This window comes from Lissotriton helveticus, chromosome 8 (genome assembly GCF_964261635.1).
Source record: "Lissotriton helveticus chromosome 8, aLisHel1.1, whole genome shotgun sequence".
In the NCBI taxonomy this organism is placed as follows: domain Eukaryota; kingdom Metazoa; phylum Chordata; class Amphibia; order Caudata; family Salamandridae; genus Lissotriton; species Lissotriton helveticus.
Window position 1 is genome coordinate 1,423,846,568 of NC_136069.1, and position 144,179 is coordinate 1,423,990,746.

The following is a 144,179-nucleotide window of genomic DNA, read 5'->3' on the forward strand; positions in this document are numbered from 1 at the left end:
TGCGTGGCATTGCGTGGGTGAGTGGCGTTGCGTGTGTGAGTGGCGTTGCGTGTGTGAGTGGCGTTGCGTGGGTGAGTGGCATTGCGTGGGTGAGTGGCGTTGCATGGGTGAGTGGCGTTGCTTGGATGAGTGGCGTTGCGTGGATGAGTGGGGTTGCGTGGATGAGTGGGGTTGCGTGGATGAGTGGGGTTGCGTGGATGAGTGGGGTTGCGTGGGTGAGTGGTGTTGCTTGGGTGAGTGGCGTTGCGTGGGTGAGTGTGGTGTTGCGTGGATGATAGTGGGCTTGCGTGGGTGTGAGTGGCGTTGCGTGTCTGTAAGTGTTGCTGTGTGGGTGAAAGTGGCACAGAGCCTTTGATGTGGCCTGGCGCAGGAGAAATGCTGCTGCTGCTAATTAAATACAAGAGCGGCCGGGAAACACAAGTACGGCCGGCCACATAATTAGGGGAGGAGAAGCTGCACAGCACACGCTGGGAGAAGCCCTTTGATGTGCTGTGCGGCCGCGATGCGCGCTCTGTGCTGGGGGAGGGAGGAGGGCCATTAGCCTGAACTCTCGGCAAGATCAAACGAAGGGTGGGAGGGACATTGAGGAACAGGAACAGATGGCCATGAAAGTGTATGGGCCAAATGCGCGTGCCTGTACGTGCACTCGAAGAAAACGCCACGGAAAAAAGCGGTGGTTTGACAATCCGTTTGAGCACTTGAATTCTCCCCCATTTCCCATTGCTTCGCAATGGTAAAGGACGAGACCTAAAAATTGCCCAAACGGAATGTTGTCCCTTTGGCAAGATGGGTGGTTGCTGTTAAAATGTAACATGGTGTTATGGTCTGTGGGCTTAGAGTAAAATATAACATGGTGTTACGGTCTGTGGGCTTAGAGTACAACTCAACCTTTAGCTTGCCAGTGTCATGTTTTATTTGGTTATCGAAGAAATCACAGCTATTCTTGTTAATTGTAGAAATAAATTTCAAGTTCTCATCACCCAAGTTTAACCATTGGATGAATTCAGTGAGCATGTCTTTACTTCCTCTCATAGAAAGGAAATATCATCTATGTAGCGGGACCAATTAGACACAATTTTATAAAATGGTGCCAAAGTGTTAAAAATGTGTTTTTCCTCAAATGAGGCGACATAAAGACAGGCTGGACTGGGAGCACAGGTCCCGTCCATGCTAGTCCATTTTACTTGCCGGAACAGCTCTGAATTAAAAAGGAAAATATTGTTTTTAAGAATGATTTCAATACATTCAACAATGAAAGTAGCATGTCCTGACAGGTCACCTGCACTATTTAAAAAGAGGTCCTTTACCATCCTGATTGTTGAATCTTGTGGTATGCTTGTGTAAAGGGATTCTATGCCTAGGGTAATTAACCATTGGGTTTCTGGATCATAAAGGAGAGACTCGACTTTATTGGTCATGGAGGTGGTATATTTTATATAAGATTTTTGTTGTAGCACCAGCGGTTGTAAAACAACATCCACATATTTACTCAGTGGTTGGGTAACAGAATTAATGCTTGAGACGATTGGTCTCATAGGGGGGTTATGTATATCTTTGTGAACTTTTGGGAGGCCGTATATGGCCGAATTGTAGGATTTGGATTTTTTAAGAAATTATATTCATCCTGACATACTAGGTTGTCTTCTTTTGCATAAGTCAGTAGACTACCCACTTTCAAAACTAAGGCATTCCACTCATTTCTTTTTGACTTTTGGTAATGTGATTCATTATTCAGGAGGGTTTGCATTCTTTTGTTATATTCACTCGTATTCATTACCACTATACTGCCTCCTTGATCGCCTGGTTTGATTGTCAATTTGTCACAATGTTCTAAAGTTTATAGGGCCTTATGTTGGTTAGGTGTCAGATTGTTAGATTTCCATCCGATCTTATCTTATAAGTCAGCTATATCTATTTCTACTGCTCTCTCAAACTCTTCAATATCTTTGTTTACCATTTGTATTGAAGGTGTCCGAGTTGACTTGGGCTTCAAACCTGATTTATTCTCTATCAGAATCCTCTCTTTTTCCTCAAAGTAACTCATTAATCAAATTTTTCTAAAGAAAGTTTGAACATAACGTTCCAAAATATATCTATCTATGGGTCCTGAGATTGCATAAACTAGGCCCTTCTCCAGGGTTGCATTTTCATCTTGAGATAGTTCCCTGTTAGACAGATTAATAATGGGGGATTTTGTGGTTATTCCCATACCTTCTGATTCCTGGTTTTCATATATGGATGTTTCTGGGGTGGGTTCTGGGGATATGGCCCTCCACGTGTCCTCCCCCTGCCCCGGTTTTGGCCAAAGTTTGTTTGGCGCTGGTCTAAAAAGGAGAGGGTACCTCTACTTCTGCCTGGATTGGAGTCGCTCTCATTAGTATAACGCATGTCAAAATTAGTCTCATTGTCTGAATCAGAGTTTGTGTAAGATGTATCAAATAAGGTAACTCTTTTTTTATTGTAAAAAGGTATTTTTGCTTGTTGCCAATTGTTTTTATAGCTATATTCTTCTTTGGGTCTGTCATAATAATCTTTTTGAAGATAGGGTTAAACATATTCTATATTATACTTAGAAACGTCTTTGCGGAATTTATTAGATTTTTTATTCAATAAATATTCCCTGTATCCAGACAGGTCTCCCTGAATTTCCTCTAGGATTTTCCTGGCATCCTCCAGAGAGGTATTTTCTTTTACCTTAATCTCCATATCTTCAATTTCTCTTTTTTCAATAACTAATACCTCAAATGCTGTCTCTATTATTAGTAGCAACCAGTCACGGCTGCATCTATTGGAAATAAAGGTCTAGTTCTCTATTGTTATTATTATTAGGGAGATTTATAAAGCGCCTGGTTTACGCCCACAGGCGTGTCCCCGCGATATGATAAGTGGGGTGAGCAGTCTAAGCAGCCATCACAGCCGTCTACCGTCTAAATAGGTGAGTCTTAAGTTTCCTTCTAAACATGGATTCTGAAGACTCCAAACGTAACTCTGACGGTAGGTCATTCCACTGCTTCGCAGCCAGATATCTGAAAGACCTTCCACCCATACGCGCTTTCTTGATTTTTGGGATTTTCAGAAGTCCTGTGCAGGAGGAGCGCAGATTCCTTGTGGGCTCATACCTGGTGACCAGACTCTGTAACGGGGCAGGGGCTTTGCCACCCAGAATGCGGTGACACGTGGCAAGAGCTTTGAATTCCACCCTCCTCCTAACAGGAAGCCAGTGCAAGGCCTGGAGCGCTGCCCTTGAGGATGATCTTCTAGGAAGCCTCAGAATAAGGCGAGCGGCAGCATTTTGCAGCACCTGGAGGCAACTGAGAGCCTTTCCCGTGGCCCCCAGATACAGCAAATTGCCGTAGTCCAGGCGTGAGGTGACTAAGGCATGCACCAGCGACCGGCGAGCTGTAATGGGCAAAAGATCCAAGACCTTCCTCAGAGTTCTTAAAACTCCGAAGCATGCCCCCACCACTCGGCCAATCTGGGGGCCAAAGCCAAGGTCAACGTCCAACCACACCCCAAGATTCCTTACTTCCTGGCAGGGAACCGGTGTCTCTCCTAGGCAGGGTGGCCACCATGCCGACGACCAAACAGATGGGCATCCCCCCACCACGAGCACCTCGGTCTTACTGCCATTAAGTTTCAGGCAGTTGGCGGACATCCAGGTTGCCAGTTCTTACATGCACACTCTGAAATTGTCCACCACCAGACCAGGCACACGCGATAGGGATATTACCAGCTGCGTGTCGTCGGCATAGGACACAAGGCGCAATCCATAGCTTTCAACTATGGCCGCCAGCAGGGAGACATATAGATTGAACAAAGTCGGGCTCAGGGACGAGCCCTGCGGCACGCCCTGGCCCAACCCAATCTCCCTAGAATAGCACTCTCCCTGGCGGACCTGAAAGCATCTGCCTGTCAGGAAGGACCGAATCCACCCAAGCGCAGCCCCTGATACCCCTCCATCATTCAGACACTGTAGCAGGGTGGAATGAGCTACAGTGTCGAATGCTGCGCTTAGGTCCAAGAGGATCAGGGCCATAGTCTGGCCCTCATCCACTCCCTGCCGTATGGACTCTACTGCCATGAGCAATGCTGACTCAGTCGAATGCCGTGGACGGAAGCCGAACTGAGAGTCATGGAGTAGGGAGGCTTCTTCTACAAAGCCCATCAGCTGGAGGTTTACAATTTTCTCAGCAACCTTTGCCATGTATGGCAACAGAGAAATAGGGCGAAGATTGTCTAACCTGTCATAGCTGATGTTGGGCTTCTTTTGGAGAGGAAGGACTACCGCCCATTTCCAGGCATCAGGGACTGTATAGGTCCCAAAAAAGATGTTCAGGAGGTGGCGGAGATACGGCTCTAGTATATGCAGACTGCCCATCAGGCGACTAGGTGTAGTAGGATCTCTTGGGGAGCCTGATTTTATCGATCCACAGATCTGAATAAGTTTTTCAGTAGACGGGGTGACGAGTGTAGTTAACACCTGGTGTCCTCCCCTTACCCCGCATACTTCTGCAATTTCGGGGTCTATGGTAGCCCGACTTGGGAAGGCCAAATAAATAGTTGCTACCTTGTTAGCAAAAAACTCCGCTACTCGGTTACAACTGTCCACCGTACAGAATTCTTCAGGGACTGCTGCAGGCTTCCCGACCGAGAGTGATTTATAAATTAAAAACAATTCCTTCGAGGAGTTTTCTGCTTCCTTGATCCTGGTGTCATAATACACCTTTTTAGCCTTTCTAATTAATCTATGGTAGTTGCGCCTGCTTACAACATAGTCCATTCTAGTTTGAGTGCCAAAGTCTAATCTCCACTGCCTTTCTGCACGTTTGCATGCGCTCTTGGCCATGCGCACCTCTTCTGTATACCAAGATGTCGTTTTCAGGGCACGTCCTTCCGTTCTAATCAGGGCGAGCGGGGCAACCTGGTCCAGGGCAACCATAATGCGCTGGTTCAGCTTTCTCCACATCCTCTCCCCCCGGGTCACCCCCCATCATGAGTGCCTCATTAAACCTGGCTTGGGAAAAATTAGCCCATCTCCGTCTCGGGTGATGTAATGCTACCTGTTCCGGTACTCTAGCTCCCGGAATGTAGATCGAGAAGGGCACCAGGTAATGGTCCGACCAGGGAATAGGTATGGGGGTCGCGGCCTCCACCTGTCCCCTGTTGGCAAAGATAGGGTCCAATAAGTGGCCCTGCAAATGGGTGGGAAGTTTACCTATCAGCTCAAGCGGAAGCGCACTCATCGCTTTACAGAGGTCCCCGGCCATCTTGTCCACAGGATCGTCCAGGTGTAGGTTAAGATCACCCAGCACCAGGAACTTATCCGTGCGCAGGGCTACCTCTGTGATACCTTCAACCAGGCTATCGACGAATCTGGCAGATGGGCCAGGTGGCCTGTATATCAGGAGGCCCTTCACAGTGTACCCCTCATTGACTTAAATGGAGAACTCACCTGCCTCACTATCTGTGATAGCCGTCGGCTCCAAATGGCAGCGTAGGCCCTGCCTGGCAGCAATGGCTATTCCTCCACCTCTACCCTTCAGTCTATCTTGCCTTACCAGGGTATAACATTCCGGAATGGCTTTGATGGCCTCTGGGGAAGAGTCACAGTCCAGCCATGTCTCCGTAAAAAAGACTAGGTCGCATTGTTTTTCGCTAAGGAGATCATAAATATCTAGCCTGTGCTTGCGCAGCGACGGGACATTTAGCAAGCCACAAACCAGCTTGTGATGCTCTCTTTTATCCGTCTTAGACAGGTCAAAAGTAAACTGGCAGTGACTACAACCCGTATTCTCTTCAACGCTTATGCTATGCAGACAAGACCTGCTAGCGCACATGTTGCGGAAGGACAACAGGTCAGCTCTGCTCCAGCATGTGTGACCTCTCGGAGGGGCAGTGGGCATGGCCCTGGCCCGCGCCCGGCCGCGGACGGGCGCAGACGGGCTTAACTTAGGCGCAACTTCGGCGCGCCTTCGGCGCGCCCGCTGTCGATAACACATCCGCCTTATATCCCCCCAGCGTCCCAACAACTAGAGCGCTGCACAACGCTACTGGAAGTAGCTGGCTCGGACCTTCCACGCCCTCTGCTCGAACGGTGCTAGTCACCGGCGTCAGAACGAGGCGGGAAGGAGGGACGAGTCCAGCGCTGTTCGTACCGTTGCTGCCACTGCCTGCCTTCAGGTGAGAGAATCAGCAGAGCAGAGCAGAGTGCAAAGTTTCCCAGACCGGTGAGCAACAGTAAATATGCAGATCAAGCAGCATACGGGGGAGCGTACACGCTCACACTCACACAGTGTTCCTAATAAATTAAAAATGAGCTCACACGCTCTTGCAATTTAAAATGGTAGTAAATCACCAATGCGCCGGGTAACCGTGTTGTAAAAGCAGCAGGGACACTGCCACTGTCCACTTACCACTATAAATTTATCGATTTTTATGAACAGACCAGGTTCATTAGTCACCTGTAGTCCTTTAGGGATAATGCCATTTTTACAATATTCGATGAGGAAATCTGCGTGTAGCTAAGTTCTAAATATTTTTTTATTGTAATTCCACAGATTCTTCCATTGTTCATTAGCATCACTATCTATGGTAATTGACGATATATTGAGGTACCATTTATAATTTTATTAAATTGGTCCTCTGAAAACCCTATGTTTTCAATGTATCCATACTTTGAATGGAGAATAAAGCCTCCCCAGCTAACAAGCTGTACTGAAATATCAAAATCAAAAAGGGAGTTTACCCTAATTGTGAGAATAGGGACGGGGTAGCAAATAAAAAGAGCAATAAAAGTCCCTGAACTAATTCTTGGTAAAATTGTATTACCAAAATATAGTATGACCAGGAAAATATCCCCTGATGGATCATGTGCTATTAAACTGCCCTTAATCAAAACATTGTGAATTGCATTGAAAAACATATAAAGTGAAGGATTGCAACAAGGTAAAAAAGTAATCAATATATATATAAGTGAACAATGTATTACATCATATATAGAATTGTACAATAAGCACAAATTAAAACGTCTTGTCATAGAGAAATACACTTAAAATCAGAATACAAATTATACAAATAAAACACACGTTGTTTCTCCTATATGGGAAGGAAATAAAGAGAAAGAAAACTTAAATAAAAGTCGACGCCGAGTTTCGGTGGTAACTGTTTTTCTTCACCTTCTTCATGACAAGTTTAGTTAGACTAAAACAGAAGACGTTTGTTTAGATACAATTCATTGTTTGCAATCCTATCTAGAGTATTCAAGATCTTATGATAACATTCTTACATTTAAAACCACATCAAGTATTTTGCAGTAAGAAGCCTTTACCTTATTTCATATTCAAGACCACATATTTCAAAAACACAAGCAATTTTACAAGAGGTTTTTCTTAAAAGAAGAGAAAAAAGGGGAGAATATCACATGATCCAAAAAAGTCAAAACACAGGCACAGAAACCCACCTAATAGTCTTCTGAGTGAGATTGTAAATTTGATTTATTTATCTTAAAAGAATCGATGGAATGATATTTTACAGTTGGAAGGTGTGACCTTATCCAAAATAGGACCTATGGTACAAAAGGAACCTGCTGTATGTAACCATGAATAGCCCCATATTTAAAAAAAAATCTTTGATACAGTGGCTGGTACGTATAATAAACTAAATAAGCAAACGTTTGTGCTTTATGATATTCAGTTGGAGCCACCATCAAGTGTATAGTCAAGGCACTTTCTTCGATTTTGAGAAAGCCTCAAAACTAAAAGGCAGAAACAAACCATTCTTTATTTTTTTGATTTGATTTTGCTTTCATAAGATAAATGCTCTACTACCATATTATGGAATTTACCCAATTAAAATGTTCTTGTCTTGCTTAAAATGCGGCCTTGTGACTACAAGGCCGCCTATGATCATGTCAACCGCATTAGTCTTTGGTCAAAATTACGTAGTTGGGGGCTTCCTCAGCCCCTACTCAACTTGATCATAAATCTGCATATGGACATGTGGATACAGGTGAAGCTGGGTAATTGAAACTTCCTGTCAAGGCACATTCCCATGGAAGAAAACCTGAAACAGGGCTGTGTTCTAGCACCCACCCTCTTTAATCTGTACATAGCCGATTTAGTCCCACTGCTAATCTGCTGCAATTCACACGCCCCTAAATTAGGAGACACGGCACTACCCTGTCTCCTTTATGCAGATGACATAGTCCTGATCAGCAAAACAAAAGTAGGGCTGCAACAGCTCTTAAATACAGCGCAGGACTTCTCCCAAGCAAATGATTTAACGGTCAACCTCGACAAATTAAGAACAATCATAATTGGGGAAAAAGGCAACAAACAGCAGCCTGATTTTGGGGAGAGACAAGAATAGAAGACACGACAGAATATAAATATCTTGGTGTGAAGTTTGACACTGGTGATAATTTCTTGACACAGAAGAACAGCATAAGGCACAGAGGTTTAGTAATAGCAATCTCCCTAAAAGCATTAAACAAAAATTATCTGGCCAATCGATCCTGCCACTCGCTGAGGTGGTTCATGCAAAACTCTTACCAACAATCACCAACGGTAGCGAGGTACAGAAAGGCAGGGAAGCGAAAACCCTCGATGCCACAGTAACAACTGCATACAATATCATAAATATATTGCAATTTTTAAAAATCTGTTAATTTATTTTTAAATTTACAGTATTGTTAAATGCATTTAGGTCAATAAACTTACCTATACAATGGCAATATTTTAACCTGTGATTTAAAAAAAAAATTGCACCTTACTTTACAAGTATGTAAAGTTGATATTTTTGTTCTCGATATTTGTTTTCCAATATGATTGTAGCACAATGTTTTTGAGAATGATGTCCTGTCGGTCTACCTTCCTAAATAACCCTGCTAAAAGAAAATACATAGTCATCACCTGTGAAAAAGTTCTGATAAAACCGGACACAGTTATTTATCCTTCAAACTGCCGTAGTCCTTTCTCTGATAATGTATACAGCACCCTGTTATCACGAGTCAGAAATGTCGCACCTTCAAATATCTGGTGGCACTGGCAGTCCATGTGGCCTCAGTTGTTTTGCCATGGTAATATCTTTCAGCTTATTTTTTACACAAGGATATGTCAACTATTTCAGCTGGTATTGAAGTTGTAGTAAATTCCTAAGCACAAGTATGCAGCGCAATACTGGAAACGCAGCCAATCAGTTCTGGGTGCCATGAAATATTAATCTCAACCAACTTTGACTATCCTCATAGATGCCACTTCCTTCTTGCTGTGATGAATATAATGTTTGTATAGAATTAGCAGTAGCAAGAGACAGGTTGAATGTAGTTCGCTTTATAAGAGTGAAGTGGTGTTTTGAGTGCTAAACAGAAAAGTAAGGGGTTAAATGTTTTGGAGTCCGAAAAAGAGGCAATATGTTATGCATACGAAGTACATTAGTTGCTAGAGCTGCTGACTTTTGGACTGGGGGACCAGGTTCAATCCTGTTTTCAGCTTATCATCCCAATATTCTGGGCACATCAATTAATGCACCCAGGCCTAAAATCAGAACATCTTCGAATTTTATTGACATGTCCAGTAATTCCCTCAGGCCAAGTGTACCATATATAAAACTACCAAAAAAAGCAAAAGGATTGTCTTAGGATTTCGGAAGAGCTTGGGATGAGGGGTTAACAGAAGAAGGAGGTGAAGTGTGTTGACATCAATTGTTTGATGAGAGAGGGAAGTTCTGTGATAAAAAATGGTTTCAGAGTTGACAAGGAAGGAGTAGATGGGGAAAGCAATACCAAAATGTTTAGAGGGGAGATGATTCTTCTCTGAAAGTTCAGGGGCATATTTACAAGGTAAGTGGTGGAGTGAGGCTTTATCCTTCCTGGTTTAACGCCACACTCTGCCACTTCAGAAATGAAGAGCTGCACCCTATTTATAAAAAAATGGTGCAGCCCTGTGTTTTTCCCTGCACTGGTGCTAAACTTAGCAGCCTAGAGCCAATGCAGGCACCCTTGCACTTTAGTCCAAGGGTGTCTGCATTGAGGGGACCTACACATAAACAATCTTAAAATGCTGTTTTGTAACTTCTATGTGTGCTGCCCAATTCATTTGAAAAAACAAGATTGTTTATGTGCAGGATGGGGGTGTTTTGCTGTTTCCATGTATGCTGCACAACGCAGGACACATGAACACGAGGAGAAATTAAACATTTCTTCTCGTTGAGCCAGAAAAAAAACAGGTTTCCCTAGTCTTAATTGTGGCGCTGCCCCATATTTACACTGCCCTTGTCCGTATTGTTCATATTGCCCATTGCCATCCCCTTTCACGCTAAGCATAGCATGAAAGGGGGCCTTATATACAGGGCATCGTTAACCCATGTTAAGTGGCTTAACGCTGCCCTGTAAATAAGGTGAAGCCCCTATTGCCACAGGAACGTCATAAAAAGTGATGGTCCCACGTCGATAAGGGCTTGTAAATACGCCCCTCAGAGTTAGATGGACAGGGCAGGAGAAGTCTAGAGTGCCTGAGCAATGATTTAGCAGGTAGAGGGCAGGAGCTGGTGGCCGAGGGGCTAAGCAATGAAGGAATAGGTGGTGAATGTGAGACTGGGAAAGAGCAGTTAGAGTATGATCATTGTATGGAAAACGCAAAAAGGGGATAAAGGAGTCAGGCAGCATTTGAAAAGGTGAACACAACAGTAGGGGAGTGTAGGCAGGGTGAAGGAGTTGGGGAAGGTTGGTTAGCCTTAGGAAATTGCTAATGGGAGTAGGAAGTAAGGTATGGCTGGATGATATGGCTACATGGAGAAGAAGGAAGAGGGAAGTCACGTTCCCCATTTCCATATGTTTTCTGACAAATGGGTGTCAACACTGTATAGACTTTATTCAAAATGCGGGATTCAACATTATTTTCTACCAAGAACATTTACAGTATGGAGGGATAATTAGCTACTTGCTGCTCTATCTATGCTGTTACATGGCAAGCTATCGATTTTATTTGTTATAGTATAACACACATTAGTGATATCACTACACGCCCTTTTGAAGATTAAATTTATTGGTGTACTCTCAGACATAATTATATTAAGCGCTGCAATCCTTGACACTTATTGAAAGAAGCTAATCTAAAAAGAAAGCCCCAAATGTTATCATTCGTAAAGAATTGACATTGTAACTCCTTGCTGATAAGTCTAAAGTGTATGACTGCAATATCATTTGCTAAGGGTGACACAAGGTGAGGTCTTTTACAAGTAGCCAAATGCACAAAGAAAATGTCAAACTTTATTCAAGACTTTTTGTCAAATTGTACAATTTTCCGGGATGTACTTTTTCTACTTAGATCTTAAATTATATTATTATGCCAGAACCCCTGCCATTATCTGAATACTTGGGATTTTAAAACTAATAAAATGATTTCCATTTATTTTAAACACTAGTTATTTAGCCATTTAGGTATCGAAATGCACTCAGGAAACTATAGTAGAAAGTGGAATGAAGGAGAAGATAAGTTTCGCTTCATAAATATAGTTTCCTTGCTCTTTCCTCAATATAGGAAAGTAGTTGTGATTTCATATCTTATGCTTCCAGTTGTAATATCTCTCCTCAAAATGTGCTAAATTAAAATTGCATGCAGAATTGGGGCTACACCCCAATTTTGAATTTGAGGAAAGAATTATGCTAGTGCCTGGTAACGAATCCCAGCCTTATTGAAACCTCAGAGAATGAACACAGTCAAGTTTAAATCACAGTACATTCGTAACTTCTTTTAAAAAGTTGTTCTGTCTCAATTTATGCCCAGATAGTTTCACCACATATTATAGAGTTCAGGAAATATGTACGATTAAAACATGAAAACAAGTATAAACATATACTCAAATAAATATATATGTAAATATATGTATATATACATTTACTGAAAAAAACAGGTTGCAGGGACGTTATGATTATGGTCAGATTTCACATGCAGAAAGCCATAGAGATTCAGTAGTTACAGTTACCTGGGCTAATTATGCCTTACACCCCAGCAATGTACTGCCTGGGACCTCAGATATTACATCAATCATGACATGGGCAGTAACATCACTGATGACACCTCGAATTACATCACTGATTACATCATCTAGTGAGTGTAAGTGTTTTGTAAACGTTTCTGATACTTGAAGTTATATACTAAGCTACTATGTAAGTTAAATTACTATTCTTTTTGTACTACTAATGAGTGATACTATTTTTAACTTGTCATTGGAGAGACGGTGGTACTATCAGTGTGTGGGTAGAAGTCTAAGTGGCTGTATGGGTGGCTGTATGGATCTGTCAGTGGGTATGTGAATGGCTGAATAAGTCTGTGAATGGGTTTGTGAGTGGTTTTCTGGGTGTGTGAGTGTCTGTTTGAGTGGTTGTATGCTTGTATGAGTAGGAGTCTGAGTAGCTGTGTGAGTGGTTGTATGGGGAGTGAGTAGGTGTGTAAGTGATTACATAGGTGTGTGAATGGTTGTGCAGGTGTGTGAGTGGTTGTATGGGTGTGTGAGTATGTGAGTCGTTGCTTGGGTCTGTGAGTGGTTTTGTGGGTGGGTGAGTGGATGTATAGGTCTGTAAGTGGGTGCGTGAATACTTGTATTGGTGTCAGTGGGTATGTGGGTTTAAAGGTGTGTGTGTGAGTGATTGTATGGGTGTGTGACTAAGTGTGTGAGAGGTTGTATGAATCTATGAGTTGGTGCGTGGGTGGTTGGGTGGGTGTGTGAGTGGCAATATGAGTGATGCTGTAGATGATGTCATCAGTGATGTGATTTGAGATGTCATCAGTGATGTCACTGACCATGTCAGAGTGATGTAATAAGTAAGGTCATATCCAATGCATTGCGGGAGCGTAAGTTATAGTTAGCTAAGGGGACTAAAACTGCTGAATTTCTATTGTTTTGTGTATGTGAAATGGCTAAGGTTTTTTTTAAATTCTTTTTCCTTACCATAACGTCCCTGTAAACTTTGCTTTTCCCAGTCAATTTCTACAGTTTTTAATGTTATTTCCTAACTTTTATGTCCCTGTAACCTTTGATTGTTTTAGTAACTTTCAAAAGTTTTTTCATATTATTTCCTAACTATAATCTGTAACCTTTGAGGGGGCTGTGTAAGTGGGTGTAAAGGTTGATGAGTGGGTTTGTGAGCAGCTTTATGGGTCTGTGAATAGATGTGTGAGTGGTTTTGTGGGTCTCTGAGTGGCTGTATGAGGGTGTGTGATTGGCTGTATGGCTGTGTGAGTAGCTGTATAGATCTATAAGTGTGTATGTGTGAGTGAGTGGGTATATGAGTAGATGTATGAGTAGTTTTGTGGGTGTGTGGGTGTCTGTATGGGTCTGTGAGTGGGTGTGTGAATGGTTATGTAAGTGTGTGAATGGGTATTTGAGGAGCTTATGGGTCTATAAGCAGGTGTGTGAGTGGTATTGTTGATGTGTGAATGGGTGCGGACGTGACTGTGTTGGTGTGTGATTGCCTGTATCATCTGTGAGTAGATTTGAGAGGGGCTAAATGGGTGTGTGAGTAGGTGTCTGTGTGGGTGTATCATAAGCTGTGTGTTGGTATGCAAGTGGGTTTGTGAGTGGCTGTATGGGTCTGTAAGTGGGTGTGTGATAGGCTGTATAGGTATGTGAATGGGTTTGTGAATGGCTATATGAGTCTGTAAGTGGGTATGTGATAAGCTGTATGGTGTATGAGTGGGTGTGTGATAGTTTTGTGTGTGTGAATTGCTGTGCAGTGGGTGTGAGAATGGTTATGTAACCTGCTAGATCACTTTTCTTCTCAGCCATTTCCATATTAAAATGTTCTCTGAAGTGCTGAGTACAACTTGCCTCTACAAAACTGCCTTGCAATCATTTTTTGATAGTAAATTATGTATTGCAAGAGGCAACATTCAATTTCTCTTCATAACACATCACTCATGGGAGTTAAGATGCCTCAGAAAAGGGCATAAAGATGGATGGACTGCGTACAAATTACTGCTGCCCAGATGATGGCAACGTTTTCTGCAGGGGTTCACTCCGTGAGACATCTGTTCTTTTACTGAGATATAATCATGGTGTGGCTGTTCCAGCATATCGTTTTACTGCTCTGTACTACAGGGTAAGTCTTTTTCCTTTTCTTGGAGACTCAAATTCCTATGGAGTTCACTTAGGCAAAGTTTTGATACCATCATGTGTTTGGACTCTGCGCCAACATCCCTGAATGAGGGGCGTGTCCTTATGGTCGCGGGTAATGCGACACCATTATGAATGAAAGTATATGACTATGAAGCCAGTTGGATCATTTATGGATTGCATCTCCTAAAGCAAAAAACAATATGAAAGCTGGGGCTGAGCCTCCTCACACTGGTAAAGTTTACTGCTGGCAGTCCCAAGCCTTAGATTTAGTCCTAAAAAGTAAATTGTGGAATGATTGCAACACAACTGATTTAGTTACCCATCAGTGACTTTTTCAGCAGAGTCTACTAATTGCCTTTTCCTTAGCACTACCATTTGACTTGATAGAGGGTAATGGAAGGTGGAGACAGCAGTATCTTTGCTTTTCGGAAAGAATCTTCCAATCATGTGAATGTACAAGAGTGCATCAGCTCCTATCTTAACCTTGTAATGTGGATGCAGTGAGCATTGTGTGCCTCTGGGTGGCTCGTGGACCAAGCAGCCAGTGCCGATTGAGGAGCGAGCTCGGTACAAACACATGCATGCCTGATCCTGTATTCCGGGTGGTCCCGGGTGTGCAGTGCACAGCGAGGCGCTAGGTGCCGTGGAAATGATACCTGATTGAGGCCAGGAGTGGCGACATGACCTGCCGGGGTGAGTCAGGGACGCGGAAGGACTGCTTGTGTGCACAGACCCTTCCTGATCTCTGGCAGACTAAAAGGTGCTGAGATTCTCCCACAATGGGGTATTAATTGACTCACCTGCATCGCTGCTGTACCTTCATTCCTGATCCTTGCCGCCACTGCCATTTGGGGTCATCTTAGGGGCTGAACTACATTGCCGAGCAACCCTTGCAGCATGCACGCCACGGATGACAGGAGAAAGCGCCAGGAGGAGCATAAAAGCTTACAGAACAACCGCTGTGCCCTGGCCCAGGCCACACACATCAGAGGCCGAAAGAGGCTGGGCTATATTCTTTTTATTTTTATCTTTTAAATTAATTGTTATGTATCCAGCCATGATCTTTGATGATATTGTCAGACAACTGTTTGGTTGTTATTAATTGTGTTGTAAGGTAGGGCCTTAACAAACATGACAACATCCAAAGTTGGTCTATGGGTAGTGGGTACATTGAACACCTTCCCTTCAAGGGCTGAATCGGTGCTCATGCATGAAATTGAACTAACTTAGTGCATATTGTCCTTGGATCCTCAAGTGCCACTTAGTCGACACACCCTTAGCACTTTATTCTCACAAACAAGCCCGGTTGACAGAGTATCACGTAATAACAGGTTACACTCTCCATGTTCTGAGCTCACTAACGTCCAGGAGACAACTGAACCTTCAAGTTACTTTAGTTAAGCCAAATGTAGTTACGAGGGCCCAGAAATCCAAATCAAATGCGGATGTAGCTCAGCACTGCCGCCAAAGAAAAAAAAAGGGCAGGCAGTAACTAAGTCATACAAACAAAGCCACCTTACATCTTAATTATTAGGTGGTAGGAATAACCAAGTGGACAGGGAGACTACACTTGAAGCATATCAAATCATAGTTCCAGCAGAGAGGGTTCCCATGCCGATGTTGCCCCACAACTTGGAGGAGGGTTTTTGGGATAAACTGGAAACTGTAATTACCACACAATTAAATCCTATCCTTCAAAAACTAACTGACATCGAGAGTAGGTTATCATGCTTAGAAAAACAATCACTCAGCGGTTCCTCATTACCTATAGAGCTTAGGCCTAGGCTAAGCAAGACCGTGGGTGGGGCCAATACAGGGGATGTTTACAACCCAGAACCTTTTCGAAAAACGATGATACAAGAAGGGTCTCACCAAGGCAGGTATGAAAGCAGTCGCCCCCAAGTCACTGTGTCTTCATCTCATATAGAAGGATACTCCCAAAATGATTGTCAGTCTATAAATCCCCCAAACACCCGAAAAGCGAATAGGGCATGTAACAATGTTGATGAAAGGTCTCAAAGTTAGGCACCCCTGTAGCTGGTCACTCAGGTCACCTCCCTATCAGTGGCATACATTCGAATTTACATCTGCCTGCAGAAACAAAATTCTACTTTGTTGTCTTAGCTAATGTTTCCCCACTGTTGCCTGGTGATAGGGAAGACTGGCCATCTTTGAGGAATAAATCATTGCAATATGTAAACGCAAAGACAGGTATAAACAATAAACTTTTATTCTCTAACAAATAAGTCACTAGCGGGGATTGCATTTTATTGAACTTCAGGCCACTAGGCCTGGTAAGAACCATATTAGATAGGTTGGTTAACCAACCCATAAATGAGTTAAGGATCTCTATATTACCATTTGGTTTTTCTATCAGCCACCCTGATTACGACCGCATTTAGTGGAAGAAGAGAGCTTGTTAAGGACAAAACAGTATCCACAGTTTCCACCCTGGTATCACGGAAATCGCTTTGAGCCGTTAAGTGGTCTCGCAGACATAGACTGACTAAAGCTAAAAACGAGTGAACCAGAGGACAATGCCCATGTATCTGAGAATACTCCCAATGTAGGTGGGAGTTTTAAAGAGTATATACCCTTTGTAGACCCCAAACATAACTACTGCCCACTGCCGCAGTCACATAATAATGGCTTGTGAACTACTGGGACTACTGGGATAAATTTGATTGCCACTCAAGTTGAACGACCCTCTAATAGGGGGAATGGCCATTTCTTACACGCACAAAATTGTCAGCCTAATAGCCGCACCTCCGTCTAATTTCTTGGAACGTTGAAGGTATTTCTTGAAGGTTATTAGACGAGACATGGGTCCACTATGTCAACACCTTTGACAATATTTGTATACAGGAAATCTGGAGAAGGGATGATGCCTCTTTGGGCAGGTACACTTCATTAACTGTCCAAGACAAACCATCATTGGCTGGGAGGGCAAAGGGAGGCCTAGCGACCCTAATTTTGGTGCAGTATGAGTCACTAAAAATAAAAAAAAGTAATTGTCTCCCCATGGTACCAGCTAATCTTGTGTTTTAATTTGACTAATGTACCTATATTTTTAGTCAATCGGTATTACAATATCTTTGATACACAGAATTTTGGAGTTAACAATTCGCTCGACATGGAGATTGCAAGTGTGGCAGTGAAAGTCTCGCCTTTGTATATTATTTAGGTAGGAGACTTTAAATACACCTTATATCAGCATAGTGGGAGCAAGGTTTGTGGAGTAGTAGATACTAATGATCAATCTCTGACACACTTTAAACATACCCCACAGGTTGATGCGTTAAACTCCATTATTGTAGTAAATGTAAATGTAAATGTGTTGGACTTGTAAAGCGCACAGCTGCCCATGAGCGTCCCGGCGCTTGCTTAGGGAACCCGTCCTGGTATTCCCCTTTGAGAAACCCCTGGCAGGGTGTCCACAAGGTGAAAGCCAGGCATCCCGCCGCGAGGGGCCGTAGTGGAGATTAAGCAAGCTATTGCCCAGAGTCGCAGAGTGTGACCCCGTGAGTTGAGTAGGCACCAGAGCGAGAATTGTCGAGTCCGTGGAATTTTGAGCCCGAGACCCGCGAAGGTGGGGAATCGAACCCTGGTCCACGGTTGATCTCAGCTTCCGGGTCCGCCGCCTCTAACCACTGAGCCACGCTTCTCCACACCACTGAGCCACGCTTCTCCACGAATGACTTACGTATGATTCATACGTATGATTCATACTCTGGTTAGCACCCCAGTGGTACAATATCCAACATTCCAGGGTGCAATTGATTTTCTGCTGATCTCTAGTAGGTATTTGGACCTTGTTGATAATTTTGCAGTTGAACCTAACCCTGTCAGTGATCATAATCATCTTACTGTCTCCTTACATATTGTGGCGCAAAAGTGCAAGGTCTCTGATGACGTAATAAAATGTAATCACAACCAAGGAACAAGGTTAAAACGAAACGCAATAAACCACAAGGTTTTTTATGAGTCTATTATTAAAACAAACCTAACATGTGATAACCTGCTTAACTGATACTTCCCAGCCAGATGCTATAATACAAAGTTTTGAAACTATTTTTGATGACGTGACCAAGAATTTGCTTAGACCGGTGAGAAAAGGCAGTCTCCCTGAATTAAGATGGTTTAATTCTAAGTGTTATGCAGTGCAAAATAAATTGAAGAAGGCGTTACAAACAGTCCCCTGTGATAGGGATATGATGAAAGTAGACGGACAGACCTATAAAAAGGTAATTGAGCAAAAACAGGATGCATTGAGAAGGCAGCCCTGGGATGATCTCGAAAGGGCAAGTGCCCTCAAGGACTTTAGGAGCTTTTGGGAGGTGCTAAGTCACCCACTTTTCACTAATGAAACAAGGAGCATAGATACTAACATAACTGGGGCGGCTTGGGAGACCCACTTCTCCAATGTATTTAACCCAAAGAGCGTCTTTTCAAGTGAGTGTGAGCATGAAATAAGTATCAACATACAAACTGCACAACAGCTCAGTACATCACCTTCTTTAAGTGAAGTAGAGGAGGTCCTAAGAAAGGGTATTCCCATAAAAGCTCCAGGGCCAGACGGCGTGCTCCTGGATCTATTTAAAAGTAACCCCCAACTATGGGCTCCCTTGTTACTTAAGGTTTTTGAAGCAGCAATTGTGGGCCGTATTCCATCATCATGGAAAAGAGCAGTGGTGGTGTCAATTTTTAAAAAGGGCAATAGAAATAACCCTACATGCTACACGCCGATTTTTCAAATAGATGCCTCATGCAAGTTGCTTGGAAGGGTAATTCTTGCATGCCTGTAGTCATGGGCCAATATTTCTGGCCTCACAATGAATACCCAATTTGACTTCAGGGAGGGAAGGGGAACGATGGAGCAGTGCCTCAACTTGTCTATGATTATGGGCAAGTACATGAAGGCCAGGGCTGTCCCAATCTACTTGGCCTTCATGGACTTGTCCAGTGCCTACGACACGGTTTGCCGGGGAAAATTGTGGTCACTAATGGACACTATGGGATTTGAAGAACCGATTGTTACCCTGTTGCGCAGATTACATGTATCTACTACTGTATCGATCTGCTACGGCCCAGGGGGAGCAAAGACTAAGTCAATTGCCTCAACTGAGGGAGTATGCCAGGGCTGAATATTAGCTCCCTTCTTATTTTTAAAATATACTACTTGTTTACAACATTTTTTATTACAACAACACTTGGATTTTCCAAGAATATGAGGAAAACAGTTACCATTATTGTCCTTTGCGGACAATACAGTCCTGATGACCCTAACATCCTATAGTCTAGAAAAATGTTTGAATGCATTTACTGAGTTTATAACAGGACTGGACCTTAAGGTTAATTTTAGGAAAGTAAAACATGCAAATATGTAGTAAATGACAGAGCTATTGATAAAGTGCCAAATTTTACGTATTTGGGGAATGTTTTTAATAACAAACTGTGCTGGGACCACTTGATCACAACAAGGCTACAACAAACTAGTAGAACTATAGAGGGGCTTTTTCATTTTGCCAGCAAACTTGGTAGCAAGCCGATAGCTGAAATGAAAACACTGTATAAATCTAAATGCCTGTTAGTGGCCACTTACGGGGCAGGAGTATAGGGATACCATAAAAACTTGCAGATTCAAATATTAGAGAACACATTTTTAGAAAGACTCTAACTTATTCCCAGTAGTTCCTCCTCTTTATTTAATCATTCCGAGGTGGGTTTATAGCACAGAATGTATATTGCCCCCTTGCTTTTATGGGGAAAAATTTAGACCTCAGAGGACCTAATATTTTCAAGCGGTATTTTAAGAGACTTCATGAATCCTGACAATGCAATGGCGGTCCCTTGGTTATGCTATGTCAAGGAAACCTTCTATAAGATAGGCCTTGAATTATTTTATGATAACCCGGAGTCTATCTAACCCAATATGAAAATGGCCATTAAAAACGTATATTATACGGTTTCGAGCATGTCTAACCAGTTCAGTGACACAGTGGATTGTGCATTTTTAAATCAGCAACAATTTTATTTGTCTTTTACCATGCAGATTCATTCATGTTTTCTAATGACTAGATTCTGTTTAAGCACATTGCACTTTCTTGTGGCTTTTCCGAAACAGGTGGGTTGGTGTGAGAGACTTCCATCCTGTCCATGTTACAATGTAGCCCAACAGAGCATAATGAACTTGATGCTTTTTTTCCACACTCTCTAAATAACCAAGAGCCATTTTATTAAGTCAATTGTAAGGGATATTCGGCCCTGTTCTTACAAAGAGGGTTTTCATTATTTGAGGTCGATATCAACTGTCACTATCTTCAGCTCTGTGCTTAGATTTATCAAAATTGTCTTTTTAATTAGGAACCGTTACAAACTGTAAATTGCTTTTATTGAGTCTTCTTAACCTGGTATTAACTTTTGTGTATTGCTTTCTAAACTGAGTGTAGAAATTATTTTTTTAAATCAATGTATGATTTTATTGTAAACTTTTATGATTCTTTTGAATCGAATAAAGTTATTTGACTGACAAAAAAAACACAAAAAATCTTGTAATAAAACCGCCTGCTCCTTCACAGATATATTTGTTTTATAATAGTTGAAGACACCTTACCCCTGGTTTGTAGTGGCATGCATCATAATAAGTAACTTCCCCTCGCTTTAGTAGGTGGCTCTACCACTAGTTGAGAACGTGTAATAGAGTGTTTCTTCTGTATAAGTGCAGGGGTACATTTTATATACAAATGTCTAAGGGTATACCCCTAAGGTATCTCTTTATTCCATGAATACCCATGTCAATGATTTGTGTATCCATAGAATAGTGTTTCTTGTCTACATGTTTCAGCCATTTCTAATAAGCCCATGTGAGTCTCTGACTCTCTTCAGGGCTAATCACATCCCTGGGTGCCTGGCTGCAATTGTTTCTACAAGAAATGCACTAAAAGTAGAGGTGTAAATCTCTCATACCTGTTTGTCATGAAAACCTGTGGAGGTAAACAAAGAAGATGTAATCAATATATAAATATCATATCATGTATTTCAGTTTTTTATTCAGGGGGATTTTCTCCATTAAACTCACAGTAAATGCAACACATTTTGAATACTTATAAACAAAATTCATCTAGGATAAACTAACATGAAGATGATTGCCAGACAAGGTACCTGAATTCAATTACAGATGTATGTTCTCATTATATTTTAACAACCAGCAAGCTGAGTACAAAAAAATGTTCAAGCCAAAGAAAATAAAGCCTTTAATATCTGATGGAAAAATCATTTGTACAGATTCAAGATCCCTTCTTCCCATGTTCTGGCATATCAGCCAAATCCATTTCCACTGTATTTGTTAATGTAGGGGGTGTCTTTTACTTTCCCCTTTCTTCTTCAATCAGATACAGTCCTACTGCTTCCTTGTGATCTAAATTCTGCTAACTGTCTGGCAGTTTCTTACTTGTTATGCTACTAAGACTCTCTGTCTTGCCCTTCTCCTCCTTTGCCTTGGCTATAGCTCTACTCTTGTTATTGGTCTCCCTGCCTACCCCATGACTTTGTGATCTCAATTAAATTATTTCACACCAAATTATTTTTCGCCCTTCTCTTACTGTTTCTGATTTCATCTCCATTATTTTTCTAAGTTGGGTTTCATTTCTTCCTTACATTCTCACTTGCATTGTTTCTCTCCGTTTCAAATTGAGGTATGGTCTTCCTGTTGTGGTCTTTTCTCCCCAGATAAACATTACGTTGCCTATTGAAATATTATATCATCACCTCCCTGAAGTTCTCATCTATCTTCCAGTTCATGATAGGGGCTGAAGTTATAGCTAAATTACTAAATTATAACTAGTGTATTTCAGCGTTCTTTAGCCTTTTCTACAGTGCTAAACCTTTTGCAATGGCTACATAAATTTGGATACAATTAAGCAAACACTTATTTTTATTTATGCACGAATTACTAAATGTAAATTAAGATATATATTATATATTATGGTTTCTTTGTGGGAGTACTTATGATACAGAAATACTTGTGTGACATGCCATGGAGGGTCTCGGGACAGAAAATGGACATCAATTGTGTCGTACTTCTAAGTATTTGGATGCTGTTACATGGTATATTGAAGTAATCTATGAATGGATGTCAGCTTAGGTAGGGTGGGCTTCAGCATTTTTAGGATTTTGTAGTGTCAAATTGTTGATTATATGATATTTAAAATGTAGACGTAAAGATGTCAAAATGATACTTTGATGAGCAATAACTGTAGATTTGTTATGTGCTGTTTTTTAACTGGTGCAAGTAATATTTTTGGAAGTGATATTACTAAATGATTGTCTTTTTTTTTTCTAGAACCTGACAGGCTGATATTGAGGATGCAGAAAAAGATCACCAATATCCTTTGTAGGAGGGGCAGGATGATCATGCAGCTGTTGGGATGTGCAGTGTGTCAATTTCGTTTGTCAATTACTTCTACTACATCTGTTAAGGTAGCCTTTCCTTGCTTATAAGTCCAGTCCCCAAACCTTTTTGAATTATTTACCTTTCCATATTTCTGTCTTTGACTCGCTGTCATTGAAATGAATGGGTAGAAAAAGACATGTGTGGCCAGTGCCACCATTATCCCACTACTTTGCTTTATGTTTTTTCTTCCCATGCCTTCACTTACACTACCATTAACCATGTGACCCAAACTGTCAATAGCCAAACCTAAATCTATCCCAAGCTGTGACATTTAATACCTTACCTAACACCCACTTGCTCCTTAACCCAGTAAAAAAATGTTTGTTGTGCCTGTAATGAATTAGGGAGTAGGGTGTTGTCTGGGGAGTGAGGTTAGAGGTGGGAAAGAATAGGGCCACTGGAATTATCATGTATCAATAGTTTTCCAAAACTCATGCTACCCTACCAGTTTAGCTCTAAAATATATATATACATATATATATATATATATATATATATTACCTACTGGCGGTCGCCAGTAGGTATATATAGTTAGGATTTTTTCTCTATGGGATTTTTGAAAATTCTATGTCTAATAACTTTGGCGTTTGTGGACGGAATTGGCTGAAATTTTCAGGAAAATGGCACATTTTGTTTCTGAGCAGCCCCTGAAAATTGGGGGGGGGTTCGTCCAGGGGGGGTCGAGAAAAAAGGGGGGTCCCAAAACGTGTTTTTAACATTGAGTTTTCCATAGGGCGGTTGGCCTCACTTTTAGCCCGAACGGCTGAATGGATTTGCACGAAACTTGGCAAAATTGTAGGGACTGGTAGCCCGATGTGCCTTTTGTAGGTCTCAATATATGTGCTCCAGTGGATTTTGAGAAATTAACGTTTAAAAAAAGATATATATCTGTAACAGCGGACCGGGCAGCGCTCCAGTTCGCGTACTTTTCGCGCAACGGAGCTTTGTGAAGCGAAGCTGATTGGTTCTCCGGCGTCTGTAAACATTCCAAACATTCCGTAGCGGCCGCCATCTTGTCTCTCGGTAGGATCGAGAGACAAGAGGAGGCCAAAGCGAAGGGGCAAATGACCATAAGGGGGCATAGTAGATCCTCCCTGACCTCTTAGGTTTGATGTACCATTTTGCCAAGTTTGGTGTAATTCCGTTCAGCCATTCAGGCTGTAGACGTATCTAAATGTCAATAATCGAACGGCTGAATGGATTTGCACGAAACTTGGCAAAATATTAGGGACTGGTAGCCCGATGTGCCTTTGCTAGGTCTCAATATATGTGCTCCAGTGGATTTTGAGAAATTAACGTTCAAAAAAAGATATATATCTGTAACAGCGCTCCGCTTCGCGTACTTTTCGCGTTACGGAGCTTTGCGAAGCTGATTGGTTCTCCGGCGTCTGTCAACATTACAAACAGTCCGTAGCGGCCGCCATCTTGTCTCTCGGTAGGATCGAGAGACAAGAGGAGGCCAAAGCGAAGGGGCAAATGACCATAAGGGGGCATAGTAGATCCTTCCTGACCTCTTAGGTTTGATGTACCATTTTGCCAAGTTTGGTGTAATTCCGTTCAGCCATTCAGGCTGTAGACGTATGTAAATGTCCTGTGGAAAATTGCATGGGGAAAACACATTTGAAAGTGTTGAAATTTAGAACCAATTAAAATGTTACTTTGGTTTTGTATTTGTGTGTGATGAAAGTTAATTGGTTATGTATATATCTCAATTGAGAGGAAACCACAGCCATTTTGTGATACTACTGTCTGAGGTACATTTGTGAGGAATTTTTGGTGGTGAATTTCTGGTGTTTGATTTACACAGTACTAACACTTCTCCTACTTTTAAAAAGGTGAGTTGTTAATTTGTAAGGGGAACTATGTTGTACACTTGAAGATAATTTGAAAAATGTTTTCTGTTATTTATTTGCAGTCCTTCTGTTATACTAAATACTTGATAAAGTTAGTTTTATATTATGTATTACTAAAAACGATAAATGAAAGTGATTATTTTTTTCTGCAATTTACAGCAAGCAATTTCAAAATAAAATGGCTCACAATGAAGAGACCGTGGCAATTTCTTTGTAAGGGGATCTATGTTGTACACTTGAAGATAATTTGAAAAATGTTTTCTGTTATTTATTTGCAGTCCTTCTGTTATACTAAATACTTGATAAAGTTAGTTTTATATTATGTATTACTAAAAACGATAAATGAAAGTGATTATTTTTTTCTGCAATTTACAGCAAGCAATTTCAAAATAAAATGGCTCACAATGAAGAGACCGTGGCAATTTCTTTTGCATTGTCCACTACATTGATTGAAATTGAGAGCACCAATAATGAAATATTGTCACAAGGAGGAGATGACTTGTATGATTTCATTAGATTGATTGAAATTGACAGCACCAATAATGAAATATTGTCACAAGGAGGAGATGACTTGAATGATTCCACTACATTGATTGAAATTGAGAGCACCAATAATGAAATATTGTCACGAGGAGATGACTTGAATGATTCCACTACATTGATTGAAATTGACAGCACCAATAATGAAATATTGTCACAAGAAGGAGATGACTTGAATGATTCCACTACATTGATTGAAATTGACAGCACCAATAATGAAATATTGTCACAAGGAGGAGATGACTTGAATGATTTTTTTGATCAATCTGTTGATGGCGAATTTATCGAATGTTTGGAGACCATAGAGTTACAAGAATCATCATTGCAGACTTTTAATGAGGAGATTCCAGATGAGATGATTGAAGAGGAAATTGCTGATGAGGACATGTTACTAGTTCTTTCAAATTTAGAAAATTCTGAAGAATACATTTATATTTAGAAATTAAAAATTGTTTGAGACATTATTCATTTTTATTTTTAATTTATGAGGTTGTAGCGAAGTGATTGTAGTATAAAATGAGACTTATAGTATAGAGTGCAACATTTTTATGTTACATGGTAAGTTTACTCATATTTACTTCCCTTCTCCCACTATATTATCTCCAATGTGTATTTGACATCTCTTCTTCATCTCCGGCCTCCTTTCTCTCACTGTGTGTCTCTGATGCATCTTATCGCTGCTATTTTGTGTAATTACAGAAGAGAGTAAAATAAAATAGTTCGGAACGTGAAAAGGGGGCAAAGTAGAGTACCCCTCACCCCCTAGGCCTTCTCAGGCGGTCCCAAAAGGATCAGTTTCTGCTTTCCTGAGAGATTATGGTATGAGTTCCATATACCACAATAATTTGCATTACAACATGCAAGATATATATCTCCTATTACCAACTTTTGGAGATATTCGCGCTAAGCGCGAATATCTCCAAAAAGTAACACCTGCCCTGAGCAGTTCTTAGCCATGTTATCCAATGGGAGGTGGATAACATGGCTAAGAGCATTAGCTCGGTAATGCATGAATATCGCTGACTCTTTAGCGATATTCATGCATTGCGGCCGTTTTTTATCGCATTTGCGATAAACCTTGATAATAGCAAGGTTTATCTTCGATAATTTCTGACGATGCTTAGCGGTAAAAAATTCGTTGGTAAGCATCGTTAGCGATAAATATCGCTTAACTTTGGTAATATGCACCAACGTCTGTTAACGTTCGATTCGAAGGAAATGAGGAAGTGTTGAAAAACATTGTTTGCGCCATCTTGCCTTTTTTGAAATGCCACACTTTTGTCGTGCACGGCAGCCATTTTAGATGCCTTGACCAGACCCACTCTCTGCACGCTGTCGATTCGTAGCATGGCTCCCCACCCTCGCAAGCATCTTCCCCAGGCACTGGTCACCCCGCTCTCTGTCTTATGCATGGGCAATAAACCTCCCCCCATCTGCGCTGCTCTTCCCTGAGAATCACACTCTGTGCCCGCCCGACACCTCCCTTTCGCCCTATTCACTACCGCACCCTCTGACACTCCTCTTCCTCTGTGTCCGATTGTCCAGGCTATCAGCTAGCCCTGCAGATGTAGTTTATGGCTCCAGCTGTAAAGAATCACCCCTCTTTAAAGGAGTTATAGTAGATCAAGGCCCACACCCGATGAGATCCGTCACACCACACGTGTTCCTACTATCTGACAACCATCCTGTATTGTGATTGGGGAGGGGACCGAGCCTGAAGCGGAAGATTCTAGGAATGACTCTTTGTACATCAAAGTTTTTACAATTATGTGTCACATTAAAAATATATAGCACTCCAACAAAGTAGTAGGAATATAAAACTTTAATAACATATAAATATATACAACAAAACAAAAACAGTAAAAACATTTAAACAACGAAGAGACCGTGGCAATTTCTTTTGAATTCCTGATGAGGACATGTTACTAGTTCTTTCAAATTATGAAAATTCAGAAGATGTTGCCTGGGGGTGGGTCGTCAGTAGCAGTCTGTTGTGCGAATAGTTCCAAGGCAGCAGAACGCGCTGAAATCTAGATGGCACGAAAGTGATGTCTAGTAAGTTGCCGCCCAGCAAATAACGGCGTGGGGTGCCGCGGGGGTGAGTGAGTCCAGTAGGCACCACAGCTATTCTTACCGGCATTGCAGAATTACTGCTGGGGACAATGCCTGTGCTGTAGCAGGGTCACAGCAGAAACAAAAAGGATTCTGTTGAAGATGTTGTTGGTTTTCAATTTGAAAACAGTTCTGGTGTCAACTGCTATGGTAATGTAGTGGTTAATGTTTTGTTTTCTCTAGAAAATGTAAAAGAGGGGGAGGCAGTCCAAAGTTCCGTTAAAAGGGCAAAGGAAAGGATCGGTGGTTTGAACTATCACTCAAAAATGGGAGGGGGTGCAACAATTTTTCCTACCGGGTCACACTGTGCTTTCACCGGAACTGAGGTCTGCAGGATTCTAGTAATTCAAAGTGAGGCTGGCGCCAGCATGGGAGCGCCGACGTCCCGCGGATACAGTTTCGTCACTCCACGGGCGATCATGGCAGTCATTCCCCATCGGGGGTCGGAGACTCCCGCGGCTCCTTCTAGAATCTTCAAGGTCGTGGAGGACTACGGTGGTGGAGTCAACCAGTGACCGGGCCATTTCTTCATGCTGGGCCCGCTCTTGCCAGATCGATCGCCATTTTGAGAGTTCGGCAGCTACCGGCGATCGCGGGGTCACATGAGCGGACGGGCTCCACCCTGCCGGGCGAGACGTTGCAGCATCGCCACAGTGGACGAACCCTTTTCGGGGCGCCTGGAGCGCTGAGGGTGCAGCTGGGAAGCCTTCACCTGAGGAGGCGGGAGAGGCCTGTTCGCACCGTCTCTCCCTCCCAGTGCACCCCACGGCGCCCCGCTTGACATTTGTTATGGCCGGTGGCGATGAGGACGGGGGGGGGTCGGAGGCATGTGCAAGACATCCCCCCCAGTGTTGTCAAAGCCATTTTTGAAGAAAGAAGTGGTGCCTGGCGTGTTGCCGCTGCTATTACGAAGGAGAAAAGAAAAAATGTCCCGTCCGTCTTTGGGCCGGGCTTCCGGTGGATGTCGGCCGGACGCCCCTGGCTCTGGCCCCATGAACGGGTTCCTTGGTTTATCGGCTGCAGCCGGATCCCGTCGGCCTCGGCCCCCCGACCGTTGGTGGCCGGACCGGAAGAGCATGTGGCGGGACTACCTGAAACTCTCAAGGGCCACCGCGGCCGGACTGGGAGAGAGAGGGGAGGGTCGAGGAGACATTCCCCCCCCTGCAACTCTTCAGCGTTGTAAAGGCAATCCCCTGGCCGGGTCCCGCTGGCCTCGGCCTCTCCTCCGGCTACACCCTACGTTAGGATCTCCTGGCCGAGGCGTGGCAGCAGGACCCGCCTTATATGGGCTGCTCCCGGCTGGGCGTAGCCGCAACCCTGCCCCACCTTGGAAGTTTCCAGAGTGGGGGCGGATGTTCTACTGACTTGCATTTTCCCTAGTCTATCGATTTTTTTGGCATGGCAGGCGGTGGGACAGCGAGGGGTGATTTGGTTTCTCTTACTGTTTTTCTGGTCTCTCACCACTGGCATATTTCTAACGTTTTCTTGTTTCTAGGACATTAATAGGTTTTATCATTACGTTATGTTATCGTTTCTTTGTTCGTTGTTTAATAAAAGTTCATGTTCATCAGTGGCCTACTGATTTTCGTTTTCCTATTCTTTTCTTTCCAGGTTGTTTCATGCTAAAGTTTCTGTTAACAGGATACAGTGATCACTTCGTTATTATTGCATATGTCCTTTTCACTAGGGGTGCTCTCTGGTCGGGCCAGATGACGTATCTCTAGTAAATGGTCCGGGTGAAACAGGTGCATCAATCAGTGGGGAGTAGATAGGCATGACAGATTACAACGGGGGAGAAAGGTCCGCATTACGTACCCTTTCACTATTTGCAAAGATTTTCCTACGTATATTTGCAAACAGGGAATACCTCCAAAAAGAACCAATTCCCAAACAGTCAATGTTTGGGGAAACAATCAATCAATGAGGAACGAAATAGGCACGACGTGTTAAAGGTTTGCGTTACCTACCCTTCACTATCTGCAAAGGGAGAGAGAATATTCCTATTCTTCCTCGTTTGCAGGCAGAGAAGATTCTTAAGAGAACCAACTTCGAACAATTCAATGCTCGATTCAAACAATCAACAAAGGGTACTGTGAACACAAATGAACGCCGCTTATGTACATACACATTGGTATTATCAACAGGTTGTTCCTAATGTTTCTATTTTAGGGAGGTCAAAAAGAGATCCCATTAGTGGCCTACTGATTTTGCTCGATTCCTTTTGTTTTTTTACACGATTTTTCGCTATCTGCAAAGACTAAACAGAGTATTGCGACTCTGTGCTTGTTTGTAAATAGAGAATGAACCAAAGAGAACAATCAATCAAATGGAGAGAGAAGCAGGCACGACGGATTACAACGGGGGCAAAGGCCTGCGTTAACTACCCTTCACTATCTGCAAAGAGAGAGTACTCCTAATAGAAATGAGGGGTGGGGGGCAGCATTCAAAGCAGATCAGTGTGCATAAACACGAAAATGTTTTTACTTACCACGTACTTGACATTCGACAGCTTATGATATTTGCTATTAAAAAACCATTGAAATTCACTGAAAAAACCATAGGTTATAGACCATATATAGTTAGGAATTAGCATTTACAAAACCTTGAAAATTCACTGAAAAAACCATAGGTTATAGACCATATATAGTTAGGAATTAGCATTTAAAAAACCTTATTTTACTCACACAAAACCATTGAAATTCCATATATAGTTAGTTGCACTAACTATATATCGCGCACCCGCAATCCACTGCTGATCATGTCACATATTACATCATTCATGACATGGTCAGTGACATCACTGATGACATCACTGATGACATCTCAAATGACATCACTGATGACATCACTGATGACGTCTCATTTGACATCATTCTTGTGCTAATACGATAAACCTCTTCAGACTCTAATATAACCTTAGATACACTCAGTGTATACAGACACTCACACACTGCCACTCATCCATGGAGTTACTCACACACCCAGTCAGTCATGCAAAGAAACAATTTCGCCTCCATTTCTTCAACTATACAGTTATACACACCTTACTTATTGAAACATATACTAACACATATTTACTTTCTTATACAATCCCTGATACAAGTTCACAATGATCGATACAACCACTCACTCATTCAGTGGCTCTCATGCACAGTTATTTATATATGCCAACTCTCACATGTACTGTGTTTTACATATGTACTTACTATGACATGTAGCATTGAGATATCCATTCACTCATCAATACACTCATGCACACAGTCAACTGCCCATGTAGCTGTTTCCACATGCACTCTTGAACTCATACACCTAGTGAATAAACTGCTCACACATATATGCACAGAGTCATACACCTTCCAGCCACCCCCACACAAACTCAATCTCCCATAGAAATACTTGGGCAACCAATTAATAACACATATAGCCTCTCGTATAGCTAATGATCAACACATGCAGCAGTTTACATCACAACAGACATAATGATGCACAAATTAAGACAGTTTAGTCACTAACCCATGCATTCAGTGAGACACATTTAATCACTCACTCATACAGTCAGTCACGCACCTACTAAATCCTTCATCCAGACACTTATACATCCACTCATTCTTCAATATGTAAGACATATTTTAACTTTACAGAAACATACAGTCACTGGATGTTGTCATCAGTGATGTCATCAGTGATGTCATTTGAGATGTCATCAGTGATGTCATCAGTGATGTCACTGACCATGTCATGAATGATGTAATATGTGACATGATCAGCAGTGGATTGCGGGTGCGCGATATATAGTTAGTGCAACTAACTATATATGGAATTTCAATGGTTTTGTGTGAGTAAAATAAGGTTTTTTAAATGCTAATTCCTAACTATATATGGTCTATAACCTATGGTTTTTTCAGTGAATTTTCAAGGTTTTGTAAATGCTAATTCCTAACTATATATGGTCTATAACCTATGGTTTTTTCAGTGAATATATATATATATATATATATATTTTTTTTTTTTTGCAAAAATGAAGACGCCGCACTCTGGAATTGAGAAATTAATCTTCTTTATTCGGCAAACCCCATCGTTAGTCTATCACACCGACGCGTTTCGGGCATGCGCCATTTCTCACGGTAGGTGGCACTACTATTCCCACAGATTTAAAGGCTATGCGTTTTGAACACGTCCCATTGCATTCTGGGATTGGTAGTTTTTCTAATCAGTATACAACGGAAAAAGACACCTTAAGTGACAGAATGTATTGTTTCTATGGCAATTTTGAAGACATTTGAGTTGAACTACTGTTGCATGGACGTGTTAGAAAATAATAATAATCAATAGAAAACAATTGACTAATGACTGAATTAAGGGTATAGTACCTGTTTTTTTTTTTTTTTTTTTTTATCATGTAAAACATATTTTACACACATTCATGCTTTCAATAGTTGAAACTGTTTGATGGCTCATTTCAGGTCAAAATTATTATGTACATATATACATATATTTTATCAGGTATAGTACCTTGCAATTCAAAACTTTTTTAAACCTCGCTGTCTCTCGATTTCATATCAAATCATATGTTAGAACAAATATTCTGTATTATACTGATGACCTCAAAAGTTCTTGTACCACACCAGTTACAGTCTAACTGTTCTCATGCAGTGATCATATTTACAAATGTACATAAAGTTCCTCATCCAAATTCATCCCCCTCGGGATCTTTGTTTTCATTCGGATGATGTATTTGGATTCTAATTGACGGAGTTTTCGTTTTCTATCCCCCATTCTCTCATTTTGTTCTACATTTTCGATGCCAAAAAACTGCATTTTTCTCCAATCTCCACCCTGGCATTCAAGCATATGTTTGGCCGTAGCGTAAGTCATGTCTCTGTTCTTAACGGCCCTTATATGTTCCAGCATTCTCTTCTTTAGGGTGCAGATTGTACTCCCTATGTACATTTGTGCACAGTCACATTGAATTATGTACACTACATATTGCGTAGTACATGTGATTTTTGTCTTGATTGTAATTAATCTCCCTTCTGGATCTCTGATAGATTTTGTGTTTTTCCCAATTTTGCACGCTTTGCAATGTCCACATCTAGTGAACCCTATTTATTGTGATTCCAGCCAATTTGCAGATTTTTTGCTTGCACTTTCAAAATGACTACTCACGATCATGTCTTTCAACGAAGGTACTCTCCTGAATGATAGCTTTGGCTCATTCCCTAAGACTTTCTTTAGATCCGGGTCTTGATGTAATAGAGGCCAATATTTCTGGACACACCCCCGTATTTTGTGTGCTTCTTTACTATAGTTCAAGATTAATTTTGGGAGTTCATTAGTAGCTGAATTGATTTGTGGTTTTTTGATTAAAATCTCTGATCTTGATTTTTGCTTGATTCTTTCCATGCTTTTGTTAAGGTCTCTCTTCCTATATCCTCTTGCTTCCAATCTTGACGCACATTTTTCAATTTGGGCATTGGCTTCCTCTTTCATTGAACAGTTCCTTTTCATTCGTACAAATTCTCCAAACGGTATGTTTTTTAGTACAGATTTTTGGTGGAAACTGTCAGCATGTAAAATACTGTTCGTTGCCGTGTTTTTCCTATAAAGTGTGGTATTGATTTGATCATTTTCTATGTAAATAGTAATATCTAGATAGTCAATTCTGCTTTTACTTGTATTACATGTAAATGAGAGTCCCACTTGATTATTGTTCAGTTTGGAGAAATATTTCATGAATTCTGTTTTGGTTCCCTTCCATATCAGGAAGAGGTCGTCTATATATCTAGACCATAACATCACTTTTTCCAATTCTTCCTGATGTTCTGGACCCCATGCAATCTCCTTCTCCCACCATCCCATTGTTAGATTTGCATAGTTGGGGGAGAAGGAGACGCCCATAGCACATCCACAAAGTTGTTGATATATGTCATGGTTAAAAAGAAAGATGTTGTTATTGAAGCATGTATCGATCATAGTTAGCAACATAGCTGAATGCTCCAACTGAGATATATTCCTTTGTTTGAGGAAGTATGCACACGCCTGTAGTCCTATAGTGTGTTCAATGGAAGTGTACAAAGATACCGCATCTATTGTAAATAGTAGAAATGAATGGTCCCAGGTAATATTAGATAGTATGCGAAGGAAATCTCCTGTGTCCTGGACGTATGACGCTAGAGTTTTGACCATTGGAGCCAGGTATTGATCCACGTAAGATGATATATTCTCATACATAGAGATGCAAGAAGATACTATTGGCCTCCCCGGTGGATCAATTAAGATCTTGTGAACTTTCGGTAAGAAGTAAATTGTTGGTATTGTTGGATTCTCTTTCCAAAGGTATTTCACTTCCTCATCGTTCAATATTTTTTGTTCATGCCATTCATCCAGCATGCTTTTCAATTTTATTTGCATACTTCTGATCGGGTTGGACATCAATTTTTTATATTTTGATCCATCCTCTAACTGGCGGAGAGATTCTTTCAAATAGTCTGTGGTATTTAAAATGACGATATTCCCGCCCTTATCTGCGGGCTTTAGTGTTATTTCCCTGTTTTGTGCTAATGCTTGTATTGCAGCATATATATATATATAAATATATATATAAATATATATTACCTACTGGCGGTCGCCAGTAGGTATATATAGTTAGGATTTTTTCCCTATGGGATTTTTGAAAATTCTATGTCTAATAACTTTGGCGTTTGTGGACGGAATTGGCTGAAATTTTCAGGAAAATGGAACATGTTGTTTCTGAGCAGCCCCTGGAAATTTGGGGGGGGTTCGTCAAGGGGGGGCCGAGAAAAAAGGGGGGTCCCAAAACGTGTTTTTAACATTGAGTTTTCCATAGGGCGGTTGGCCTCACTTTTAACCCGAACGGCTGAATGGATTTCCACGAAACTTGGCAAAATTGTAGGGACTGGTAGCCCGATGTGCCTTTGCTAGGTCTCAATATATGTGCTTCCGTGGATTTTGAGAAATTAACGTTCAAAAAAAGATATATATCTGTAAGCGCGCTCCAGGCAGCGCTCCGGTTCGCGGACTTGACGCGTAACGGAACTTCGCGTAGCGAAGCTGATTGGCTCTCCGGTGTCTGTCAACATTCTAAACAGTCCAGAGCGGCCGCCATCTTGTCCCTCGGTAGGATTGAGAGACAAGAGGAGGCCAAAACAAAGGGGGAAATGACCATAAGGGGGCATAGTAGATCCTCCCTGACCCCCTAGGTTTAATGTGGAGGCTTTAAAAGGGCCCCGCGGGGCAAAAAAAAAAAAAAAGATTTTTTTTGTTTTTTTGCGTGGATAGCGCCCGGTTCGCGAACCGGGAAGCGTTCTGGGCAGTGTACTATAAGGAAAAAAGAATGATAGACTTTTCAAATACTGTATGTTAATTGATTGTTGGTTTTGTTGATTATTTTTTTATTTTTTAAGCAATTATTTATTATTGTAATTGTGTTTCAAAATTTAATAACATTTCTAACATTTCACTAGTTTATGAATTACATATAAAAATGATTAAAGACTCAAATAATTTTTTAATATTACATATAATTTTATTTTTCGGATTGTTTTTCAAAATTTAATAGAATGTCTAACATTTGACTGTCAGATATGTCCTCTTGTTGAGTGAACATAACTTCCCACATTTGACCGTCATCATAATGAAGTAAATGATCCACAGATTCTACACATTGAACTAATTCATGGTCCCGTGATTCATCCATGAAATCTGAGTCATCATTGTCCTCAATATCTTTTTCTGTGTTGTTCTCCAGAACAATTATACCACAGAAACCTAAATCAATCTATAATTATAATAAAGAAGCCTTTCTCAATGTCTAACTCTTACAGAGGGATAGTATATAACTATCTGAAAATGTTTTCAAATTTATAAAATAATATCTCACCTTCTAAAAACAAGTTTAAGTTGTGAGTGAAAATGATCTTGCAATGTAGTTCAGGAAGTAGTAGTCAAAATGGCTGTGTTTCTCTCTCTTCCTTTATATATATTCAGGTACATAACCAATCAAATGTCAGGTAAAAAAAGTAGAAAATGAAAGTAACATTTTAATTGGTTGTCAATTCCAACACTTCAGATGTGTTTTGTGAAGTAATTTACCTCAGGGTATTTAGAGAGGTCTACAGGCTAAATGGTTAAATGGAATTTCAATCAAATGTGTGAAAATGGTAGGGATTGGTATGTAGTATGAGCTAATCTATATTTGGTGAAATTGTCTCCAGTCGCTTTTCTGTAAACTACTTTCCCACCTTTTTTGATGGTGCGCTTCCCAGGGAGCGACCCGGTACGCGAACTGGCGAGCGCCCCGGTACGCGAACCTGAAGCGTTACGGGAGTCCACCATTTTGTGTTTCGGTCGAATTAAGATACAAGATGGAGGGCAAATAATGTTCAGAATGGGTAGAAGGGGGCACAGTAGACTTATCTTGACCCCCTAGGTTTTCTGAGGGTGGCTGAGGAGGCCCATATGTGGGAAAAAAAAAACATTTTTTACAAAATTTAGCGAGGTTAGCTCCCGGTTCGCGTACCGGGTAGCGCCCCAGGGAGCGTACTTTGTTGAAAATTAGTGAAAAAAGTTAGAGTAAAATAATAATTGTGAGTGATCAGATGTAGGGTAGCTCTGAGAAGAGCTTTTGGGTTTATGGTACATTTAGGTACTTATAAGTAGGTACCAATGCACAGTCTTAAATTCAGAATGAAAATTCTGTTGCCCTCATCTGAGAAGTGAACTCCATCTCCTCTGTAGATATCTTGCATGTAGTAACGCAAGTTATTGTTGTACACGGAGCCCATTCCATGGTCTCTCATGTAAGCTGAAACAGATTTGTTTACATGCTTCCTCGACTTCTCAATTTGTGGACAAAATTGGTTTGACCACCTCCATTTCTGTCTTTGGCATATATTTGAATATACCAAGGCAGTCTGAGGAAAAAATGCCATTAATTGCTCAAAGTTGTCCTTTAAAAGCATTTCCAGACCTACCCCAGTCAAAGTGCCCAAATCATTACCTCCACAGTGCACAATTAACAGGTCAGGTTTTGGCAAATGCATAAAGGTTTTCACCAATGGTATCAATTGGTGACCTTTTAATCCTCTGTGGCCAAACCACTTAATTTCCACATCTTGTAAATTGAGGTTAGGTAAATTCCTGTTCTCAGCATACCTCTGAGCCCAATAGATGTAACTATGTCCAACAATCCAGACAGAAAACGTGGTGAGAGAAGGTTCTCCTGCAGTCAGATGAAGTGTGGCAATGAAATGGCAGTTGAAAAAATAAGAGTTTAAAATGAAAAAAACTGTGGAGTTTCTGTGTTAATGAAGCAGTAACAGTGATTGGTGGATTTTGATTGCTGAAAACAGAAAGTTAGGGTGCATGGATGAGTTCTTTGAAAGATGTATTTTGAGTGGTCAAGAAAAAATCATTAAATGAAAGAATGCACTGGATATGAGGTGCACTGAGAGTTCAGAGTTCAATTGCAACATTGTTGTGTGAACTTGCAAACACCAGAGGTCTTCCAAGAGGTGGTTGCTATGCAAAAAAGGCAGAAAGGGCAGAGGGGGGAAGGGTTTTGATTTGAAAAAAAGTGAGGGAAGAGTTTTGATTGGGTGACATGAGAGATATGTGTGAAGAATTACAGCATTTCTGTGCTTTTGATAGCTGCAGACTCTGGAGTGCATACCTTTTGCTCTGCTGAAGACAAATTGGTGTGTTTCTGAGACTGTTTTGAAACTCAAAGTATTTGCTAAGGTGAGAAAAGATTTATTTAATTTAGATAGAGAATAGTGTCCTTTAAGGAGAAAATTATGAAGAAAGTTGTGTTTTTCAAATGTTGCTTTGTCTCAAGTGTTTTACAAATAGATTTTGTTTCTTTGAGAAATTGTAATTGGAGAAAATGTGAAGTATTAGTACTGACAGGGTTTTTTTGTACATAGGAGCTGTGGAGTGTTTTCAAATTATGACTTGAAAATCGTTTTTGAGGAAAAGGAATGGTTATAATATTTATGACAAGGACATAATGGTGTATGCTTCTTTATAAGGCAATTGAGTGTCTCTGATGTTATTTTTCCCATTTTAATGTAAGACCTTTCCCTGTGGAGCAAATTGCTTGTAAATATGCTCCCACCTGTGCATGGCAAATTTAGATTTTGAATGTTTGCGTTACATAGCCATGTTAAAAGTGACACAAACATACTGCAAAGGCAATCAAAAAACGCTTTTATGTGTCTTAAGGACATTTTAAGTCATTTCCCCATGTGCAGTGTTTTCAAATTATGATTTGAAAATCGTTTTTGGGGAAAAGGAATGGTTTTAATATTTATGACAAGGACATAATGGTGTATGCTTCTTTATAAGGCAATTGAGTGTCTTTGATGTTATTTTTCCCATTTTAATGTAAGACCTTTCCCTGTGGAGCAAATTCCTTGTAAATATGCTCCCACCTGTGCATGGCAAATTTAGATTTTGAATGTTTGTGTTACATAGCCATGTTAAAAGTGACACAAACATACTGCAAAGGCAATCAAAAAACGCTTTTATGTGTCTTAAGGACATTTTAAGTCATTTCCCCATGTGCAGTGTTTTCAAATTATGATTTGAAAATCGTTTTTGGGGAAAAGGAATGGTTTTTAAATTTATGACAAGGACATAATGGTGTATGCTTCTTTATAAGGCATTTCAGTGTCTCTGATGTCATTTTTCCCATATTACATTAAAAGACCTTTCCCCGTGGAGCACATTCCTTGTAAATATGGTCCCACCTGTGCATGGTAAATTTAGATTTTGACTGTTTGAGTTACATAGCCATGTTAAAAGTGACCCAAAAAAGTTGCAAAGGCTTTAAAAAAACACTTTCATGTGTCTTAAGGACATTTTAAGTAATTTCCCCGTGGGCAGTGTTTTCAAATTATGACTTGAAAATCGTTTTTGAGGTAAAGGAATGTTGTTAAAATTTATGTGCGCCATATGCCCCCAAATTGATGCAGCGGCGGTGCAAAAGATTTGCTATGAGGCGACAAAATTACAAATTGATGCATTTAGGCAGATGTGTCATGGTGTAAAAAAAACGTGCCACATGAAACCGATGCAGCAGTGATGCAAAAGATGCACCATGTTGCAAGACAGGCCTCACTTGCGGCCATATGTATCAAGCTAATTAGCATTCGCAAAGGCCAAAATTCTGCGAATTTCGGCCTTTGCGAATGCTAATTAGACAAATGGTATGTATCAAACAAGTTTGATGCAAAATAAGGAATAGCAAAATTTGCTATTCCTTATTTTGCGATTGCACTTAAGGATTTGCAAATTTTGCGATTCCTTAAATGCAATGTATCAAACAAAAAATATGCAAAAAATGCCATTAAGGATTTGCAAATTACCACCAACTTCTAGTTGGTGGTAATTTGCGAATTCTTTTCAAAAAGCTTTTTTTCCAAAAAACAAAAGGTGCCATATGATGCCCATACATGCCCTTAGGGCATGTATGTGCGCCATATGCCCCCAAATTTCTTTTTCAGGGGTGCAGCAGGGTGTTCTTGAGACACCCCTGCACCTTTAGAAAAATTCCTAATTTGCGATGAGCTAATTGCTAATCGCAAATTGCACCTTCATTCCTATGGGCCTCCTGGCCCATGGAAATGAATGGGTAATTTGCAATTAGCAATTTGCTCATCGCAAATTAGGAATGGTAAAGAATCGCTATTTATTCCTTAAAATTCGCTATTTAGGAAATGCAAAATATTTTGATGATACATATGGCAGTTTATCTCTAACAAGATAAGAAGCTTAGAGATAGATTTATGATGACTGGCGCATCACCAGGGATGTGCCAGTCATCCTGCGCCGCTGTTCCGCCACCCATGGTGTGCTGCATTTACAATGCGGGGCAGCATGGGGCAAAAATGGCACAGATGCGTGACGCATCTGTGCCGTAAAGGTGGCGCATTGCTGGAGTTGTATCGCAAGTGCGATGCAGCTCCAGGAAGGCTCAGGGGTGCCCCATCTCCACAATGTTGCGTCAAGACCTATGCCTGCTTCAAGCAGGCGCAGGGTTTTGACGCAGCTTTCTCCTATCTGATTGTAAATGCGGCACACCATGGGGGGCAGAGCAGCGGTGCACGTTAACTGGTGCATGCCTGGGGATGTGCCAGTTAACATAAATCTGCCCCTTTACATTTAAGTATGTGCAGGGGACACAGAGTCGGTGAGGCTTATCCAAGGTTAAGAAGAGATGAGTCCTGTTCAGTGAAAAATTAGACATAGGCTTCACCTTCTCAGCCTCGCTGGACATGGCTAAATAATAGCTGCAAAATGTTACTCTTGTTAAACAATTTTACTATTATAATCTCTGAGATTTGTCTCTTACTCTGCAACATCTCATTGTTGTTATCTTTCTTTAAAGATAAAGACAACATCAACATGAGCGACAATCAGCAATCAGTTGATTTCGACCTCATCATTGAACTCGTAATTGAAACATCAGTGGATGTTGATCCCTTGGATGATTTAAATCCTGAGGATGAAGAAGAACGTGATGAGGATGCAGATTTGTCAGAATTATATGACATAGGATGGGAAGCTGACGTGCTTGAGCCTATGGAACTATAAACATTTATTTAAAAAATTTATAATAAATAAAAAGTAAAAATGTAAACCGTTTAATTTAAAAATAAAGACACCTTCAAAAACAGGTTATGTGTAGTGTCTTCAATAAAATATTAAAATATGCTCATAAAATTAGATCAGATTCACATATAAAATAGCACAGGTAAAATGAATAGAAATTCCATTTCTTTTCTGCTATTTCTGTATTCTAAATTTGCCAAGCACTAAAAAATCTTCTATGTAAAAATGTCAAGTAGTGTTTTAAGTTTTTGATTACTGTTATTGATTTACTGTTGGGTAATAGTGGTTAATAACATTTTTTAATATATTTTACCACAGATTCAACTGCAGATCATTTGAAGATTTCACCATGCCAACCAAAGAAAGACTGAGAAAGGCTGCAAAACGTCAAAGACAGCAGGTCAATGAAAAAAAGCAGCAGTCCTCTAACAAAAAGATTTGTCAAGTCACCAAGAAAGCACCGGGTAAGAGTACAAAAACATTCATAAGAAAAATCCGTAGTAAAAAAAATATTACTACAGAAAATGTTTCAGTCCAGAAAAAGAGAAGCAATTCAAACGGAAAGGAAAGGCCAATGAAAAATGTTACTGCTAGAGCAAGAGATAACTCTGTGCATGATAGTAGAAGGAAACAACAATTTAGGGACATTCGTAAACGAATGTTCCGCAACAGGATAATTGGCAATTTGTTAAAAAATATTAAGAAAGGTCAACAGAAAGTGGTTTTTTATAAGAGAAAAAAAAAAGTTGAGAAAGTTATTGATCAGGCATTTGAAATTAAACGTAAGTTATTTATTTTGATAATCAATAGAATTAGGAAGCTAAACAAGGCAATTTATGATTTCAAAAGAAATAGTAGATGGAAGAGAATAGTTAATCGTAGTAATTTTTGTGAAGTTTTTTCTGGAGAATGGATGCATAGTTCAAGCTGTGAGGCATTATTTAATGAGGAGAGTTATTTCCAGGATAATGATTTGGTGCATGCAGTTGACACCAGTGGTCGAGCTTATGAAGTGAAAGATGGTTGTCCAGTTGAAAAAGAAAAACTTGTGACAACAGAGGCAGAAGAGTTGTTAGGTAATGAGGTTTTAGGAAGACATCCCAAGGGTCCTGTGTACACCTGGAAGTGTAGTAGTATTTGCAGTGTGCGACAGGATTCCATCAATTTGCTTTGTGATTTTGTACGGTCATTTAATAAGAAAAGTTTGAAGCAGAAAATGAAGTTGTTGCAAGAATTAGATCCTTGCAGAGTGAGAGAAGTGACAGGTTTGCATGGTCATTCACTGGCTTGTCTTTCCAGGAGAGTATGCCAGAGTGTTATTCATCATTTCAGGATGCTAGCAGTGCATCATAATAAAGTGAGGAAATTAGTTAGAATGTTGTATTATGCTAAGAGTCCAGCAATTATGCTTAAACAATTATGCGCTGCTCTTTTGCATGGTTCTGAAATAGATGTGAAGAATATATGTGAAGAAATTGAGTTTTGTTACTTTGGAAGTAAAGAGGAGAATGTTGAAATTGACCAAGAAGAAGCGGGTAATGTGGAAGATAGTGTACAGGTTTCCAGTACAGATAATTTCCAGAGGGAAATTGCGACGTTTCAGGTCAAATCAAGTGAGAGGCCAAATTTCACTTGTGTGTGTTGTCGACGCACTTATTATAAGAATCAGACTAAGTTAGTGGATTTATATGCAAAAAGTGAAAGGGAAAATAATAGTGAATGGAAGGATTTCACAACATACTTGATGGTAGAAAATTGTTTTGATTTGGGATTGGATCAACGTGTGTGTACTTATTGTTGTAACACATTAAATCAAAACCAGATGCCTGCTAGAGCAGTTCATAATAATCTGGAATTGGTTGAGATTCCTTCTGAATTGAAGGATTTAAATACTTATGAATCTATTTTGATTCAAAGTATCCATCCCTTTCAGGCTATTGTAAGAATGGAGCCAAAGACAGGGAAATTGCCTCCATCAGATTTACAGAGAGGATTAAAGGGAAGAGTTGTTTATTTGCCTCTAGATTTGAAGAAAAACATTAACACAATTGGAGTAGAAAAAGTGGAAGAGGAACCTCTGGTTATCTTAGTTAATGGGGTTCCGACAAAGAATAAGAAAATATGGCAAGATTTAGTGGATGTTAGGAAAGTTAAAAAGGCAACATTGTATTTGAAAAAAAATAATAAATACTATAAGAATGTATATGTTGCAGAAGAGGAAGTAAGTGAGGAAGAGGATAGCGATTTGTGTGCTGGTCAAATTGAGAAAGAAGAACCCTCTACTAGTGAAGAAATATTTGAACATTATAGTGTTCATCCTTTGCATTCCAAGGAAGTCATGGGGAATGCTATTGAGTTGTTTCAAATGAAACAAGCCAAAGGGAGTCCCATTAGTGTTTGGGAGGAAAGTTTGGAAGCTCGGTGTTTCCCACAGCTTTTTCCAACAGGTCAGGGAGGAAGATATGATGAGCGACCTCATCAAATTCCTGCTTCTGAATACCGGACTTTGCGATTGTATGCAGGAGATGCTAGGTTTCGACAATGCATTCCCTATTTGTTTCATCTCCTGTTTGAAAGCGATCTGTCTGGACTGTCATATGCAGTGAACCACATCTTGAAAAGTGGTATACACATGCAAAACATCTCGGCAAGTGACTTTATGGATAAAGTCAATGTCCAAGACAGTATTTTGGATTCTCACCTGATTAATCTCATGGCGTGTCAGCGTGGTACTAATGAGTACTGGTACCGTCGTCATGGTGATTTAAAATGTATGCTGAGGAACTTAGGAACTCCCACATGGTTCCTCACTCTGAGCTGTGCCGAGTATGGCTGGGAAGACTTACTTGAATTTCTATGAGAGGCAAATGCTAACATAGAAAACATCGAATTCAAGACACCCGGAGAACTGTGCTCTTTGGATCCAGTCAATGTATGTAGGTACTTCAATCATAGATTTGAAGCTATGATGTCTTTCATCATGAATAAGAAGAATCCACCTCTTGGAGAGGTGTTGGATTTCTTCTGGAGAAAGGAGTACCAAGCAAGAGGTACTCCTCATATACATATGTTGCTGTGGATCAAGGATGCACCTAAATTTGGAACGGATCCAGAAGACTCAGTGATGAGTTTCATACAACAGTATTCTACGTGTGCTGTTCCAAACGCAAAGGAGAAGAAAAGCTTAAGAGAAAAAGTTCTACGTTTCCAAAGCCATCGATGTGGAAAGTACTGTCGTCATAAATTCCGAAACAAGGACAAGTTCTACACCAAATGTCGTTTCGGCTTTCCACGACCGGTGATTTCTAAAGGAAGAGTGAACAGTTTGATGTCTTCGCTGCGACATAATGTGATGAAGATATCACCTAAAAACACATACAATTTGAAGAGGAACGAAGAGTCTAAGTACATCAACGACTACAACCCGGTGATTTTGTCCATGTGGAATGCTAACATGGATATACAGTTTGTGGCTGATAACTGTATGGCTGTGGCTCGGTATGTGACATCTTACATCACCAAAAAAGAGAAGACAGAATTGAAGGATATGTGGGAAGACATTTCCCATGAAAAGAGCCTCAGCAAGAAGTTGTACAGTTTCAGTCTGAAGATGTTGTCGCATCGAGAAATCGGAGCTTACGAATGTTCTGACCGGTTGTCTTCAGCAAGTCTCTATGCCAAGTCCAGGAGTATCGTTTGGGCGAGTCTTGGTCTTGCTGCAACGCGTAATCGAGTTCTCAAACCTGTGCGGGAAATTGAGTATTTGGCGGAAAAGGAGCCAAACAGTACCGACATTTTGAAGACAAACATGTTGGATACATATTATCCAAATCGAAGCAGTCACCTCGAGAATGTTTGTCTGTATGAGGTTCTTCAAAATTACATATTCAAGAGGAACATCAAAGAAGATACTGAGAAAGGAGTGTATGCTGTAATAGGAAGTGAGGGATGTCTGGTCAAGCAAAGAAAATGCCACTTGGTAAACCATCGAAAATTGAGTGGCGAATCTCCTGAAAAAAAGGAGTTTTTCTAATTCAGCACTTTTGCAACTTTTCAAGCCTTGGCGTGCAGAAGAGGAACTGCTTGGAGATTTCCTCTGTTACGAAGACTCTTTCAATGCTGCCAAGGAGACCATAGAATGTCTTTGTTTTCCCAAATATGTAGAAATGTTGAATGCGGAAATTGAGCAGGAAGCAACGATTGCAGCCGAGATTGCCAGAGACAGTTCTCAGGACAGTCAGAGTTCTGCTTCATTGAGTCAGGATCCACTAGGAGGACCTGTTATCGAAAATGAAGCTGCCACTGCTATGAATGAAGTGGAAAGAGCCATGGCACATGCTCAGGAGGATGCGGTTAACTTAGAAGAGTTGGAAAGACAACTCAACGTTGAGCAGAGGAAAATATATGACGAAGTTACCATGCAAATTGATCACGGATTAAGTCATGACAAGAAAGAGTGCTCATGTACGTCGTTGAAGCCTGTCCGACTGTACGTGAGTGGAGAAGCGGGAACTGGAAAAAGTTTCCTTATTAAAGCAATTTCTTGTTATTTGCAGGAAAGGACAGAGTCATCGCTGTCTTGTGTTGTCACCGCTCCAACTGGACTGGCAGCACATAACATTAAAGGGATTACTTTACATCGTTTACTGATGCTGCCAGTGGAGCATGACAACAAATTACAATATCACAAGCTATCTGGAGATGCTTGTTGTGAAGTTTCAAGAATCTTTAGGAAAATGAAACTTCTTATCATTGACGAAGTAAGCATGGTTTCCAATGTCATGCTTGCCTTTGTGCATTTGAGAATGCAAGAAGTTCTCAAAACAGAGTATGATGTGTTATTTAGTGGCAAACACATCATTGTTTTCGGAGATCTTCTGCAGCTGACACCAGTGAAAGGGCAACCTGTGTTCAAAATGCTCACGCATGAAGATACCAGGAAGTGCCTAGGCAGCATTGGCAACGTCAATATATGGTTAAACTTCAATTATGCTGAACTGCATGAAAATATGCGTCAGGCGAAGGATGAAGTTTACAAGACTATTCTACAAGATGTTAGAATTGGAAAAGTGACCGAGCATGGGAAAGAAGCTTTACATGCACGATTACTGTCAAATTTATATCCAGAACAAGATGTTGTGCCTGAGAATATTTTTCAGAAAATTACTGAGAAGAAATCTGGAATATGTTTGATGCCAACTCTTGCAGAATGTGCCAAATTCAACAACAAAATGTTGCATTTAGAAACGCAAGAGATTGTGAAACTGGAAGCTATTGACAGAGTAGAGCATATGGGATCAACAATTATTTTGTCTGAGAATCTGAAAACAAAATTGGATTCATTAGAGAAGAGTATATCTAAAACTGCAGGTTTTGAAAAGACTCTGAATGTGTGCTTGAACTGCCGTATAATTTTAAGAAGGAATTTACATGTTGAAAGAGGTCTGGTAAATGGATCAATGGGTAATGTTGTTGATTTTGTAAAATACAGAAATAGAGATGGAATTGAATTTTAAAAAATTAAATTTGATGGCATTGAGGAAGTACAGCTAATTGGTCGTTGTTCTGCTAGATTTTTGCTTGTAAAAGACTTATATGTTCGCCGTAAGCAGTTTCCTGTTTGCTTGGCATATGCGGTGACAATCCATAAATCGCAAGGTTTAAGTGTAGACAGTGCATTGGTGAATATTGGCAGTTCTGTGTTCAAGGAGGGTATGGCATATGTGGCATTGTCACGAGTTAGAACTTTATCGGGATTGTACTTGATTGAGTGTGATGTCACAAACATTTGTGCGGATCTAGATTGTGTTAAGGAATACAATAGGTTAAGAAGAGAGTATGCGCCACATTTGCCTCAATATCCTTTGTTTGAGAAACGTGTGGTAGGCCGGAAACGAAGAAATGTGACCAATACTGGGGAGGTTGTAGCAAAAAGACGAAAAGTCGATGAACCTGAAATTATAAGCAGAAACAAAAAGGATTCTGTTGAAGATGTTGTTGGTTTTCAATTTGAAAACAGTTCTGGTGTCAACTGCTATGCTAATGTAGTCGTTAATGTTTTGTTTTCTCTAGAAAATGTAAAAGAAGAGATTGTGGTCAATTCTGATCAAAGATTTTGCAGTTTGTTAAATTCTGTCTTAGAAAAATGTAGCACTGATAGAACAAACATAGAAAGTGTGTCTGAAATTCGAAATCTGTTAGACAGATGTTCAGGCCAAACACAATTCTCTCAAAATATTCAGCAAGATTGTCAGGAGTTTTTAATGTATATGCTTGATGTATTGCATGCTGAAGGTGTAGATGTAGATCAGCTGTTTGGGCTTTCTTATCAATGGCAGCATGACTGCGAGAACTGTAGGGTATCAAGTACTACTAGTGTAGACTCAGAAAGATTTATATATTTAACTTTGCCAGACAGTAAATCAGTCTCCTTTAATAAGCTAGTAAAAGCAGCTGATCACAACATGGAGTGTAGCCAATTTAAATCTGAAATGATGGCCACATTATTTATACGAACATATGGCCAGTATGTCATTTTAATGTTCCAACGATGTAGGCCTGATGGAACAAAATTGACAACTTTAATTAAAAATGTTGTGGCTTCACAGTTGTCAATATCAGGAAGGACTTTTGTAACTGCAGCAATTATATATCATGACGGTCCTTCAATAACATCAGGACATTACACAGCTTATTTAAAGTCTAGAAATGGCTGGTCATTCTGCAATGATTCTGTTTTAATTTTCAAAAAAAAATTGCCGTATGACCTTAAAAACTCTTACCTGGTGTTTTTAAAACCAAAATTTTAGGGAAAGAATCTCGGGATGTGCTCTGAGGAATTTCAAGAAGTTCTAATGGCTCCTACACGATTTGGCCTTGAGGATAAGTGTAGTTCAGAGACATAACTTCTAACCATAAGACTGGACGTCATGGAGAAATAAGTGCACTTTGAATGAGTTCAGAAAAACTGTTTCTTTTTATAAGCTAATTTAAGCAGCCAATCAAAACATAGAGTAGAGGGAATGTAAGTTTGCAATGCTGTCTACTGTTTTACATTGCTTTGTGATTAAAAGTGATGTAGAGAATTAAATAATTGTAGTAGTCATAGAGGTAGTGTAAGTCTGCTTCATAGTAAGCAGTATCAGTGTCATAGGAAATGTAGAACATGACTGAGCAAGAAGGGGAAGATATTACTAGTCCAGGATTGTGAAAATGATCTTCAACATTTTAATTGTGAAAGTTGCGGAAATACAACATGACGGGATTGGCTTACAAGAATTCCAAGAGTTATAAATGGCTCTGACACGATTTGGCCTTGTGGAAACGTGTGGTAGAGAGCGAGAAGTCATTTATTGTATGTAACATGTTTTTCAAAACGATGGAGGTTTTCTTTCAGAAAGTGGCGGGCTGAAAGTAATAACAGCACAACAGAGTGTAAGCTGTTCATAGGACATCCTTCGACGTCATGGAAAGTAAGTTAACTTTAAGGAGTTCTGAATTCTGATTTGTTATGTTGTATGGGTTTTTTAAACACAATCATTTTGATTGTGTTTTTTTTTTCCCGCTGTTATATGATGAATACCTTCAAGTCACTGTTTTTAGTGAAATTTGATACATTCTGAGAACAGCAAAAATAAACCATTTAACATGTATAATTAATTCTGTACTGTTTGCATTTATGATGTACATGTAGAACTGTGTAGGAGGCATGGAGAAGGTGAGGCTTCTGTAAGTGTCAATGTTGTTGCATACAGTGCTCATATTCTACGTAGTCTTTCATATGATAGACTACATTTCCACAATGAGATACCTAAGCAAAGGAAACACAGGTGATATGATTGTGGAATGAGCAAAATAAATTGCACGTTTTTCAATTATATTACCTGTGTTTCCTAACATTACACATCACATTGTGTAGGTGAGGTTTAGGCCTGTTCCTGGAGACAGAGGAGGTCTGACATTTGTTCAAGAGTGCAGTGGACATGACTCACTTCTTTGGTAGGCCTCCACATGTATTATCTCCTCTGTATTCTTCAACAAACCTAAATTCCATCTGCAACCCTGAGTAGGACTTACCTGAAACAAATCTGTGCATAGGTTACACCTTATTGGCATCTTGAAACAATCATTTAAAATGTTAGGGTCAGATTTATGGTGGCCGTGCGCCTCTTTTGCTGCATTGTGGGTCACTTTTGTGTAAAAGATGCACCATGTTGCAAGATAGGTTTCAGTTCATCTCCAGCAAGATACCATCAGTTTAAAATGTATATAATTAGCACTGTGTAGGGGGCATGCAGAAGCTGAAGCTTTTGTAAGTGTCAAAGTTGTTGCATGCAGTGGTGCACTTCTGGGTACTGTTTAATATGCTGCACTACATCTGCACTATGAGATACCTTAGCCTAGGCAACACAGGTGATGTGATTGTGAAATGAGGAAAAGAAACTCCACATTTTTCAATTACATCACCTGTGTTTCCTAAGTTTACGAATGACATTGTGCAGATGAAGTTTAGGTCTGTCCACGGACACAGAAGAGGTCTGGCCTTTTTTCAAGAGTGAAGTGGACATGACTTACTTCATTGGTAGGCCTTCACATGTATTATGTCCTCTGTTCTCTTCAACAACTCGAAATTTCATTTGGAACCCTGAGTAGGCCTCACCTCAAACAAACCTCTGGATAGGACACATCTTATTGGCATCCTGAAACAAACATTTAAAATGTTAGTGTCTTGCGACACTTTTGTGAAACAACAGCAGTGCAAAAGATGCACCATTTTTTAAGATAGGCCTCACTTCATCTGCATCAAGATACTGTTAGTTTAAAATGTATATCTTTAGGACTGTGTACGGGGCCTGGAGAAGCAGAAGCTTCTGTAAGTGTCAAAGTTGTTGAAAAACTGTTTGTCCTTCAATCTTTTCCCTTGTCTTTTCTAATTTTTAAATACATGTTTTAATATTTTTCAAATGTTTGTTCTCTCTTTCACAGATTGAAAATATAAAAACAAAAAGTGAGTAAGTTAATGACAATTATAAGGTAAATGTTTTGTACTCTTTTCGTTACATTTCTATCACATTCACCTACTAGTAGTTTGACAGCTTCATTTCTTTAACCCTCAGTTTCCTGCCTTTGCTACTTCCCTCATTCCTTTCTCTATTACCTACTTACTCTACTCCTTCCACTCCTTTTCTCAGTCCCTCTCTTCTCATAGTTCCTCACTCTTGTTCACTCACTCCGTCTCTATTACTCTTAGTGTCTTTGACTGATCACTCTTTCACTACTTGTTCATTATGCTTCTTTTGTGTAGTTGAAGCACACTAAGGGGCATATTATCAACACAGCCAATAAAATTATTGCTGTTTTTATTGGCAGAAAAGTGTTGCAAAAGTTGTTTTAGCGGCAGTTTTCCGCTGCAAAAGCGGCTTTAGCGACACATTTCTGCCGATAAAAGCTGCAAAACTTTTATTGCCTATGTTGATGATATGGCTCTATGTTATTTACATTTCTTTGCTGTTTCAATTAATCTTTTTCTGTTATTTTTTCTTTTTTGTTTTCTGTTTTTTCTCTCTGTTATTCCACATGTTTTACTCTGATTTTGAACATTCACTCACATTGTCCAAGAAACTCTTCTTTGTTATTGTTCTACTCTCTTTTTTTTCTTTCACTTCCTTATCTATTTTGTTTTTTACAATTATACCCTCTTAAATCTTTTCTTCGGTAAATAGATCTATTAAACAGTATCTCTGGTTTACTCCCTATAGCTGTCTTTCTTTTAACATTACTCTCTGTTTACTTCCCTTATACTTACTCTTCTTTTTTTTTTTTTTTTAAATTGTTTTGGTTCGCTCCCGGTTCGCGAACCGGGAAGCGAACTGGGAAGCGAACTAAAAGAAATAGAGCTTGCCAGAGTGCTAAACATTCTAGCAATTTTTTTTGAAAGGGGAGGTAGTTCTGAAAAGAACTTTTTTTTAAATGTTTTTGTTGTTTTATATATTTATTTTTTTTTGAACATTTTTTTTTTTTTTGTATTTTTTGAACAGTTTTATGTTTTTTTTTGTTTTTGATGGAGGGAAAACAACAAAAAACAGGCATTGAAAAGGGCTCAACAGGAGCAAAAAAAAAATTACTGTCTGGGGCGGTTAGGGCAATTGTGATTTACATAAGCTACGTTGATTAACGTAATGCTCATGTTACCACATGATAGCAATGCACCGCAGTACATACAAGTACATTTCATATGTGCAAAATTCTCCTGGATGTTTGGCACGGTTTCCCGTGCCTCTGCTCCTGTCAACGATATTAGTGATGTTGACCTGGCCACAGGAGTTGTTGTTGGGTTATCTTCCATGTCACGTATCTCCGAAAGGCTGTAGTTCAATGGATGCCACCTGCTCATGTGACGATGCATTGTATAGTTTCCGTAGCTATATTTTTTATCAGTGCCTCTGGATAACCGGTCTTTACAAATCAGGCAGGTGACATACCTAGCATTTACTTTTTTTTGCCCTCGAGGGAGTGAAAAAAACTGCCAAATAAAGCTGGCTTTCCGATGGGAAACCCGGGGCACCTCCTGTAAGAACTGTGGTCCTTCGGTCTCCTCTTCCTCTAGTTCATCCTCTTCCTCCTCTGTCTGGCTGATAAACTGGGGAGGTGGTCCTCTCTTCCCATGAGGAGGTGGAGGTGGTGGTGGGGGTGCACCAGCTGAAGCAACTACTGAAGCCATTGCTCAACTATGAAAAAAGGTCTTCCTCTCACAAAGATGAAAGTCAGAGTGAGGAAAGAAGGAGGGGTTTTCATCATTTGGGAAAAACAATAGTTCTAAACCAATGAAAAGTGTTATTTTTTGGTCACCTGACCTAGCCTTACATCATTATGAAACCAAAAGTGAAATGAACCAATGAAAAGTTTTATTAACAAATCACATGACCTCTCACGCTTATGTTACGCGCTGCGGAACGCGCCCCGGATCGCTTCCGGGTCGCTGCGCTTCGCGCCTCGGTTCGCGCTCCGGAGCACTTCCGGGTGCGCTAACGCGGCGCGTCATAAGATGCATTACGCGGCAACGCGATACGTCGCGCTTTCGCGACGTGCCGCGGATCGCTTCCGGGGAGCTGCGCTTCGCGTCTCAGTTCGCGTACCGGAGCACTTCCGGGTGCGCTAACGCAGCGCGTCATAAGACGCATTACGCTTCCGCGACGCGTCACGATGTTGATTTCTAACGCGGCAGTTGCACAAACGGAACGTTTACCGGTTCGCGGACTGGGTCGCGGCATCAAGATGAGCTAACGGGAAGCTTCCCGGTTCGCGAACCGGGAGAGAAGAAAAAAAAATATTAAAACAAAAAAAATTATTAATAAACATATAAAATATATTTTTGGATTTAAAGAAGAATACATTTTACAGCTACAGATAATAGCTTTTAAAAAAACAATGAAATTCACTGAAAAAACCATAGGTTATAGACCATATATAGTTAGGAATTAGCATTTACAAAACCTTGAAAATTCACTGAAAAAACTATAGGTTATAGACCATATATAGTTAGGAATTAGCATTTAAAAAACCTTATTTTACTCACACAAAACCATTGAAATTCCATATATAGTTAGTAGTACTAACTATATATCGCGCACCCGCAATCCACTGCTGATCATGTCACATATTACATCATTCATGACATGGTCAGTGACATCACTGATGACATCACTGATGACATCTCAAATGACATCACTGATATATATATGGTCTATAACCTATGGTTTTTTCAGTGAATTTTCAAGGTTTTGTAAATGCTAATTCCTAACTATATATGGTCTATAACCTATGGTTTTTTCAGTGAATATATATATATATATATATATTCACTGAAAAAACAATAGGTTATAGACCATATATAGTTAGGAATTAGCATTTAAAAAACCTTATTTTACTCACACAAAACCATTGAAATTCCATATATAGTTAGTTGCACTAACTATATATCGCGCACCCGCAATCCACTGCTGATCATGTCACATATTACATCATTCATGACATGGTCAGTGACATCACTGATGACATCACTGATGACATCTCAAATGACATCACTGATGACATCACTGATGACATCTCAAATGACATCACTGATGACTACATCCAGTGACTGTATATTTCTGTAAAGTTAAAATATGTCTTACATATTGAAGAATGAGTGGATGTATAAGTGTCTTGATGAAGGATTTAGTAGGGGCATGGCTGACTGTATGAGTGACTGATTAAATGTGTCTCACTGAGTGCATGGGTTAGTGACTAAACTGTCTTAATTTGTGCATCATTATGTCTGTTGTTCTGTAAACTGCTGCATGTGTTGATCATTAGCTATATGATTAACTGTATGGGTTATTGATTGGTTGCCCAAGCATTTGTATGGGAGACTGAGTGTGTGTCTGGGTGGCTGGGAGGTGTATGACTCTCTGCATAGATGTGTGAGCAGTTGATTGACTAGATGTATGGGTTCAAAAGTGCATGTGGAAACAGCTGTATGGGCGGTTGACTGTGTGCATGAGTGTATTGGTGAGTGAATGGATATCTCAGTGCTACATGTCAAAGTAAGTACATATGTAAAACACAGTACATGTCAGAGTTGACATATATAAATAACTGTGCATAAGAGCCAGTGAATGTGTGAGTGGCTGTATGGATCATTGTGAACTTGTATCCAGGATTGTATAAGTGAGTAAATATGTTTTAGTATATGTTTGAATAAGTAAGGTGTGTATAACTGTATAGTTGAGGAAATGGAGGTGTGATTGATTCTTTGCATGACTGACTAAGTGTCTGAGTAACTCCATGGATGAGTGACAGTCTATGAGTGTGTGTTTACACTGAGTGTATCTAAGGTTATATTAGAGTCTGAAGAGGTTCATCGTATTATCACATGAATGATGTCATCAGTGATGTGATCAGTAATGTCAAATGAGATGTCATCAGTGATGTCATTTGAGATGTCATCAGTGATGTCATCAGTGATGTCATTTGAGATGTCATCAGTGATGTCATCAGTGATGTCATTTGAGATGTCATCAGTGATGTCATCAGTGATGTCACTGACCATGTCATGAATGATGTAATATGTGACATGATCAGCAGTGGATTGCGGGTGCGCGATATATAGTTAGTGCAACTAACTATATATGGAATTTCAATGGTTTTGTGTGAGTAAAATAAGGTTTTTTAAATGCTAATTCCTAACTATATATGGTCTATAACCTATGGTTTTTTCAGTGAATTTTCAAGGTTTTGTAAATGCTAATTCCTAACTATATATGGTCTATAACCTATGGTTTTTTCAGTGAATTTCAATGGTTTTTTAATAGCAAATATCATAAGCTGTCGAATGTCAAGTACGTGGCAAGTGAAAACATTTTCGTGTTTATGCACACTGATCTGCTTTGAATGGTGCCCCCCCCCCTCATTTCTATTAGGAGTACTCTCTCTTTGCAGATAGTGAAAGGTAGTTAACGCAGGCCTTTGCCCCCGTTGTAATCCGTCGTGCCTGCTTCTCTCTCCATTTGATTGATTGTTATCCAAGTATTTACTGTTTTAGAATTAGTTCTCTTTGGTTCATTCTCTATTTACAAACAAACACAGAGTCGCAATACTCTGTTTAGTCTTTGCAGATAACGAAAAATCGTGTAAAAAAAAAGAAAAGGAATCGAGCAAAATCAGTAGGCCACTAATGGGATCTCTTTTTGACCTCACTAAAATAGAAACATTAGGAACAACCCCTCATGACAAATACAAAACTAGTGAGATGAACTGAACTCCACACAATGATGGCTGCAAAACAGCTCGGCTCCGCCACCCACCCCGCCCAAAATAACGATAAAGAGCGGCTGCCATGATTGGTTGCGGAATGGCCACGACGGAGCTACGAAATGGTGCTGCTCTCATGCTAACCCCAGCTTCAGTCTGAAACATCCAGAAACACTGTAGACTACCAATTCGATCAGTTCTGGTAGCGCCCCAATGTAACCCGGTAGAGAAGAACTAGCCCTCCCCTCTTTGACTGATGGTTCTTGTTGCCTGTCCCTTCTGTTGTCATTTAACAGAACTATTTAGCCTGCTGAAAGGGGTTGTGTTCCGACCGCTGGTTGGTGGAGACATTTTGACTATATTCTGTACCTGCGTTGTCGCGTAATGCGTCATATGACGCGCCGCGTTAGCGCATCCGGAAGTCATCCGGGGCGCGCAGCGCGTAACGTAAGCATAACAAGTCATGTGACTTGTTAATACAACTTTTCATTGGTTCATTTTACTTTTCTTATTGTAATGATGAAAGGCTTGGTCATATGACCTAAAAATTACGCTTTTCATTACTTCCGAACATTATTTTTTCTTAAATATATGTTATAATGTTCCAGGCTAATGTACTTTCCCAGAAATGTTACAACTGTCCTGCAAGTAAAATATATTCTTTTTTCGAGAAAAAGAGCGTTTCTTCGTCCCATGACGGAGCCGTTGAGCAAAAGAGGGTCGACCTGCTGTCTTAGTCGCCGATACGCCTGAATATGAGATTCTTATCGATCACTTTATGTTGCAGGAATAGAAAACACAACAGCCCTTGACCATTTATCTTTACTGCGTTCCTTCGTATTATACCTTTTACCCTTCATGTAATTGGTCTGCTTTATTTCACTTGCCTTTTAATGATTCTAAAACAGTCACTATTATTAAAAACTTTACCAATGTATATACTACTACCATGTTTTCTTTTAAAAACCTTTATTGTGAAAATTTCATTATACAAATACGAGCCTATAACCACGTGGGCCTGCCACGGAGCAAACTGTAATCGTATATGATGAATAGACATTTACACTGTAGAGGAACGTAACGGGCGGGCCATTAGGTTGCAAGAACTAAGGTGTCTAACAGTTACGGAATCGGTGGACGTACATTTTATAATTAAAATACGACAGGGCCAGTTACAATAAAATTATCTAGATATACATTTGCGGGCAAGTACCATGGGTGACGTTAATTCGAACTTTCAACAGTACAGTAATCAATAACACATCAGAACTTAATATCAATAGGGATGTTGAAATATTCAATCAATTCTCGTCCCCGCCCGCCATGTGCTTCAAAACTGCATACGTATCTCGTGATTTCAAGGTTCTGCAACCAGTACACAACAAGGAGTTACGAGTCCCATTTATTCCGGCGCCATTTTGGGCGAGGACGGTCAGGTCCAGGATATAGTCAAAATGTCTCTACCAACCATCGACTATGCTGATGTTCATATGCTGTATTTATTAGAGTAACACTCATCTGTCCACATGAAATTAATTTGCCACAATCTAAACATGTCATTTTAATCTTTCCAAAGTTCTTCTAAATATTTGGGACCGTTTCCCTTGCCTCTGAAGCTCTCAGTGCCACTTCTTTGATGAATGTACTAGCAGGTCAGGGGTTCTCCTCCAAATCTCTCTTTTATGCAGCACTATAATTAATTGGTGCCACCTCTCCATATGACGATGCATGGTATAGTTACCACAACTATATATTTTTTCGGTTCCTCTGGAGAGTTCATCGTGGCAGATGAAGCGTGTAACGTACCGGGCATTTACCTTTTTTTGCATGTACAGGAAAGGAAAAAAAAATCGAGCGTCCGAGTTCTAAGGTGTCCCAGGGCCATTTTAGTGGACCAGGCCCAAATCCAAAGAACAGGCCGCCATTTTGAGAGTCCTCTTGCAGCCGCCTGTCGCTGTAGCATCAAGAGCAGCCGAAACTCAGCTGAATGGCAACTGAAACGGTAAAGGGGCGCCCCACTACAGCAGACGAGCCTCCACCTAGGAAGGCCCATTCACGCTGTCTCCCCCCCCTTCGGGCACCCCACGCCGTTATTCGGAGCAGTATTGTAGGATGGCCACACCAGTGCGGCAACTTGCTAGACATCACCTCGGTGGTAACCGAATCTCAACGCCTTGTGGTGTCTTCTATTCAGAAAACATTGTTATGCTGCCTTCGACCTATTCGCCGCAAGTGCGCACACAACTCAACTGCATAGCTTGCTAGACACCACCTCGGTGCCATCCGGATCTTGGAATGTCAGCACCTTTTGGTGTCTTCTCTTCAGAAAATAATGTTGCGCTGCCTTTGGCCCCATTCGCACATCAGTCCGCTACTGACGCCATCTCACAGGCTAATGGGGCGCCCCACGCCGACTTTCAGCATTGTAGAATGACCACACCAGTACAGCAACTTGCTAGACATCACCTCGGTGCCATCCGGATCTCGGCGCCCCACTGCAGATGAAGTGCCTCTCAACTATGAAACCACCACGGTGACATCCGGATCTTGGCGCGTTGTGCTGCCTTCGGCCTATTCGCACATCGGTCCGCTACTGACGCCATCTCACAGGCTAATGGGGTGACCCACGCCGAGTTTCAGCATTGTAGGATGACCACACCAGTACAGCAACTTGCTAGACATCACCTCGGTGCCATCCGAATCTTGGCATCTCAACGCCTAGTGGTATCTTCCATACAAAAAATATTGTTACGCTGCCTTTGGCCCCATTCGCACATCAGTCCGCAACTTAGACATCACCTCGGTGCCATCCGGATCTTGGCATCTCAGCGCCTTGTGGTGTCAGTCAGAAAATATTGTTGCGCTGCCTTTGGCCCCATTCGCACATCAGTCCGCTACTGACACCATCTCACAGGTCAACAGGGCGCCCCACGCCGACTTTTACCATTGTACGATGGCCACACCAGTGCCACAACTTGCTAGACACCACCTCGGTGCCATCCGGATCTTGGCATCTCAGCGCCTTGTGGTGTCTTCAAATCAGAAAATATTGTTGCGCTGCCTTTGGCCCCATTCGCACATCGGTCCGCTACTGACGCCATCTCACAGGCCAACGGGGCGCCCCACGCCGACTTTCAACATTGTAGGATGGCCACAGAAGTGCGACAACTTACTAGACACCACCTCGGTGCCATCCGGATCTTGGCGCGTTGTGCTGCCTTCGGCCTATTCGCACATCGGTCCGCTACTGACGCAAACTCACAGGCCAACGGGGCGCCCCACGCCGACTTTCAGCATTGTTGGATGGCCACACCAGTGCGGCAACTTACTAGACACCACCTCGGTGCCATCCGGATCTTGGCGCGTTGTGCTGCCTTCGGCCTATTCGCACATCGGTCCGCTACTGACGCAAACTCACAGGCCAACGGGGCGCCCCACGCCGACTTTCAGCATTGTAGGATGGCCACACCAGTGCTGCAACTTGCTGGACACCACCTCGGTGCCATCCGGATCTTGGCGCGTTGTATGCCTTCGGCCTATTCGCACATCGGTCCGCTACTGACGCCGCCTCACGTGCCAACGTATTTTTTTTACCCTATGCCGCATAACAGGTCATGTGACTTGTTTATAAAACTTTTCATTGGTTCATTTTACTTTTGGTTTCCTAATGATGGAAGGCTTGATCATATGACCTAAAAACAACACTTTTCATTGGATGAAAACTTTTTTTTTTCCCAAACGATGAAAGCCCCACCTTGTTTCTGGATGTTTCATACTAAACTGGCGTCAGCATGAGAGCACCACCATCTCGTAGCTCCGTCGTGGTCATTCCGCGAGCAATCATGGCAGCCGCTCCCCACCAGAAGCCTGCAGGAGTCGGGGCCCCCAAAACTTTTGATGAATTCTCAAGGCGGAGGGGACGCTTTCGAGAATGGGGTCCAAGACCTAGCAGACAAGCGTCCGATTTCCAAGGTGTCCCAGGGCCATTTCAGTGGACCAGGCCCAAAAAGGAAAGAGCCTGCCGCCATTTTGAGAGTCCTGTGACAGCCGCCTATCGCTGCACCGCAAGAGTGGGCGCAACTCAGCTGAATTGCGGCTTTTGACACAGTGGACCAAAAACGGACGGAATGGCAACTGAAACGGTAAAGGGGCGCCCCACTACAACAGATGACACTCCACCTGGAGAGGCCCGTTCACGCCGCCTCCCCCGGGGCGCCCCACGCCGTTATTCGGAGCAGCATTGTAGGATACCAAAACCAGTGCGGCAACTTACTGGACATCACCTTGGTGCCATCGTTCTGCTGCCTTGGAACTATTCGCACAACAGTTTGCTACTGATGACCCACCCCCCGCGACGCCCCACGCCGTTATTTGCTGGGTGGCAACTTACTAGACATCACTTTCGTGTCATCTAGATTTCGGCGCGTTCTGCTGCCTTGGAACTATTCGCACAACAGTTTGCTACTGATGACCCACCCCCCGCGACGCCCCACGCCGGAAATCTGGACGTTGTGCTGCGTTGGGACTATTCGCACAGCCGACCGCTACTTCGTTGTTTTTCCCTAAAAATGTTTATATGTTATTACTATTTTTGTTTTCTTGTATATATTTATAAATTATTAAAGTTTTATAATCTTACTACTTTGTCGGAGTGCTATATATTTTTAATGTGACACATAATTGTAAAAACTTTGATGTACAAAGAGTCATCCCTGGAATCTTCCGCTTCACGCTCGGTCCCCTCCCCAATCACAATACAGGATGGTTTTCAGATAATAGCAACGCTTCTGCTGTGACGGATCTCATCGAGTGTGGGCCTTGATCTACTATAACTCCTTTGAAGAGGGGTGATTCTTTACAGCTGTGGCCATAAACTACATCTGCAGGGCTAGCTGATAGCCTAGGACCGGCCTGGACAATCGGACACAGAGGAAAAGGAGTGTCAGAGGGTGCGGTAGTGAATAGGGCGAAAGGGAGGTGTCGGGCGGGCACAGGGTGTGATTCTCAGGGAAGAGCAGCGCAGATGGGGGGAGGTTTATTACCCATGCATAAGACAGAGAGCGGGGGTGACCACTGCCTGGGTGAGATGCTTGCGAGTGTGGGGAGCCATGCTAAGGATCGACAGCGTGCACAGAGTGGGTCTGGTCAAGGCATCTAAAATGGCTGCCGTGCACGACAAAAGTGTGGCATTTGAAAAAAGACAAGATGGCGCAGACAATGTTTTTCAACACTTCCTGATTTCCTTCGAATCGAACGTTAACAGACGTTGGGGCATATTACCAAAGTTAAGCGATATTTATCCCTAACGATGCATTGCAAAGATTTTTTTACCGTCAGAAATTATCGCAGATAAACCTTGCTATTATCAAGGTTTATCGCAAATACGATAAAAAACGACCGCAATGCATTAATATCGCTGAAAACTCAGCGATATTCATGCATTACCGAGCTAATGCTCTTAGCCATGTTATCCACCTCCCATTGGATAACATGGCTAAGAACTGCTCAGGGCAGCTGTTACTTTTTGGAGATATTCGCGCTTATCTCGAATATTTCCAAAAGTTGATAATAGGAGATAGCGATGTTAGCGACTGTTTCCAGTCGCTAACATCTTGGCATGCCCACTTTGCATGTCATTAGTGATAAATATCACTCACATGCAAAGTGGGGCCCAAGATGGTCGCTATCTCCTACTAGCCGTCGCTAACTGGTGTTAGCAACAGCTAGGTAATACAGATATAATTTTATCTCCGCGAAGCGGAGCGCTGTTACAGATATATATCTTGTTTTTGAACGTTAATTTCTCAAAATGCACTGAAGCACATATATTGAGACCTAGCAAAGGCACATCGGGCTACCAGTCCCTAATATTTTACCAAGTTTCGTGCAAATCCATTCAGCCGTTCGATTATTATTATTATTTTTTTTTTTTGCCCCGCGGGGCCCTTTTAAAACCTTCACATCAAACCTAGGGGGTCAGCGAGGATCTACTATGCCCCCTTATGGTCATTTGCCCCTTCGCTTTGGCCTCCTCTTGTCTCTCGATCCTACCGAGAGACAAGATGGCGGCCGCTACGGACTGTTTGGAATGTTTACAGACACCGGAGAGCCAATCTGCTTCGCTTCGCAAAGCTCCGTAACGCGAAAAGTACGCGAAGCGGTGCGCTGTTACAGATATATATCTTTTTTTGAACGTTAATTTCTCAAAATCCACTGAAGCACATATATTGAGACCTAGCAAAGGCACATCGGGCTACCAGTCCCTACAATTTTGCCAAGTTTCGTGCAAATCCATTCAGCCGTTCGATTATTATTATTATTTTTTTTTTTGCCCCGCGGGGCCCTTTTAAAACCTCCACATCAAACCTAGGGGGTCAGCGAGGATCTACTATTCCCCCTTATGGTCATTTGCCCCTTCGCTTTGGCCTCCTCTTGTCTCTCGATCCTACCGAGAGACAAGATGGCGGCCGCTACGGACTGTTTGGAATGTTGACAGACGCCGGAGAACCAATCAGCTTCGCTTCACAAAGCTCCGTTGCGCGAAAAGTACGCGTCCTGGAGCGCTGCCCGGTCCGCTGTTACAGATATATATCTTTTTTTAAACGTTAATTTCTCAAAATCCACTGTAGCACATATATTGAGACCTACAAAAGGCACATCGGGCTACCAGTCCCTACAATTTTGCCAAGTTTCGTGCAAATCCATTCAGCCGTTCGGGCTAAAAGTGAGGCCAACCGCCCTATGGAAAACTCAATGTTAAAAACACGTTTTGGGACCCCCCTTTTTTCTCGACCCCCCCTGGACGAACCCCCCCCCAATTTTCAGGGGCTGCTCAGAAACAAAATGTGCCATTTTCCTGAAAATTCAGCCAATTCCGTCCACAAACGCCAAAGTTATTAGACATAGAATTTTCAAAAAACCCATAGAGAAAAAATCCTAACTATATATACCTACTGGCGACCGCCAGTAGGTAATATATATATATATATATATATATATATATATATATATATATCTATATATAGATATATATATAGATATATATATCTATATATATATATATATCTATATATATATATATATATATTACCTACTGGCGATAGCCAGTAGGTATATATAGTTAGGATTGTTTTCCATAGGGAAATCGCAACATTCTATTGGGAATAACTTTGACGCCGGTAGAGGAATCTTCCTGAAATTTTCTTTAACTTCTTAACTTTGCCTCGCGGCGCTCCGCCTTCCCTGAAAGTTTGGGGGGGATTCGTCAAGCGGGGGCAGAGATAAAAGGGGGGTCCCAAAACGAGTTTTCCCCATGTTAATTTCCATAGGGCGGTTGGACTCACTTTTAGCCTGAACGGCTGAATGGTTTTCCACCAAACTTGGCAAAATTGTAGGGACTGGTAGCCCGATGTGCCTTTGCTATGTCTCAAGATATGTGCTCCAGTGGTTTTTACGAAAATTAACTTTGAAAAAAATATATATTGGGCTACATTGGGCTATATATATGTTAGAGCCCAAATGTAGCCCAATGTCGCCCAATGTCGCCCAATGTAGCCCAAAGATGGCCACCAGAGACAAAAAAAAACAAATGTAGCCCAAATATCAGCCAGATGTAGCCCAACTATAGCCCAATGACAGAATGTCCCAGAGTGTTCTAAAGAACAACTAGAGCGCTAACAGTCTTACTTATGACAAAAGTATGGCACACCTGAAGTCATCTTGATTGGAATAAAGTTTTAACACTTAAAACATTTAATTTGCAAAGGAACACAATGAGGGGGTTCATTTTGCCATAGAAATTATGATTAGTGCTGAAGAAAGAAAAATTAGGGCACATTTTGAGTGACTTCTCAAATCCTCTTATATTTCATGAAAAAAATTCTGATATGCAGTCTCCCAAGATGGCCACCAGAGACAAAAGAGCCCAAATGTAGCCCAAATATCAGCCAGATGTAGCCCAACTATATCCCAATGACAGAATGTCCCAGAGTGTTCTAAAGAACAACTAGAACGCTAACAGTCTTACTTATGACAAAAGTATGGCACACCTGAAGTCATCTTGATTGGAATAAAGTGGTAACACTTAATACATTTAATTTGAAAAGGAACAAAATGAGGGGTTTCATTTTGCCATAGAAATGTTATATATATATATATATATATATATATATATATATATATATATATATATATATATATATATATATTCACTGAAAAAACCATAGGTTATAGACCATATATAGTTAGGAATTTGCATTTACAAAACCTTGAAAATTCACTGAAAAAACCATAGGTTAGAGACCATATATAGTTAGCTGGACATTTTATTGACATAAAACCAATGAAATTCCATATATAGTTAGTTGCACTAACTATATATCGCGCACCCGCAATCCACTGCTGATGATGTCACATATTACATCATTCATGACATGGTCAGTGACATCACTGATGACATCACTGATGACATCACTGATGACATCACTGATGACATCACTGATGACATCTCAAATGTAAATGCAAATTCCTAACTATATATGGTCTATAACCTATGGTTTTTTCAGTGAATTTCATTGGTTTTTTAAAAGCTAATATCTATAGCTGTAAAATATATTCTTTATTACGTGACGTATCACGTAGCCACGTAAGATGCCTCATGACGCATCGCATAACCGTGACGTATCGGCTCTGCAGCGCAAACAAAACCCGTAACGTAAGCGTGCCGGAGCACGCTTACAGATATATATATTTTTTTTAACCTTAATTAGACAAAATCCACACGTGCACATATCTTGAGGCCTTGCAAAGGCACATCAAACAAACAGTCCCTACAATTTTGCCAAGTTTGCTGGAAATCTATTCCCATAATTTTTTTTTTACTGTTTCTCTTGGTTTTCCCCTTGTTACGCTTACCGGGACGCTACCCGGTACGCGAACCGGACGCTCCAAAAACACAAGATGGCGGACTCCCGTTACGCTGCCGGTTAGCTGCCCGGTTCGCGTACCGGGAAGCGCCTCTACCGCGAAAAATCGCGGGGGACTTTAATATCCCCCTCATCAATCCTAGGGGGTCAGGAGGGGTTTACCTTGCCCCCTTTCCTTCATTTCCCCATTCTTTTTTCACCACATCTTGTCTCTCGAACCTACCGAGAGACAAGATGGCGGCCGCTCCGGACTGTTTACAATGTTGACAGCTACGCTGCCGGTTAGCTGCCCGGTTAGCTGCCCAGTGAGCTGCCCGGTGAGCTGCCCGGTTCGCGTACCGGGACGCGCCTCTACGGCGTAAAATCGCAAAAAAAATGTATTTTTTATTTTGTGCCCCGCGGGGCACTTTAATATCCCCCTCATCAATCCTAGGGGATCAGGAGTGGTCTACCTTGCCCCCTTTCCTTCATTTCCCCCTTCGTTTTTCACCACATCTTGTCTCTCGATCGTACCGAGAGACAAGATGGCGGCCGCTCCGGACTGTTTAGAATGTTGACAGACACCGGAGAGCCAATCAGCTTCGCTTCGCGAAGTTCCGTTACGCATCAGGTACGCGAACCGGGGCGCTAACCGGAGCGCTAACCGGAGCGCTGTCACAGATATATATATTTTTTAAAACGTTAATTTCTCAAAATCCACTGGAGCACATATATTGAGACATAGCAAAGGCACGTCGGGCAAACCATATCTACAATTTTGCCAAGTTTCATGTAAATCTATTCCGCCGTTCGAGCTAAAAGTGAGTCCAACCGCCCTATAGAAAAATGAATGGGAAAAACGCGTTTTGGGACCCCCCTTTTTTCTCGGCCCCCCCTTGACGAAACCCCCCCACATTTTCAGGGGCTGCGCAGAAACAAAATGTGCCATTTTCCTGAAAATTTCAGCCAATTCCGTCCACAAACGCCAAAGTTATTAGACATAGAATTTTCAAAAATCCCATAGGGAAAAAATCCTAACTATATATACCTACTGGCGACCGCCAGTAGGTAATATATATTTATATATATATTTATATATATATATATGGTAGAAGGAACATGGCGGCAGGCTGACGTCTGCCGAGGGAGCTCCGGTCCGGGAGGTGATTTCTTCCGAAAGAAGGCAGCGACAGAGGCGCCGAAACGGTGAGAGCGGAGCGGGCGACTTTTTTTGCATAATGCGGGCAGCACCCTGATGCCTTTTCTCTGTTTTTCCATATAAAACGGGAAATTGAGCTAGTCAAGGCGGCATCCTTCCTGGCGAGGAATGCTCCCGGCACTAGGACCCTGGAGGGAACGGAGAGGCGGGGAGACCGACGAATGCACTGGGAGACGGAGCCAGAGGCAGGAAGTGAAAACGGCCGGCGGCCGGCGGGGGAGCGAGGCAGCGAGGCAGCAGACGTGCTCGGAGTGTTATGTGTTCGAGCAGGCTTCTTTTTCCAGAATTTAATTCTGGTCCCACGGAGAGTGAAATCAAAGGAGCCAAAGGAGTCTGCGTCCCTTCCACAGCACACGAGGAGAGGAGGTATTTTGGGAGAAGAGTGCGGGGGTCGAGAGATTGGGCTTATGCGTGGGGGCAAGCGAGGAGGCTGTTGGCAAGAGTAAGCCTCAACTCCCCACTAACTAGTAATTTTGTGTATCGTGCCTCGTTACAGGAAGGAGCTGTGAAGGGGGTTCTAACATTCAGGCTCCAGAGAGGTTCAATTGGTCTGGAACTGAGCACTGGTGAGGTATTATGTGAGCTACAGCGTTTGTTACAGGACAAGGGCATGGACATAGGAGCAAGTCTAATACCTGAGAATTTGCCTATACACCCCGGACAAGAGGAGGAGACAGTTGTCTTCTCAGGGAGCCTGGTAGGTGAGGGGTACAAGATTAAGACTGCTACTAAAGATAAGACTAAGCCACCCTCAAACCGATCTTGTAATATAGCCTCCAATATTCCTTCTAACGCATCCTCCCCCCCACCACCCCCTACTTCCAAACCTTTAGTTAGGAATAGGTACCAGTTGAGTTCAAGATTCGCCTTACAGAATTCAGGTGTTGAGGTTCCCGCCACCGTAACAGCAGGTGTTATCCCGATCTCCCCGATAGGAAGAAGGAGGGGTAGGAGCAACATCGTGGGGGGAGTGGGGGAAGCGATTAAGCAAAAGCAAAGGCAAAAGCAAAAGCAAAATTTAAAGCAGAAGGTGCTGAAATCCTGCGCGACAGTCCCGAAGCCCACCCCTTCCCTAAAGGCTTACTTTAAAATAATGGAGAAGGTTGTCGATTCCCCGACAGGAGGAGGAGGAAGTATCCCCTGCCATATTTCTCCAGGATCCCCGGGTTCATCTAGTCATCCTGCGTCAAAGGATCCACTAAGCACCAGAAGCTTATCAGACCAGACTTCTGCTGATATACCAGGTACATCCTTCGCTGTGACTCTAAAAAATAGTTACTCTGTATTGGGACAGTTGGAGGATGCAACAATTCAAGAGAGTCAAGAGAGGGCAGAGGAAGAACCAGAGCCAGTGCAAGATGATGCAACTGGAACTAGAATAGAGGGAAGACCTTTAGGTCAGCGGCCGACCGTTTTGGCTAGCCCCTCACCTCCTGTAAGATTAGTGGCGACAGCTCCGGACGCAGGTCTGTCACAGGTGGGTGCTCTTCTTTTAAGTCTTAGAGAGGACCTGCTGACGAAACTTGATCAGAAGTTTGATACATCCGAGGCCAACCAAAAGATCATCCATGATCAGTGCGCCAGTTTGGAGCAAAAATTGGTGGATGTCAGCAAGCGCACGGAGGAGCTTGAGGAAGATGTTAGTTTCCTAAAGGGAGCCTCACAAAGACATGAAAGGGATATTGAGACGCTAAGAGCGCAAAACAGGGACCTTCAGATGGACGTGGAAAGATTAGAGATCCACTCAAGAAGGAACAATCTGAAGTTCTTGAAAATACCTGAGGGGCTGGAAAATGGGGATGTTAAGGCCTTTATCTGCAAAATCCTCCGAGAGGGCGTCCTAAAAAACAGTCCAGAAATAGATCTTGAGAGGGAGATTCAAAGGGCCCACAGAGATCCTTTCAGGCAGCGTTCTGGAAGATCTGAGCCACGAAAGATCCTGGTGAATTTTTTATCCTTTTCAGTAAAAGAATTGATCTTGAGCAATGCTCTGAAGGAAAAATCCCTACAATTAGGTGCAGCAAATTATATGATCCGTTCTGATGTAGGGAAAATAACAGCACAAAGGCAGTGGGAGTTAGGGACTCGTATGCCTGAGCTGAGGAGCTTAGGGGCTCAGGTCCAGATGAAGTTCCCTGCCTTTTTGAGAGTGGTCTGGAAGAACAAAACGCATAACTTTAATTCAGTTCAGGATGTTGACTCCTTTCTTATTTTGATGCGTGAGAAAACGCCGGAGTAAGATAAATAGGACTCTGGAAAGCCCGGGGGGGGGGTTGAGAGCAAAATTTAGTTAGATAATTAGTTTAGAATTTAAGCAACACGCATATTATGAATTAACGGTGTGTGTGTGGGGCCTCGGGGTGCCTGTAGTCTTTCCAGGGTAGAGAAAGAAATGGCAAAGAAAATCAGGAGGGGGAAAAAAAAAAATATATAAATTTAAAAAAAATAATAATAAATAAATAAATTAAAAAAAAAAAAAAAAGGGGGAAAGTAAAAAAAAAAAAAATCTTCTTTCAACTATATAAAGGGTGTTCATTTGGAAAAAGTAGGGAAAGGGGAAGAATAGATTTAACTAGCTTTTGTCGCACATATATAGCATAATGGACCACGAGGGTTGCCTCCCGGGGGGTTTGGAGAGTTCCCGACGGGCGACATGATCGCCATAGGAGTAGAGGGGGGGGTTCCTCAGGGGAGGGGGGGAGGAGGGAGGGGAGCAGGGGGAAAAAGTAAAATTAATCCTCATATTAGCGTGAAAATAATTCTTGCTCAAGTAGGGAGCTGGCTCAAAATGCTTAAGGTGATGTTAGAGAATTATGGCCGACACGACATATAGCATAAAACTTATAAGCTGGAATGTTAATGGGTTAAGAGATAGGACCAAAGCAAAAAGGATCATAGATTTTTTGTTTAGATCAGGGGCGCATATCTGTCTATTAGAGGAGACTCATGTGGAGAGGGAAGAATGCAGTCAAATATTTAGGAGATGCAGATGGATCCAGGAAATTATATCCTCGGAACAAAGCGGTAGTTCAAGGGGGGTGGCCGTGATTATTAGAGCAGGCGCAGGGATTAGGTTGTTAAAATACGAAACAGACATTTCAGGTAGATGGTTGATAGCTTCTTTGATGGTAGGAAGTGCCCCTCTTGTATGCGCAGTCTACTATGGCCCGAATCTAGACGCCCCGAGTGCCCTGATGAAACTTAAAACTAATTTAATAGAGACAACAGGCCCAATAATTATAGGGGGAGACTTTAATCTCATTTTTGATAGTGATCTGGATAGAACATCAAGAGTGAGATTTTCTCCACCAAAAAAAACCCGTTTAGAACTTAAGAATATAATGAGGGATTTCAACTTGATGGACATCTGGAGATTCAAAAACCCAGGGGGAAGAGATTTTTCTTTTTATAGTAGAAGATATGGACATCACTCTAGAATAGATTTCTTCCTGCTAGATAAAAACCTCACTTCGGTAGTCAACTCTATATCATATGTCCCTGCAATTCTTTCAGATCACTCAGTGGTGGAAATGGTAGTCAATATGAAACAGAAAAAACATTTCAGGAGATGGACATTAGATCGGACGCTGTTGCTGGATGAAGGGGTCAGACAGGAGTTAGCGACCAAGTCTGAAGAATTCTTTACAGTCAATATAGGGTCAGCAAATAAACAAACTGTCTGGGAATCTTATAAAGCTTTTTCCCGAGGTTTTTTAACAACCCTGATGATCAGGAGGAATAGACTGAGGAAAGAGGAAAGAGAAGCACAGATTTCAAGAATCAAGCTTAAGGAGCAGGAGTTACAGAGGGCATCAGCAGAGGAGTCGGATAACAGGCTAATCCTTCAGAGAGAACTCAACAGTTTGCGTGCTGAATTCCAAGCAGGTTTGGACAAGGAACTGAAGGAAAAGTGGGACATTAGTAATCTACAGCAGTTTGCTTACGGTGAGAAGTGTGGGCGTCTCTTGGCCTGGAAGGCTCGAGCAGATAGAACAAGGAATCAGATAGATAGTTTGGTTTTATCAAGTTCAGGCGAAAAAACCAACGAAGATGACTGCATAAGAGAAGAAGCAAAGAGATATATGCAAGCCCTTTACGGACCTAGTTCTTCTGTGGGTAAACATCAATTGGAATCCTGGTTTGCAAATGTCTTGCTCCCCAAGTTATCTGAGTCAGACTGCTCTCATCTTAGTTCAGAAATCCAAGAAGGGGAAGTAAGGGCTCAGCTGGCGAAAATGGCTAAGGGCAAGGCCGCAGGCCCAGATGGGCTTCCAGTGGAGATGTTTAAAATTGTTATAGAGCAGATCATAGGGGTTCTGACCCCATTATTCAACGAAGTTCTACTCAGGGGAGGACAAGTCCCCAGGTCATGGGCGGAGGCAACGGTCACATTATTGTTGAAGCCAAACAAGGATCCAAGTAGGATAGAGTCCTACAGGTCCATTTCACTTTTAAATGTGGACTATAAAATATTTGCGGGGGTACTGGCCACGAGACTAGCAAAGGTAGTAAAATCAGTAGTACACAGTGACCAAAGGGGCTTCATTCCGGATAGGCAGCTCAACGAGTTGACTTTTCAAGTGGTAGCAGCGATTGATCTGGCTCAAGAAAAGAAGCTGCCTCTGACTATAGTAGCAGTGGATGCCGCCAAGGCATTTGACCAGGTTGATTGGAACTATATGTGGTTGGCGATGGAAAAATTCGGCTTTCCGATGAACTTCATAACAGCCATCAAGCACTTATACTCAGCTCCGACAGCAAAGGTCTTAGTAAATGGTTCATTGACAGAACAGGTCCATATTTCCAGAGGTACTCGACAGGGATGCCCCTTATCCCCCCTATTGTTTGACTTGTATATAGAGCCTTTCGTTTGTTTATTAAGAGCGGATCCAATAATTAAACCCTTCAAGATAGCGGATATGGAGCTTAAGCTGGCATTGTATGCAGATGACCTGTTAATGTACACCATAAATCCGGATATAGCGATCCCCAGATTATTAGAGGTTGCAAAGGGGTTTGGTAATATTTCGGGGTACTCAATCAATGCAGAAAAGACGGAAATAATGGAATGGAACCAGCAGTCTAGTTTGACGGGGAAGAAGAATAAAATGAGGTATCTGGGAATCCATCTGGTCACTGAGATAGAGGAAATCCCCAAAATTAATTTAGAAAGGGTCATTAGAGACACAATTGTTTTATTGCAACGTTGGTCCTCACTGCCTTTAAATATATATGGGAGAGTGAATCTCCTGAAAATGATAGTGCTTCCTAAGGTTACTTTTTTATTTAATGCAATCCCATTATCTTTTCCAGCACCTTTAATTAAAAAGCTACAAGGAAAATTGGGCTCATTCATTTGGAATGCTAAAGGCCCCCGTATAGCATGGAAGAAATTAAGAAGGGGTCTCAAGACAGGAGGGCTTGCTTTTCCAGATTTAATGTTGTATTGCCATGCCTTTCATTTTAAGCATTTCAGAATTATGGCGGGTCATATGGATCAATCATCAATGGGGTTGCTATTTTCTATCTTATTAAAGGACGTCCCTCAGGGATCTAGTTTCTTTCTTTACAAGTTTGGGGACCCAAAATTCTTCAAGAAAGTAAGGTTGAAGATTTTAAGGTCAGCCCTGAAAAATTGGGTATTTGTAAGGACTAAACTAAACATCTTGTATTATGCGCCACAGGCTCCTATATGGGACTCACCAGGCCTCCCTGCTTGCCTTAATGATCAACTATCTCTACCTTTGAAGCAAGCAGGGTTGGAGAGGTGGGGAGACCTGCAGGGAGATGGCCAACTTTTAAGTTGGGACACTCTGTTTAATCTAACTAGGGGAGCCCTGACACGGTTTAAATATTATCAATTGTCAGGCTGGTGGACAACGAGACCCGATATACCCAATGATAACAACCCCCCCAACCCCAAATTTGAAGAGGTAGCTAGAAGGGGTAAGTGGAAATCTCAAATATCATTTTGGTATTCGGCAATGCTGGAGGGGGAGGATGTTACAGAGACTGAAATTTGTAAATTGTGGAGTAACGCTCTTACCCCAGCTGACGGGTCCTTTTTAGATTTCTGGCACGATTCTTTCAGGGTGTTAAATGCTGTAATCAAGCCAGCTGCGCTGAAAAGGAATCACATATACACCATGTATAGGGTTTACATGACACCGAAGAAATTGTCAAAATTCTCAAATATCGACTACAACTGTCCAAGGTGCGGCCTCTTGAGAGCAGACGATATTCATATGTTTATAGACTGTTCCGAACTGGCGGATTACTGGGGGAAGATAAAGGAATTTTTGGAAGAAGTACTGTTAATGTCTATAGCACTTCCAAGGCTTACAGTTATGTTTGGGCTAGTAACGAACTATCAGGTGAATGACCTCACCACTAAATTCGTATTCTTTATCATCCTCTTAGCGAGGCGTGAGATCTGTAGGGCATGGAAAGATCCAACTCCCCCTACCTTTGCTAATTGCTTGAGGCAGATTATGTTAACTTGTAAATCAGATGTGGCATGTGATCCCAGAAGTGAGACGAATGTTTGGGCAGCCTTGGTGGCATGGCAATCTCGATGACTGGTTTTCCTATGATTTGTCTGGAGCCCTGCTGGTTCCCCGTACTCCTAAGTAGCAAAGGGCGCCCAAAGATCGGCGAAATAAAGGAGTTTGGAGGGGAAGGTAGTGGCCGCTTGAGGGTACGGGCAATCCAACTTGCATTAGGCCAAAACGAATGAGGGTCGGTGCAGAACGGCCAGCAGTGCATGGAGGAGCCAGTGTCCCATCAAGAGTTCCATATGTGATATATGAGGATTACCAATTTAAAATAAAAAAAGAGAAAAAAAAAAAAAAAAAAAAGACATAGAATTTTCAGAAATCCCATAGAGAAAAAATCCTAACTATATATACCCACTGGCTATCGCCAGTAGGTATTATACATATATAAACATATATAATCTGCATATCTATATAAATATAAATGCATGCATACATATACATATATGCATACATATGCATGTTATTTACATGAAAGTTTTAAAAACACTAATAAAAGCAAAGCTAAAAAGCCACCTCATTACAAACAGAATGGCTTTAACTTAAACGAGGGCGAGATCTATTGCATTTTCAATGCTTGTTTACTTTGGTTCTATCAAGAAGGCATTCAGATGTGTCACACATTTGCCATAAATTCTGAATGTTAGCACTCTAGTTGCTCATTAGATCACTGTAGTAAAGCTAGTGCTCACCAGGGAAGTCTGCTGCTAATCATGGTTTGCAGCCATTTTCCCGCATTTTTTATCCCGCAGACTTTCAGTCCGCATACCATTATCCCGCAAGGTCATTGACCTCGCATACCATTATCCCGCATTTTTTCAAAACGCATGTGCATTTATCGCGCATGCCTTTACAAAGAATTACGTTTTAAAGGCATGTATGGTAAATGCATTTGCATTGTGAAAACCACGATGACGAGAGAGGTAAGTGGGTTTGTGTTAATTTTTTCGTGGGTTAGTGATTGTGTAGTGTAGTGTAGTGTTGTGTAGTGTAGTGTTGTGTTAGTGTAGTGTAGAGTTGTGGTGGTTGTTTAGTGTAGGGTCATGCTGGGGGTAGTGTTTTAGGGTTTAGGGTTGTGTTGTAGTGTTTGCGTAGTGTAGGGTCATGCTGGGGGTAGTGTTTTAGGGTTTAGGGTAGTGTCGTAGTGTTTGCGTAGTGTAGGGTCATGCTGGGGGTAGTGTTTTAGGGTTTAGGGTAGTGTTGTAGTGTTTGCGTAGTGTAGGGTCATGCTGGGGCTAGTGTTTTAGGGTTTAGGGTAGTGTTGTAGTGTTTGCGTAGTGTAGGGTCATGCTGGGCGTAGTGTTTTAGGGTTTAGGATAGTGTTGTAGTGTTTGCGTAGTGTAGGGTCATGCTGGGGGTAGTGTTTTAGGGTTTTGGGTAGTGTTGTAGTGTTTGCGTAGTGTAGGGTCATGCTGGGGTGTAGTATTTTAGGGTTTAGGGTAGTGTTGTAGTGTTTGCGTAGTGTAGGGTCATGCTGGGGGTAGTGTTTTAGGGTTTTGGGTAGTGTTGTAGTGTTTGCGTAGTGTAGGGTCATGCTGGGGGTAGTGTTTTAGGGTTTTGGGTAGTGTTGTAGTGTTTGCGTAGTGTAGGGTCATGCTGGGGTGTAGTGTTTTAGGGTTTTGGGTAGTGTTGTAGTGTTTGCGTAGTGTAGGGTCATGCTGGGGTGTAGTGTTTTAGGGTGTTGGGTAGTGTTGTAGTGTTTGCGTAGTGTAGGGTCATGCTGGGGGTAGTGTTTTAGGGTTTTGGGTAGTGTTGTAGTGTTTGCGTAGTGTAGGGTCATGCTGGGGGTAGTGTTTTAGGGTTTTGGGTAGTGTTGTAGTGTTTGTGTAGTGTAGGGTCATGCTGGGGGGTAGTGTTTTAGGGTTTTGCGTAGTGTTGTAGTGTTTGCGTAGTGTACGGTCATGCTGGGGGTAGTGTTTTAGGGTTTTGGGTAGTGTTGTAGTGTTTGGGTAGTGTAGGGTCATGCTGGGGGTAGTGTTTTAGGGTTTAGGGTGGTGTTGTAGTGTTTGCGTAGTGTAGGGCCATGCTGGGGGTAGTGTTTTAGGGTTTAGGGTAGTGTTGTAGTGTTTGCGTAGTGTAGGGCCATGCTGGGGGTAGTGTTTTAGGGTTTAGGGTGGTGTTGTAGTGTTTGCGTAGTGTAGGGTCATGCTGGGGTAGTGTTTTAGGGTTTTGGGTAGTGTTGTAGTGTTTGCGTAGTGTAGGGTCATGCTGGGGGTAGTGTTTTAGGGTTTAGGGTAGTGTTGTAGTGTTTGCGTAGTGTAGGGTCATGCTGGGGTGTAGTGTTTTAGGGTTTTGGGTAGTGTTGTAGTGTTTGCGTAGTGTAGGGTCATGCTGGGGGTAGTGTTTTAGGGTTTAGGGTAGTGTTGTAGTGTTTGCGTAGTGTAGGGTCATGCTGGGGGTAGTGTTTTAGGGTTTAGGGTTGTGTTGTAGTGTTTGCGTAGTGTAGGGTCATGCTGGGGGTAGTGTTTTAGGGTTTAGGGTTGTGTTGTAGTGTTTGTGTAGTGTAGGGTCATGCTGGGGGTAGTGTTTTAGGGTTTAGGGTAGTGTTGTAGTGTTTGCGTAGTGTAGGGTCATGCTGGGGTGTAGTGTTTTAGGGTTTTGGGTAGTGTTGTAGTGTTTGCGTAGTGTAGGGTCATGCTGGGGGTAGTGTTTTAGGGTTTAGGGTAGTGTTGTAGTGTTTGTGTAGTGTAGGGTCATGCGTGGGGTAGTGTTTTAGGGTTTAGGGTAGTGTTGTACTGTTTGTGTAGTGTAGGGTCATGCTGGGGGTAGTGTTTTAGGGTTTAGGGTAGTTTAGTTGTTTAGTGTATGCTAAAGGCATATTCGTTCTAAAAGTTTTCGTTATTTTAATTTGCGGCCTAATAGTACATGCGGGATTTGTTTTGCGGACTGATGGTATGCGGGATTTCGTCATATATTCGCTAATCATACTTTCTATGGCAAAATGAACCCCCTCATTTTGTTCCTTTTTAAATTAAATGTTTTAAGAGTTACCACTTTATTCCAATCAAGATGGCTTCAGGTGTGCCATACCTTTGTAATAAGTAGGACTGTTAGCACTCTAGTTGTTCTTTAGAACACTCTGGGACATTCTGTCATTGGGCTATAGTTGGGCTACATCTGGCTGATATTTGGGCTACATTTGTTTTTTTTTGTCTCTGGTGGCCATCTTTGGGCTACATTGGGCTACATTAGGCTACATTGGGCTACATTTGGGCTCCAACATATATATAGCCCATTGTAGCCCAATATATATTTTTCAAAGTTAATTTTCGTAAAAACCACTGGAGCCTATATCTTGAGACATAGCAAAGGCACATCGGGCTACCAGTCCCTACAATTTTGCTAAGTTTGGTGTAAATCCATTCAGCCGTTCAGGCTAAAAGTGAGGCCAACCGCCCTATGGAAAATTGCATTGGAAAAACATGTTTTGGTACCCCCCATTTTTTCTTGGCCCCCCCTTGATGAAACCCCCCCAAATTGTCAGGGGCTGCTCAGAAACAAAATGTTCCATTTTCCTGAAAATTTCAGCCAATTCTGTCCTCAAACGCCAAAGTTATTTGACATAGAATTTTCAAAAATCCCATAGGAAAAAAATCCTAACTATATATACCTACTGGCTATCGCCAGTAGGTAATATATATATTACCTACTGGCGGTCGCCAGTAGGTATATATAGTTAGGATTTTTTCTCTATGGGATTTTTGAAAATTCTATGTCTAATAACTTTGGCGTTTGTGGACGAATTGGCTGAAATTTTCTGGAAAATGGAACATTTTGTTTCTGAGCAGCCCCTGAAGATTTGGGGGGGGTTCGTCAAGGGGGGGCAGAGAAAAAAGGGGGGTCCCAAAACGTGTTTTTAACATTGAGTTTTCCATAGGGCGGTTGGCCTCACTTTTAGCCCGAACGGCTGAATGGATTTGCACGAAACTTGGCAAAATTGTAGGGACTGGTAGCCCGATGTGCCTTTTGTAGGTCTCAATATATGTGCTCCAGTGGATTTTGAGAAATTAACGTTTAAAAAAAGATATATATCGGTAACAGCGGACCGGGCAGCGCCCCGGTTCGCGGACCGGGGCGCGTACCGGAACTTCGCGTAGCGAAGCTGATTGGTTCTCCGGTGTCTGTCAACATTCTAAACAGTCCGGAGCGGCCGCCATCTTGTCTCTCGGTAGGATTGAGAGACAAGAGGAGGCCAAAACAAAGGGGGAAATAACCATAAGGGGGCATAGTAGATCCTGCCTGACCCCCTAGGTTTAATGTGGAGGCTTTAAAAGGGCCCCGCGGGGCAAAAAAAAAATACTTTTTTTTTTGTTTTTTTGCGTGGGTAGCGCCCGGTCCGCGAACCGGGAAGCGTTCTGGGCAGCGTACTGCAATGAAAAATGAATGATAGACTTTTTAAATGCTGTATGTTAATTGATTGTTGGTTTTGTTGATTATTTTTTATTTTCTTTATTTTTTAAGCATTTTTTTTTATTGTGATTGTGTTTTATAATTTATTAAACTTTCTAACATTTCATTGTCAAAAATTTCATAATTATCATTGAATATACATTGTAGTCTCTGAGGGTGTAAAATGTCCTCATTTTCAAGGAGGTTATCTACTGCTTGTACACATTGCAGTAGTTCTTTGTCCCAAGTTTCATCGAAAAATTCAATATCATTTTCATCAATGATTTCTTGGCTGCTCTCTTGCAGGACAATTTGAAATTCAACTTTCTGTTCGCCTTCCATTTTGCCTGAAATTTAGATTAAAAAAATATATATTAGTAGAGATAGGGTACTGTTGGGATTAATTTTAGATAGGCAGTTTTTATCAGTGAATTTATCTTTGGGCAGTGTATAGTATCAGAGTGGAAGTAGGAATATAAAAAAGTGTATGTGATTTAACGTAAGTAAATTCATAATTATACAAGAGAAGCCTAACTCCATCCATAACTATAACAGAGAAGTCTATCTAAATCTATAACTACTACAGAGGGATAGTATATAACTATCAGAAAAAGTTTACCATATTAACTTATAGTGCACAATATACTTCAGTTTTAAAAATAAAAACTTACCTTTAGAAAGAAGTTGAAGGAATTAGTGAAAATACTATTGAAATGTACACCAAGAAGTAGTAGTCAAAATGGCTGTGTTTTCTTCTCTTCCTTTATATATATTCAGGTATATAACCAATGAAATGTCAGGTAAAAAAAGTAGAAAATGAAAGTAACATATTAATTGGTTGTCAATTCCAACACTTCAGATGTGTTTTGTGAAGTAATTTACCTCAGGGTATTTAGAGAGGTCTACAGGCTAAATGGCTAAATGGAATTCCAATCAAATTTGTGAAAATGGTAGGGATTGGTATGTAGTATGAGCTAATCTATATTTGGTGAAATTGTCTCCAGTGGCTTTTCTGTGAACTACTTTCCCACCTTTTTTGATGGTGCGCTTCCCAGGGAGCGACCCGGTACGCGAACCGTTGAGCGCCCCGGTTCGCGAACCTTAAGCGTTACGGGAGTCCACCATTTTGTGTTTCGGTCGAATTAAGATACAAAATGGAGGGCAAATAATGTTCAGAATGGGTAGAAGGGGGCACTGTAGACTTATCTTGACCCCCTAGGTTTTGTGAGGGTGGCTGAGGAGGCTTATATGTGCGAAAAAAACCCATTTTTTTAAAAAAATTCGCGAGGTTAGCTCCCGGTTCGCGTACCGGGTAGCGTCCCAGGGAGCGTACTTTGTTGAAAATTAGTGAAAAATGTTAGAGTAAAATAATAATTGTGAGTGATCAGATGTAGGGTAGCTCTGAGAAGAGCTTTTGGGTTTATGGTACATTTAGGTACTTATAAGTAGGTACCAATGCACAGTCTTAAATTCAGAGTGAAAATTCTGTTGCCCTCATCTGAGAAGTGAACTCCATCTCCTCTGTAGATATCTTGCATGTAGTAACGCAAGTTATTGTTGTACAGGGAGCCCATTCCATGGTCTCTCATGTAAGCTGAAACAGATTTGTTTACATGCTTCGTCGACTTCTCAATTTGTGGACAAAATTGGTTTGACCACCTCCATTTCTGTCTTTGGCATATATTTGAATATACCAAGGCAGTCTGAGGAAAAAGTGCCATCAATTGCTCAAAGGTGTCCTTTAAAAGCATTTCCAGACCTACCCCAGTCAAAGTGCCCAAATCATTACCTCCACAGTGCACAATTAACAGGTCAGGTTTGGGCAAATGCATAAAGGTTTTCACCAATGGTATCAATTGGTGACATTTTAATCCTCTGTGGCCAAACCACTTAATTTCCACATCTTGTAAATTGAGGTTAGGTAATTTTCTGTTCTCAGCATACCTGTGAGCCCAGTGAATATAACTATGTCCAACAATCCAGACAGAAAACATGGTGAGAGGAGGTTCTCCTGCAGTCAGATGAAGTGTGGCAATGAAATGGCAGTTGAAAAAATGAGAGTTTAAAATGAAAAAAACTGTGGAGTTTCTGTGTTCATGAAGCAGTAACAGTGATTGGTGGATTTTGATTGCTGAAAACAGAAAGTTAGGGTGCATGGATGTGTTCTTTGAAAGATGTATTTTGAGTGGTCAATAAAAAATCATTAAATGAAAGATTGCAGTGGATACGCAGGTGCACTGAGAGTTCAAAGTTCAATTGCAACATTGTTGTGTGAACTTGCAAACACCAGAGGTCTTCCAAGAGGTGGTTGCTATGCAGAAAAGGCATGAAATGGCAGAGGGGGGAAGGGTTTTCATTTGAAAAAAAGTGAGGGAAGAGTTTTGATTGGGTGACATGAGAGATATGTGTGAAGAATTACAGCATTTCTGTGCTTTTGATAGCTGCAGACTCTGGAGTGCATACCTTTTGCTCTGCTGAAGACAAATTGGTGTGTTTCTGAGACTGTTTTCAAACTCAAAGTATTTGCTAAGGTGAGAAAATATTTTTTTAATTTAGATAGAGAATAGTGTGCTTTAAGGAAAAAATTATGAATTATGTGGCGCAAATTGCTTGTAAATATGCTCCCATCTGTGCATGGAAAATTTAGATTTTGAATGTTTGTGTTACATAGCCATGTTAAAAGTGATACAAACATGCTGCAAAGGCAATTAAAAAACGCTTTTATGTGTCTTAAGGACATTTTAAGTAATTTTCCCATGTGCAGTGTTTTGAAATTATGATTTGAAAATCGTTTTTGGGGAAAAGGAATTGTTTTTAAATTTATGACAAGGACATAATGGTGTATGCTTCTTTATACGGCAATTGACTGTCCCTGATGTTATTTTTCCCATTTTAATGTAAGACCTTTCTCTGTGGCGCAAATTGCTTGTAAATATGGTCCCACCTGTGCATGGCAAATTTAGATTTTAAATGTTTGTGTTACATAGCCATGTTAAAAGTGACCCAACCATGCTGGAAAGGCAATCAAAAAACACTTTCATGTGTCTTAAGGACATTTTAAGTCATTTCCTCATGTGCAGTGTTTTCAAATTATGATTTGAAAATCGTTTTTGGGGAAAAGGAATGGTTTGTAAATTTATGACAAGGACATAATGGTGTATGATTCTTTATAAGGCATTTCAGTGTCTCTGATGTCATTTTTCACATATTACATTAAAAGACCTTTCCCTGTGGAGCACATTCCTTGTAAATATGCTCCCACCTGTGCATGGTAAATTTAGATTTTGACTGTTTGAGTTACATAGCCATGTTAAAAGTGACCCAAAAACTTGCAAAGGCTTTTAAAAAAAAACTTTCATGTGTCTTAAGGACATTTTAAGTAATTTCCCTGTGGGCAGTGTTTTCAAATTATGAATTGAAAATCGTTTTTGAGGTAATGGAATGTTGTTAAAATTTATGTGCGCCATATGCCCCCAAATTTATTTTTCAGGGGTGCAGCAGGGTGTTCTTGAGACACCCCTGCACCTTTGGAAAAATTCCTAATTTGCGATGAGCTAATTGCTAATCGCAAATTGCACCTTCATTCATATGGGCATCCTGGCCCATGGAAATGAATGGGTAATTTGCAATTAGCAATTTGCTCATCGCAAATTTGGAATGGTAAAGAATCGCTATTTATTCCTTAAAATTTGCTATTTTGGAAATGCAAAATAGTTATATGATACATATGGCGGTTCATCTGTAACAAGATAAGAAGCTTAGGGATACATTTATGATGACTGGCGAAATAAAGTGCAAATCACTTACTTCATTGGTAGGCCTTTACATGTATTATCTCTTCTGTATTCTTCATCAAGCGTAATTTTTATCTGCAATCCTGAGTAGGCCTCACCTAAAACAAACCTCTGGATAGGCCACACCTTATCGTCATCATGAATTAATCATTTAAAATGCTAGGGACAGATTTATGATAGGTGTATGACTCTTTTGCGCCACTTACAAAACACTGTCCACGGGGAAATGACTTAAAATGTCCTTAAGACACATGAATGTGTTTTTTTAAAGTGTTTCCAATTTTTTTGGGTCACTATTAACATGGCTATGTGACTCAAACAGTCAAAATCTAAATTCACCATGCACAGGTGGGAGCATATTTACAAGGAATGTGCTCCATGGGGAAAGGTCTTATAATGTAATATGGGAAAAATGACATCAGAGACACTGAAATGCCTTATAGAGAAGCATACACCATTATGTCCTTGTCATAAATTTGCAAACCATTCCTTTTCCCCAAAAACGATTTTCAAATCATAATTTGAAAACACTGCACATGTGGAAATTACTTAAAATGTCCTTAATTCAAAATTTGCTATTCTTTATTTTGTGATTGCACTGAAGGATTTGCAAATTTTGCGATTACTTAAATGCAATGTATCGAACAAAAAATATGTAAAAAATAACATTAAGGATTTAGAAACTACCACCAACTTCTAGTTTGTGGTAATTTGCAAATTCTTTTCAAAAAGCATTTTTTTCCAAAAAACAAAAGGTGCCATATGACGCCAATACATGTCCTTAGGGCATGTATGTGCGCAATATGCCCCCAAATTTCTTTTTCAGGGGTGCAGCAGGGTGTTTTTGAGATACCCCTGCACCCTTGAAAAAATTCCTAATTTGTGATGAGCTAATTGCTAATCGCAAATTGCACCTTCATTCCTATGAGCCTCCTAGCCCATGGAAATGAATGGGTAACTTGCAATTAGCAATTTGCTCATTGCAAATTAGTAATGGTAAAGAATTGCTATTTATTCCTTAAAATTCGCTATTTAGGAAATGCAAAATAGTTTGATGGTACATATGGTGGTTCATCTGTAACAAGATAAGAAGCTTAGGGATACATTTATGATGACTGGCGAAATAAAGTGCACATTACTTACTTCATTGGTAGGCCTTTACTTGTATTATCTCCTCTGGATTCTTCATCAAGCGTAACTTTAATCTGCAATCCTGAGTAGGCCTCACCTTAAACAAACCTTTGGATAGGCCACACCTTATCGTCATCCTGGATTAATCATTTAAAATGCTAGGGACAGGTTTATGATAGGTGTATGCCTCTTTTGCGCCACTGTGCGTCACTTTTATGATGCAGCGGCGGTGCAAAAGATTTGCTATGAGGCGACAAAATTACAAATTGATGCATTTAGGCAGATATGTCATGGTGTAAAAAAAACGTACCACATGAAACCGATGCAGCAGTGATGCAAAAGATGCACCATGTTGCAAGACAGGCCTCACTTGGGGCCATATGTATCAAGCTAATTAGCATTCGCAAAGATCAAAATTCTGCGAATTTCGGCCTTTGCGAATGTTAATTAGACAAATGGTATGTATCAAACAAGTTTGATGCAAAATAAGGAGTAGCAAAATTTGCTATTCCTTATTTTGCGATTGCACTGAAGGATTTGCAAATTTTGCGATTACTTAAATGCAATGTATCAAACAAAAAATATGTAAAAAATGACATTAAGGATTTGGAAACTACCACCAACTTCTAGTTGGTGGTAATTTGTGAATTCTTTTCAAAAAGCTTTTTTTCCCAAAAACAAAAGGTCCCATATGACGCCAACACATGCCCTTAGGGCATGTATGTGTGCCATATGCCCCCAAATTTCTTTTTCAGGGGTGCAGCAGGGTGTTTTTGAGACACCCCTGCACCCTTGGAAAAATTCCTAATTTGTGATGAGCAAATTGCTAATCGCAAATTAAACCTTCATTCCTATGAGCCTCCTAGCCCATGGAAATGAATGGGTAACTTGCAATTAGCAATTTGCTCATTGCAAATTAGGAATGGTAAAGAATTGCTATTTATCCCTTAAAATTCGCTATTTAGGAAATGCAAAATAGTTTGATGGTACATATGGCGGTTCATCTGTAACAAGATAAGAAGCTTAGGGATAGATTTATGATGACTGGTGCATCACCAGGGATGTGTCAGTCATCCTGCGCCGCTGTTCCGCCACCCATGGTGTGCTGCATTTACAATGCGGGGCATCATGGGGCAAAAATGGCACAGATGCGTGACGTATCTGTGCTGTAAAGGTAGTGATTGCTGGAGTTGTATCGCAAGTGCGATGCAGCTCAAGCAAGGCTCAGGGGTGCCCCATCTCCACAATGTTGCGTCAAGACCTATGCCTGCTTAAAGCAGGCGCAGGGTTTTGACGCAGCTTTCTCCTATCTGATTGTAAATACGGCACACCATGGGTGGCAGAGCAGCGGTGCACGTTAACTGGTGCATGCCTGGGGATGTGCCATTTAACATAAATCTGCCCCTTTACATTTAAGTATGTGCAGGGGACACAGAGTCGGTGAGGCTTATCCAAGGTTAAGAAGAGATGAGTCCTGTTCACTGAAATTTAGACATAGTCTTCACCTGCTCAGCATTGCTGGACATGGCTAAATAATAGCTGCAAAATATTACTCTTGTTAAACAATTTTACTATTATAATCTCTGAGATTTGTCTCTTACTCTGCAACATCTCATTGTTGTTATCTTTCTTTAAAGATAAAGACAACATCAACATGAGCGACAATCTGCAATCAGTTGATTTTGACCTCATCATTGAACTAGTAATTGAAACATCAGTGGATGTTGATCCCTTGGATGATTTAAATCCTGAGGATGAAGAAGAGCGTGATGAGGATGCAGATTTGTCCGAATTATATGACATAGGGTGGGAAGCTGACCTGCTTGAGCCTATGGAACTATAAACATTTATTTTTAAAATTTATAATTAATAAAAAGTAAAAATGTAAACCGTTTAATTTAAAAATAAAGACACCTTCAAAAACAGGTTATGTGTAGTGTCTTCAATAAAATATTAAAATATGCTCATAAAATTAGATCAGATTCACATATAAAATAGCACAGGTAACATAAATATAAATGTCATTTCTTTTCTGCTATTTCTGTATTGTAAATTTGCCAAGGACTAAAAAATCTTCCATTTAAAATGTCAAGTAGTGTGTTAAGTTTTTGATCACTGTTATTGATTTACTGTTTGGTAATAGTGGTTAATAACATTTTTTATTATATTTTACCACAGATTCAACTGCAGATCATTTCAAGATTTCACCATGCCAACAATAGAAAGACAGAGAAAGGCTGCAAAACGTCAAAGACAGCAGGTGAAACAAAATAAGCAGCAGTCCTCTAACAAAAAGATTTGTCAAGTCACGAAGAAAGCACCGGGTAAGAGCACAAAATATTTCATAAGAAATATGTGTAGTAAAAAAAATATTACTACAGAAAATGTTTCAGTCCAGAAAAAGAGAACCAATTCAAATGGAAAGGAAAGGCCAATCAAAAATGTTACTGCTAGAGCAAGAGATAACTCTGTGCATGATAGTAGAAGGAAACAACAGTTTAGGGACATTCGTAAACGAATGTTCCGCAACAGGATAATTGGCAATTTGTTAAAAAATATTAAGAAAGGTCAACAGAAAGTGGTTTTTTATAAGAGAAAAAAAAAAGTTGAGAAAGTTATTGATCAGGCATTTGAAATTAAACGTAAGTTATTTATTTTGATAATCAATAGAATTAGGAAGCTAAACAAGGCAATTTATGATTTCAAAAGAAATAGTAGATGGAAGAGAATAGTTAATCGTAGTAATTTTTGTGAAGTTTTTTCTGGAGAATGGATGCATAGTTCAAGCTGTGAGGCATTTTTTAATGAGGAGAGTTATTTCCAGGATAATGATTTGGTGCATGCAGTTGACACCAGTGGTCGTGCTTATGAAGTGAAAGATGGTTGTCCAGTTGAAGAAAAACTTGTGACAACAGAGACAGAAGAGGTGTTAGGTAATGAGGTTTTAGGAAGACGTGCTAAGGGTCCTGTCTACACCTGGAAGTGTAGTAGTATTTGTAGTGTGCGACAGGATTACATCAATTTGCTTTGTGATTTTGTACGGTCATTTAATAAGAACAGTTTGAAGCAGAAAATAAGGTTGTTGCAAGAATTAGATCCTTGCAGAGTGAGAGAAGTGACAGGTTTGCATGGTCATTCACTGGCTTGTCTTTCCAGGAGAGTATGCCAGAGTGTTTTTCATCATTTCAGGATGCTAGCAGTGCATCATAATAAAGTGAGGAAATTAGTTAGAATGTTGTATTATGCTAAGAGTCCAGCAATTATGCTTAAACAATTATGCGCTGCTCTTTTGCATGGTTCTGAAATAGATGTGAAGAATATATGTGAAGAAATTGAGTTTTGTTACTTTGGAAGTAAAGAGGAGAATGTTGAAATTGACCAAGAAGAAGAGGGTAATGTGGAAGATAGTGTACAGGTTTCCAGTACAGATAATTTTCAGAAGGAAATTGCGACGTTTCAGGTGAAATCAAGTGAGAGGCCTAATTTCACTTGTGTGTGTTGTCGACGCACTTATTATAAGAATCAGACTAAGTTAGTGGATTTATATGCAAAAAGTGAAAGGGAAAATAATAGTGAATGGAAGGATTTCGCAACATACTTGATGGTAGAAAATTATTTTGATTTGGGATTGGATCAACGTGTGTGTACTTATTGTTGTTGCAAATTAAATCAAAACCAGATGCCTGCTAGAGCAGTTCATAATAATCTGGAATTGGTTGAGATTCCTTCTGAATTGAAGGATTTAAATACTTATGAATCTATTTTGATTCAAAGTATCCATCCCTTTCAGGCTATTGTAAGAATGGAGCCAAAGACAGGGAAATTGCCTCCATCAGATTTACAGAGAGGATTAAAGGGAAGAGTTGTTTATTTGCCTCTAGATTTGAAGAAAAACATTAACACAATTGGAGTAGAAAAAGTGGAAGAGGAACCTCTTGTTATTTTAGTTAATGGGGTTCCGACAAAGAATAAGAAAATATGGCAAGATTTAGTAGATGTTAGGAAAGTCAAAAGGGCAACATTGTATTTGAAAAAATATAATAAATACTATAAAAATGTATATGTTGCAGAAGAGGAAGTAAGTGAGGAAGAGGACAGCGATTTGTGTGCTGGTCAAATTGAGAAAGTAGAACCCTGTACTAGTGAAGAAATATATGAACATTATAGTGATCATCCTTTGCATTCCAAGGAAGTCATGGGGAATGCTATTGAGTTGTTTCAAATGAAACAAGCGAAAGGGAGTCCCATTAGTGTTTGGGAGGAAAGTTTGGAAGCTCGGTGTTTCCCACAGCTTTTTCCAACAGGTCAGGGAGGAAGATATGATGAGCGACCTCATCAAATTCCTGCTTCTGAATACCGGACTTTGCGATTGTATGCAGGAGATGCTAGGTTTCGACAATGCATTCCTTATTTGTTTCATCTCCTGTTTGAAAGCGATCTGTCTGGACTGTCATATGCAGTGAACCACATCTTGAAAAGTGGTATACACATGCAAAACATCTCGGCAAGTGACTTTATGGATAAAGTCAATGTCCAAGACAGTATTTTGGATTCTCACCTGATTAATCTCATGGCGTGTCAGCGTGGTACTAATGAGTACTGGTACCGTCGTCATGGTGATTTAAAATGTATGCTGAGGAACTTAGGTACTCCCACATGGTTCCTCACTCTGAGCTGTGCCGAGTATGGCTGGGAAGACTTACTTGAATTTCTACGAGAGGCAAATGCTAACGTAGATAACATCGAATTCAAGACACCCGGAGAACTGTGCTCTTTGGATCCAGTCAATGTATGTAGGTACTTCAATCATAGATTTGAAGCTATGATGTCTTTCATCATGAATAAGAAGAATCCACCTCTTGGAGAGGTGTTGGATTTCTTCTGGAGAAAGGAGTACCAAGCAAGAGGTGCTCCTCATATACATATGTTGCTGTGGATCAAGGATGCACCTAAATTTGGAACGGATCCAGAAGACTCAGTGATGAGTTTCATCCAACAGTATTCTACGTGTGCTGTTCCAAACGCAAAGGAGAAGAAAAGCCTAAGAGAAAAAGTTCTGCGTTTCCAAAGCCATCGATGTGGAAAGTAGTGCCGTCGTAAATTCCGAAACAAGGACAAGTTCTACACTAAATGTCGTTTCGGCTTTCCACGACCGGTGATTTCTAAAGGAAGAGTAAACAGTTTGATGTCTTCGCTGCGACACAATGTCATGAAGAAATCACCTAAAAACACATACAATTTGAAGAGGAACGAAGAGTCCAAGTACATCAACGACTACAACCCGGTGATTTTGTCCATGTGGAATGCTAACATGGATATACAGTTTGTGGCTGATAACTGTATGGCTGTGGCTCGGTATGTGACGTCTTACATCACCAAAAAAGAGAAGACAGAATTGAAGGATATGTGGGAGGACATTTCCCATGAAAAGAGCCTCAGCAAGAAGTTGTACAGTTTCAGTCTGAAGATGCATCGAGAAATTGGAGCTTACGAATGCTCTGACCGGTTGTCTTCAGCAAGTCTCTATGCCAAGTCCAGGAGTATCGTTTGGGCGAGTCTTGGTCTTGCTGCAACGCGTAATCGAGTTCTCAAACCTGTGCGGGAAATTGAGTATTTGGCGGAAAAGGAGCCAAACAGTACCGACATTTTGAAGACCAACATGTTGGATACATATTATCCAAATAGAAGCAGTCACCTTGACAATGTTTGTCTGTATGAGGTTCTTCAAAATTACATATTCAAGAGGAACATCAAAGAAGATACTGAGAAAGGAGTGTATGCTGTAATAGGAAGTGAGGGATGTCTGGTCAAGCAAAGAAAATGCCACTTGGTAAACCATTGAAAATTGAGTGGCGAATCTCCTGAAAAAAAGGAGTTTTTCTATTTAGCACTTTTGCAACTTTTCAAGCCTTGGCGTGCAGAAGAGGAACTGCTTGGAGATTTCCTCTGTTACGAAGACTCTTTCAATGCCGCCAAGGAGACCATAGAATGTCCTGCTTTTCCCAAATATGTAGAAATGTTGAATGCGGAAATTGAGCAGGAAGCAACGATTGCAGCCGAGATTGCCAGAGACAGTTCTCAGGACAGTCAGAGTTCTGCTTCATTGAGTCAGGATCCACTAGGAGGACCTGTTATTGAAAATGAAGCTGCCACTGCCATGAATGAAGTGGAAAGAGCCATTGCACATGCTCAGGAGGATGCGGTTAACTTAGAAGAGTTGGAAAGACAACTCAACGTTGAGCAGAGGAAAATATATGACGAAGTTACCATGCAAATTGATCATGGATTAAGTCATGACAAGAAAGAGTGCTCATGTACATCGTTGAAGCCTGTCCGACTGTACGTGAGTGGAGAAGCGGGAACTGGAAAAAGTTTCCTCATTAAAGCAATTTCATGCTATTTGCAGGAAAGGACAGAGTCATCGCTGTCTTGTGTTGTCACCGCTCCAACTGGACTGGCAGCACATAACATTAAAGGGATTACTTTACATCGTTTACTGATGCTGCCAGTGGAGCATGACAACAAATTACAATATCACAAGCTATCTGGAGATGCTTGTTTTGAAGTTTCAAGAATCTTGAGGAAAATGAAACTTCTTATCATTGACGAAGTAAGCATGGTTTCCAATGTCATGCTTACCTTTGTGCATTTGAGAATGCAAGAAGTTCTCAAAACAGAGTATGATGTGTTATTTGGTGGCAAACACATCATTGTTTTCGGAGATCTTTTGCAGCTGACACCAGTGAAAGGGCAACCTGTGTTCAAAATGCTCACGCATGAAGATACCAGGAAGTGCCTAGGGAGCATTGGCAACGTCAATATATGGTTAAACTTCAATTATGCTGAACTGCATGAAAATATGCGTCAGGCGAAGGATGAAGTTTACAAGACTATTCTACAAGATGTTAGAATTGGAAAAGTGACCGAGCATGGGAAAGAAGCTTTACATGCACGATTACTGTCAAATTTATATCCAGAACAAGATGTTGTGCCTGAGAATATTTTTCAGAAAATTACTGAGAAGAAATCTGGAATATGTTTGATGCCAACTCTTGCAGAATGTGCCAAATTCAACAACAAAATGTTGCATTTAGAAAAGCAAGAGATTGTGAAACTGGAAGCTATTGACAGAGTAGAGCATATGGGATCAACAATTATTTTGTCTGAGAATCTGAAAACAAAATTGGATTCATTAGAGAAGAGTATATCTAAAACTGCAGGTTTTGAAAAGACTCTGAATGTGTGCTTGAACTGCCGTATAATTTTAAGAAGGAATTTACATGTTGAAAGAGGTCTGGTAAATGGATCAATGGGTAATGTTGTTGATTTTGTGAAATACAGAAATAGAGATGGAATTGAATTTTTAAAAATTAAATTTGATGGCATTGAGGAAGTACAGCTAATTGGTCGTTGTTCTGCTAGATTTTTGCTTGTAAAAGACTTATATGTTCGCCGTAAGCAGTTTCCTGTTTGCTTGGCATATGCGGTGACAATCCATAAATCGCAAGGTTTAAGTGTAGACAGTGCATTGGTGAATATTGGCAGTTCTGTGTTCAAGGAGGGTATGGCATATGTGGCATTGTCACGAGTTAGAACTTTATCGGGATTGTACTTGATTGAGTGTGATGTCACAAACATTTGTGCGGATCTAGATTGTGTTAAGGAATACAACAGGTTAAGAAGAGAGTATGCGCCACATTTACCTCAGTATCCTCTGTTTGAGAAACGTGTGGTAGGCCGGAAACGAAGAAATGTGACCAATACTGGGGAGGTTGTAGCAAAAAGACAAAAAGTCAATGAACCTAAAATTACAAGCAGAAACAAAAAGGATTCTGTTGAAGATGTTGTTGGTTTTCAGTTTGAAAACAGTTCTGGTGTCAACTGCTATGCTAATGTAGTGGTTAATGTTTTGTTTTCTCTAGAAAATGTAAAAGAAGAGATTGTGGTCAATTCTGATCAAACATTTTGCAGTTTGTTAAATTCTGTGTTAGAGAAATGTAGCACTGATAGAACAAACATAGAAAGTGTGTCTGAAATTCGAAATCTGTTAGACAGATGTTCAGGCCAAACACAATTCTCTCAAAATATTCAGCAAGATTGTCAGGAGTTTTTAATGTATATGCTTGATGTATTACATGCTGAAGGTGTAGATGTTGATCAGCTGTTTGGGCTTTCTTATCAATGGCAGCATGACTGCGAGAACTGTATGGTATCAAGTACTACTAGTGTAGACTCAGAAAGATTTATATATTTAACTTTGCCAGACAGTAAATCAGTCTCCTTTAATAAGCTAGTAAAAGCAGCTGATCACAATATGGAGTGTAGCCAATGTAAATCTGAAATGATGTCCACATTATTTATACGAACATATGGCCAGTATGTCATTTTAATGTTCCAACGATGTAGGCCTGATGGAACAAAATTGACAACTTTAATTAAAAATGTTGTAGCTTCGCAGTTGTCAATATCAGGAAGGACTTTTGTAACTGCAGCAATTATATATCATGACGGTCCTTCAATAACATCAGGACATTACACAGCTTATTTAAAGTCTAGAAATGGCTGGTCATTCTGCAACGTTTCTGTTTTAATTTTCAAAAAAAAATTGCCGTATGACCTTAAAAACACTTACCTGGTGTTTTTAAAACCAAAATTTTAGGGAAATAATCTCGGGATGTGCTCTGTGGAATTTCAAGAAGTTCTAATGGCTCCTACACAATTTGGCCTTGAGGATAAGTGTAGTTCAGAGACATAACTTCTAACCATAAGACTGGACGTCATGGAGAAATAAGTGCACTTTGAATGAGTTCAGAAAAACTATTTGTTTTTATAAGCTAATTGAAGCAGCCAATCAAAACATAAAGTAGAGGGAATGTAAGTCTGCAATGCTGTCTACTGTTTTACATTGCTTTGTAATTAAAAGTGATGTAGAGAATTAAATAATTGTAGTAGTCATAGAGGTAGTGTAAGTCTGCTTCATAGTAAGCAGTATCAGTGTCATAGGAAATGTAGAACATGACTGAGCAAGAAGGGGAAGATATTACTATTCCAGGATTGTGAAAATGATCTTCAACATTTTAATTCTGAAAGTTGCGGAAATGCCAAATGACGGGATTGGCTTACAAGAAATCCAAGAGTTATAAATGGGTCTGACAAGATTTGGCCTTGTGGAAACTTGTGGTAGAGAGCAAGAAGTCATTTATTGCATGTAACATGTTTTTCAAAACGATGGAGATTTTCTTTCAGAAAGTGGCGGGCTGAAAGTAATAACAGCACAACAGAGTGTAAGCTGTTCATAGGACATCCTTTGACGTCATGGAAAGTAAGTTAACTTTAAGGAGTTCTGAATTCTGATTTGTTATGTTGTATGGGTTTTTTAAACACAATCATTTTGATTGTGTTTTTTTTTCCCCGCTGTTATATGATGAATACCTTCAAGTCACTGTTTTTAGTGAATTTTGATACATTCTGAGAACAGCAAAAATAAACCATTTAACATGTATAATTAATTCTGTACTGTTTGCATTTATGATGTATATGTAGAACTGTGTAGGAGGCATGGAGAAGGTGAGGCTTCTGTAAGTGTCAAAGTTGTTGCATGCAGTGCTGCACTTCTGCGTATTCTTTCATATGCTGGACTACATCTGCACAATGAGATACCTAAGCAAAGGAAACACAAGTGATGTGATTGTGAAATGAGCAAAATAAATTGCACGTATTTCATTTACATCACCTGTGTTTCCTATCATTATGAATCACATTGTGCAGATCAAGTTTAGGTCTGTCCAGGGAAACATAGGAGGTTTGGACTTTGTTCAAGAGTGCAGTGGACATGACTCACTTCATTGGTAGACCTTCACATGTATTATGTCCTCTGTTCTCTTCAACAACTCGAAATTTCATCTGCAACCCTGAGTAGGCCTCACCTCAAACAAACCTCTGGATAGGACACATCTTATTGGCATCCTGAAGTAATCATTTAAAATTTTAGTGTCTTGCGACACTTTTCTGAGACAACAGCAATGCAAAAGATGCACCATGTTTTAAGATAGGCCTCACTTCATCTGCATCAAGATACTGTTAGTTTAAAATGTATATCTTTAGGACTGTGTAGGGGGCCTGGAGAAGCAGAAGCTTCTGTAAGTGTCAAAGTTGTTGAAAAACTGTTTGTCCTTCAATCTTTTCCCTTGTCTTTTGTAATTTTTAAATACATGTTTTAATATTTTTCAAATGTTTGTTCTCTCTTTCACAGATTGAAAGTATAAAAACAAAAAGTGAGTAATTTAACGACAATTATAAGGTAAATGTTTTGTACTCTTTTCATTACATTTCTATCACATTTAACTTCTATTAGTTCCACTGCTTCATTTCTTTAACCCTCAGTTTCCTGCCTTTGCTACTTTCCTCATTCCTTTCTCTATTACCTACTTACTCAACTCCTTCCACTCTTTTTCTCAGTCCCTCTCTTCTCATAGTTCCTCACTCTTGTTCACTCACTCCGTCTCTATTACTCTTAGTGTCTTTGACTGATCACTCTATCACTACTTGTTCATAATGCTTTCTCTGTGTAGTTGAAGCACACTAAGGGGCATATTATGAACACAGCCAATAAAAGTATTGCTCTTTTTATTGGCAGAAAACTGGTGCAAAAGTGGTTTTAGCGGCAGTTTTCTGCCGCAAAAGCAGCTTTAGCGACACATTTCTGCCAATAAAAGCTGCAAAACTTTTATTGCCTATGTTGATGATATGGCTCTATGTTACTTACATTTCTTTGCTGTTTCAATTAATCTTTTTCTGTTATTTTTTGTTTTCTGTTTTCTATTTTTTCTCTCTGTTATTCCTCATGTTTTAATCTTATTTTGAACATTCACTCACATTCTCCAAGAAACTCTTCTTTGTTAATGTTATACTCTCTTTTTTTTTCTTTCACTTCGTTATCTATTTTGTTTTTCACAATTATACCCTCTTCCGTCTTTTCTTCGGTAAATAGATCTATTAAACAGTATCTCTTCTTTACTCCCTATAGCTGTCTTTCTTTTAACATCACTCTCTGTTTACTTTCCTTATACTTACTCTTTTTAAAAAAAAAAAAATATTTTGGTTAGCTCCCGGTCCGCGTACCGGGAAGCTAACCGGGAAGCGAACCAAAAGAAATAGAGCTTGCCAGAGTGCTAAACATTCTAGCAATTTTTTTTGAAAGGGAAGGTAGTTCTGAAAAGAACTTTTTTTTAATATTTTTGTTGTTTTATATTTATTTTTTATTTTTTGAACATTTTTTGTTTTTTTTGTATTTTTTGAACGATTTTATATTTTTTTTGGTTTTTTTTGGGGGGGGAAACAACAAAAAACAGGCATTGAAAAGGGCTCAACAGGAGCAAAAAAAAAATTACTGGGGGCGGTTAGGGCAATTATGGTGTTCATACGCCAGGTTTATAGCATTTATGCTCATGTTGCCACATGCTAACAACGCACGACAGTGCATACAAGAGTGTATCATGTGGCCAAAATTTTCTTGTATATTTGGCACAGTTTCCCGTGCCTCTGCTGGTGTCAATGAAATGGGTATTCTTGATCTGGCCACAGGAGTTGATCTTGGATTTTCCTGCAAATCCCGTATTTCCGCCCGGCTATAATTGAGTGGATGCTTCCTTGTCATGTGCCTGTGCATTGTATGATTTCCGTAACTATATTTCTTATCCGTCCCTCTGGATAATTTTTCTTTACAGATGAGGCAGGTGACATACCTCGCATTGACTTTTTTTTGGCCAGGAGGGATCGAATAAAACTGCCAGATGAAACTGGCTTTCTTATGTGAAACCCGGGGCACCTCTTCTAAGAACTGTGGTTCTTCTCCCTCCTCTTCATCCATTTCTTCCTCTTCCTCCTCAGTGTTGGTCATCACCTGGGGAGGTGGTCCTCTCTTCCCATGAGGAGGTGGAGGTGGTGGTGGGGGTCCACCAGCTGAAGTAAATACTAAAGCCATTTCTGATATAGTAATGAAGGTCTTCCTCTCACAATGATGAAAGTCAGAGTGAGGAAAGAAGGAGGGGTTTTCATCATTTGGGAAAAACAATACTTCTCAACCAATGAAAAGTGTTATTTTTAGGTCACCTGACCTAGCCTTACATCATTATGAAACCAAAAGTGAAATGAACCAATGAAAAGTTTTATTAACAAGTCACATGACCTCTCACGCTCATGTTACGCGCTGCGGAACGCGCCCCGGTTAGCTTCCGGGTCGCTGAGCTTCGCGCCTCGGTCCGCGCCCCGGGACACTTCCGGGTGCGCTAACGCGGTACGTCACAAGACGCATTACGCGGCAACGCTATACGTGGCGCTTTCGCGCCGCGCCGCGGATCGCTTCCGGGGAGCTGCGTTTCGCGCCTCGGTCCGCGCCCCGGGGCACTTCCGGGTGCGCTAACGCAGTACGTCATAAGACGCATTACGCGGCAACGCGATACCGTCACTATGTTGATTTCTTACCGGTTCGCGGACCGGGTCGCGGCATCAAATTGAGCTAACGGGAAGCTTCCCGGTTCGCGGACCGGGAGCGAAACAAAAAAAATATTTTAAAAAAAATTATTAATAAACATATGAAATATATTTTTGGATTTAAAGAAGAATACATTTTACAGCTATAGATATTAGCTTTTAAAAAACCAATGAAATTCACTGAAAAAACCATAGGTTATAGACCATATATAGTTAGGAATTAGCATTTACAAAACCTTGAAAATTCACTGAAAAAACCATAGGTTATACACCATATATAGTTAGGAATTAGCATTTATAAAAACCTTATTTTACTCACACAAAACCATTGAAATTCCATATATAGTTAGTTGTACTAACTATATATCGCGCACCCGCAATCCACTGCTGATCATGTCACATATTACATCATTCATGACATGGTCAGTGACATCACTGATGACATCACTGATGACATCTCAAATGACATCACTGATGACATCACTGATGACATCTCAAATGACATCACTGATGACATCACTGATGACATCTCAAATGACATCACTGATGACATCACTGATGACATCTCATTTGACATTACTGATCACATCACTGATGACATCTCAAATGACATCACTGATGACATCACTGATGACATCTCAAATGACATCACTGATGACATCACTGATGACATCTCATTTGACATTACTGATCACATCACTGATGACATCATTCATGTGATAATACGATGAACCTCTTCAGACTCTAATATAACCTTAGATACACTCAGTGTAAACACAGACTCGCAGATTGTCACTCATCCATGAAGTTACACACACACCTAGTCAGTCATGCAAACAATCAATCACACCTCCATTTCCTTAACTATACAGTTAAACACACCTTACTTATTCAAACATATACTAAAACATATTTACTCACTTATACAATCCTGGATACAAGTTCACAATGATCCATACAGCCACTCACACATTCACTGGCTCTTATGCACAGTTATTTATATATGTCAACTCTCACATGTACTGTATTTTACATATGTACTTACTTTGACATGTAGCACCGAGATATCTATTCAATCACCAATACAGTCATGCACACAGTCAACCGCCCATACAGCTGTTTCCACATGCACTTTTGAACCCATACATCTATGCAGAGAGTCATACACCTCCCAGACACCCATACACACTCTCAGGCTCCCATACAAATACTTGGGCAACCAATCAATAACCCATATAGTTAATCATATAGCTACTGATCAACACATGCAGCAGTTTACAGAACAACAGACATAATGATGCACAAATTAAGACCGTTTAGTCACTAACCCATGCACTCAGTGAGACACATTTAATCACTCACTCATACAGTCAGTCATGCACCTACTAAATCCTTTGTTCAGACACTTCTACATCCACTCATTCTTCAATATGTAAGACATATTTTAACTTTACAGAAACATACAGTCACTGGATGTTGTCATCAGTGATGTCATCAGTGATGTCATTTGAGATGTCATCAGTGATGTCATCAGTGATGTCATTTGAGATGTCATCAGTGATGTCATCAGTGATGTCATTTGAGATGTCATCAGTGATGTCATCAGTGATGTCACTGACCATGTCATGAATGATGTAATATGTGACATGATCAGCAGTGGATTGCGGGTGCGCGATATATAGTTAGTACAACTAACTATATATGGAATTTCAATGGTTTTGTGTGAGTAAAATAAGGTTTTTTAAATGCTAATTCCTAACTATATATGGTGTATAACCTATGGTTTTTTCAGTGAATTTTCAAGGTTTTGTAAATGCTAATTCCTAACTATATATGGTCTATAACCTATGGTTTTTTCAGTCAATATATATATATATTCACAGAAAAAACCATAGGTTATAGACCATATATAGTTAGGAATTAGCATTTACAAAACCTTGAAAATTCACTGAAAAAACCATAGGTTATAGACCATATATAGTTAGGAATTAGCATTTAGAAAACCTTATTTTACTCACACAAAACCATTGAAATTCCATATATAGTTAGTTGCACTAACTATATATCGCGCACCCGCAATCCACTGCTGATGATGTCACATATTACATCATTCATGACATGGTCAGTGACATCACTGATGACATCACTGATGACATCTCAAATGACATCACTGATGACATCACTGATGACATCTCAAATGACATCACTGATGACATCATGACACACCAATACCAGTTACTACATACACACTCACTGATTCCTACGTCTACACACACATTCACTCATTCACCCATACAATCACTCATACATACAGTCACTCATTATTACAACACTATCATATGCACTCATACACCTATGCAGACAGTCACACACTGCCACTCATCCATGGAGTTACTCACACACCAAGTCAGTCCTGTAAAGAATCAATCACACTTCCATTTCTTCATCTATACAGTTAAACACAGAACACCATACTTCAGTGACATCACTGATGACATCACTAATGACATCTGAAATGACATCACTGATGACATCTCAAATGACATCACTGATGACATCATGACACACCAATACCAGTTACTACATACGCACTCACTGATTCGTACGTCTACACACACATTCACTCATTCACCCATACAATTACTCATACATACAGTCAGTTATTATTAGAACACTATCATATGCACTCATACACCTAGTCAGTCCTGTGAAGAATCAATCACACTTCGATTTCCTCATCTATAGTTAAACACAGAACACCATACTTTTCACACATATACTAACACATACTTACTCTCTTATACAATCACTGATACAAGTACACATTGATATGCACAGAGTCACACACCTCCCAGCCAGCCACACACACACTCAGTCTTCCATACATCCACTCATTCTTCAATATGTAAAACGTATTTAAACTTTACAAAAACACACAGACACTAGATGATGTCATCAGTGATGTCATTTGAGATGTCATCAGTGATGTCATCAGTGATGTCACTGACCATGTCATGAATGATGTAATATGTGACATCATCAGCAGTGGATTGCGGGTGCGCGATATATAGTTAGTGCAACTAACTATATATGGAATTTCAATGGTTTTGTGTGAGTAAAATAAGGTTTTCTAAATGCTAATTCCTAACTATATATGGTCTATAACCTATGGTTTTTTCAGTGAATTTTCAAGGTTTTGTAAATGCTAATTCCTAACTATATATGGTCTATAACCTATGGTTTTTTCTGTGAATTTCATTGGTTTTTTAACAGCTAATATCTGTAGCTGTAAAATTTATTCTTCTTTAAATCCAAAAATATATTTTATATGTTTATGAATAATTTTTTTTTTAAATATTTTTTTTTCTTCGTTCCCGCTTCGCGAATCGGGAAGCTTCCCGTTAGCTGACCTTGATGCCGCGAAATAGACCGCGAGCCGGTAAACGTTTCTTTACCGCAAGTGCCGCGTTAGAAAACAACATCGTGACGCCTCCCGTCCGCATGACGTTTCACGTTCTCGCGTGATACGTCATATGACGTGCTACGTTAGCGAACTGGTACGCGAAGCGAGTCGCAAAGCGCAGGTTTCTGGAAGCAAACCGGGAGGCCCTGCAAAGCGCTTAACGTAAACACAGCAAGTCATGTGACTTGGTAATAACACTTTTCATTGGTTCATTTCACTTTTGGTTTCCTAATGATGTAAGACTAGGTCATATAATCTAAAATGAACACTTTTGATTGGTTGAGAACTCTTGTTTTTCCCAAATGATGAAAATCCCTCCTTCTTTCCTCACTCTGACTTTCATCATTGTGAGAGAAAGACCCTTTGTGATCACTGAGCAATGGCTTCTTTAGTAGCTTCAGCTGGTGCTTCCCCACCACCTCCACCACATCCAAGGAAGAGTGGACCACCTGCTCAAGTTATAATTCAACAAGAAGAGGAAGAAGAGGAACAGGACGACGAGCACGAAGAGAGGCAGTTTTTGCCTGAGCAGCCCAGGACGTCTCACCGGAAAGAAAACTTCATTTGGCAATTTTTTAAAATTCCCAAAGGTCAGAAAAAAGTAAATGCAAGATACGTAACTTGCCTTATATGTCAAGATAGACTGTCCAGAGGGACCGACAAAAAATACAGCTTCGGAAACTACACAATGCATCGCCATATGACTAGGTGGCATCCTAACAACTACAGTGCTGCACAGTTTCGGAACGACCTAGATAATCTCCCTATTATGGCCAGAAGATCTGTTGTACCGGAAGTAACGGGACCAGAGGGCAGGGAGATGGTGCCAAATATACAAATGAGATTTGGTGAAGTAAAACACATCTGCGTATTTTGCGATGGATTCATTTGCTACGGAGAAAAAAGCATCACTCTGATCAACAGAGCTATTGACTATCATATGCAAGTTTGTACGAAACGCCCAAAATAATAAATACTTCTTTTTTTGTTTTGTTGCTCCTGTTGAGCCCTTTACAATGAATCGTTTTCATTGCCCCCTCCAAGAAAAACCCAAAAAAATATAAAACTGTTCAGAAAAATTCAAAAAAAGTAAAAAAATGTTCCGAAAAATAATAAAAAATATATAAAACAACAAAAACAATTAAAAAAAAAGTTCTTTTCAGAACTACCTCCCCGTTATAAAAAAATTGGTACAATATTTGGAACTGTGCCAACCTCTATTTCTCTTAGTTCGCTTCCCAGTTCGCTCGCCGGTACGCGAACCAGAAGCGAACCAAAAACAGTAAGTATAAGGGAAGGAAACAGACACTTATGTTAAAAGAAAGACAGCTATAGGGGAGTAAACTAGAGATACTATTACCCGTAATCCACTGCTGATGATGTCACATATTACATCATTCATGACATGCTCAGTGACATCATCAGCAGAGGATTGCGGGTTTTTTGGCAACGTGCCTTATCCACGGTTTAATAACGCTGCCTTTTGCTTTATATAAGTTTTCAAATTGTATGAAATATATACCAATAGGTCGTTATGAACCTTTAGGTAGTGCTTTTCTTCATGAGGTCTGGTCGCTTCCATACACATACAGATGTTTCAAAGATGATCAAGAAGTTTATCTGAATGGAGAGGAATGCACTGAGACGCCAGATCATTCACTAATGTGTAGGCACATACAGTTACACGGTTCATGCAACAAACACCGACCAAATATGGCTTGCGTGTTGCAAGGCACGCCAGTTCCTGCTATCATCCCCACGTTCAAGTTGTTGGAAAATGGTAGTTATTTGATGCTCAATAATGAAGATTGTTCTGAGTTAATTAAAAGTATTCCTTTTATCGTAACAGTAAGTGAACGGGTTATTTGCTGCAGAAATGTTCTATTTCCTCCCACACATGAACATAGGGAGTTTTCAATCTGGCCACAAATACCAACCTTGGGACAGATTTCAACGGCATGGCAAGAATAAGAGCTCTTTTGTCTCAGAGAGAGGTGGCCTTGAGTTCGGCCCGTGAAACTTTCGTGCTTCACATAGCGAACACCCGTACAGAGGTGCAGACCCTTTTCAATTCAGATTTGCCTTTCAATTTCAGCAAGATGGTTCCGACTATCTTTAACGCATCCTCCACAAAGACCCTGGCGCACTTTTTTAAAGTTGTTACCAGTGGTCTCGTGACTTCATTTGAGAAAATCTTTGGAGTCATCCCTGCTTCCTTTCATTCTATTTTCTCCACTCTGGTTCGTGGATTGGCATTTTTACTTGCATTACCAGCGGACGCTCTTGTGCTTTTTTACATTTTTAAATATGGATGTCCCTCCTATGCAACCTCCCACCCTGCAGCTGCTGACACTGTTCCGCAATCGCATGCTAGAATATTATGGCACAATGCCGTTGGCGATATTAAGCACGGCATATGGATTATCTTTTCGATTCTCCTACTTCACCTGTGTCCAGCCTGTATTTCACTGCCTGACCTGTGATTTCGATTGGGCCATTGATTTGTGTCTCTGCGGACCGGTTTCTCCTGACGTCGACTTTAATCAGCTGATGACTCCTATCATTACTCACGAGTTGGTTTGTCCTGGCGAAAGGATTATGGCTGTGGCATTGATGCATGGACTACTTGGTCCCTGGAATTTACTGGCGGCAGCACAGTCTTTCTTGGAACAGAGCTTTCTTGAAAACCCACCGAGCTGTCCTCTGATGGTGATAGAGGATCCGGTGCTGGGAGAGCACGTATGTTCTTTTCCGCTTTTAAATTGGATGGCTGAACTGTTTTCGGATGAAGACGGTGACTTCCTATTGGAGGCTGTTGCAGCTTATTTTGCATACACAGTTATGTCATAGACCTTTTTCATGTTTGATATGCTGAATACTAGCATTTCATTGACAATTCATTGACTTATTTGTCACGTTTTTATTATTTACCTTGCCTATTGGCTTAAGACTCGATAAAGTACTTGGCTGTTTTATTTTTCTTTAGCATTAAATTTTCCTAGTTTTTAATGCTTTACCTTGCGGACCGTCCACATATAAACTTGCAATCTGCTCTCATGAGATGGCACTTCTATTATCTTATTCAGTTCGTTTCCGGATCATGGGGAGGTGTCATCTAGGTCCTGGATATCTTTACACCGTGTTAAGTTAGCATGGGCTCATTACCGGTTTAAACGCCATTTTTCCTTTTTTGCAACTTCTGCACACGACACTTAGTTGTTGCTTTAGCTTTCCACCTAGTAGTTCATCGTGGTTTACATGAGAATAATATGTTATTGCTCTACTATCTGCTTTGCTTGTTAAACTATATCTGTACAGCGAGTGCTAAAGTTTCAAGAACAACACGATACAGAATTGTTATGAGGTCTGATCTCCACGACTTCATACTCATAACATAAGTGCAACTTCTGCCAATTCTGGGCATGAGGCGGGTTTTATATTGCTTTGCCGAACACACATACACAACAGTTGATGCGGTTCACATGAAGAGAGAGCTGGTGTATGCTGATGTGATTCCTTCAAATCTAAGACACTAAAGTATGGGCACGCCCTAAACCAACACAAAGAGACCTTCTTAGCAAATAATATAATATGTGTATTAGGGAGGGTGAGATATAAGCAGCCGCGGGCCGTGGAGGGAGTTACGGTGAGGCAGGGAGGCGGGGAGGGGGAGAAGCAGGGTGGAGCCCTCTCTACCTTGCCCCTCCCCCTCCCCGCCTCCCTGCCCCACCGTAACTCCCTCCACGGCCCGCGGCTGCTTATAAGTGTTGCTAACTCTTATTCATTTACAGCATGTTAACATACTGTCACCATTCGCTTTTTATGTACTAGTAACTATGCTGGTAATTTTGCTACTGATAATATGTGTACTTGTATTCTCCACCCTGCTTCTCCCCCTCCCCGCCTCCCTGCCTCACCGTAACTCCCTCCACGGCCCGCGGCTGCTTATAAGTGTTGCTAACTCTTATTCATTTACAGCATGTTAACATACTATCACCATTCGCTTTTTATGTACTAGTAACTATGCTGGTAATTTTGCTACTGATAATATGTGTACTTGTATTATCTAAGATACTACGCCTGAGAAGACGGCATTAGTAAATAAACATTTCAAATACACATGTGTTCTTCTTAACTCCATGTTCTGGTTTCTAAGAAATATATAACGACCGACTGTTCATGAGTTCCACGTATCCTGAGGTACTATAAGTTCATATTCTGGATTGTCTAAACATTGAGAGTTTGTTATATCCAATGTGACACTGTACCTAGCTTGCTAAGGAGTTTTTGATTACTAACGTGAGTTTTGGGACACCCTAATTCGCCGAGGTTCCAATCCTCTGTCCACAGTTCTGTGTGAGAACAGAAACCCTGCGACAGGGGCACCCCCGACCCTTGCTGGAGCTTCATCACACTTGCGATACAACTCCAGCAATGCGCCACCTTTACGGCACAGATACATCACGCATCTGTGCTGTTTTTGCCCCATGATGCGCCGCATTGTAAATGCAGCACACCATAGGTGACGGAACAGCGGCACAGAATGACTAACACATCCCTGGTGATGCGCCAGTCATCATAAATGTATCCCTATGCTTCTTATCTTGTTAGAGATGAACCGCCATATGTATCATCAAAGTTTTTTGCATTTCCTAAATAGCGAACTTTAAGGAATAAATAGCGATTCTTTACCATTCCTAGTTTGCGATTAGCTATTTGCTAATTACAAATTACCCATTCATTTCCTTCATTTCCATAGGGCGGTTGGACTCACTTTTAGCTCGAACGGCTGAATGGATTTCCACGAAACTTGGCAAAATTGTAGGGACTGGTAGCCCGATGTGCCTTTGCTATGTCTCAAGATATATGCTCCAGTGGTTTTTACGAAAATTAACTTTGAAAAATATATATTGGGCTACATTGGCCTATATATATGTTGGAGCCCAAATGTAGCCCAATGTAGCCCAATGAAGCCCAATGTAGCCCAATGTAGCCCAAAGATGGCCGCCAGACACACAAAAAAACAAATGTAGCCCAAATATCAGCCAGATGTAGCCCAACTATAGCCCAGTGACAGAATGACCAATCAGCTTCGCAAACCTCCGTTACGCGAAGCGGAGCGCTGTTACAGATATATAACTTTTTTTGAACGTTAATTTCTCAAAATCCACTGGAGCACATATATTGAGACCTAGCAAAGGCACATCGGGCTACCAGTCCCTAATATTTTGCCAAGTTTCGTGCAAATCCATTCAGCCGTTCGATTATTATTATTATTTTTTTTTTTTGCCCCGCGGGGCCCTTTTTCAAAACCTCCACATCAAACCTAGGGGGTCAGCGAGGATCTACTATGCCCCCTTATAGTTATTTCCCCCTTTGTTTTGACCTCCTCTTGTCTCTCGATCCTACCGAGAGACAAGATGGCGGCCGCTACGGACTTTTTGGAATGTTGACAGACGCCGGAGAACCAATCAGCTTCGCTTCACAAAGCTCCGTTGCGCGTAAAGTACGCGTCCTGGGACGCTGCCAGGTCCGCTGTTACAGATATATATCTTTTTTTAAACGTTAATTTCTCAAAATCCACTGGAGCACATATATTGAGACCTACAAAAGGCACATCGGGCTACCAGTCCCTACAATTTTGCCAAGTTTCGTGCAAATCCATTCAGCCGTTCGGGCTAAAAGTGAGGCCAACCGCCCTATGGAAAACTCAATGTTAAAAACACGTTTTGGGACCCCCCTTTTTTCTCGGCCCCCCCTTGACGAACCCCCCCCAAATTTTCAAGGGCTGCTCAGAAACAAAATGTGCCATTTTCCTGAAAATTTCAGCCAATTCCGTCCACAAACGCCAAAGTTATTAGACATAGAATTTTCACAAATCCCATAGAGAAAAAATCCTAACTATATATTCACAGAAAAAACCATAGGTTATAGACCATATATAGTTAGGAATTAGCATTTACAAAACCTTGAAAATTCACTGAAAAAACCATAGGTTATAGACCATATATAGTTAGGAATTAGCATTTAAAAAACCTTATTTTACTCACACAAAACCATTGAAATTCCATATATAGTTAGTTGCACTAACTATATATCGCGCACCCGTAATCCACTGCTGATGATGTCACATATTACATCATTCATGACATGGTCAGTGACATCACTGATGACATCACTGATGACATCTCAAATGACATCACTGATGATATCTCATTTGACATCAATGGTCACATCAATGATGATATCATTAATGTGACAATACAATGCATCTCCTCACACTTTAATATAACCTCTGTTACACCCAGTGTTAAATACAGAGTATAATTTTTGAAACCATTGACACACCAATACTAGTTACTACATACCCACTCACTGATTCCTACGTCTACACACACATTCACTCATTCACCCATACAATCATTCATACATACAATCACTCATCTTTACAACACTATCATTTGCACTCATACACCTATACAGACACTCACACTCTGCCACTCATCCATGGAGTTACTCACACACCTAGTCAGTCCTGTAAAGAATCAATCACAGTTCCATTTTCTAATCTACACAGTTAAACATAGAGTACCTTACATTTTAAAACATATACTAACACATACTTACTCTCTTATAGAATCACTGATACAAGTACACATTGATCTGCACAGAGTCACACACCTCCCAGCCAGTCATACACACACTCAGTCTCCCATACAAATACTTGTGCAACCAATCAATAACCCATATAGCTACTTATATAGCTACTGATCAACACATGCAGCAGCTTGCACAACAACAGACATGCTGATGCACACTTTCAGACAGTTTAGTCACTAACCCGTGCATTTAGTAAGACGCATTTAATCACTCACTCATACAGTCAATCACGCACCTACTAAAACCTTCATTGAGACACTTATACATCCACTCATTCTTCAATATGTAAAACATATTTAAACTTTACAGAAACACATAATCACTGGATGTTGTCATCAGTGATGTCATTTGAGATGTCATCAGTGATGTCATCAGTGATGTCACTGACCATGTCATGAATGATGTAATATGTGACATCATCAGCAGTGGATTACGGGTGCGCGATATATAGTTAGTGCAACTAACTATATATGGAATTTCAATGGTTTTGTGTGAGTAAAATAAGGTTTTTTAAATGCTAATTCCTAACTATATATGGTCTATAACCTATGGTTTTTTCAGTGAATTTTCAAGGTTTTGTAAATGCTAATTCCTAACTATATATGGTCTATAACCTATGGTTTTTTCTGTGAATTTCATTGGTTTTTTAACAGCTAATATCTGTAGCTGTAAAATGTATTCTTCTTTAAATCCAAAAATATATTTTATATGTTTATGAATAATTTTTTTTTTTTAATATTTTTTTTTCTTCGTTCCCGCTTCGCGAATCGGGAAGCTTCCCGTTAGCTGACCTTGATGCCGCGAAATAGACCGCGAGCCGGTAAACGTTTCTTTACCGCAACTGCCGCGTTAGAAAACAACATCGTGACGCCTCCCGTCCGCATGACGTTTCGCGTTGTCGCGTGATACGTCATATGACGTGCTACGTTAGCGAACTCGTACGCTTACCGAGTCGCAAAGCACAGGTTTCTGGAAGCAAACCGGGAGGCCCTGCAAAGCGCGTAACGTAAACACAGCAGGTCATGTGACTTGGTAATAACACTTTTCATTGGTTCATTTCACTTTCGGTTTCCTAATGATGTAAGACTAGGTCATATGATCTAAAATGAACACTTTTCATTGGTTGAGAACTATTTTTTTTCCCAAATGGTGAAAATCCCTCCTTCTTTCCTCACTCTGACTTTCATCATTGTGAGAGAAAGACCCTTTGTTACCAGTGAGCAATGGCTTCTTTACTAGCTTCAGCTGGTGCTTCCCCACCACCTCCACCACATCCAAGGAAGAGTGGACCACCTGCTAAAGTTATAATTCAGCAAGAAGAGGAAGAAGAGGAACAGGACGACCTAGATAATCTCCCTATTATGGCCAGAAGATCTGTTGTACCGGAAGTAACGGGACCAGAGGGCAGGGAGATGGTGCCAAATATACAAACGAGATTTCGTGAAGTAAAACAAGTCTGCGTACATTGCAGTGGAATCATTTGCTACGCAGAAAGTAGCATCACTCTGATCAACAGAGCTATTAACAATCATGCTCATGTTTGTCCGAAACTCCCCAAACAATACATTCTTTTTTTTGTTTTCTTCCTCCTGTTGAGCCCTTTACAATGAATCGTTTTCGTTGCCCCCTCCGAAAAAAAAACAAAAAAAATATAAAACTGTTCAGAAAAATTCAAAAAAAGTAAAAAAAATTTTCAGAAAAATAATAAAAAAAATATAAAACAACAAAAACAATTTAAAAAAAAGTTCTTTTCAGAACTACCTCCCCGTTATAAAAAAATTGGTACAATATTTGCAACTGTGCCAACCTCTATTTCTCTTAGTTCGCTTCCCAGTTCGCTCCCCGGTACGCGAACCGGAAGCGAACCAAAAAAATTTTTTTATAAAAAAGAACAGTAAGTATAAGGGAAGGAAACAGACAGTTATGTTAAAAGAAAGACAGCTATAGGGGAGTAAACTAGAGATACTATTACCCGTAATCCACTGCTGATGATGTCACATATTACATCATTCATGACATGCTCAGTGACATCATCAGCAGAGGATTGCGGGTAACAGTATCCCTAGTTTATTCCCTATAGCTGTGTTTCTTTTAACATAACTGTCTGTTTCCTTCCCTTATACTTACTGTTCTTTTAAAAAAAATTTTTTTAGATCTGTCAGAAACAGTGAAAGTAATGAAATATAAAAGACTACGTAGAATATGAGCACTGTATGCAACAACTTTGACACTGACAGAAGCCTCACCTTCTCCATGCCTCCTACACATCATAAATGCAAACAGAACAGAATTAATTATACATGTTAAATGGTTTATTTTTGCTGTTCTCAGAATGTATCAAATTTCACTAAAACAGTGACTTGAAGGTATTCATCATATAACAGCGGGGAAAAAAAAACACAATCAAAATGATTGTGTTTAAAAAACCCATACATTACAAATCAGAATTCAGAACTCCTTAAAGTTAACTTACTTTCCATGACGGCCAAGGATGTCCTATGAACAGCTTACACTCTGTTGTGCTGTTATTACTTTCAACCCGCCACTTTCTGAAAGAAAACTTCCATCGTTTTCAAAAACATGTTACATACAATAAATGACTTCTCGCTCTCTACCACACGATTCCACAAGGCCAAATCGTGTCAGAGCCATGTATAACTCTTGGATTTCTTGTAAGCCAATCCCGTCTTTTCGCATTTCCGCAACTTTCAGAATTAAAATGTTGAAGATCATTTACACAATCCTGGACTAGTAATATCTTCCCCTTCTTGCTCAATCATGTTCTACATTTCCTATCACACTGATACTGCTTACTATGAAGCAGACTTACACTACCTTTATGACTAGTACAATTATTTAATTCTCTACATCACTTTTAATCACAAAGCAATGTAAAACAGTAGACAGCATTGCAGACTTACATTCCCTCTACTCCATGTTTTGATTCGCTGCTTCAATTAGCTTATAAAAAGAAATAGTTTTTCTGAACTCATTCAAAGTGCAGTTATTTTTCCATGACGTCCAGTCTTATGGTTAGAAGTTATGTCTCTGTACTACACTTATCCTCAAGGCCAAATAGTGTAGGAGCCATAAGAACTTCTTGAAATTCCTCAGAGCACATCCCGAGATTCTTTCCCTAAAATTTTGGTTTTAAAAACACCAGGTAAGAGTTTTTAAGGTCATATGGCAATTTTTTTTTGAAAATTAAAACAGAATCATTGCAGAATGACCAGCCATTTCTACACTTTAAATAAGCTGTATAATGTCCTGATGTTATTGAAGGACCATCATGATATATAATTGCTACAGTTACAAAAGTCCTTCCTGATATTGACAACTGTGAAGCCACAAAATTTTTAATTAAAGTTGTCAATTTTGTTCCATCAGGCCTACATCGTTGGAACATTAAAATGACATACTGGCCATATGTTCGTATAAATAAAGTGGACATCATTTCAGATTTACATTGGCTACACTCCATGTTGTGATCAGCTGCTTTTACTAGCTTATTAAAAGAGACTGATTTACTGTCTGGCAAAGTTAAATATATAAATCTTTCTGAGTCTACACTAGTAGTAGCTGATACCCTACAGTTCTCGCAGTCATGCTGCCATTGATAAGAAAGCCCAAACAGGTGATCTACATCTACACCTTCATCATGCAATACATCAAGCATATACATTAAAAACTCCTGACAATCTTGCTGACTATTTTGAGAGAATTGTGTTTGGCCTGAACATCTGTCTAACAGATTTCGAATTTCAGACACACTTTCTATGTTTGTTCTATCAGTGCTACATTTCTCTAACACAGAATTTAACAAACTGCAAAATCTTTGATCCGAATTGACCACAATCTGTTCTTTTAAAGTTTCTAGAGAAAAGACAACATTAACCACTACATTAGCATAGCAGTTGACACCAGAACTGTTTTCAAATTGAAAACCAACAACATCTTCAACAGAATCCTTTTTGTTTCTGCTTATAATTTCAGGTTCATCAACTTTTCGTCTTTTTGCTACAACCTCCCCAGTATTGGTCACATTTCTTCGTTTCCGGCCTACCACACGTTTCTCAAACAAAGGATACTGAGGCAAATGTGGCGCATACTCTCTTCTCAACCTATTGTATTCCTTAACACAATCTAGATCCGCACAAATGTTTGTGACATCACACTCAATCAAGTACAATCCCGATAAAGTCCTAACTCGTGACAATGCCACATATGCCATACCCTCCTTGAACACAGAACTGCCAATATTCACCAATGCACAGTCTACACTTAAACCTTGCGATTTATGGATTGTCACCGCATATGCCAAGCAAACAGGAAACTGCTTACGACGAACATATAAGTCTTTTACAAGCAAAAATCTAGCAGAACAACGAGCAATTAGCTGTACTTCCTCAATGCCATCAAATTTAATTTTTAAAAATTCAATTCCATCTCTATTTCTGTATTTCACAAAATCAACAACATTACCCATTGATCCATTTACCAGACCTCTTTCAACATGTAAATTCCTTCTTAAAATTATACGGCAGTTCAAGCACACATTCAGAGTCTTTTCAAAACCCGCAGTTTTAGATATACTCTTCTCTAATGAATCCAATTTTGTTTTCAGATTCTCAGACAAAATAATTGTTGATCCCATATGCTCTACTCTGTCAATAGCTTCCAATTTCACAATCTCTTGCTTTTCTAAATGCAACATTTTGTTGTTGAATTTGGCACATTCTGCAAGAGTTGGCATCAAACATATTCCAGATTTTTTCTCAGTAACTTTCTGAAAAATATTCTCAGGCACAACATCTTCGTCTGGATATAAATTTGTCAGTAATCGTGCATGTAAAGCTTCTTTCCCATGCTCGGTCACTTTTCCAATTCTAACATCTTGTAGAATAGTCTTGTAAACTTCATCCTTTGCCTGACGCATATTTTCATGCAGTTCAGCATAATTGAAGTTTAACCATATATTGACGTTGCCAATACTCCCTAAGCACTTCCTGGTATCTTCATGCGTGAGCATTTTGAACACAGGTTGCCCTTTCACTGGTGTCAGCTGCAGAAGATCTCCAAAAACAATGATGTGTTTGCCACCAAATAACACATCATACTCTGTTTTGAGAACTTCTTGCATTCTCAAATGCACAAAGGCAAGCATAACATTGGAAACCATGCTTACTTCGTCAATGATAAGAAGTTTCATTTTCCTCAAGACTCTTGAAACTTCAAAACAAGCATCTCCAGATAGCTTGTGATATTCTAATTTGTTGTCATGCTCCACTGGCAGCATCAGTAAACGATGTAAAGTAATCCCTTTAATGTTATGTGCTGCCAGTCCAGTTGGAGCGGTGACAACACAAGACAGCGATGACTCTGTCCTTTCCTGCAAATAACATGAAATTGCTTTAATAAGGAAACTTTTTCCAGTTCCCGCTTCTCCACTCACGTACAGTCGGACAGGCTTCAACGACGTACATGAGCACTCTTTCTTATCATGAATTAATCCATGATCAATTTGCATGGTAAGTTCGTCATATATTTTCCTCTGCTCAACGTTGAGTTGTCTTTCCAACTCTTCTAAGTTAACCGCATCCTCCTGAGCATGTGCCATGGCTCTTTCCACTTCATTCATAGCAGTGGCAGCTTCATTTTCGATAAGAGGTCCTCCTAGTGGATCCTGACTCAATGAAGCAGAACTCTGACTGTCCTGAGAACTGTCTCTGGCAATCTCGGCTGCAATCGTTGCTTCCTGCTCAATTTCCACATTCAACATTTCTACATATTTGAGAAAAGCAGGACATTCTATGGTCTCCTTGGCAGCATTGAAAGAGTCTTCGTAACAGAGGAAATCTCCAAGCAGTTCCTCTTCTGCACGCCAAGGCTTAAAAAGTTGCAAAAGTGCTAAATAGAAAAACTCCTTTTTTTCAGGAGATTCGCCACTCAATTTTCGATGGTTTATCAAGTGGCATTTTCTTTGCTTGACCAGACATCCCTCACTTCCTATTACAGCATACACTCCTTTCTCAGTATCTTCTTTGATGTTCCTCTTGAATATGTAATTTTGCAGAACCTCATACAGACAAACATTCTCGAGGTGACTGCTTCGATTTGGATAATATGTATCCAACATGTTGCTCTTCAAAATGTCGGTACTGTTTGGCTCCTTTTCCGCCAAATACTCAATTTCCCGCACAGGTTTCAGAACTCGATTACGCGTTGCAGCAAGACCAACACTCGCCCAAACGATACTCCTGGACTTGGCATAGAGACTTGCTGAAGACAACCGGTCAGAACATTCGTAAGCTCCGATTTCTCGATGCGACAACATCTTCAGACTGAAACTGTACAACTTCTTGCTGAGGCTCTTTTCATGGGAAATGTCCTCCCACATATCCTTCAATTCTGTCTTCTCTTTTTTGGTGATGTAAGATGTCACATACCTAGCCACAGCCATACAGTTATCAGCCACAAACTGTATATCCATGTTAGCATTCCACATGGACAAAATCACCGGGTTGTAGTCGTTGATGTACTTAGACTCTTCGTTCCTCTTCAAATTGTATGTGTTTTTAGGTGATTTCTTCATCACATTATGTCGCAGCGAAGACATCAAACTGTTCACTCTTCCTTTAGAAATCACCGATCGTGGAAAGCCGAAACGACATTTGGTGTAGAACTTGTCTTTGTTCCGGAATTTACGACGACAGTACTTTCCACATCGATGGCTTTGGAAACGTAGAACTTTTTCTCTTAGGCTTTTTTTCTCCTTTGCGTTTGGAACAGCACACGTAGAATACTGTTCTATGAAACTCATCACTGAGTCGTCTGCATCCGTTCCAAATTTAGGTGCATCCTTGATCCACAGCAACATATGTATATGAGGAGCACCTCTTGCTTGGTACTCCTTCCTCCAGAAGAAATCCAACACCTCTCCAAGAGGTGGATTCTTCTTATTCATGATGAAAGACATCATACCTTCAAATCTATGATTGAAGTACCTACATACATTGACTGGATCCAAAGAGCACAGTTCTCCGGGTGTCTTGAATTCGATGTTTTCTACGTTAGCATTTGCCTCTCGTAGAAATTCAAGTAAGTCTTCCCAGCCATACTCAGCACAGCTCAAAGTGAGGAACCATGTGGGAGTTCCTAAGTTCCTCAGCATACATTTTAAATCACCATGACGACGGTACCAGTACTCATTAGTACCACGCTGACACGCCATGAGATTAATCAGGTGAGAATCCAAAATACTGTCTTGGACATTGACTTTATCCATAAAGTCACTTGCCGAGATGTTTTGCATGTGTATACCACTTTTCAAGATGTGGTTCACTGCATATGACAGTCCAGACAGATCGCTTTCAAACAGGAGATGAAACAAATAAGGAATGCATTGTCGAAACCTAGGATCTCCTGCATACAATCGCAAAGTCCGGTATTCAGAAGCAGGAATTTGATGAGGTCGCTCATCATATCTTCCTCCCTGACCTGTTGGAAAAAGCTGTGGGAAACACCGAGCTTCCAAACTTTCCTCCCAAACACTAATGGGACTCCCTTTCGCTTGTTTCATTTGAAACAACTCAATAGCATTCCCCATGACTTCCTTGGAATGCAAAGGATGAACACTATAATGTTCATATATTTCTTCACTAGTACAGGGTTCTACTTTCTCAATTTGACCAGCACACAAATCGCTATCCTCTTCCTCACTTACTTCCTCTTCTGCAACATATACATTTTTATAGTATTTATTATATTTTTTCAAATACAATGTTGCCCTTTTGACTTTCCTAACATCTACTAAATCTTGCCATATTTTCTTATTCTTTGTCGGAACCCCATTAACTAAGATAACCAGAGGTTCCTCTTCCACTTTTTCTACTCCAATTGTGTTAATGTTTTTCTTCAAATCTAGAGGCAAATAAACAACTCTTCCCTTTAATCCTCTCTGTAAATCTGATGGAGGCAATTTCCCTGTCTTTGGCTCCATTCTTACAATAGCCTGAAAGGGATGGATACTTTGAATCAAAATAGATTCATAAGTATTTAAATCCTTCAATTCAGAAGGAATTTCAACCAATTCCAGATTATTATGAACTGCTCTAGCAGGCATCTGGTTTTGATTTAATTTGTTACAACAATAAGTACACACACGTTGATCCAATCCCAAATCAAAACAATTTTCTACCATCAAGTATGTTGTAAAATCCTTCCATTCACTATTATTTTCCCTTTCACTTTTTCCATATAAATCCACTAACTTAGTTTGATTCTTATAATAAGTGCGTCGACAACACACACAAGTGAAATTTGGCCTCTCACTTGATTTCACCTCAAACGTCGCAATTTCCCTCTGGAAATTATCTGTACTGGAAACCTGTACACTATCTTCCACATTACTCTCTTCTTCTTGGTCAATTTCAACATTCTCCTCTTTACTTCCAAAGTAACAAAACTCAATTTCTTCACATATATTTTTCACATCTATTTCAGAACCATGCAAAAGAGCAGCGCATAATTGTTTTAGCATAATTGCTGGACTCTTAGCATAATACAACATTCTAACTAATTTCCTCACTTTATTATGATGCACTGCTAGCATCCTGAAATGATGAAAAACACTCTGGCATACTCTCCTGGAAAGACAAGCCAGTGAATGACCATGCAAACCTATCACTTCTCTCACTCTGCAAGGATCTAATTCTTGCAACAACTTCATTTTCTGCTTCAAACTTTTCTTACTAAATGACCGTATAAAATCACAAAGCAAATTGATGGAATCCTGTCGTACACTGCAAATACTACTACACTTCCAGGTGTACACAGGACCCTTAGGACGTCTCCCTAAAACCTCATTACCTAACACCTCTTCTATCTCTGTTCTCACAAGTTTTTCTTTTTCAACTGGACAACCATCTTTCACTTCATAAGCTCGACCACTGGTGTCAACTGCATGCACCAAATCATTATCCTGGAAATAACTCTCCTCATTAAAAAATGCCTCAGAGCTTGAACTATGCATCCATTCTCCAGAAAAAACTTCACAAAAATTACTACGATTAACTATTCTCTTCCATCTACTATTTCTTTTGAAATCATAAATTACCTTGTTTAGCTTCCTAATTCTATTGATTGTCAAAATAAATAACTTACGTTTAATTTCAAAGGCCTGATCAATAACTTTCTCAACTATTTTTTTTCTCTTATAAAAAACCACTTTCTGCTGACCTTTCTTAATATTTTTTAACAAATTCCCAATTATCCTGTTGCGGAACATTCGTTTACGAATATCCCTAAACTGTTGTTTCCTTCTACTTTCATGCATAGAGTTATCTCTTACTCTAGCAGTAACATTTCTCATTGGCCTTTCCTTACCATTTGAATTCGGTCTCCTTTTCTGGAGTGAAACATTTTCTGTAGTAATATTTTTTTTACTAGACATATTTCTTATGACTGTTTTTCGACTCTTACCCGGTGCTTTCTTGGTGACTTGACAAATCTTTTTGTTAGAGGACTGCTGCAATATTCCATGCTCCTGCTGTCTTTGACGTTTTCCAGCCTTTCTTACTCTTTCTTTGCTAGGCATCCTAAAATCTTGAAATAATGTGCAGTTGAATCTGTGGTAAAATATAATAAAAAATGTTATTAACCACTATTACCCAACAGTAAATTAATAACAGTCATCAAAAACTTAACACACTACTTAAGTATATAATATACTGAAGCCTATCTTCAATTTTTCACTGAACAGGACTCATCTCTTCTTAACCTTGGATAAACCTCACCTACTCTGTGTCCCCTGCACATAATTAAATGTAAAGGGGCAGATTTATATTAACTAGCACATCCCCAGGGATGCACCAGTTAACGTGCACCGCTGCTCTGCCACCCACGGTGTGCCGCATTTACAATCAGATAGGACAAAGCTACATCAAAACCCTGCGCCTGCTTGAAGCAGGCATAGATCTTGACGCAGGTAGGCTGAAAGCTAAAGCAACAACTAAGTGTCGTGTGCAGAACTTACAAAAAAGGAAAAATGGCGTTTAAACCAGTAATGAGACCATGCTAACGTAATACAGAGTAAAAATATCCAGGATCTACATCAGTTTGGGGTTCACGAACCTGGCAGGTACAAGGCACTGAGGCTTTCCACCGTGCATGTCTCATCCCAAAACATATGTTGTTTGTGAATGAAACAATTTCCCAGACCAAATGCTTTGGATTGGCTACTTCTAAAAAATTAAACACCCCTACTATCCCGGAGTTAGAGGAATACGATGGTTGGAGTAATTTTACTCGTTGTCTATTAAAGATTTACAGGCCCTACTCCGTAATTCTTCCTTTAACATTTCCAGTATAAATCCAAAAGGTTGACTGCTTTGGCAACGTGCCTTATCCACGGTTTAATAACGCTGCCTTTTGCTTTATATAAGTTTTCAAATTGTATGAAATATATACCAATAGGTCGTTATTAACCTTTAGGTAGTGGTTTTCTTCATCAAGTCTGGTCGCTTCCATACACATACAGATTTTCAAAGATGATCAAGAACTTTATCTGAATGGAGAGGAATGCACTGAGACGCCAGATCATTCACTAATGTGTAGGCACAGACAGTTACACGGTTCATGCAACAAACACCGACCAAATATGGCTTGCGTGTTGCAAGGCACGCCAGTTCCTGCTATCATCCCCACGTTCAAGTTCTTGGAAAATGGTAGTTATTTGATGCTCAATAATGAAGATTGTTCTGGGTTAATTAAAAGTATTCATTTTATCGTAACAGTAAATGAACGGGTTATTTGCTGCAGAAATGTTCTATTTCCTCCCACACATGAACATAGGGAGTTTTCAATCTGGCCACAAATACCAACCTTGGGAGCACATTTCAACAGCATGGCAAGAATAAGAGCTCTTTTGTCTCAGAGAGAGGTGGCCTTGAGTTCGGCCCGTGAAACTTTCGTGCTTCACATAGCGAACACCCGTACAGAGGTGCAGACCCTTTTAAATACAGATTCGACTTTGCATTTCAGCAAGATTACCCATTCATTTCCATGCAGCAGGAGGCCCATAGGAATGAAGGTGCAATTTGCGATTAGCAATTACCTCATCGCAAATTACGAATTTTTCCGACGGTGCAGGGGTATCTCAAGAACACCCTGCTGCACCCCTGAAAAAAAAATTTGGGGTCATATGGCGCACATAAATTTTGAAAACATTCCTTTACCTCAAAAACGATTTTCAACTCATAATTTGAAAACACTGCACATGGGGAAATGACTTAAAATGTCCTTAAGACACATAAAAGCATTTTTTGATTGCCTTTGCAGCATGTTTCAGTCACCTTTAACATGCCTATGTAACGGAAACATTCAAAATTTAAATTTGCCATGCACAGGTGGGAGCATATTTACAAGCAATTTGCTCCACAGACAAACTTCTTACATTGAAATGGGAAAGACTCTCAATTACCTTATAAAGAAGCAGACACCATTATGTCCTTCTCATCAATATTAAAACCATTGCTTTTTCTCAAAAACGATTTACAAGTCATAATTTGAAAACACTCCACAGCTCCTATGCACATAAAAGCCCTGTCAGTACTAATACTTCACATTTTCTCCAATTACAATTTCTCAAACAAACAAAATCTATTTGTGAAACACTTGAGACAAAGCAACATTTGAAAAACACAACTTTCTTCATAATTTTCTCCTTAAAGCACACTATTTTCTATCTAAATTAAAGAAATTTTTTCTCACCTTAGCAAGTACTTTGAGTTTCAAAACAGTCTCAGAAACACACCAATTTGTCTTCAGCAGAGCAAAAGGTATGCACTCCAGAGTCTGCAGCTATCAAAAGCACAGAAATGCTGTAATTCCTCACACAGATATCTCATGTCACCCAATCAAAACTCTTCCCTCACTTTTTTTCAAAGCAAAACCCTTCCCCCCTCTGCCCCCTCTCTGCTTTTTCTGCATAGCAACCACCTCTTGCAAGACCTCTCACACAACAATGTTGCAATTGAACTCTGAACTCTCAGTGCACCTGCATATCCAAAGCATTCTTTCATTTAATGATTTTTTCTTCGCCACTCAAAATACATCTTTCAACGAACTCATCCATGCACACTAACTTTCTGTTTTCAGCAATCAAAATCCACCAATCACTCTTACTGCTTCATTAACACAGAAACTCCTCAGTTTTTTTCATTTTACACTCTCATTTTTTCAACTGCCATTTCATTGCCACACTTCATCTGACTGCAGGAGAACCTTCTCTCGCCATGTTTTCTGTCTGGATTGTTGGACATAGCTACATCTATTGGGCTCAAAGGTACGCTGAAAACAGGAATTTACCTAACCTCAATTTACAAGATGTGGAAATTAAGTGGTTTGGCCACAGAGGATTAAAATGTCACCAATTGATACCATTGGTGAAAACCTTTATGCATTTGCCAAAACCTGACCTGTTAATTGTGCACTGTGGAGGTAATGATTTGGGCACTTTGACTGGGGTAGGTCTGGAAATGCTTTTAAAGGACACCTTTGAGCAATTGATGGCACTTTTTCCTCAGACTGCCTTGGTATATTCAAATATATGCCAAAGACAGAAATGGAGGTGGTCGAACCAATTTTGTCCACAAATTGAGAAATCGAGGAAGCATGTAAACAAATCTGTTTCAGCTTACATGAGAGACCATGGAATGGGCTCCCTGTACAACAATAACTTGCGTTACTACATGCAAGATATCTACAGAGGAGATGGAGTTCACTTCTCAGATGAGGGCAACAGAGTTTTCACTCTGAATTTAAGAATGTGCATTGGTACCTACTTATAAGTACCTAAATGTACCATAAACCCAAAAGCTCTTCTCAGAGCTACCCTACATCTGATCACTCACAATTATTATTGTAATCTAACTTTTTTCACTAATTTTCAAGAAAGTACGCTCCCCAGAACGCTTCCCGGTTCGCGAACCGAGCGCACTCCACGCAAAAAAACTAAAAAAACGGTATATATTTTTTTGCCCTGCGAGAACCTTTCAAAGCCTCCACATCAAACCTAGGGGGTCAGGGACGATCTACTATGCCCCCTTATGGTCATTTGCCCCTTCGCTTTGGCCTCCTCTTGTCTCTCGATCCTACCGAGAGACAAGATGGCGGCCGCTACGGACTGTTTGGAATGTTTACAGACGCCGAAAAACCAATCAGCTTCGCAAACCTCCGTAACGCGAAAAGTACGCGAAGCGGAGCGCTGTTACAGATATATATCTTTTTTTGAACGTTAATTTCTCAAAATCCACTGGAGCACATATATTGAGACCTAGCAAAGGCACATCGGGCTACCAGTCCCTAATATTTTGCCAAGTTTCGTGCAAATCCATTCAGCCGTTCGATTATTATTATTATTTTTTTTTTTGCCCCGCGGGGCCCTTTTAAAACCTCCACATCAAACCTAGGGGGTCAGCGAGGATCTACTATTCCCCCTTATGGTCATTTGCCCCTTCGCTTTCGCCTCCTCTTGTCTCTCGATCCTACCGAGAGACAAGATGGCGGCCGCTACGGACTGTTTGGAATGTTGACAGACGCCGGAGAACCAATCAGCTTCGCTTCACAAAGCTCCGTTGCGCGAAAAGTCCGCGAACCAGACCGCTGCCTGGTCCGCGCTTACAGATATATATCTTTTTTTAAACGTTAATTTCTCAAAATCCACTGGAGCACATATATTGAGACCTACAAAAGGCACATCGGGCTACCAGTCCCTACAATTTTGCCAAGTTTCGTGCAAATCCATTCAGCCGTTCGGGCTAAAAGTGAGGCCAACCGCCCTATGGAAATTAACATGGGAAAAACGCGTTTTGGGACCCCCCTTTTTTCTCGGCCCCCCCTTGACGAACCCCCCCCAAATTTTCAAAGGCTGCTCAGAAACAAAATGTGCCATTTTCCTGAAAATTTCAGCCAATTCCGTCCACAAACGGCAAAGTTATTAGACATAGAATTTTCAAAAAACCCATAGAGAAAAAATCCTAACTATATATACCTACTGGCGACCGCCAGTAGGTAATATATATATATATATATATATATATATATATATTCACTGAAAAAACCATAGGTTACACACCAGTTATAGTTAGGAATTAGCATTTAAAAAACCTTTGAAATTCACTGAAAAAAAACATAGGTTTCACACCAGTTATAGTTAGCTGGAAATTTTACTCGCATAAAACCATTGAAATTCCCACGTTATAGTTAGTTGGAATCACTATAACTTGCACGTCTGCAATGCACTGCTGATGACGTCACATATTACATCACTCATGCATATATTTAAATATTTAAACATTACTCGCTAATATATGTATTCACTAAGATACACTTAATAAGTTTTTAAAAAACCTTTGAAATTCACTCAAAAAACTATAAGTTTTAGTGGTGTTATAGTTAGCTGGACATTTTACTCATACAAAACCAATGAAATTGCTCCTATATAGTTAGTTGTACTAACTATATTTCGCGCACCCGCAATCCACTGCTGATGATGTCACATATTAGATCATTCATGACATGGTCAGTGACATCACTGATGACATCTCAAATGACATCACTGATGACATCATGCAGTGAATGTGGTTTGCTTCGTTATTTAAATATGCATTATATATAGAGCAATTTACATTGAAGAATGAGTGGATATATATAAATAAATATTTGGATGGAGGATTTAGTAGCAGTGTAATTGACTGTTTACTTGACCAATTTATAATGTCTCACTAAATATAGTGGATAGTGACTAAACTGTGTGAATATCTGTATCACTTTGTCAGTTGTTGTGTAAACTGATTTTACAGTTGGTTACTAGCTATGTGAAAGTCTATATTAGTTATTGATTAGTTAACTGAGTATTTGTATGGGAGTGTGAAAGTGTGTGTGGTTCGGTGGGGGGTGTGTGACTGTCCAAAGATGTGTGAATAGTTGATTTAGTAGATATATGAAGTTAAAACTACATGTTCTAACAGTTTGGGTGAGGGAATCTCTTTATGGGTGTGGTGATGAGCAAATATATTTCTCAAAGGTACAGGTCCAACAAACTAGAAAAATAAAAGGCAGTGATGTGTCAGTTGTTGTATATAAATAAGTATACATAAGACACCATGATTGTGTGAGTGACTGTATGGATAACTGTATACTTGTAATAATGATTTTATAATTCACTAAGTATGACTTACTATCTAAATGAATAGAAGAAGTGGGTTTTGTATAAGTGTTTTGCTAAGTAAATATGTAAGTATGATCCATTGTTTGCATAAGTGAGTAGGATGACTTCATATGTGAATAGGATGCGTGCTGTTGTTTAATGTCGATATAGATGTATAAGTATTTTTGATAGTGTTCTATTGTTCATTGACAGCATGTATGAGTGAATCCATAGGTAATTGATTAGATGTGTGTATACATCTATGAATCACTGAGTGGATTTTTGGATACTTGTATTGCTGTAACAATGGATTTAAATATGATACTCTGTATTTTACAAACAGTGATGAAAAATGGTAATAGTGTATGAAAAGGTGTCTGTGATTGTCACGTGGATGTCATCAGTGATGTCATTTGAGATGTCATCAGTGATGTCACTGACCATGTCATGAATGATCTAATATGTGACATCATCAGCATATATATACTTTTTTTTCACACTGCGGTTGCATGCTGAGCAAAAGTACAATGGATTTAACCCAGATCTATTGACTGGGGCTCAGTGTTTGATTTGCTCTTTATTTCGTCCATCATCTGTGTGTCTTTTGTCTTTTGCTGTCTTTTGCTGTCTTTTGAAAATAAATTCTGCAGCATACATTTAATGCACTAATGAGTGGTGTAAATGTCACCCTTATGAATGTATTTTAACTGTTCATTCATTATAGCAAAAAAATAAGTATACTGGTGGTCATCAATTAATTAATGCCACGCACTGCAAATGGTTTTATAGTATTTTGTGTAAAGAAACATTCCAAGGATGCAGAATCATGTAAAAATATCCAGTGACCCTGGAAAACCAGCAACAATATGCAAGTGTCCTACTATCCTGGGCAATAATGTTTTCTGTACAATATCATGTATGTTATTTTATTATGATAGCCCGCATTTCATTCTGCTGATGCTTGACAATGATGCAGAAAATCTGCAGATATCAACACTTATGAAGAAGTGCATTTGGTCTCTTTCATCCCTTGTTACTGCAGTGATGGAACATGTCTCCCAATGACTAATGGCAAAAATAAGCCATACTATATCTGTCTTTAAAATATCAGGAGATGCTATAACCAATTTGAAAGAGTCTGACTAGTCGGACTCTTGAGCTGAAAAGCTATTTGACGCAATACAATGTTGTTTAGAGAAATACATGGAGACTAACAAGGCCTCTTCGAATGTGATTTTACATCTCACCACATGTAGTCCCTTACAACTTGGAGCTGGTCAAATATTATTTCAGCAAATAAACTGATACATCCAACAGTGAAGTGCAACTCTCGCCTACTCCTTAGCACCTCTCTCCTTACTCCTATAGTTGAGTTTGTCTTTCTGTTTCCCCACACTCTATGGAGTAGACAAGAAATAGGCACGAATGAAGGTACCTCAAAAGCGTAACATGTTAGTGGAGCTATTTGGTTCAATGTCTTTTTCATCAGATGGTGGAAGCAGTAAGCTCTCCTGGCCAAGCAAGTCATCCTCTGTCCCCCACATAGAGCTTTAGCACAACGATTGCCTGTCCATGGTTACATTGCTGTTCTGGCTACCAAGCAGGTACAGGGTGAACTTCCACCCTTACGGCACTAGTCAGTCAAAGTCACGTTTATTTAGACGTCAGGTCTTTAAACAATATAAAAACATACATTTTTGAAAAAATATTCTAAAATCATCACAATTTCATCAGCAGTTGCCATTAAAATAGATTGATTACCATACACTTCATTACAAAATTACACAATTCGCAATATATAGAACATAGACACACATGTATATAAACATAGATACTTTAAAATTAAAAAAAGATTCCTATTAAGAATTATTTTTTGGTACATGCTTTTATTGCGTTGTTCAGATAATCCTCCTTTTCACTCTTCTCTCCCAATTCATCCTCAATTTCTGCGTTGATATCTTCAAAAGAGCTTTGCTCTGTCTGATCCGTAAGCACTTCCGCCTCCGCTAGCCCATCAGCTTGCCCATCAGATTCCACCCCTACTTCTGCCTCTGCCATATCCATCAAGGCAACAGTGCTTAGTTTGACGAAAGGGGTTGGACCTATAGTGTCACCAGAGAGAATCTGACCCTCTATGTTCAGATTAAGCTGAGGCCTGTCTGCTCTGTCAGTCTTTGTAGGGACAGATAATTTATTATTTGCTGGATGTGCTGATTTTTTAGACATAGACATAGATGTGCTGCCATTCTGCCCCTCTGCACTGACAGCATCGTTCGTGTTCTCAATGCTCTCAATACCTGGTCCCAGATTTACACTTACAGGGGCTCCCCCCACGGCTTCCCCTCCTGCTGCCAGTAACTTAGTTTTAGCTAGCATCCTAGCAGCACTCTGGTTAGATTTCTTTAGGGGCACGTCAGGGGGTAGGTTAAGGGAGTTCTGTACCTGATTCTCAGAGTCTAAGTCCACACTCTCCAGTCGTTGATCTCCCGGCATCTCAGGGGCAGCTGTAGACGCTTCAAAAATAGCGGGTTGCCGGATTTCATTTTTTTTCTCCACACTGCCTTTTTTCACCGTGCCTCCTTTAACAGTAGGAAATGCATCCCCCAATGAGGAGTTTCCTGAAATATCTGAAATATCTGAAGTCTTTAGGGTGCTAGAAGCCACAAGTGTTTGAGCATTGTTTTTAAGTGTTTGTACAGCCGGGGGGAGAGCCACAGCCGGAAGGAGAGGTGAAACTCCCGCTACTCCCGCAACTCCAACTGGATGTTTGCTGTTTCGTGTGGTCCGCGGGAACCTCTTCGGAGACATCCCTTTCCTCCACCAGGTGTTCGTAATTCGAAAGTAAAGCCCCGACCAGCCGAGCCCAGATTCCCTATGCAGACCGCAAATCGTCCGCCGGAAAAGTTCAGCAGTGGCAGCGGCGGTAAGCATCAGCAGCGTGGCTCGTGTGGAACTTCGCAGGTTGCACTGTAAGGTACGTTTTCTCACAGAGCACTTCGCTTTCCCACCTTCGCACTTTCTTCTTGTTCTCCGTTCTCTTCCTAGAGAGAAGTGTGCCGCTTGTAGTGCTACTACCCGGTCATGAATACCATATCGAATCACTCAGTAGGGATAGTTAGAGGAGCCCCTGGACGAGCTTGCTCACAGCAGATCCTCACTCCGCCATCTTGGATCCCCTAGACGTCAGGTCTTTAAACAATATAAAAACATACATTTTTGAAAAAATATTCTAAAATCATCACAATTTCATCAGCAGTTGCCATTAAAATAGATTGATCACCATACACTTCATTACAAAATTACACAATTCGCAATATATAGAACATAGACACACATGTATATAAACATAGATACTTTAAAATTAAAAAAAGATTCCTATTAAGAATTATCCTTTCTAAAAATTTGTATCAGATAAAGCTATCTCAAACCTAATTCCATCATGACTTTCAACCTTTCATTTCATTTTCCACAAAAAACCTTTTTACGGCATTCATATATCTCCCAATAGCTATTGCAATGTCAAGGTTTGGCAAATCTTTGAGAAGTTCAATGGCCTGTGCACACAATACGGTACCATATTTTAAAAAGATGGGGCATCAAAACTGTTTTTGCAGGGCTAACACTTTTAAGCGATCCACTAATATGTGCAAAATATCAAATTTTGTTCCTAAATTACATGTACATTTGCCATTGGGTCGCATCAATTCTTTTTTTACGGCACTAGTTATTTCATCACTGAAGCTGTAGCAACAGCCTTGTCCGGGTCTGGGTTAAGTGGGTAGGTCTGCATGATAACATCAACCTTCAGCAGCATGAACCTTCTTGGCTAGCTGCCGATCAGTGATCGAACATGATGTAACCTCTTGGCCGTGCTTTTTCACAATGATGTATTGATGGAAGTTGCAGCCCCTAGACCTATCCTGTGCGACTTTCGATATCTCTGCAGTTACAGTGCCAATTCTCAAGCCTGTGACTGACTGCTGGACGAGTCAATAAACTTTACTCTGGCACACTCGTGGTACAGTTGGCAACTGTGCAGAAACACAGAGGGACTCCTTTTCAGGATTGGTAAAGCTTAGATCATACTCTTTGCTCATTAGATGGATCTTTTTCACTGGGTCACCCTGGTACTGTCCTCCTGCACCGTTTTGTTTCTTGGGGGAGAAGCACACTCTTTCTCTCTCTCAACAGATAGTCAATCTTCTAGGTTCTTGCAATCGATCATTTGTACTTAAAGCAAAATGTGTTGACTGCAGATGATGTTCCTCCACCTAAGGCAGGTGGTCTGTCAGTGCTTTGATTATTCTAATTCGTACTTCTTTGCGCAATAAGAATTTGGGACGGAAATGAAGTGGGGTTGTGGAACAGAGGGTAAACAACCTTTACAACGCAACTTTTACCACGGAGTGCCTTTACGACGCAACTTTTACAACGCAAACCATTACAACGCATTCTGCTGGGGGGCGCTCTAGGATAGGGAATGTCTTTAATGTACTATCCAACACCTTCCCTACTATCCACGGGGACTGGAGTTGGAATAGAAAATTAAACAATTCACTATCCAGCACCTAAAAGCACTATGCGTTGTAATGGTATGTGTTGTAAAAACCGCGTTGTAAAAGCATGCGATGTAAAAGCATGCGTTGTAATGTCATACATCCGGAACAGAGTAATTTTGCCTCCATCCTTACGTGTCACAAATACAGAATATATAGTGCACTTAGATCAACATGTGTGTTCCGACCTTATTAATGGAAAGTGTTGCACTTGAACTCAGGACTTTAGTGCAATTACTGTAGTACTAGAGATTACTGTACACTGTGTGCCTTAACCTTGTTGTTAGAAATGGGGATCTCTAGTTGGCAGTGGTATGCACCCTGTACAAGTAGGGACCCTTCCTTGTAGTCAGGATAAGGGGAATACACACCCAAGACAACCCCAGCTCAGCCCCTAGGTAGCTTAGCACAAGCAGTCAGGCATATCTCAGAGGCAATATGTACAGTATTTGTACAGTAACACAGTGAAAACACTACAAAAGGACACCACACCAATAATAGAGTATCTTTATCTTAACCAAACAAGACCAAAATGACAAACATCTAACATACACAGCTCAAAATATGTCTTGAGAAGATGTCAAGCAATTCTGTCCATTGAGAACTATGGATGCATGATTTTTACACAAAGTACCTCAGATGTGTGAAAATATGCAAGGCAAAACAGCTGCAGAGGAGGGAAGGGTCGGAAAACACAGAAATGCATCAGTTCTGCAGAGTTTGCTGAGTTTTTCCATCCTGTGTTCTGCTTTGAATGCAGAGTTCAGAAAAAAAACTCAGCCTCCCGCTGCCTCGTAATTGAGCTAACCACCCATTGCCTTATTACCTTTGTTGTTATTTTAGTTCACAGCGGTATAGAAAATTGAAAGGAGACAAGTGGCAGGGGGCGAATGTGCAGAGCTGTGGTGGGGGCTCGCAGTTGCAGACCCTACCTGGGGGTTTCATTTTCTGAACTGCCTCTGGGTTGACTGGTTAGGCCTCTGGGTTGACTGGTGTGCATGCTCCCGTGCATCCTGCTCCCAAGAGCTGCAGGCCAGGCAGGCTGAGGTAAACTAGAGGCTGGCTACAGGAAGCAGCGTGAGAGCGTCAACCTCGAAGAGCTTCAGCTGCAGCCAGAAGGAAGGTCTCTGTGAGCACCACCGTACCAACTCATTTCCGAACCTGGCAGGTAGGTGGAGAGTGCCGGGGGGGTCAGAGGGCACCTTGCGATGACTGGTGCCATACTTCAACTGGGGGTGCCAGGTGGACCCATGCAGTGTTGTCATGTAATTCTTTGTTTTTTGCCTCTGCTCAATAGATTAACCACACAGGAAGTGGGACTCCCAGGATGCCTATGCTGAGCTTCCTGGCATCATCCCCAGCACCTCTGCTCAGCCTCTGACAGCGAAAGCCCATTCTCCCATACCAGTGCCCCACAATGTGACAGTTCTGCAGGACTATGGGGGGAAGTGATGGGTTGTTTACAAGATGATTGTGGTCTGTGGGTGCTGTGTCAGAAAAACTTGCCACACAGGTGCAATGCGTGGAAATCTGGGATGCTCTGGAACTCGAGGTGGCAGCAGGTGAACAGGCGCTGCATCCATTTCTTCAGACACAATCCCACGATGCATAGATCTTAACAGCTCCACAGCAGGGCCTGCATTGGAGTCAGTGCGGGTTCTCATACCTCAGAGACATGATGTGCTGAAAACGGTGTGCGGCATATTTTTTAGTCACAGGTAGGATCTGCATCTATTTCTTCAGCCGCATGGCATAGGTGTGTGAACGTTTCTTCCACACAGTGGTGCTTCATAGAAAAAACAGGCAAAGCATCAAAGTTCTGCAGGAGGAACAACCTCCAAGGGTTCAGAACTGGATTTGGCACCACAAGGCAGGTCATATCTCCCAGCAGTGAAATTCAAGGATGCTGCAGGTAAAGTTGTTGTGTCCCTGAGACTACATAACAGGAGGCACGCTCTACTTCAAACCCTTTGGAGAATCTTCTCAAGCAGGATACAGCAAAGTAAAAGTTCAGTTCTTTCCACTGCCCACAGACAGAAGCAGCAACTGCAGGTCAAGCCAGCAAAGCAACAGACAGCAAAGGGGAGAAACTCCTCCTGGTAGCTCTTCAGCTCTTCTTCTTGATAGGGTTCTCTTGAATCAAATGTTCTAAAGTTCCGTGGTCAGAGCCCCACTACATATGCTACTTTCAGCCTTTGAGGTATGCAGGTTTCAAAGAAAATCTCTCTTGCTTTGTAGAACCAGTTCTGTCCTCCCTGTTCCAGCTAAACTACAGGGTGTGGAGACAGTATTGTGAAAGGCAGACAAGCCCTATTCAGGTGCAGGTGACAGCTCCTCCCACTATTCTAGCTCAGGCAGACCCATCAGGATATGCAGGGCACACCTCATATGCATATGCGTAACGGTCTAGAGTGAATGCACAAAACAGCCCCTGTAAGTCTAAACCAGTTGTTGCTTCTACAGGCAGTCAGAGGCATAGAATTGTAAAGAATAAAAAAGCCATCATTTTCAACCACACAATTTATAACCCACCTTCACTAAAAGCTGTATTTTTAAATCTTGAGCTCAGGGAGCCCAAAACCCAAATCTCTAGCCATTCCTAATTTAAAGTTACACTTGTAAAACGTTATAAGGCAGCTCCAATGATAGCCTATGGTAGAGCTAGTCCTTACAATAATGAAAAACAAAATTAGCAATATTTTACTATCACGACATGTAAAACACACCAGTACATGCCCTACCTTTTTAAACACACTGCACCCTGTTATTGGGGCTACATTTGGCCTACCTTAAGGGTGCCATGTATGGAAATGACAGGTTTGGTTCTGAGATATGGGTACACCCGCCAGGTTGACATGGCAGTTTCAAACTGCACTCATAGACACTGCAATGTTATGTTATGTTATGTTAAATTGGGTTTTGTTGAGCGCTCAGCTACTCAAACAGAGTGTCCCGGCGCTGTCAGTCCCAAAAAGGCACAGAACGAAAGACGCAGATGGAATTACTTGCAAAACAGCCAGGTCTTGAGCTCTTTTCTAAATGACAATATATTGTCCATCTTCCTTAGTGACACTGGTAAGGCATTCCAGGCCTTAGGCGCCAGATGTTTAAAAGAGCGACCTCCGGTTCGGGCACGTCGGATGGCTGGGGGCCATGGCAGGCCTGAAACAAGTTTACATGGTTAATCATGTGGAAGCACAACCAGTGCTGCAGGCTCACTTGTAGAATTTGATTTGCAGGCCCTGGCACATGCAGTGCACTTTACTAGGGACTTCCTAGTAAATCAAATAAGCCAATCATGCAATGGTAAAGTGGCTAGCGTCCTGAAATGTAATTCAATTAAATGAAAAGGTAAAGCGCATGGCTACCTTGAGGCCTCTCAGCGCTAAGAACCTAGTCTGTGAATGATCACTTTAACATTAAGTGTGAATGATCACTTTAACATTAATGGATATAAAAATGTTTTCAGCTGCTTACGAAAAGCCATATGGTCTTCTTCAAACCGAATATAGTCAGGAAGGGTGTTCCATCTTCTGGAGGCAACATACGAGAATCCTTGGCCTCCACTTCTGGTCTTGCGAATTCTCGGAATAGTGGCCAGGCGTTTGTTTCCAGAGCACAGTGCTCTGTTGGGATGATATGGGACAATGATGGACTGTAAGATTGGTGGGCTTTTGGCAGCCATGATCTTGTGGGTGAGACAGAGGGCTTTGAACTGCATCCTCTCTGTGACTGGCAGCCAGTGAAGCGAAGCTATGGCTGCTCGGGCTGACTCTCTGCGGGGAACATTCAGGAGCAGTCTGGCTGCACAGTTCTGCACTGCCTGGAGTCTCATTATTGTGGATTGTGGTGATCGGACATAAAGAGCGTTCGCGTAGTCCGAGCGGGAGAGGATTAATGCTTGGACCACTAATTTCTTGGTCTCCCAGGACAGTTTCGGAAAAAACTTTCCTCATCATCCTTAGTAATTCAAAGCAGCATCCTGCAATCTTCTGTGCTTGGACTTACATGTTTAGTGGAGTGGTGTGGCTCACTGGTTAGAGGCGGCAGACCCGGAAGCAGAGGACTGACCAGGACCAGGGTTCAATTCCCAACGCGGCAGGGTCGTGGACCAGGGTCAGCGAACTCGATAATTCTCACCTCGGTGCCTACTCTAACCAGGGATCACACTTGGCAACTCTGGGCATTAGCTTGCCTCATCTCCACAACGGCCCCCCACATACGCCGGGGATGCCTGGTTTCACCTTGGAGATACCCAGTAGGGACCATCTCACAGGGAAAGCCAGGACGGGTTCCCCAGCGGTCTACAGTGCAGAGATACCCCATGCGGGGTGATTCATGCGCTTTACAAGACATCATTACATTACATTACATTGTCCAGCCATACTCCCAAGCTTTTTATTTTGTCTTTGGGGGTTGGGGGGCTGCCCAGACAATTAGGCCACATGGGATTGGACCCCGCTGGGAGATATTTACCCAGAAGCATCAATTCTGTTTTTGAATCATTTAGTAGAACGAAGGAGCGCTCCATCCAGGCTGAGATTGTTTTAAGACAATTGGGTAGTTTGTTTGGGCTGTGTCCTAGTTGGTTGAGGGATACTATCAACTGTGTGTTGTCAGCATACATAACGATTCGGATGCCAAAGAGCTCAACTATTTTGGCCATGGGGCTCATGTAAATATTAAAAAGGGTGGGCTCAGGGATGAGCCCTGTGGCACCCCACACCTCAAGGACATGCTTCTAGAGGTGCAGTTTTCCTTGAAGACCTGCAATGAGCGGCCTTCTAGGAAAGACTCCAGCCACCTCAGTGCAACCCCCGATATCCCTGCCTCTCTAATCCTAGAGATAGGCAGATGATGGTTGACGGTATAGAAGGCTGCACTCGGGTCCAGGAGGATAATTACTGCCGAGCCTCCGGAGTCCATAATTTTTCTGGTGTCCTCAGTGACAGCAATCAAGGCTGTCTCTGTGCCTTGCTGGGGTCTAAAACCTGTTTGTGTAGAGTGAAAACAGCCGTTCTCTTCCAGATATTTGGACAAGATGGCATTCACAGGTTTCTCTGTGACTTTCGCATTTCCTAGCAGCAATGAAATTGGGCAATAATATGAGAACACTTTTGGGTTGGCTCCTACTTTTTTAAGCAGTGCTCTAACCATGGCTTTCATAAAGATGGGACCTTGCCTGTGCTTAAGGATAGATTTAGGAGTGCTAATATGGTAGGGGCGATTGTATTGGAGACTTGATTTAGGACGGTAAGTGGGGCCATGTCTCTTGGGGCGCCTAATTTTAATTTATTCGAGTCAGCAATAATAGGTCAGAAAAATTGGAGACAAAAGCCAAAAAGGTTGGGGATGAACTGCAAAAAGGGCCAGGTCCTACACTTATTAAAATGAAATGTAGATTTGAAGACTAGATAACACCATCCTTACTTTATTAAAATGTATTTATTTCAGAAATGAGAAAGATTTATGTAAAAGTGCCTGCTAATATTCTCACATTTGAATTTAGAATTTAGTTCACATTAACATTTGTACTAATGAATTCAAAGTTACATTACATTTACTTAAACTGAAACATGAATGTAATATTGAATTTATGTAGTAACATCTTTCATTTAGTTGTAGTTAAATGTGCACAAATTACACATATTAAAAGTTCACCATTGAATTATATGTTTAAGCTTGACATAAGTAGGCCTGTATTTCTCTCTGCGTAAAATACTGCTTTTCCATTTCTGCTTGCATGTCCTGTTCCATGCAGGTACATTCACATGGTTTGTTTGTTTGAGAATAGATGTAACGCTATACTAGTAAAAGAGAGCCTGCAAAGAGGACCTTGACAAAGAACATCGAGAGCTTGACCGTTAACTGACTGTCCCTATTTAGTTACAGGTATCCAAGGTCAATATCGTTCACAGCACTGGTCTGCAAGAACTTGCAAATGTTGCAACTCACAATGTGAGAATGGAAAGGACAATGAAGCCCCAGATGGCCTTAGAAAGGGGTGTTACCCAGATGACTCATGTGGTATTAACTGGTGTTCTCGCAGGTTGATGTTGGTCACTATCCCTTTGGACTTTGATAGCTACAGGCCTCTATGCTTTCTCCTTTGACTCTTTAGCTAAGTGTCGCTCAGGCTAACTATTTTTTTCTTATCTCTAGGAGACTCTTTACCAAGCTTCCGTATTGCTGACACCTCCTCGCATATTTTTCTCTTTTTCTGCATTTTCCCAACTTTTAGATTAGATGTAAATCACCTTTGGATGGTTTCAACCCTAAATTAGATGACTTAAGATTTTACTCATGTTTAGGAGAGAGGATTGGTGACTCCTCTGAGCATCAGATTCTATTATTAAATTTCTGTATTGCTGTGACTGAACTTCTTGTTTGGCTCATGATGATGTGTCTGAACTTTTTTAGGGGGTTTGGCTATCCCATTGTTATCTTGTATCTTTACAGCAAGGTTTCGAGATTCCTAGTGCTCATTGTGTAAGTCAAATGGGTTATACTGTTAATTAGATTGTTTGACTAATGCTAACTCCCTTTACCTCTCAGTTAACGAAGAAAGATCCACTGAATAATCAATGGGAAGTGTTTGACCCAGCCCTGGTTAGTGGTTTGGCTATCTCTTCTAAATGCATTTTCTACACAGGAGATGTGGACTCACTTTCTAAGGTTTCAGAGGAGGGTTGGGTTGGTTCTCTTTCAAATGTCAATTATAAGCTGCTCTGAGACACAGGTGATGTGCAAAGAAAGATTTCTTACAGCAGGTAGTGATGTGGCTTGCTCCAAGCAGGAGTATCTAAAACGTGTGCACAATGAAGTGTGAGTTCTCTGCAATTGGCCATACTGAAGCAGTAGTTACAGACAGGCACACATAGATAGAGGAACATGGCTCCAAGGATTGTTTTTGTGCAGGAAGGAGTCCCTCTTCCAGCACAAAACAAACCCTTGCACCATGGTGCTGCCTGAAGCCCTATGAGAGAGCAGAAGAGCATTGTATCTTGGTTAGGGGTGGACGGAATTTGCGTAATCGTGTTACGTAAATCTCCGCGAAACGGTAAAAAATCTCCACGAACACGTAAGAAATTCCGCAAACACGCGGAATTGCTTGTTTGCAATGCTTTTTTACTGTTCGAATCGCTGTTTGCATGCTCGGGGGAAATATAACGTGAACACGCATTTGAAAACACGAACAAGCAAAAAATTTCGCGAAGTCACGGAACGCCGAATTTTGGGCAATTTCACGTTCTCCGCGGAACGCGAAATTAGCCAAATTCCGCAAACGGAACGGAATTTCCCGCCCAGGCCTAATCTTGGTAGATATGGTGCATTTGTGCTCTCTCTTCCTTCATATGACCCATGACAATACTTGCAATGCTGCGTTATGATGTGGGAACAATTAGTAAATCCTGGCCGAGGTCTTTAGGGTTCTTCTTCCGAATTTGAGAGAATTTCTTATCGTATCTTGCCCATCTTAGTAGCAAAATCAAAATGACATGTTCTTTTTAATGTATACGAGTATTCCACATTTTGTGAACTATTTTACATACATCAGGGTTTTTGGCTGTAAATACGTGGTGCCAAATACATTAAACACTTCAATATAAATCTACACTGTAAATATTGCACAGTAATAAAATAAAGTGCAGCATGTATCTTTATTTTAATCATGAATAGATATCCACTTCTGTGGACTTATTACAAAAACACAATGGGAGTACTGGAGGAAATAATGGTTCACAAAGCAATAGACATGTCATTCCATCAAAAGTACATTTTGAGGAAACTACCACAAATGCAAAGTGACATGAGGTCCGAAGTGGAAGCCACATGCAGACTTACATTTTCTGTTTATGTATTTGATTATGATTTGATTATTACATTTAGGCAACCGTGCTTTAGATGCTTCATTCTACATTGTCAAATTCAATCAACTTAACCAAGCTTGAATAACAAATAACTGTTCTTTTTACTTGACAAAAACAAGTGGTGTTATTTTTTCATACATTTTTAAATAGAACAGTGATAATGCTTGGAACCTGCGAATGGAATATGTCTGTTTGTGTTGTGGATAAAATGAAATCAAGCACGAACAAAGACAATGTGTTGAAAAACATGGAACATATATCGAATAACTGACATAAATATGAAATCTTGGCAGTAAGATATTAAGTGGTTATATAGTCTCATTTAAAAAAAAGTTTATATTTTTTATTTTTTACAGCGTTGAAATGAAACCTTTTCCCATTACAGTCAAAACGACGTTTGTTTTAGAAACAGAGCCACTCAATCAACATTGAGTGTGGCTCAATGTTTAGAGTGGCAGACCCTGAGCAGAGGTGTAGCTTGGGACCAGGGTTCAATTCCCCACCTCGGCGGGTCTTGGGCTCAAAACTCCACAGACCTGATAATTCTCGCCACGGTGCCTATTCCAATCATGTAGTCCCACTCTGCAACTCTGGGCAATAGCTTGCTTTTAATCGCCACAACGGCCCCCCCAACGCTAATGGAAAGGGGCGACCGCTAGGTCCCCCCGAACGTATGGATGGGGGCCCGAACCTCCCGGGAAGCCATTTTGGGCGGGGTGGGCGTGGCCCGGCTGGTATGCCCAAAGCGGCGTAGCCGGAGCGCGCCTTCCCCCGCCCGAGAGGGGTTGTCCTAGACACCTTGAAGGAAAGACCACGCCCAGTAGGCGTATCGGGGACGGGTACACGCCCTCCCGCAGTAGGAGAAAGTAGCGGGAACCCTGAAGATCGTCCTCTTGTTCCTCGGATCGGAAGGCTGCACCCACTCGTTGCTCGTGAGCCCTCGACGGAACAAGCAGCAATTTTGAACGTGGTAATCTTGTTTTTTATCTTTCAGTTTCGACACTTGATTTCAGGACCTCGTGGATCGACCTAAGGCAGAGGACTCGAAACCATGCCTGGCAAGCAAGCAGGAAAGGGTTCCGAGATGGAGAAGATGTTACGCCTGTTGTCGACCCGGATGGCGTGTATGGACCGAAAGCTCGGTCAAGTCCAATCGCTCGGTAGAGGTTTGGCGGAGGTAAAGAAACAATTGGCGGCAATGAACGACCCAGGTCAGCCAAAAAAGGTAATAGGCCCGGCCTTGCCGGGAGTGGTTCCCGGGTTAAGAGGGAAGCGGATCAAAGAAAGGGCAGTCTCGGGGGGCGTCCCGGCATCGGAGGTGCCGCCCTTCATCCCCCTAGTACCGGTTGGTAACCCGGTTCAGGAACCAGTTTTAGGCCAGCCTATCCCAGTGGTGATCACCTCGACCGAGGATGATGAAATGCCCCCAGAATTGGCCGCGCAGTTGACCGCATAGCTGAAAACAAAGGTGGGGGGCACAGCGACCCCGGGAGATCCGGCCGAAGAGGCCAGAGTGTTAATGAAGCAGTTGCGGCAATCGAGAGATGTCGCAAGGGCGAGTGTTCCTCTTGTTCCCCCACAGGTGGCGCCAGGAGTACCAGCAGCTGGTCAGGAGAAGGCGACGGCAGCGATAGCCGATCCGGGTAAGCTCGCATTGCCAATGGTGGGGGAGGGCTCGATACCCTCAAGGTGGGAAAAAGTTGCACAGCACGTTCCCTTGGCCACGAAAGAGTTAATATGGGGAGACAAGTATGTCAACATGTTTTCATTGTTAACGGACCATCGTGAGATGGAGTATGCTAAAACGCAGAAAGATTTGTGGCACCCTAGTGTATGGCGCGCCAAGATGGCCGAGTTCAGGGTGGAAGAGACAGTGACGAATTGGGTTAAGGCCTTCTCTGTATTTACCGCAGTTATGGGGGAACGTAAACCCGATGTTATGACTGAGTTGGTTTGCTATCAGAATCGCAATATGGATTTTTATTCAATGTACGAGGGGGAAGAATGGAAAGGCTATGACATGAAGTTCCGTAAAGCAAAAGAATTTGATTCTTCTCTGTCTTGGGATTGTTTGGACTCGGTGTCATGGCACAAGCAACTCCTGCCAGGGGCGACAGGTACGTCCTCGCCAGGCGGGAGCGGGTCCGGGGTTGTCCGCCAAAAGCCCGGGGTGCCCTTTCGAGCAGGCACAGGTGGGGGCTATCAGCCTAGAGTTGGCGGGAAGGGCAGACAAGGAGGGGTCTGTTGGGGCTTCAATCGAGGCAATTGTAACAGACCACAGGGGACATGCAAGTTTAAGTATGTGTGTGCCGGCTGTGGGAATTCCTCACACCCGGAAAGTGCTTGTAGATCAAAGAATGTCGGGGCGGGTGGAAAAGGAGGACCTAAGCAGGAGTGAGGTGGACCTTTGTGACCGATTGCCTACACCCGTTGATCTAATGGTTATGATTCCGTGGTTAAATAAGTACCCTGATCATGTGTCCGCTGGGGTGTTGAGGAAGGGTTTTTTACATGGCTTCCACATCCCGGTGGGGGAAGTTCGGGGGAACTCCTTTTGTAGAAATCAACCCAGGCGTGGCAGAAAGAAAAATAGCTAAAGAAGTCAGTTTAGGACGAGTGGCTGGCCCCTTTTCCTGCCCGCCGGTGGCCGACTTCATATGTTCCCCGTTAGGGGTGGTCCCGAAGAAAGATCCGGGGGAGTTTAGACTCATACATAACCTTTCTGCTCCCAGGGGTTCCTCGGTGAATGATGCCTAGACCCAGAAGTTTGTTCGGTACGATACGCATCGTTCGACGATGCCGTGGCCATGTTGAACCACCTAGGCCCCGGGGCGCTGATGGCGAAATGTGATATTGAATCAGCATTCCGGTTGCTTACGGTGCACCCACAGGATCAGCGCCTGCTAGGTTTTGCATTTCAGGGAAATTATTACATGGATAAATGATGCCCATGGGTTGTTCCATTTCATGTGCATATTTTGAGATGTTTAGCTGTTTTTTGGAATGGGCATTTACAGAGGCCACAGGGCATAGACATGTTATGCATTATCTGGATGATTTTCTGTTTTTGGGGGCAGCCAATGATATGAATTGCGCACAGGCGCTGTATGATTTCTGCATCCTCATGAATGAATTCGGTGTCCCATTGGCACCAGGTAAGACAGTTGGACCATCTACTTCACTGGAGTTTCTGGGTATTGAGCTCGATTCTGTGGAGGGGTGTTTCCGACTACCAGTAGACAAAGTGGCCAAGTTCCGGGCTTCCATGATGCAATGCCTGAGTGGGGAGAAAGTGACCCTGCACCAGTTACAACGAACAGTGGGTCAGCTTAATTTTGCCCTGAGGGTGATTCCTATGGCCCGCCCGTTTTCGCGCTCTATCGCGCAGGCTATGGGTGGTCTCAAAGAGGCTCACCACCGTACGAGACTGTCTGGAGAGGTTCGCCAGGATATGCGGATTTGGTTGGCATATCTGGCGGACTTCAACGGTCGAGTCGTCTGGAGTTCCCCGCCAGAGTCTTCGGTGGAATTAGGTCTATGGACCGACTCGGCTGGGAGTGTGGGTTTTGGCGCCATCTTGGGTGATCGATGGTCGGCACAAACATGGCCAACATGGTGGCACTCCGACGGCCTCACAGGTAACATTGGGTTCCTGGAGTTATTCCCCATTTGGGTGGCTCTCATGACATGGGCTGATGATTTCAGGGGCCGCTCAGTGGTGTTTTGGTCCGACATTATGACTGTCGTAGATTGCATTAACCAACAGGCAGCACGCTGCAAGATGATTTTGAGATTGTTGAAAGAGATTGTGCTGCTGTGCATGAGATTGAATGTACTGTTCAAGGCAAAACATGTGCCAGGTGTACTGAATCTTGCGGCTGATGCACTCTCTCGTTCACGTATACAGGCATTCAGGGGTTATCTGCCCACAGCAGACTTAGAGGCAGCACCATTCCCAGAAGCAATGTGGCTTATCGGTGCCTCGGATTACAAGACCTCGAGCCAGCGAGTCTAGCCCCCAGGACAAGGAAAGCATACGAAGGAGCGTTTCGTTCTTATTGCACATATTTGGGTCCTGTAGGGAGTCTGCATTGGGGTCAGGAGGAGTCCTTCCTGGGGTACCTGGTTGCACTACACAGGGAGGGCCGATCAGTGGCTACGGCCGGTAGGCATAGGGCGGCCATTTCCTTCATGGCCCAGGTACACGGCATAAAAGATCCCACAGGTTCTTTTTTGGTGAAGAAAGCCCTTCGCGGCTGGCAGCGCCTTGAGGGTTGCAAGAGAGATACGAGGCACCCGATTGGCTTAGACAGACTGTCTCTGCTTTTAGCAAAGCTGGATGAGACGTGTTCCTCCCATTACGAAGCAGTTCTGTTCCGGGCAGCGTTCACATTGGCATTCCATGGGGCCATAAGGGTGAGCGAACTTGTCGCAAGGAACAAGAGAGATATGGAGGGAGGTTTGTGCAGGGATCACATCCAGATAAGGGGTGATTCGATGGTGATCATGATAGCCAGGTCCAAGACTGACCAGGGGGCTATGGGAGATAGTGTGGTCGTGCAGCGCAAGCGTGGGTCCCCCGTCTGCCCGTTGAAGTGTGTGGAAGACTATTTGGCGCTAAGAGCGGCCACTTGGGGGGGGGGAGCTTGCTCCGACACAAAGATGGCACCCCACTGACGAGATTTCAGTTTCAGAGGGTGCTGGCACTGTCAATCGCTGACGCGGGCATGGACCCGTGCGATTTTGGGACCCACTCCTTTAGGATAGGGGCTGCTACGGAGGCTACAGCCAGGGGTCAGAGTGCCGAGGAAGTAAAACAGTTGGGCCGTTGGTCCTCGAATTGCTTTAAGAGGTATGTGCGATTGCACATGTTGTAAGTGATCAATTGACATGCACTCACGTTTTCTGTCTTTTGTTTACTTTGCAGTTTCGCGGGCCTGCCATGCAGGGCGGAATTGGAGGTCGACCCTACATCAAGTGACCAGCGGTCAGAGATCACCGACTGGGGAGAAGATAATATGGGTCGTGGGCCACTCATACGTGAGACGCGCCGGTGACGTATTCAAGGAAGGTGACGCGATTCACGCACCTGGGGAATACGGGCTCAGAGTGGCTTTCCATGGGAAAGGTGGGCTCGTTTTTGACAAATTTGAGTCATTTTTCGAGGGACTTTTAGGGCGGCATAGGTCACCGCCGTCTATAGTCATAGTACACCTGGGTGGCAACGATTTGGTGACACTGGGTAGACGAGTGTTACTTGAACGAATCTTGTCAACTGTTAGCTGGTTGGCTAAAAGAGTCCCGGGGTGCACGATTGCCTGGTCCCACATGATTCCTAGAAGGAGGTGGCAGGGGGGCCTTTCGGTGTCAGCTCTGAACCATTCAGTTAAACGGGTCAATAATAAGATTAATAGACTGTTCCGTTCTGCACAGTTGCATGTCATTCCTCATGGGTGTATCCGGGGTGACCATATGTATCTGTATGATGGGGTTCACCTGTCCAGGGAGGGGAATGACTTACTAAAAGGAGATGTAGTTGCATGGTTGAGAGGTTTGAGGAAGCATGACCTATAGGAGGAGTTGGGGGGACCGGATAGTCGGTCAACTGTCCGGTCTGTGGCGGTAAGGTCATGATCGGTGAGCAGGAATTTAAAGGTCCCTAGAGTGGGGCGCCACCCACAATGGATGGGAGCGCCCGGGGGAAGATGGCCATTGGCCCCTTCCACGGGGAGGCAGCACCCACTAAGGATGGGGCGCCTAGGGGGAGATGGCCATCGGCCCCTCCCAGGGGGGGAGGCGGTTAAATGCCCCTCCTGACTAATTTCCCGGGGGCCGGATATCCGCGACGGCGGATAGAGAGTATGGGGTGGGGGGAGAGTCCACGCTGTCCTTCCTACAGAGACCTCATACGGGAACTCGGACGACCCTTAAGATGGCGTCGAGTAGAAAGGGGGCCCCCACCACGACAAGGGAAGTTACAGTTGGCAATGAGGGTAGAGCCCTCTGCGCATGCGCCGCTCACACGGTGAGGGCGGGAGTTTGGTAGTAGGGATCTGACACCGGTTAAGACCTTGCCGTTGGCCCTTAACGATAGGATGTACAATTTGAATTAGAGTGTATGCATTTTCAGGATGTTAGCCAAAAGTATATGACTGCATCGAAATGTAATAAATGTCAAATTGTACATAATGCATAATGATGAAACTTTTAATTTAATGTTTTAAATTTTGTTTCATATTTTAATAAATACGGCCGGGAGGGTGACTCCCTCCCGTCTTCCAAAAAAGTCAACTATTGTCCGACTTCCCATCCTTGGGGATGTGTGTTGGGAGGGGGTGGCGGGCATCCCGGCCATATGGAAAGGGGCGACCGCTAGGTCCCCCCGAACGTATGGATGGGGGCCCGAACCTCCCGGGAAGCCATTTTGGGCGGGATGGGCGTGGCCCGGCTGGTATGCCCAAAGCGGCGTAGCCGGAGCGCGCCTTCCCCCGCCCGAGAGGGGTTGTCCTAGACACCTTGAAGGAAAGACCACGCCCAGTAGGCGTATCGGGGACGGGTACACGCCCTCCCGCAGAAGGATAAAGGAGCGGGAACCCTGAAGATCGTCCTCTTGTTCCTCGGATCGGAAGGCTGCACCCACTCGTTGCTAGTGAGCCCTCGACGGAACAAGCAGCAATTTTGACCCACCCACCAGCCCCTGATAGCAAATGTATTGGAGGAAATAAAGTTTTCTGAGTGATGAAAGTATAGGCCTTTTCCTTTTCCTTGGTAGAGTGAATAAAGGAATGTTGAGAATGTATATGGTTTGCATTGGAGAATTTCTTCTTGCAGGAATGATCAGTAATAGCAGTAAGATTATGTGGAATTTTTCATTTTAGTAGATAAACAACTGTCGTATTTATTTGTCGGGCGGTAAGGTCATGATCGGTGAGCAGGAATTTAAAGGTCCCTAGAGTGGGGCGCCACCCACAATGGATGGGAGCGCCCGGGGGAAGATGGCCATTGGCCCCTTCCACGGGGAGGCAGCACCCACTAAGGATGGGGCGCCTAGGGGGAGATGGCCATGGGCCCCTCCCAGGGGGGGAGGCGGTTAAATGCCCCTCCTGACTAATTTCCCGGGGGCCGGATATCCGCGACGGCGGATAGAGAGTATGGGGTGGGGGGGAAGAGTCCACGCTGTCCTTCCTACAGAGACCTCATACGGGAACTCGGACGACCCTTAAGATGGCGTCGAGTAGAAAGGGGGCCCCCACCACGACAAGGGAAGTTACAGTTGGCAATGAGGGTAGAGCCCTCTGCGCATGCGCCGCTCACACGGTGAGGGCGGGAGTTTGGTAGTAGGGATCTGACACCGGTTAAGACCTTGCCGTTGGCCCTTAACGCTAGGATGTACAATTTGAATTAGAGTGTATGCATTTTCAGGATGTTAGCCAAAAGTACATGACTGCATCGAAATGTAATAAATGTCAAATTGTACATAATGCCTAATGATGAAACTTTTAATTTAATGTTTTAAATTTTGTTTCATATTTTAATAAATACGGCCGGGAGGGTGACTCCCTCCCGTCTTCCAAAAAAGTCAACTATTGTCCGACTTCCCATCCTTGGGGATGTGTGTTGGGAGGGGGTGGCGGGCATCCCGGCCATAGGATGCCAGGCCTCCACCTTGGGGGTTCCCAGGAGTGGACACCTCACAGGGAAAGCCAGGATGGGTTCCACAGCGGTATTCGTATAAGCGCCTTGAGACCCTTGCGGGTGAGTAGTGCGCTATACAAGTAACAAGTATCAATTTATAATAATGCCCTTGACATTCTTGCTTTTATAGGCTAAATGTATACATTGTGTAAAACACTGTCAAATGTAAAAGCAACTATGACACTGCAAAGGTATTTAAAATTAGCCCGCTTGACTTCTGACAGAGTGTCCCTCGACAACAGGTCAACGTGATTTCATCCCACCCCATGGGGCGGTGGGCACTACAACATTAATTTGCCTGCACAGAAGTGGGCAGGAAAAATGTTCAATACTCCCCACGTGCAGGGAAAATTCTCCCTGAGCATTGCAACTATTCTCTTTTTGTTCAGAGGAAGCAGACTCCCTTGAAAGTTGCGTTTTCTGAGTACAAAGGTTTGCAGAGGGGCCGATTTAATGATGGTGCTCACTTTGCAAACATTTAATACTGCACGGCTGCTCCCTTCACAGCGTAGAGATCCCATCAGGCACTCCAGGGTGTGTAAATACACCAGGTGGTCCTCCAGCAGGGGGGCACAGGTCATGAGCTCCACCCCCCAGCGAGAGGAGGACCATTCACTGGGGTTCAAATACTTCACAATACTTCATAACCCATATCATTTTTCAGGTAATCCAACTGGTGTCTGCAGAATTCCAAGCTCAGCATAGCATTGACAATACTCTAGAGAACCAGTGGGGTAGTTTTGGGGGTGGCGGTTCTCGACCCCCCTGCTTTTCCATGAGTTTGCATCACCAGCACCCCTGCCGCCGTATGCTCTTCAGCGCAGCCGCGGGGCGGCAAAGAAAGGGACCGATAGGGGCGGCAAAAGGGCCTAGCTACAACCACTGTAGAGAACTCAATGACAAGCCCAAACCACAGTCCAGTATTCCGTCACAATCCATGACTTATTTTGCAAATGCATAAACATGGGATAGCCACAATATATGAGAGGAACACTTCTAACAAAAGGGACAGGTTTAAATACTTATCAACAGTAATGCATCGCTCTTGTGTGCCACACATGTATTGATAACCAATTAATTCACTTTTTTTCAGGAGAAGAAAATCATACACTACATTACCATTCAAACATCCATACACTGAAACCTGTGTGATGTAAAAGTATCTATCCTTTATTATAACAATAAAATCCTTGGACTGTAAAATATCACAAAGCAGTAGTCTCTAACATGTAATCGATGATATCATAAAATTAGATACTAACAAACACAATTCATAATCTAAAAGACGTCATATTGTTTAAAAATCGGCTCTGGTTCGTATTAACACCGTTTCTTTTTTTTTTTACTCCGTGTAAAACATCAATTTTCATCAACTCAAAAACATTCAATTTATTATTATTCCATGAGCCTATAACAAGGAATTTCACAATATATTCAAGGGCAATGGTAACCGAAAAATTCTCTTTCACACAAATGCTACAATTATATATCATAAGATGTCAACGCAGCGTTTCGGTGGTATGCAGCTGGTTTACCCCACCTTCTTCAGGACAAAGTGTTAAAAACAATAAATATATCTACAAAATAGGAAAAACTAATAGAATTTCCAAAAAAGGACAGCATAGTTACATAACCAGGTGTAATGTATACAATAAATAATGTTCCTTTTCTCGCCCTATTTACTGTTACATCCATTATCCACTCAACAACTTCCCTTTTCCACACACATCACCTTCATTATTCTATTGTGTTTGTTTATCTCAGTATTTACATTTAATGTCAAATAAAGCCTTAAGCTAAGAGGTGAAACCATATTGTATTTGATGGTCATACAGACTCTCTATCAATTGATATTACACATTACTGTTGATATATACATACATGGTATAGGACAATTAAAACCTTGAGCACATGGTGTGTATGCTATGTCAAAGAATGCACCAATTATCAGAGGAGCAAGGATGTTCTTTGGAGCTAACTAAAATGAATAGATTTCTATGCATCCTTTGTGGAAATATACAAAACACATCTGGCCGCTGAGTGCTTATGAGCAAGTTCACAACTTCCAGAATACCACTGCAGCACTTCTTGAAGTTTCCATTGCAGAAGCCTTGCTTCTCTACTACAACAAACAAGTTGTACAAATATTGAAAGGACTTTGCATTGCATATATTTGGAAGGGATATGTGTCAACAAGCTGACGCAAAAAAAAAAGGGATTAACAACAAGATCATTGAGAAATACTTCACTAACCAACTACAAGAATTTGTGCAGTCTAACTATCCTTTTTAAGAATTTCAATCAGGTTTCAGGACTCTGCTGAGTCAGTAACTGCATATATTTACTGAAGGGAAGATCTCTTCTCTACCCTGGATAAAGAGAAGCAGGTGGCCTTAATATGCCTCGACAATTTATGGCACACTGGATTGTGAAACCCATCTGAAAAGTCTGCAAGATTGGGCCATTGTATTTTTAACAGCAGTATAGTTGATCTACTTCTTTCTTCATGGCAATTCCAATGAATGTACATTGAATTAGAGGTCTAGTCAATATGACGGGTGACACTTGGGTTTCCACAGTGGCCCTGTATCTCATAATTATTGTACATCATTTACATGCTCTCCCTGGGAACATCCTAGACCATCAGGTACATTTCCAGATGGAGATTGATAAAATTAAAATCTTTATTCAACTGTACAAGAACTGCACAGCCCAACGTCCCACAACACCTAGACCACACAATCCGGTGGAAGAAATGCCATTCCCTTACCTTTAACAGAGCAGAAATCGAGGTACATGACATATTTTCTTTTGAAGGGCCCAAGAGTATAACTCTCATCCATAAGTCACAAAGCTAGGACTTTAGAGTGTATCTATGATACTGGTCATTCAATCACTGGCCACATTAATTCTTTAGTCAGGGATATAAATTACAAATATCCATAACAGGGAGGATCCTCCCTTTAATGAAAACCAATTACCAAATGGAGCTAACAATAGCCATCAGTAATGGAATGCCTTAACTACCGCAATATGGTCTATACAAGATGTCGATACAACTTGCAGACAGACTGAAATGAATTCAAAATTGTATAGGCAAATACTGTCTCAACCTCTGGATATAGGATTCTGCAATATCGACTTTCATATAGCATGACTGACTTTGCGTGCATTTTAAGATCACTTCAAAAATCTTTTGCACCATCGACAATGCTTATTCGAACAAAGGTACAAGCTACCTTCAAATGATATTCCCATAATACATACCTGCCTGAGACCTTAGTTCAATAAATATGAATCTATTCAAACAATGTATCTGCAAATGACAAAAACAAGGCAGCAGCTCCCGAGATGACACCCAACTAACCATCTCACTCACCACCGACCCAACCACATCCAGAACAACTTCCACAGATGCATGACAAACGTCGATGACTGAATGAAGGACAACTTCCTGCAGGTACAACAATAAAGAAGGGAGTTCCCCGGAGGGATTTACGGATGATGGGCAGGCAATGGGGTACAACAGTAGGCCTGGTCAAAAATGCCGTTGATTCTGGCCTCATTTGCAAACTAGAGGCCGAATTTCTTACCCCAAGCTATACGCGAACCCCTATAATCTACGGGGTTCCTAAAACCCATAAGAACAGCTCTGACCCCCCCTCTAAGACCAATTGTTTCCACCATCGGGGCGGCCACTGAGCCCCTGTCTAAATATATAGACAAGTTTCTCAAACCGATGGTCACCGAACTTGAATGCTACGTGAAGAATACGGGACACTTCATCAGCAAGATTGAAGGCACCTCATACCTCGAAGATAGGGAAATACTTGTCACCCTGGATGTAGAATCTTTATATTCTAACATCCCCCAAAAGGGAGCATACAATACCATCAAAAAAATTCTGACATCCAAGCCCGAGATTACTAATGGAACCTTCATACTACAATGTCTGGAGCTGGTCCTTTATGTAAATTACTTCGAATTTAACAACAACCTGTTCAAACAGATGAAGGGAGTGAGCATGGGGGCCAGTTGCGCCCCAATTATCACTTGCCTCTACGTAGGAGAGTTTGAGAGGGTGAACATCTACAATGAAATGGCCCCCTTCCATGAAAATGTTACCATCTGGTCTCGATTTATCGATGACATTTTCTTCATATGGAAGGGGGACCAGAACACCCTCAAGGAGTTCTTATAGTGGCTCAATGCAGCTGACCACAATTTTCAATTTACCATGCACTCCAGTAACAACCGGATTGAGTTTTTGGACATTTGGGTGGAACATCAGGCACACAAACTAAATGTTTCTCTATACACAAAACCCACAGCTAGAAATACGCTGTTACAATACAACAGTTTCCACCCACGATGCCAAAAGGACAGCATACCCTATAGTCAGTTTCTCCGAATTAGTAGAAACTGCACAGATGTTGGAGATTTTCTAACTCAATCTGATATCCTCAAACAAAAATTATTATACAGAGGATATCCTCCCAAACTGGTCAAAGATTCATTTAAACGGGCCAGGTACTCCAACCGAGAATGCATATTCCCCTCCATAAGAGAAAGAAACTCAAGAACAATTGGTATGCATTACCCGCCACTCAAGCCTGAATCGCAAAGTGCGCCAGATTATCAACTCTAGTTGGCATATTTTAAACCTAGAGAAAGAAAATACTGTCTTACCTAAACCAATTTTTGCCTTCAAGAGGAATAAAAACTTAAAAAATTACCTTGTGAGAGGCAAGATGCCGGAACCTGATAACCTCTCCCAAACGGCCGTCAATAGATCTAATCCGGTCTATGGGAATCATCGATGCGGAACATGTCAAGCGTACCCTCATGCCATCGTGGGCGATACCATCACCACCACCTATCGAACCATCTCGGTAGCCCACAACAAAAGACTGACTAACTGCCGCACGGGCAATATCATTTATCTAATACTCTGCCCGTGCAATCTACCTTACGTGGGGGAAACAGGACGCGAATGCCGCCTCAGAATCAGTGAGCATCGATCAAACATAAGAAATATGAAAGTCAATACCCCAATTGTATCCCGTTGGATGGAAAAAGGACACTCTGAGAAAGACTTGAGATGGTTTATTCTTGAGAAAATCCAGGCTAAACCAGGGATTAATCCCACCAATCTTCGAAAAAAGAGAGAGGTCTTCTGGATCTTTTTCTTGAATGCTGTGAAATCTAGCTTCAATGAGGAATGCCCCTGGCAGAATGCCATTATGTAACAATCTTTTTTATACGACATTCCGATAATTCCTTATGGGCTTAGAGCTTTGCAGCAGTATCTGGCCACCGCTCAAGGTGCGATTAGCGCTCCATGAAAGTCTATTTTTTCCCCCTTGGTTAGAGGGAATTAAAGTGGCAAAACACATTCCAAGATGGCCGCCGCATGAAAAGCGGGGAAGTAGTCTCTTCTCTATTTCCATCCAGGAAAATGGAGAGCCAACCCGAGGCGTGTTCAAACATTCCCGCGCGACCCTGCATCTATTTATTAAAGACCCTCAATAGGATCAGGTTGCATGGACTAGTAACAGGGAGCAGTCTCCTCCGGAGCCGTTGGCAGAACCCCGTCTGAAGTTCGTTTGTCTGACCCTGCAAGTAAGTCAGAGCTGTCTATAACGCACTTGCGTCCAACCCCTGAAGCTTTACCCACCTGGTAACTGTGTATATTTGCTGAATTTTGCCCCATAGATGCATGCTCGCTCACCCTTGTTAATTTGGGTTTGAACTGACGTGACCATCTGTATCTCGTGAGCCTTTTCCTGAAGCGTAAGACCCTGACCAGAACCAGTGCCCCGTAACTCCTGGAGCCTGCAGCTGAATCGCCTTATTATACCGACCTATCACGACATCCTCAGTAAGTTAGAGCCGTCTTGCTACCTGTGGTGTATATATCTCCAGAAACCGTATCCGCTTCGTAACTGCATGCGCATGTATTCTGTCTGTTTTTCTGGGTACTCGCCCTGCGCCCTGTTACTTATCCAATCAAGGATAGAATTCTCGACCTCGTCCTCCCCCGTGTTGTGCTTTAGTAAGTCTAACCCGTTTTCTTTATATAAAGTTTCTGGCAATGGAATCTCCTGTGATCTGATGTGCCACCTACCTCTATATAAATGTAATCCATTTATGGTTGTTTTTATTTGTTTTTTCTCTACTGGTTAGAAGAATTGATTGGAAAACACGAAGGAAGATGGATTTCCTCCGTCTTCTCCGCTCCTTACAAGTTGACCCCCTATAAGGTAATTTTCAATTATATATGCTGACCAACCAGCCCTCTTGGGGCACCGCGGTACCAGGTTTAATCTCCCCATAATCTCCCCATGTTCCCGGCTCGAAAGATAGCCCATGTGCACTGGACAGAGCGATGCCCGATGTCGCTTGCCACCCCCCAGGCTAAGGTGAAGATATAGCACCCATCTACATCTAGGTCTGGAGTAACACCCTCAGCTTAATGGATTGTCTAATTGAGGCCTTCTAAAGTATCGTGTTGGTCCGTGAATTATGGGGCACATGTAGCCCATGTACAGCTAACTCACAAATTTTTGCTTCCTTTGTCTTTATCCAGTTCAGACATTGCCCTGGAACCCTCTACCTATATGAATGGAGCCTATTGAACGACCTTGGTGCTTAATCTACCGAGTAGATCTCTCCCCCTCCCCTTTCTTGGAGGTGAGTGTTTTCTATCTAATATCTTGGACATTACTAGCAATGGGCACACCTCCCG